This window comes from Sceloporus occidentalis, unplaced genomic scaffold (genome assembly GCF_023333645.1).
Source record: "Sceloporus occidentalis isolate IW3139 unplaced genomic scaffold, rSceOcc1.0.p SCAF_4, whole genome shotgun sequence".
Lineage (NCBI taxonomy): Eukaryota > Metazoa > Chordata > Lepidosauria > Squamata > Phrynosomatidae > Sceloporus > Sceloporus occidentalis.
The window spans coordinates 84,794,173-84,938,351 of NW_028316984.1; the positions used below are offsets into that span (position 1 = coordinate 84,794,173).

At 42.4% G+C, this 144,179-nt stretch overlaps 4 protein-coding genes and 1 long non-coding RNA gene across 12 annotated transcripts in view; 1 reads left to right on the plus strand and 4 right to left on the minus strand.

Moving 5' to 3' along the window:
- The window catches only part of LOC149314217 (membrane-spanning 4-domains subfamily A member 4A-like), a 9,461-nt gene extending 5,231 nt beyond the window's left edge, over positions 1-4,230 (plus strand). The window contains exons 4-7 of the mRNA XM_089520666.1: positions 151-207; positions 1,652-1,804; positions 2,914-3,039; positions 3,960-4,230. Of these exons, the coding sequence (XP_089376792.1) occupies positions 151-207; positions 1,652-1,804; positions 2,914-3,039; positions 3,960-4,025 (402 nt within the window). The 3' untranslated portion in view covers positions 4,026-4,230. The remainder of the gene's footprint in view (positions 1-150; positions 208-1,651; positions 1,805-2,913; positions 3,040-3,959) is intronic.
- LOC149314218 (uncharacterized) overlaps positions 1-8,900 on the minus strand; it is a 10,406-nt gene extending 1,506 nt beyond the window's left edge. Inside the window, exons 1-3 of the long non-coding RNA XR_016280901.1 lie at positions 8,813-8,900; positions 2,802-3,034; positions 1-225 (exon numbers count right to left, since the gene is read on the minus strand). The exon at positions 1-225 is cut by the window's left edge and continues 1,506 nt beyond it. This is a non-coding gene — a long non-coding RNA (uncharacterized LOC149314218). The remainder of the gene's footprint in view (positions 226-2,801; positions 3,035-8,812) is intronic.
- A 6,311-nt stretch (positions 8,901-15,211) lies between these two features.
- Positions 15,212-68,922, minus strand: PITPNM1 (phosphatidylinositol transfer protein membrane associated 1). 6 transcript variants are annotated; one of them, XM_089520668.1, is made up of 24 exons: positions 68,683-68,922; positions 62,538-62,630; positions 62,134-62,348; positions 61,889-62,010; positions 60,974-61,195; positions 56,901-57,212; positions 54,496-54,591; positions 53,170-53,277; positions 51,844-51,905; positions 50,651-50,892; positions 49,767-49,956; positions 47,912-48,019; positions 47,402-47,586; positions 43,822-44,021; positions 43,450-43,620; positions 41,266-41,418; positions 37,481-37,629; positions 36,079-36,189; positions 32,930-33,046; positions 31,919-32,067; positions 30,579-30,728; positions 26,948-27,131; positions 26,627-26,755; positions 23,472-26,428 (listed from the first exon to the last, which is right to left on the minus strand). In XM_089520668.1, exons 2-24 carry the CDS (start codon positions 62,613-62,615, stop codon positions 26,174-26,176), a joined length of 3,708 nt encoding a protein of 1,235 aa, XP_089376794.1. In that variant the 5' UTR covers positions 62,616-62,630; positions 68,683-68,922; the 3' UTR covers positions 23,472-26,173. The 6 variants fall into 6 exon arrangements, 3 of the variants coding, with proteins under 3 accessions (XP_089376795.1, XP_089376794.1, XP_089376793.1); XM_089520667.1 differs by having other exon boundaries at positions 41,266-41,415; positions 68,683-68,750; XR_016280902.1 differs by lacking the exon at positions 23,472-26,428 and having other exon boundaries at positions 26,669-26,755; positions 30,608-30,728; positions 68,683-68,750.
- Positions 68,923-77,312: 8,390 nt separating this feature from the next.
- On the minus strand, positions 77,313-85,748 carry CDK2AP2 (cyclin dependent kinase 2 associated protein 2). Its single transcript, XM_089520671.1, has 4 exons — positions 85,132-85,748; positions 81,322-81,422; positions 81,086-81,218; positions 77,313-80,120 (listed from the first exon to the last, which is right to left on the minus strand). Exons 1-4 carry the CDS (start codon positions 85,283-85,285, stop codon positions 80,053-80,055), a joined length of 456 nt encoding a protein of 151 aa, XP_089376797.1. The 5' UTR covers positions 85,286-85,748; the 3' UTR covers positions 77,313-80,052.
- A 13,053-nt stretch (positions 85,749-98,801) lies between these two features.
- CABP2 (calcium binding protein 2) lies at positions 98,802-130,393 on the minus strand. Of its 3 annotated transcripts, none has more exons than XM_089520672.1 (7): positions 129,426-130,388; positions 116,517-116,684; positions 114,504-114,534; positions 109,989-110,123; positions 103,920-104,029; positions 100,907-101,054; positions 98,802-99,474 (listed from the first exon to the last, which is right to left on the minus strand). In XM_089520672.1, the coding sequence occupies exons 1-7, from the start codon at positions 129,807-129,809 to the stop codon at positions 99,449-99,451; spliced, it is 1,002 nt and encodes a 333-aa protein (XP_089376798.1). In that variant the 5' UTR covers positions 129,810-130,388; the 3' UTR covers positions 98,802-99,448. The 3 variants fall into 3 exon arrangements, with proteins under 3 accessions (XP_089376798.1, XP_089376800.1, XP_089376799.1); XM_089520674.1 differs by lacking the exon at positions 129,426-130,388 and adding an exon at positions 120,216-120,276; XM_089520673.1 differs by lacking the exon at positions 116,517-116,684 and having other exon boundaries at positions 129,426-130,393.
- Positions 130,394-144,179: the final 13,786 nt, after the last annotated feature.

The following is a 144,179-nucleotide window of genomic DNA, read 5'->3' on the forward strand; positions in this document are numbered from 1 at the left end:
GTGTGTCCATGTGTACCCACCCATGCACAATTCTAACTTGCATATAGTGGTATCAGCTAAGAATAGGGATTCATTTGCTATTTGAGGTTCATTGCGTGATTTTGTATGCGTGTCTTGAGTCCATCACATTTTTTCATTTATTGTCTCCAGTTGATTTTTGCAGGTATCCTCACCCTTGCCGCAGACAAAACCAACAGCCTGGGACTGGTGAGTCTGTTGGAAATCCTATGAAGAAGCAAGAGAGGTCAACCCCAGTTCCACTGGTTTAATGTTTATCCTGATCACCCATAGATGATGATTCCCCTCTTCAAATAATCAAACTAGCTTTAAAAGAGAATGCATTTTCCCTGTCTCTCACAATGGGATTATCTCCTAGATATAAACTTCAGCAACCAGACTTGTACATGAAGCCTGTGTTTGCTACTTAATGACTCATTACAAAACAAAACATGTTAAATGCCAGAAGCATAGGTGAAGAAAAGCAAATTCTATGTCAAACATCTTTAGCCATTTGGAGCAACTCTTCTAAATACATGCTAAACATATAGTTTGACCAGAATGGCCAGGTCATGTTCAGTGCTGTTTTTGCTCATGTACAACTGTGAATCAATTTTATACTGTTTTATCTAGATGATTTAAATTATTTTAAAATATTTATTGTAAAGCCTTTAAAATGTTTTTATCTTGTGAACTGCTTTGGGTCCCTTTCTTGGAGAAAAGCAGCATATAAATGAAATAATTAAATAAACAAACTAAATTCACACTATGGTAACACTTACAAGGCCAGCTAGAGGCACAAAAATGTGTGCCAAGTTTTGAAACTTTATACACAATTTCATGCCTATTTTGGTTGTCCTAATAAATGTATTACATAAAGTCTGGATCCATCTTTATGGCCAATATAGTTACTTCTGCTTTTAATCTGTTAAAAGGCTTTCAGAGTAATGAGTGGATCTGTCAGCTTCATTTTCTTCTACATTAATTTTCTAAATTCTTTCTGTTGAATTTATTAAGAAATATATAAATTCTGAAAAGTTGTTACTTTAAACAATGAACCAAATGCATTCCTCACTCATCCTTAGGCTTTGAATTCATCTTTCCTAACAAATCACTACCACTATGTGGCAGTGTTGCATCACCCATGTTTTGTAACTACTGGGGGCAGCATAAAAGTGAGGAAGGAAGAATATAAATATATAACTGATTTTTTTAATTTTTGCATGAGCTTTTCTGAATATAAACCCCTTCTTTGAATGGACTGCCTGTTCAGGGAGCAGCTTTATCACAAGCAACCATCATGCACTAGAATGATAACTCGCTCCAGGGATCAGGCATGGTGTGTAAATATGTATGACCAAATGTTAGTGGCATAAACATTTTATGAGTGCCCAAAATGTTAGCAGATCAACAGAGACACAATTACAGGTCTGGACTACATTTATTAAGGAGAGACAGATATCCAGCAACAGACACAATTATTTTCTTTTGACAAATTTAACACACCAACATTGGTGAAATGTATAAATCAGCAGTTGTATCTTGAACCTAGCAGTACAGCATGTCACTATTTGCATGGTTTAACTATTTGTTGGACTATTAAAGTAAGTACCTAAAAATGTTCATGGTAACATCAGTCCTTCTCTTCCTGTAGGTGAAAGCCTGCCTTACCATCTATGTAATCAGTACAATAGTAGTGGCTGTGATCAACGTTTTCTACTGGATAGATCTAATATACTCTCCCCGGAACCGGGACATCAGATGTTCTTTGAGTGATCCTTTGTGTCAAATGCTACATCAAATTGCAGTGAGTACTCCTCTGTACCAAAGGGCAACACTTTAGATAGCTATTTTAAAGTTCATATGAAAAACCTTTGAAAATCTCATATTCAGCAAAAAGATCTCCATTTGGTGGCCAGTGCATACTATACAAATAACTTTTTCCACAAAGTTTTCATTATATAAAGCTTTGGTGTATTCCTTTCCATGGGAGACTAGACTGGGGGACTACCAAAAAAGCACTTAACCCAGGATATTCAATACCATTTTTCCCCCTGAGTTTTCCTAAATGATCCGCATCAATCCGCATCTTCAGCAGTGTGAATACACTTTGATTCGAATCACTCTGTAGAGTTCAAGGGAATGGAGGCGGCTCCATTTTATCCTGAAACAATGGCATGTGTGAATAACACAAGGGTTAAAATGACTCTGAGAGATTTGCCATCCCAAAATGTAAAGGGAACAGTGATGCCAATATGCATCAGCATCAGCGTGACAATCTGCATCTCTTCAGGGCAAAACAAAGAATCATGAGAACTGGAGTCTGGTGGTGCTACTAAGGATGATCTCTCAGAGGTTCCTAGCTCCCCTAACACAATTATGATTTCAGATTCCCTGGATCAAGGGAATAGCTGTCAAAGCAGTTTAAGTCTCTACGGTGCATTCACATCTACATATTTTATTTATTTTTATTTATTTATTTAAGGGATTTATATCCCACCTTTCTCCCAAAATGGGATTCAATACATATAAATATAAATATACATGTACATATGCTTTCAGAGAGAGAGGCTACATAAGCTGCAAGTAATGGCAGCTACTACATCTGATTGTTATTGTTTCCTGTGGCTTTTTTTTGGGGGGGGGGGACCACAGAGTGTTTCATTATGAATTCTTTCAGAACTTCTACATTTAGTGCTCTTGTTGGGCAGTATACAGTTGTACCAAGTGCAGCAGGTGATATTCTTAAAATCAAGTTTCATTTAAGCAAAAACATCTCAGAATTTGCTGTCAATAATACTGACCTGTTTTTGTAGGTATAGAAGAATGTGGTTCGTAGCTGCTGGAGGTTTTGCCTCTTGAGTGATGGCTAATTTAACGGATATCTTGCTCTTTGCCTCGTGTCCTGTTTTTCAGACTTGTTGTACAGGCATGCGTGGGATTGTCCTAGTTTTAACCTCCTTAGGATTCTTTATTGGTATCTCTATGGCGGCCTTCGGATGCAAAGCTGTGTGTCGTCAAAGCACAGACAACGATGCTGTGGTAATTTCCTCATGATTTTTTACAGGTGGGCAGGCATGGCAAAAGAGGAAGGAAAGAGCAAGAGGAGGAGATAATGAGATGGAGATGGACAAGAGTAGAGACAGGGATCTAGAAATAGGTTAGCTTGGCCATTACAACCCAGCCCCTACTTTCACCAAACTCTGTAGCTGATTCCAAGACCTGCCTCAGGGGGCACATGATAAACCAGGGACCCTTTCACTTTTCATATTATAGTGCTATGATTCCATTTTAACTGCTATGACAACATCTTATGGAATCCTGGTATAGGCAGAGATTTTAAAATTCAGAGAGCTCTAGTACTACAAACCCAGGCATAGCAGTCACAATGGAATCATAGTGCTATAATTGTGTGCTGTGAAAGGGCCTGTGATAGCAGTAATAGTGAATGAAAATTAACTAGACTTGAGACTTTACTGTGGAGTTATTAAAGTTTCCTAAGGCTTCAGCCTTTGTTTGGGGAACAAAATATTTAAATATTAAAATGTATATATACAGTGGCCCCTCTGTTTGAAATCCATGTCCCTTGCATATTTGTGGGGGGCAAACAGAGGGGAACTAAATGGCCTGTGTGTGCCTGCACGCACTCGCAGGCACACACTGCCATTCAAGCCAATGGGGCTTGAATATTGGCAAGTTTCCGTTTTCGTGAAAATGGAGGACCGACTGTATATCAAAGCTAAACCTACTAGAATTTAGCTTTCAAGCTGCAGAATAACAAAAACTTATCTCTTGTCACTGCTTCTCTAAGATTGTATGCCATGGGTAGGTTTACTTTATTTATTTCATTGTTTGTATGTACAACGCAGTGTAGATCTACAGTGGAAAAGGAAAGAGGCCAAGAGAGCAAAGTAGATTATTCTAGGTCATGAGAAGTGCCTGAGTCTGTGTTTCTTTTACAGCCCATTACAGCAGCATCAAGAGATTTTCCTAGTTCCACAGAAGTAAACCGAGAACCTGAACTGTAACTCTGGCTAGTGAGCCTGAATCAAGAGCCCCTGGAGAATTGTTATAACAGCTGTCCCAACAAGTGACTTTTTGTCCACCTATGGAAAATATACTGGATTTTTGCCCTTCTGCCCTCTTCTCTCTACCTTTCCCAAACACCTGGATATGAGAATAGTGGATTGTATTATTTTGTATGTTGATCACTTACCTAGGTCCTCCAGTGTAACTCTGCCAGAAGCTGACCATAGAGTTGTGCTGGAGAACCTAAAGGTTCCTAGAGAAAACACTTTTCTAGGCATTTATAAGTCTTCCAGCATGATTCTATGATCAATGTCTGTCAGATGTTGACCATAGAGTTGCACTGGAGGACGTAGAGATTGCTAGTGAGGTGTTCTTAGGTTAAAAGAATAGGTTTTTGTTTTTTTTAAATGAGGATTTCAGCATTCACAGGGGTCCTTCATCCCTAACCCCAGTGAATGTGGGGGGAACCACTGTATTTTTCTGCCCCATGGTTTTTTTCTTAGTATTGTCTATGCCACTGGTGACATGCAGTCTGAACTGATGCGGCTGCAGAATGCATCCTTCTAACCCATGTTCAAACCTGCAACTGCTGGTACTCTGAGCTAAAACCCTGTAATATAATACACTGCAGGGAGAAATCTGGCCTTGTGTCCTCAAGATTCCTGTTGTGGAAAATAGCTCTTCCCCAAAAGAGCTACTAGGATGGCTCTGCGACTACATTGCTGTTGCTCATGTGTTGGTGAAACATCTGAAACAAAGTGAAGATAATAACAGAACCCAGTATTCTGAAGGTAATTTACAGTTCTATGTATAAAGAGGCATTTTGACACCTTAAAGACTGAGAAATTTGTTGTAGCATAAACTTCCAGTGCCTTTAAAAAAAAACCCAACTTCTGAATTAAAATAAATTAACAGCTTCAACTCCATCACCCGTGGTTTGACAGGGGACCTTTTTATTTTTCATCAGCATATTAATCCCACTACATTTATGTTTGTCACACAACAACTGTTTTGTGAATGCACCCCACCCCCCACCCCCCTTAGTAAAATAATGATCACTGGCTGTACTTTCTTCTGACCTTACTATTCCCACCCCCAACCATGGGTATGGAAATCTGCCACACTGATAATAAAGCTTCATGCATCTGATGAAATAGACTTGCCATGATCAAGTGGTGTAACGGTGCATGCTTCCTGATTGTAATAAAGCAGGGTTCCCCTAAAACCCTTGCTTAATGCTATGTGTTATGTTGCAGGAAAAACAATCAAGAATTTTGCAACATTTTAATAGAAATGAATTGATTGCCAAAATGAAGTTGCTTATGTAATTTTTTTAACAGCCATGATCCTGAAGGATCCTTGGTAGCATTTAAACAGGTTGGTTGGGATTTGTAAACTTCTTGGGACCTGGACTTTAGAGGGCCAGGTCCTCTTTGAACCTCGAAGGTTGAAACACATTGCAAAATAAATGTTGGTATCTCAGCAAACCAGAGATGGCTATAATGTCTGTTGCCAAATTTAGGGAGGGAGCTGTCATCATGTCTCTTGCCTCAGATCCAGTACCATCTATCATCAGCCCTCCTTTGAAACACTTGCTGTTTAAAAAGAATACCCCAGTTTTGTTCCTTTTTTTTTTTTTTTTTTTTTTTTTTTTTTTTGAGGTTTGACACAGAGGAAACCACAGCATTGCATGGAAAGTATATATATACTTCTGATAGGAATTTTGCTAGCTCTCATACTGAAGCTATCTTCCATATTATGTCAAACTGGGCTAAAACCGACAGCCCACTAAAATCCTTATTACTGAAATGTAGTTCAAGACATGTTTGTTTAGAAACAACTCTCACCAAATTGAATGGGAATTATATGTGCATAGGGGTGGATCCATGTTGCTCTGTCCCTATGCTTGCTTACTTCCGGGCTGATATGACTTTTTTGATTTAATTTCTCCTCCAGTCCTCTAGATTACAAAGTGTAATGGTCTCTCTTTCTCTAATATTGAACTACCAGTGAATATAATGAGCAACAGATAGTCACTTTCTATTAGAAGTTCAAACTTCACAAAACAACAGCTAATTAAGAGCCTATTATCCTATGAAGGGAAAGCAACAATGAGTCTTGTGTCCCCAAAAGGCTGAGCAACAATGTTGAGTAGCAAAAGACACAAAGTGCAAAGGGATCTTGCAGCACCTTTGAGACTAACTGAAATATAGAAGATGATAGCATGAGCTTTTTTAGGCTTGAGCCTACTTCTTTCAGCTAATCTCAAACGTGCTCCAAGATCCCTTTGTATACTGATTTTCCAGACTAAAATGGGTATGCCTTTGAAAAGACAAAGACAAAGTCAAAGACAAAATAACACTTTAGAATGTAACATCCCTTGAAGGCAAAGCAACAACCAAAGTGTATAATCTTCTTCAACAGAAGATAGAAGTAGATATAATATTCAATACTTCACAAAACAACACCCAATTAAGAATCTGGTGTCCTCACTGAGCCATCAGTCAACTGGGGGAATGGCAGGAGAAAATGTATCAAATAAGTGTGTGTGTTTGTGTGAATCTGGTAGTGTAATTAAGGAATATACTTCTTGGCTGTCTATTATTTCTACTGTTTAAGGAAACCTTGCATCAGCAGTTGCAACAAGACTAAATGAAGACCTGGCAGATGTTTTAAAAATTATTTATTTGTTGTTATTTGCTGTCAAGTTGACTTTGACTTATGGCAACTCAATGAATGGTTGTTGTTGTTGCTATGTGCCTTCAAGACATTTCTGATTTATGGTGGCCCTAAGACAAACCTAATATAACATGGGTTTTTCTGGGGTTCAGAGTGTGTGACTCACTCACAATCATTATTTTATTAGCTCGATTACAGCAGCTGAGAGGGTTTGGGCAATTCAAAGTAAGGATCAAACCTGTGTATACCAGTTCCAAGAAACACAATTCCATTATGAAAGCCCAAAATGTAGTTTTATTTGTAAAAGGGAATTGCCACGCATACAAAAGCATGGTCTCTCTCTCTCTCTCACACACACACACACACACGAACTAACATTACAAAAGGTGGTAACAGATAGTGAGTTTAGGATTACAGAAGATAACACTATACCAATTCCAGAAGTAAAGGTTTCAGTTGGGGGATTCTGAGAAGTGAAATTTCTCAGCAACTGCCAGCAGTGCTGAGGAGTCAAGCAAGATACTGACAGAGTGTCTGTTTGAATCCAAGCAAGACCAAATTGGCGGTGCCTTGGTAAACATATTTATAGGACATAATGTATCCCGGGGCAGATTTTGGAATTAAACTGAAGTTTCCAGGAGGGAAGAATGAGAAGGGAACTTGTAAACGACCAGATAAGCAGTGCAAATGTCTCTGAACAATGGAATACTGGGGAAATATTCAGGGTAAATACTGTTGGGTTTCTGTTCATTTGAAAGCCCAAGATCTATCACCCACCATCACTCCTATCAGTAAAACTGATTTGGAGGCTGTTTTGGTTATGGAAATAATTCATCCCAGTGGCCCATCTATTAATGAGGGAGGTGAATATGGCCCTTGGTGTCATAACTCACCCTCAAGAGTCTAAGGATTCAGATGGAGAGGAGGAGCCAAGTTGCCAAGAATCTGCAGCTCCTGATGACTGTGGTCTCTCCAGGTCAGAGGGGGCTGAGGCAGAAGGTAGCCCTGTTCCCCAGCAGGAGGTTTCACATTCTGAAAACCCATTCCCATCATTCATTGAGTGGACCTTTCTCTTGCTTCTCCCTTTATCCTGTGGCTGACTTGGACTTAATTAACCTCTCTACAGCTGTTGTATTCAAACCACTCAATTCCTAGGACACTTGCAGGATGGAGCATAGGATGCCTGAGGCTGTTTTTGCTGCCCTCAAGTGTCCCCCTTCACTTGCCAAAAATATCATATGTAAAGCAGGATTAAACTCTGAGGAAGGAAATTTGAAAATGGAAGGAGCATCAACAATTTACTGCTAGCAGAAAATAGCAAGGATTTGGTAGAAAGTCAAGGAAGAAAGTGTAAAGGCAGTTTTACAGTTGAGCATTAAGAAAACAAAAATAATGCCCACAGATGCTTTACATAATATTAAAGTAGGCAATGAAGACATGGAAATAGTTCAAGGCTTTCTATACCTTGGTTCAGACATTAATCAGAATGGAGACTGCACTCATGAAACAGCAAGAAGTTAGAAGTTAATGATTGTCCATGGTAATGAGTTTCCAATTTTTATGTATAGCTGTGAAAGCTGGACAGTGAAGAAAACTGAAAAGAAGAAAATCAAATCACTTAAAATGTGGTGCTAAAGAAGAGTTCTACGGATATTTTGGACTGCTAAAAAGACAAACAGATTGTAGAGCAAATCAAACCTTAACTTTGCCTAGAAGCCAAGACGACTAAACTGAAAGTGTCATACTTTGGCCATATAATGAGAAGTCCTGACTCACTAGAAAAGACAATAATGCTTGGCAACATAGAAGGCAGTAGGCAAAGAGAAAGAGCAAATTACAGATGAATAGACTCAACCAAGGCAGCCCCAGACCTGGCAAGACCTGACAAGTGGTTTGGAGGTCTCTCATTCATGGGATCGCCATAGGTCAAAGGTGACTTAATGGCAGTTAACAAAAACAACATATACATTTCAGTAAGCAGATACTTTATAATAAATCAGCATAAGCTATTATGCATTCATATTGAAAACAGATGGCATATTTTATCATCTGCATTTTTAGCTGGCATTCTATAAGAGTGTTGGAAATGTTAAAGTGTTTAGCTCACCCTGTTCCCTGGATCTATTAACCAGATATGCAGCATTCTCTTAATAAAGCAATCTGAGTCAGTCTCTTCCATGCGGAGGATAGTGTACTCTTGCCAAGGAGTTACAGTACATAAGAGAGCTCAGAGGTTAGTTCCTTGGACTCCCTCTCTTTTTCTGAGGAGTTCCCACTCTGTTATCTGTGTTCCAGCTGAGATGTTTGCCTTCTATTTTTGAGCACCTTCATTCGGTCAGCAATTGTTTACACTGGCAGGGCCCTTTGGCACTCTCTCTAGGGTAGCCTTATCAGTAAAATAAAAAGTAAGCAAAAGGATTGGCTCCATGCCTAGAATGGGTAACCATAGAAACCACATGCATTTTGTTTCACTTCACATACAGATTATTTGAAACCTTACCATTTTTTAAAATAATAATTTGTTTAAACCTTAAATTGGGAACCCCCCTCTTATCTTGTGAAAGATGACGTTAGGAATATTTTTCTCTGTTACCAGCATTACCCCAATGGGCCCACGGTCAGGAATAGATTTTCAGTCAGGTTTGAGTCCCAGGACCTCTTTGAGGCTGTAAGTTAAACAAATTTTTCTGCCTTCCTTTTAGGCAGTAGTTTGTTGCGTATTTAACACTTTCAGTGGTCTTGTGGTTGGGCCTGAATAGTTCTTCTGATAATCGATTGGATAAAAATATTCACTTCAAAGCTTTAGCATACTTTAAGTCTGAGTGGACTATGTTAGCCAGCCTCTTAATTTCCTACTATGCCTCCGAATGATGCTCAATCAAGAGGAATATGAAAAAGTGGAAAGATGGCTGGACTCAGCAGCCTGTGGCAGAAAAAGCAGGCATCAGTAGCAACAGACTACGACAAAAGACTGCCTCAAGTAACAAATATTCCCATGGAGCCAATAATATAGGATATCATGAGTGGGCAGAAAATGGTTATTTACTGTTATGCATATTTTTATTGGCAGGCAGGGGAATACTTACCAGGTTTTATTTTTTATTTAATTTTTTGGCCTCATGTGCCACAGCAACTCAGTCTTATCTCAGGAGAAAAGAATGCCAAAATGGAGTGGGAGAGTACTGGCTTTCTCCTTGCCTCTCCCTATGCTGTCGTAGCACTTCTGTTCTCTTCCCAAGGGAGATGTTAGTAAAAGTATGCCCTCTGTCACACTGGAAAAATCCATTTAACAAAAGACATGGTTTTACACCTGTCTCCCTCAGGAAGGAGAACAGAAATGCTATGACAGCATGTAGAGAGGCATGGAGAAAGCCATTATTCTTCCACTCCATTTTGACGCTCTTTTCTCATGCAATAATGCTCTTAGTTTGTTTTGCATAGTATATACCTTGATATATGAGGTAGGTGGATGGTGAGTAATGGTACCTCAAACAGCAAGGTGTATTTGGCTGGCTCAGTAAGGTCAAATAACTAACTAATAGAAAGCATCTTGCTGAAGATTTGGGAAGGTGCACTGTATAAATCAACTCACTGGAGATCTAGCATTGTAGTGCCAGTTCTCTTCTCCTGGCTGCAGAACCACTCAGGATGTGTGGAAGCTGGATGGTTGTTTCACAGGCGGGTACTGAATACAGTCGGCCCATCTTATACATGGATTTTTTATACATGGATTCAAGCATACACAGTTTGAAAATGTGTCGCGGCAATGAGACGCAGAGACAGGAATGGGGGTGCAAAAGGTCTTGGCCAGCCCTTTTTATTCACATCAGGGTTACATCAGGTTTACATTATCTCATAGTACATCAGAAGGCAATTTGCGGAATCAGGGACCAATGTGTATTCAGGAGAATTCCAATTAGCAAAGGGAGCAGGATGTGTACACTGTCTCAGCCGAATCAACATGGGCTTATCCAATTATGGATAAAGCATTGTCAACCAGAAGGCGAGTCATAATCCTATGGTCTGCCAGTAGGGTTATCACACCTCAATCTTGGTAAACATTGCTATCCTGGGAGGGGGCGCATCCCCTGGGTCTCCCAGGGAATGCCACATCTCCCTCTTTTTTGTTTTTTATGAGCTGGTGTACATATCCTGCGAACAGCCGCTTCTCTGTGGCTGTCATTGTCCTTTGCGAAAACATAGAACACAAGGCAGGAATACATTGGATGAAACAGCAAAATAGGATCGTAATACAAAAATGATAATGCCATATACAAGAAGTCTTTTCAACCGATGAAGGTCTGGCAAATAGTAAATCAATCAGCTTCATAATCCAGAATATCCAATGTTCTGGTGGACCTGAGTCAGGTAAATCATGTAGTTCTTCAATCAAATTATTAATGGAACAAGAGTTATCTGACAATTTGAAACAACACATATCTTGATGTCTTCACACAGCAAAAGTAAATAGTCTATGGCTGTTCCATTGTCCAGAGTGGCATTTCTAAGTTCATGTTGTTCATCATTTAACATCATGTGAAATGGTTGATTGGATTGAAATATTAGGTTCTGAAGGCCTTGATGCCATGTGCAGGTTTAAGATACTTGGCTGATGTCCATACTGTGCCTATTGGGGTTGACACTGCTGCACAACCTCTTCCCCAAATGACGGGGGTTGCTGGTCCTTTCCGCTGTCTCTGGAAACTGTCAATATCACACCAAGGGCCACAGCAGCAGGGAAAATGAAGAAAAATGTTTCTGTGTTGGAAATAAATAATCAGACAGTGCAATTTAATTATTCCAGGCAAATCAAATACAACAGATATGACCCGGTTCACAACCTTTTTGGTGTTGATTGGGGGGTGCATAGAGGAATGGCAATAGCAGACTTTAGTAAAGAAGGTAGGATACCAATTTTAGCAAAAATGAGGCAATCTATTTTAGCAAATCCTTTTCTGCAAGCAGACCTATGGAGTACAGGATTAAACTCAACAACAAAAAGGACGAGGCAGAGGAGAAGGAGGGGTTCTCCCTCCCAGTAATCCCACCATAGCTAACCCAGATGAAGAGTAAGAGAGACAGATTGACTGTGCTGGTAAGAGAAGCTCTCTCTCTAGGAAACAATGTATAAAAGAAGGAAGCAAAACAACACAAATGGAGGAAGAGTATAAGATATTCAGACTTATGGGTTGCAAAAGTGTAGCACAAATCCAAACACATTAACAGACAGACAAATGAACAATTTCTAGGTGCAAGAGGACTAGAATCTGTTTCTAAACATGTACCACAATTTAGGTAGATGGGATATGTAGTCCTTTAGCCATGAGAATATAAAGCAACTTAGACAAAACTCTTTTCCTACTTTAGCCAAGACAGTTTTTACAGATAGACTATGCTGACCAAAGTGAGGCTTAACAGAAAGGAAAAGACACTCGAGAACAGGAATTAATCCCTATTGAAAAACCAATGCAGCAAAGAGCTTTGGACTAAAGGAAGGGAGCTGTCTTCAGATTTGTTAATCACAAACAGCCAAACAAACAAGCAAATTAACAGATACAAGCAACAATTGATAGGATCTATAACAACCATGCTGGCCTCTGGCTGTTGCAATTCTTCAGCCAAGCCTGGGCAAATCAAACACATAAAGGAGACAGAGCGCAAGCCAAGCTGACTACTAGAAGAATGAGACATAGTTTTCCAAGCACACTCTAAGTACTGATTTTATTCTATAAAATGGTATGTTCTCTTTGTCTGTAAGATTTATGCATCCAAAGAGAATTTCAATTATGCTTTATCACAACCAAAAACACAAAATTAACACAGATTTGAGTGGGGGGGGGGGACCCTAGAAACTCCTGTCCCTTTACAATTTCCACAATTAAATAGGAGAGAACAAACTAAAGGCATACAGAATCCTCTGAAAACAGAATGTAGAGACAAAAGGTTGAGACAGTGTCACTCTGCCTGAGCACATGTAGAGTGCCAACAACAGAAAATAGCGAGACATTTCTCAATCTCAATTCTGCAAAGCAGGAACAGAAGACGGGGGGTCCTTACTCAATTTGGAATCCCCTACTGAATGATCTTATCCACTTGCCTCATGGGCACAAAGGAAAATGCAGAAATACAAAAACCACAGACTACTGAATAAACTGGATTTACTGAGGGGAAGGAAAACTTCCTGTCTTTTAAGATCCCAACACTTACAAAAGTTCTCTGCAATGTTTAAAATGCCTGCAGGGTTTTGTGTTTCTCAAAGAGCAGTTTCTACGATTTCTTTCCGAGAACTACCTTCTGAGGTCTTTGTTCTGGGAGCTGAGGCTGAAACAGTGTGCCTCACTTCTTGGTCAAGGAGCTGGGTTGAAACTGAGACGGTGTCATCCATTTTCACTGTTTTTCCCAGGGAGCTGGGCTTTTGCCTCTTCCAGGAAACACATCTCCCAGTGCCACTCCAATCTGAACCACGGGAATGGGAAATATGACCTCTGAGGTTCCCTTTCTCTGCCATGTCTGGCTGGAAAGGTTTCCAAAGCTTGGGGTTTTGTGGTTGAGTCCATGCCCTGTTTTCTGGGGTTTTGACCCTCTTGGCCTCAAAGTGCTTATTTGGGGTATGGTTCTGATCTCTCTGTTTGTAGACTGTAGTCCGAACAGTAGCAGAGGTGTCTCCAAAAGAAAGTGAGACATTTTTCTTTCCGTTTGGGCAAGGGGGGCTTGCCTTCCTGAGATTTACAGAGCAACTAGTAATATAGGGGCTCTTGGAATGGAGTCCCTTGGGGGTCTCTGGCAATTTCTGCTTGCTATGGTGAGGCAGGCCTTCGGGTGTTTCCATCTCTCTTTGGGGAATGAGAGAAGGCTGAGTAGGGCTTTTAGATGGATCTAAAAAGCCTTTTTTAAGGGAATTTTCCCTAGCTTTCTTCTTTAGGGCTAGGGACTTTTCTTGTCTCTGTGCTATCATCAGATGAAATTTTGAAGAGAGCTGCCTTAGGTGCTGGGAAAAGGTTTCCCAACCTGCAAATAGCTCTGACTCTTTGATTTGGCGTCCCAGAGACTCCTTGCTCTTGGGATGAAGTCCTCTATATATTTCACCCATGAACTCTTTATTCATAGCTTTGGAGGGGAGAGCTATTCTTCCAAGCAACATTTTCCTAGCCATGTATGTTTCTGGACCCTCATTTGTTTTTTGCTCTTGTGCATAGTATAAATCCTCGGCCAGTTGTCCTGGCCACAATAGGCTCAAGATATGTCCCATCCAGGAGTACATATCTTGGGACAAAAGGTTTCGACACATCACTGCTGCTTCCAGGCTGTCTCTGTCCACAGAGGACATGCACAGCCTAGCCAACTGTGTCAGATGAAATCCTACAGCATATGGATAACTATTTGCAGCCCGAATCATCCATTTTATGCTCGTTTCCTGACTTAAGGGACCTAACAAATCTGCCATTATACATGCTTCTGCGATGGAGAAATGGGTTTGTTCTTGATTTGACGTTGCTTCCCATTTTTGAACCTTGGCTGCCAAAATGGAATTTTCCTCCCTGAGGAGGTTGACTTGGGCTACCAATTCTTTAATCTCTTTCTTCATTTTGTTGGGGAAAGCCCTAGCAATTTTGGGAGCTTATCTGAGTCTTATCCTCCAGTGGGAGGATGAAGGGCAGAAAAGCTGAGAAAACTTACTGTTCCTTTCCTTGGAAGAATGTCCTCCAAGTCTGTCGTGAAGCTGTAAAGCCTCTTAGACGTGATTGGCTTAGGGTTTAGACCCAATTTTTAGCCGAAGTTGGTGGATACCTTAAAAGGTTTGTCCAATGAAGAGTCTGGGTTAAAACCACTTGCTCCAAACCAAATTGGCCAAGACCTTTAGGGATTTATTGGCATTCCTTCCACCTTTCAACTCAGGTAGAGTTTAAAGCCAGGCCACTTCTAGTGTTCTGACTTTAGGATTTTTCTTTGCTTCAGCTATTCCTGCTTCTACCGCTCCCAGCCAGGGCCTTACAGGCGATAAGGGGGGAGCAACCACTGGAACGGGGTAACCAGGTGGATCTCCTGGAGGAGCTAATGTGGCTAGAGGAGCGGGGGGCTGTGGGCAGGATTTGGGGGCCGTGGATTGGCTTAGCCGTCCCACGGCCGAGTTTACCACCTGCCAGGCAATCAAGTGGGGTGCCGCAGCACGAGGTTCAGCCTTTAGATGATTGCCTATCTTCTCCCATTCCTCCGCAGAGAGTATTCCCCTCTCTGGGTACCAGGGACACTGGCATGAGATCTCTGCGACTAAATTTTTTATGTCTCTTTGGGTGATTTGTCTATCCCCTGACAACCGCTTAACTATAACTCCCTAGCGTGAGACCTTTGCTCGGCGGTCAACGTTCCTCCCATACTCATGGGATCCTTTGAAGATGTGCGCGCAGACTATTCCAGTCGGGTGAGCTGGGCCATAGCCACCTTTCCCGTATCACGTCGGGGTCACCAGCTGTCGCGGCAATGAGACGCAGAGACAGGAATGGGGGTGCAAAACTTAGCTGGCCAGGTCTTGGCCAGCCCTTTTTATTTACATCAGGGTTACATCAGGTTTACATTATCTCATAGTACATCAGAAGGCAATTTGCGGAATCAGGGACCAATGTGTATTCAGGAGAATTCCAATTAGCAAAGGGAGCAGGATGTGTACACTGTTTCAGCCGAATCAACATGGGCTTATCCAATTATGGATAAAGCATTGTCAACCAGAAGGCGAGTCATAATCCTATGGTCTGCCAGTAGGGTTATCACACCTCAATCTTGGTAAACATTGCTATCCTGGGAGGGGGCGCATCCCCTGGGTCCCCCAGGGAATGCCACAAAAATGTTAAAAAAAAAGTATACATTTCAAATATCAAACCCTGATTTTTCATTTTTTATAAGGGACACCATTTTGCTATGTCATTATATTTAATGGGACTTGAGCATACATAGATTTTTTTATATATGGGGTATCTTGGAACCAAACCTCAGAGTATAACAAGGATCCACTGTATGTCTTTCTGCAAATGAGGCAATACATGGATGTAACCCCAAGTGCTCTTTACATTTGCAATTGAGAGAGGGACATTTAGCATTATCAGCCAGAGAACTTCTCTGATGCTTTTGACCAAACTACATGCCTCAAGTCTCCATAGATGCAGACATGGCAGTTAATGTGGAATAATGGCACTATACTTACATGGTATTAATGGAGCCCAAGCAGTACCAGGCATGTCCAGGCAAGGCACCAGTTAGAGCTGCCAGGTAAGGCATTCCCAGTTAGAGCTGTCAGGAACAGGCTAGGTGGACCAATATAAGGCAGCTTTCCTTTCTTCTATTAGTCTTTAAGGTTCCACAAGTCTCTTTGTTGCCTGATCTATATAGAGCCACAGCAACATTAACATGTGGCAGAGTAATCCAGTCTAAACAGAGAGAGCCACACACAACGGAAAGGTAGGATAGAAAAGTCTGTGTGTTTGTGTGCACTCATGCTCAAAACTAATTAATGATGACCAGAATCCTGTCACTGTGAATGTTGTATAACTTTACATAAATGTAGCTACATAGCAGAGGTGCTAAGAAATCCTGTGAGTATCCAATAGGACGCTGGTAAGAGTGTCCCAATGCCCTTTGCATGTCCTACCTGGTGTCCCACTGCACAATGGAGCTGATGCACAATGTTCCTATTTGGTTTCAATGGCCACTTTGCTGGCTCCCCATAGGGTAGCGTAACAGCAATGCTTTACTGGATATGGACATTATGAAACTGCCCAGTTCTAATTCCTGTGGGCATATGCCCAATTGTAAAAATATAAGTGCCCAACAGGACTGTGTGTGATGCTGATCTTCACTGTTTTCCAGATGTCAGCTGCTTTTCCAGCTCTCTCCTTTGACTTGGGGAGAATTGAGCAGTTTATAAGTTAAAATGTGACATGTAAAATGTTGGTATATCAAGAAGGATATTGACAAGCTGGAAAATGTCTAGGGAAGAACGAGCAAGATGATAAAAAAATTGAAAACTAAGCCTTATGAAGAACTATTTAGAGAGCTGGGTATGTTTCAGTTGAAGAAGAGAAGACATGATAGCTATTTTTGGTGACATGATAGCCATCTTGAAATATCTGAAGGAATGTCATGTAGAAGCTTCCATGGATACCTTTCCAGGAGAAAGGTGGCATATAAATGAAATTAAGTAAGTAAGTAAATAAGATGGATCAAGCTTGTTATCTGCTGCTCCATATAACCAGAACATGAACCAGCACATTAAAATCACAAGAGATTCTGTCCAAACACTGGAAAAAATCCTATTGTAAAAGCTGTTCGACAGTAGAATAGACTCTCTTGGAGGTCTTCAAAGAGAGGTTGGATGGGCATATTTCAGGGATGCTTTAATTGTATATTGCTGCATGGCAGAGGATTGAACTAGATAACTCTTGTGGCCCCATCCAACTCTAAGATTTGATGCTTCTAAAAGACCTGCACAGCAAGATAGCTCATAAAGCTCAGGTGTTCAATCTTTTCATGACCTCAAGGGATTTCATGTGTGTCAGAATAAATGGCTATAGCAGATCAGAGGGAATAAGCATGGCTTCCATATTGCCTGATAGCAACTCAAGATGCAGTGCAGTTTGGGGGAGGGAGTGTTTCACATGTGGAGCTTAAAATATCAACTAGTTTTTCCCTTGATGTGACGGTGTTTTGATGGAAAAGAAACACATATAATCTGGAAAGTACAGGTTTTACATAAAGGGTTTCAGGGCTACACAGTGCAAAATATCAGATAAATATGAACCAGGAATCCCTTAATTCAAATCTCACCTTGACTACACACTCACCCATTAGCCTGTAGCCAGCTGCTATTTTCAGGAGTGGAATGATAACTTTGGCCTGACTTGCAATGGTTTTGGAACCATTAGTGCTTTGAAGACTCAAAAGCAGAGATGGTGATGGTGATAGCGATAGTACTGTAATAATAATTTTTCAGTAGAAGCAGTTTGCATGTCTGGCTGCTGTTTAAAGAACACTCAGTAAATGAGATTCTGGAGAAGAGACTGAGGAAAGAGAAGTGAAAGGAAATTATTGTTGTGTTGGTCTTTGCTCATAAAAAGTCTGCAAAGGTATGTTCCAGTTCATTTTTGCATTATAAAACTTTATGCCTCACATGAAGAAATGTCTTTGAGGTGCTCAGTAATGCAATCCTACAAAAGCAAGAATGATAAAAGTAGAGAAGCAGAGGCATCTTAAATGAATTGAAAAGGAAAAACATAGCAGAAGGGAAGGCTAGCAAGGAGGAAGTTTGTAGGCTAGGCAGGATGAGCTGATCTGCACAGAGACAACTGTTTTTAAGAAATGGGGAAAAGAGGGAAGACATTAGTGTTAACTTCATCTGAAGTCTTGGAAAGGGGGCAGCAGAAAAGACTGATAAAGATTCTGGAGAACACTTTGCTGTTCCCTTGAAGGTGACCAAGATCTACAGTAGAATCTGTGGTAAGGGGTCCAAAGTTAAGCTCAGAATCACAGAGTGGATGAAGCTATAGCCTTAACCATCAGACTAGTATATATTTTTTCCATTACACAATGGAGATTATCACATGTGGCTTTCAAACTGTGATTCCCATGGAAAGGAACCAGCACTGGTGATGCTAAACACATGATGCCACTTCCTTCCCATAGCTGCCCTGTCCTTGAGATGTCCCTTTTCATTCACAAGACAAACCTGTGAATGAACTGCCAGTCGTGCAATGCCCAGGGTGCAAAAACCCTTTCCCTGGTCATTTGCATGATTGGCAGTCATGTGTCACTGTCCTCTTCTCCTCCCTTTCCTGCCTCCCCCTCACTTTAAAAAAGTTCCTGTTTTTTGTGCAATTTTGGTGCTCTGAAGCCTCAATTTTTTAAAAAAAAATTGTTTCAAAAAGTGTAATTCAAATCAAATCTAAAGGCTGCAGAGCTCCATAAGTGCGCAAAAAATTGATTTAAAAAACACCCTAAAGACATGCTGAAAAAGGCATAAGAGAGCAAGGGTGGGGTTAAAGGACAGCAGCCTCCATTGTGCAAATGGAAGATGTGTGATGGTGGCTGCCCCAAAATCAGTATGTTGCCATTTTATTTTGGCTTGCAGGACTGCAGCATGAAAGGGGCTGGTGTGATAATGTCCAAAGACACAATTACCCCCTATCCAGGGATCACTAGATGAAGAAAGTGGATTTGCTAATTTGCAGTATAAGCTGGATGTATTCAGCTATGATGATTGCCTGCTGCTTGCAACATCACAAGGCTACCTCCTTTGTTGCTGCTGCTGCTGCTATGTGTGCTTCAGTGGGACTCATGATAGCCATATTTGCACTGTAACAATGTGATTTGCACTGTTTATTTTCATTTGCACTAATACAGTTATCACCACCACATTTGCCCCGCCATATTCTTCATGAATGGTTTGCTTCAATATATATATTTTTAAAAAATATAGCTGTAATAACACTATTATACCACAATGTCATTATGGCATACCCACCACTGCCCAAATCTCTCATTTCAAAAGGTGGCCCAAGAAATTGAGAAGAGAAATAGATCTCACCACCCCCACCATTTTCGATGTCTTTCTCCTATGAAAAACTAAAGTGCTTATCACACAAGTCAGTTGTTTCATGTTGCCCTGGTCAAAACGGTTTCACGTGTACTCATTAAGCCATAATAACATTACTGCAGCACAACATCACTACAGTGCATGCATCACTGTCCAGATGCTGCATTGTGTGAGAGGTGAGAGAGGAAGAGCAATGGACCACACCACACCACACCACCCCCTTCATTTTTGATATCTTTCGCCTGTAAAAAACAAAAGTGTTTATCATGTTAGTCAGTTGTGTCAGGTTGCCCTGTTCAAAAAACCACTTCATTTGTACTTATGGGTTAATAACACTATTATGGCTTGTAATCAGATACATTACAAAGTATAAAAAGAAGCACAACATGCTTGAAAGATGGCAATTAAACATCACCACCACCACTACAAAACCAAGAAAGGCTGAGACTTCGAATCAGTGTCAGACTGGCAGCATTGCAGGGCCTGCTGAGAAAGAGAAGACGGGAACATAAGATGTCATAAGTATGTGAAGGGAGAGATTTAGGACATCATCACATAACCCCTGGTTTTGCTGCAATCACACAAGTCAAAGAAAACAGAAATACCAGTTTGTGAGCAGCCATTATCACATGTCTTGTTAATCCTGTGACTGGGGCTGCTTCTGCCATCACTCTCTCTTCTACACACCCCATTAACCCTGCCTCCCAGCCCTTTGCTCTACCCAGTGTGCCTATTGGGTGTGAGTGTGGTTTTATTTTATTTTATATTTTCTAATGCAATTCCAGAATTCTTTAGGTCTTTAGAAGACAGTACCTTTGTCCAGCAATTGGAGTATTGGTGAACGTTGTGTCCATCAGGTTTGGATGGGGCGCATCAGGCCAGAAGTTACTTAGAGCCCAAACACACAGACCAAAATAAACCTGCTTTGGATCACTTTGGAGGTATAATGTTTAATAACACATGCATCTTAAGAGGTCAGAAGCTGCACCAAAGCTGCACTCCAGTCCTTGGGACTGGAGTGTGGTTTGGCATGGCTTCTGGCCTCTTAGGATGCATGCAGCATTTAAACATCATACCTCCAAAGTGACCTGAAGCAGCTTTATTTTGGCCTGTCTGTTTGGGCCCTTAGTTAAGTAGCCTTAGGTGGGATACAGACCGCCCCTTTCGGGCGGCCTGCATCTGCCCTTTTCCCCGACGGAACGGGGCCTGAGCTGCCACAGCGGCAGCCCCAGAGGCCCTGATCCGCCGCTTTTCCAGGCCGCGGGGAAGTAGCAAAACTACACTTTACTGCAGCCTGGAAAGGGGTGTCCTTGGGGCTTCATGCCCCAAGGACACCCTGACAGCGGCGGGGAAAGAAAGGGGCCGCTCAGCTCCTTTCTCTTTTGTGTCGTTGGTGCAGCTGTTGATGCAGCCTTTGGGGCAGCCTGCACCCGCCCTTTTCCCCAACGGATCGGGGCCTGAGCTGCCACATGCCCCAAGGACACCCCGACAGCGGCAGGGAAAGAGAGAAAGGAGCCACTTGGCCCCTTTCTCTTTTGTGTCGCTGGTGCAGCTGTGTAAAGGCTGCGCCAGCACCACAAGCAGCAGAAAGAGCTCTGTTTTGGAGCTCCTTCCAGCACCGCTGAAATGTCGCCACAAGTGCCCTGCAGCAGCCAAGACATAACTGCTGCGCTGCACTGTTTGGATGCGACACAGCTGTTACGTCAAAATGGCGGCGTCCATGTAGACAGGGTGCCGCCATTTTGATGTCCTGGCGATGTACTAGGGTTGTGGGGCATATATAAGCAACGCCCCAAGGCAAACCTAGTACATCGCCAGGACATACTTAAAGGCCCGTCTATACAGGGCCAAAGTTAAGTAACTTAGGACACTTACTAAGCAGCTGATACAGAATAGTGGTCAATGTCCTTTTTGAACAATCAAGGACATGTTGTGCATTTGCTAGTCAACTGCACAGGCTGAAGAATTTGTAGCCCTCCAAATGTTAATGAACTCCATTTCCCATCAGCCCCAACCAGCCTGGCCATTGGTGAAGTATCTTGGGAGTAGGAGGACTAAAGATTCCTTCTGCCTCCTTAATGTCCTGAGATCAACAGACCAAATGTAGTGTTTTATTTGGAGTGTGCCTTCAACTCTTCACTGACACCCAGCACCGATGAACGGCAATGCATGCTTTGGGACCATTATTATACATCAAGATCATTGATTTTATTTGATGCTTGGGTGTGACTTGTTTTAATAAGGTGCATTTATATGTAATGACTGGAACATCTTGCAAATGCTTGATACACCTCACAGTCATTCCTCAGCATTCCCCAGGGATGGTAGCACCCCCTGTTTGGAATTCCCTCCCCAAGGATGTTTGGCAGGAGTGTTCCACTTTTGATTTCTGTTCAAAATGTGCTTTGCTGCCTCATGAGGATGAATAAACTGTTTTTAATTGTGTTACAAGCTAGTTTTATCTTACTGCTGTATCATTTTACAGTTTAAAATGGGCTTTTAATTAATGACTGAATTATGGCAGTGTACTACATGCCGTGTTTTTATATGATAGTATTGTTAAATGTCCCAAGAGCCCTTCAAAGTGCTGTGAGGCAAGAAATGAGCAACTTTGTTCAACATGATTTCAACACACAGTGACTGGCTTGTCTGAACAGTACCTAATGCTACCATGGCTGATGTGAAGAGTGGGATTTCCCCTCCTATACTATCATTTGTGTCACTTCTAGGTCTTAGAAGTGTGCCTTGTAAATAAGTTTTCAGTTACAAGGGGGAATCACTGCTGCCATCATGACCTCACAATTTAAACATTGACTTTAACAGCTACTATCATGTGTGAAAGTTGAGTCCGTGTCTTCTACCCTTAATATTTTTTTTCTAATTGCAAACTCCACTCTGTTCTGTAGTGTGTTAGTGGAGTACCGTGGTTCCGTTGATTTATGTGGGAGATGAGAGGCTGATACTGGGGGTGTGGGAATCATTCTGTGATCAACCCAATGGATCAGCATACCATTCATCTCCATGGGATAAGAAATGGCTCATTGTTGTTGTTTTGACTTCAAGTTGTTTCTGATTTATGGTGATCCTAAGGTGAACCTATCATGGTGTTTTCTTGGCAAGATTTGTTCTGAGGAGGTTTGCCACTGCCATCCCCTGAGGCTGAGAGTATGTGACTTACTCAGGGACACGCAGTGGGTTTAAAGAGCGAGCTGGGAATTGAATCTTGATCTTCAGTGACAGTCCAACACTCAACCCACTATGCCATGCTGGCTCTCAAATGACTTATTAAAAGCATGATTTTATTTTTTTTTACCAATATCACATCAAGAATATTGGCTGGCATCCATGTAATTCATGTGCCCCATCTTTTTCTTTCTATTTTTGTCATTGCAGTGGGAGGAATTCACTATCTCCCTTCTGCATTGACCCTTTCCCAACCATTTGTCATTGCAGTGGGAGGAATTCACTATCTCCCTTCTGCATTGACCCTTTCCCAACCATCTCAAAACCCACCTTCCCCAAACAGAACCATTTACTGGCCCATAGAATCATAGAGTTGGAAGAGACAAGGGCCATCCAGTCCAACCCCCTGTCATGCAGAAACTCTCAATCAAAGCATCCCCGACAGGTGGCCATCCAGCCTCTGTTTAAAGACCTCCAAAGGAGGAGACTCCACTACCCTTTGAGGGAGTTTCTTCCACTGTTGAACAGCCCTTACTGTCAGCAAGTTCCTCCTAATGTTGAGTTGGAATCTCTTTTCCTGGAGCTTGCATCCATTTTTCTGGGTCCTGTTCTCTGGAGCAGCAAAAAACTAAGATGGCTCCCTTCTCAAGATGACATCCCTTCAAGAGCTGGAGGTGGTGGTAAAGCATCCACCTATGTTTGTAAAGCTGGACTCATTCTCTGGGACCTCCCAAGGGGTTGTAGGCTGATTGTTTTCAACCCCATCATCATAAAAATCAAAACTGGGACTTAAGGTGGCTTTCAGTTTACTAAAGAATGTTTGAGATAAAAACATATAAAAAGTGCACATTAAAATGCAATTAAACTATTCACAGTATTAAAACAATTTAACTCCACACTTTAAAAAGATAAAATGCAATTAGAAAGATAACAAACAACTACAACCAGCTGTTTAAAAATAATACACCATAAAACAATACAATGGTACTGCCACTGTGCACATATCTGGATGTTCCATCATCACTCCAACTCTCCATTGGCCAGAAAATGGCAATGTGTGTGTGTGTGGGGGGGGACTAGTATGAGAAAAAGTGGGTTTTGAGGGATGTAAGAAGGGAGTTGGGACATAGTGTGGGTCTTTACACCTTGTCTCCTGATGCATGATTTGAGATATAATAATAATAATAATAATAATAATAGCAGCAGCACCTATTTAGTAGTATTAGTAGTATTTCTCAAGCAATGTGGTGTAGTGGATTGAGCATTAGACAACAATTCTGGAGTTCAGGGTTTGACTCCTCGCTCAGCCAAGAAAACCCATTGGAATGACCTTAGGTGAGTCACATACTCTCAGCCCCAGAAAACCCCATGATCACTGTAAGTTGGAAGCAACTTGAAGGCACACAGCAACAATTCAAAATTGTGGTCCATTTACCAGTCCCTGGAAAGTTATACAGAAAGGAAGGATCAATTATAACCAATGGATACAAATATGGTACCAGTCCCTGGCATACGGGGGCAGAGGGAGGAATTGCTGGTCTTCTGTATCAGAAAGTACAAGAAGCACTGATTTACATCATTTATAGGTAAAGTGATATTAGTGACACTGTTGACATATTTGGTCCAGTTTCAACAAGCTAACATATTCTTGAGAGACAAATGGTTGCTACTAGTCAAATTTTCCTTCTAGCTGAAAGAACCACAGGCTGTGCGGTCACTGTAATAGTGCTCCCCTGCTTCATGAGAACAAAAAGCCACAAGAGCAGAGAAGGTGAAATATTAGTATGCTGCTGATACCATAAATACCACATTTGTTTCCCAACTATACATTGCCAAGGAGTGGGTTGGCAGTGATTGAGCATCTCCCTGGTAACAGCTAGTGTGTGTGGGGGCCTTTAACCTATCTGGAATTTGGTAGCATGCCAGCACTGGAGAGTTCTATTGTCTGTTTGACAATGTATGTGCATGGTAGTTGAATTGACTTCCATTATGCGGTTCTAGTGGCCCCAGGTAGCATAGCAAAGTCTTCAGAAAACAGTAATTAAATACTGGAATATTTTAAAGGGGAAAAGACTGACTCTTCTTTTAAGTCTTAAAATGGATAGTCAAATCCCACCTTAATGAATGCAAAAAGTGAACATTTCACAATGTACTATGTACTGCAATTATAGCCCTTTGACCTCACATTTAAGTGTTTGCTTTCCACCCAGTTACTGTGATAAAATAATTTTCATCAGACCTAGCCAGCATAGCCAGTGGGGAGGGATGATGGACATAACTATCCAACCACATACTGGAAGGCAAAAAGTTGTCCAGATGAATTAGAATGTAAGCCCACTCATTCATCTGAGAGTCAAAACAAGGAACGATTTTCATTGTCTTGTATGCCAACAGAAGCTGAATCAGGAGCTTGCTTAAGCTGTGTCTGTGCTAGACATACAATATGCTACACTATAAAACAATAATTTCAGTCTTGGTACCTTATAGGTGTTTCAGGCTTCTTGAAGCTACAGCTAACATGAATAAGGACTCTGGGAGCTAAACAGCTGAACTGTCAAAGGTCCAAATGTTTTAGATCTAAAATTACATTTATTACAAACAGTTTGAAAATTTGTACAGCTGAGCTGAATAGTCTGTCTCTATTTGCATTTCTGTATAATTATTCTAGTAATGATTCCTGAAGATTTGAATCTCAGCTCAAGACAGGATGGCTCCAACCTTCAGATGTCCTAGGAGTCTTTAATATTTAAATGAAAGGAGACACTGAACTAGAAGCACTAATGACCTCCTTTTGGCTGCTACTTCAAGACATGCAGTGTTCAGGCTTTTTTTAATTTTTCAATTTTATTTAATACATTTACAGATAAATTTAACCCCCCCTCCCAATATATTTCAAAACAAGCTTCAACTCCCCACTTTCCAGATATTTTGACACAATGAAATAAATAACCAAGTCCTCCTACGTCACCAAGGGAGTACAGACTCATCCTTATTCCCAGATATCCTGTGCTTTCTTGCACTGGACACAATAAATGCACAGGAAGGGCAGTATCATGCAAACACCCAGAAACCAGGGCACAGGCAGGATTGGGCTGGAGCAAGGCGCTCTAGGAAGGGGGCAGGTGGACTTTCTGCTGTCTAGATTTTCCTTAGCCAACCACCCTTCCTAAGCCACAGAGGAACATGGGAAGACCTGGGAAAGCTTCTGGAGCTAGAACCACTACCATCTCACTTGGTATCCGATTGGGAGAGTGGAATATATCCCAGTCTTAAGAGACCTGAATAATCTGAGCTGGGAAAAGAGGAGGAATGTGAACAGTCGATTCACAAATAATGCAATACAATTAATCAGGCTAATATGAATACACTCCCATTATCCCCTCCCTCCCCCTCTCCCCAATTTCCCCAGAGGTATGAGTTGAGGGATGTTGGCTGAACTGTGGGTCAAAAGAGACCACGATCGGGAGCTGGGAGCTGGAACTGAGGGGAATGGAAGCAACTTCTGGGATCATATAGAAGTTCTCTCCTCCTGTCTTAGCAGCACCATAGCTCACAGCCTCTGTAGGGCAGAGCCCTCTCCTCCCTTCTCTCTTCTTCTCTGCCTGGTGTTCTTGACTCCTCTCTCACACATGTGCAGCATCTCACAGGCCCAGTCCTGGCACCAGCCACTGCAAGTCAGAAACGCAAAGGCTTTCCTGCGAGGGCCTACTCCTCACTCTCCAACTTGAGGCTGACACTCCGTGTCTTGGCTCGGGGCTGACTGCTCCCTCCACCTTCTCGTTCAGCCTGGCTCTGTCCCCGTGAGCGCAACAGCTGGCTCTGCTTGCGCAGAAAGTCAACAGGGGCCGGACAGCCGTAACTGCCTTTGCCCAGTGTGGGCCTTGTTGTCCCCTTTGGTGAATGGGCAAGGGAAGCTGCTTCCAGCTGTGCTAGGTGCGCAACATAGCCATCTGACAGGAACTGCAGGAAAAGAAATTAAAGCAGCCATCACTTGTCTGTTCTTTAACCCTCTTACCTCCACCTCATGACAAACCACAGACTTTTCAGGTTTCCCTGTTATGCTGGAGGCCTCACACTCTGATACCATAGACTGTGGTGCTGAACTGCAGGACAACCAAATGCCCCCTACCCCACTCCTCGTCACACAGAGCCTCATACCTGGCACTGGCTTTGTAATTTTTTCACAGATCGGCCCACAATGTAGATTTGAGCAGGAGGAAGCCCTAAGGAGCTATAAACTGAAATGTCCTTGGTGGATCCATAGGCAGCCACAATGGTGACCTCTGCCTGCAATAAATGGAGGACAAGAGATTAATTTTCCTTCTCATGCTTCCATCTTCTTTCTTCTGAAGTGCTCTTTCAAAATGCTCCCACATGCATCAGTGCTGTGCCAGAGCTACAGTCCCAGACCTTCCCCCATTGTGCCTGAGTCCTTCTCAAACAGACAATATCTGATGCTTCTGGCAAGCACTCCCATACCTCCTGCTGAAGGCCCTGTAGAAAGGCAGCTTTCTGGCGGAGGGGGTCATGCGTGAGGCCATCACAGAAAGAGACAATGCCATGGGGAAAGTTGTGCTGGGTAAGCCAAGCTACCACACGGTGCTTCTGCATGTCTGGACGCCCAGTCACATAGATGATCATGAACCCAGAGTCTTGCCAATGCCTAAAGAGGTAAGGGAAATATTATCTACAGGTGATAGATTGCTTATTTATTCAAGTTCCCCTCTAGAACAGAGATGGGAAATGCACTGCACTACAAACATTGCTGAACTACAACACCCACTGCATCTCAATACTGGCTATATTGAGCAATGCAAATGAGAGCTGCAATCTCACAACTTCTGGAGGGCCACATATTTCCCTTCCCTGGTCTAGAGTGTAAGAGTCTCAAGTCTGCAGGTAGATGGCAAGATGCTGGTAAATTAAGTGTAGCTAAGTACCCCTAGTCTAAATACTCTAACAGCACCAGATCCTGTCTGATCTTGGAACCTAAGCAGGGGCAACCCTGCTTAGTACTTGGATAAGATACTGCCAATTAATATCAGGCACTGTAGGCTATATTTCAGAAAAAGAAATGAGAAAAAACACCACTGAGTATTCCTTGCCTAAGAAAACCCTATGAAATTCATGGGGACGCCATAAGTCAAGAAGCAACTTGAAGACCCAGACACACACATGTTCACCTAGAGCAGTGATTTCCAAACTCTGGTCCTCCAGATGTTTTGAACATCAGCTCCCAGAAGCGTCAGTAATTTTGGCCAATAGTCTGGAATTCTGGGAGATGAAGTCCAAATTATCTGGAAGGTCAAAGTTTGGGGATCACTGACCTAGAGCATAGAGACACGGCTCATGAAATTTTTATACCAGTTTTCCTTACAGCTCAAAAAACTTCAAGGATTTATCTATCAAGGATACAACAGCAGCCATGGTTTCTAAAATAAGGTTTAAAACTATTTTAAATATACACAGTATAAACTACCTCTCTAGGTGAAATATATTCAGAGACTTTTAGGAAACTCAGAAACAGAGCACGAAGGTAAAAACCATAGTCTGTACCTTTCTTAGTAGATATCTGTCTCAGAAGATGGAAGGGCCATATTGTTATTGTGGTGGAGTGCTATTGGTAGGCCCATCCCTCCACAAATCTGTGCAACCCTTTTAAAAAGCAGAGTTCGTGGCCATCATATATTACTGCACTGATCTTTCTAAACTAAATGGTGGATGCTGACTGAAGAAGTATTTTTTTTTCATCCCAAACTGTAGTGGGAAGAAGAATAGAATAATTACGGTAAAGCATTCTGTGATAAATGCATATATTGTTGGAATGGTCTCAGTTTGATTCACAGTAATCTCCTTTGACATTCAATCTTCAGAACCTGGATTTTAACCAAAGCCCAGAACACTACTTGGAAACTTACTTTTTTGACTACAGTGTGGACAATGCTAGCAAAAAAAATTCTGGACACTGTAGTCCGAAAAAAGGAACTTACTTCAGCTCTTGCCTAGAGAAATAGACAGAGGCTCCCCCCCCCCCCCCACACACACACACTTTTCATAAAAAGAAAAGCAGGGTTTACAGGACCAATTTAAGCAAGTGGGAGTCTCAGAAGATAATCCAGTTGTTTTAACAAAAGCACCTTTCAGTAAATCCTTCCTGACAGCATTTTGGCACTGGGAGACATGGAAATTGGCACAAAATTATAATATAGACTTATATAAATGTGAGGGATAATAGTAGAGCTGTTTCTACAGTTGGCTGTTTTAATTTGTCTTTCTGTTGTTGCCTTGAAAAGTAAAGGCTTTGAAAACAATGATTAGACATATTAAAGTAGAATAGTTTCAGCAAGATTATTTTTAAGCAATTGGGCATTCACATTATGCATATGGACATTTGTTAAATACTTGAAAAGTGGAAGGGAGGGAGAAGGAATTCTGAAGGAATTAAAAGCCCATCAAGAAAGCTGCTGTGGGATTATTGTAAATAATGTTCTCTCCACACACTTTCCAGCTAGTAGGAAAGTGGATCAAAAGGGTTTATATCAGGGGTGCACCGCAAGGCTATTCATGTAGTCCCCAAGGGCATCCCACTCCTCCCCACTCCAAACTATAGGGCAATTAAAACTATATTTTACTCAACACGTCTCTGCTTAAGGGAGACAATATAACTTCTAGTTCACTTCTAGCTTTGGAAAAAGGCATCTCCTGGATTTAAAACAACCAGGAGATACGGGACACATATGACACAAGATAACATTTTAGGTAGGTAAATAAAATGAGAAGGGAGGTGAAAACCTCCAAGTTTCTGCTGAGCCTAGATACCTCAGGTAGCTGGCCACCCCAGTCTATGGATTCCCCAAGGATGTCCCCGATGTTATTTAACATCTATATGAAGCCGCTGGGTGAGATAATACGGAGTCATGGTGCTGGGTGTTATCAGTACGCTGATGACACCCAAATCTATTTCTCCATGTCTCGTTCGTCGGCCTCGAATTCTGATGGCAACTCTTCTCTCAATGAATGTCTTCAGGCGGTAATGGGCTGGATGAGGAAAAACAGATTGAAACTGAATCCAGACAAGACGGAGGTGCTCATGGTAGCGGCCCCGAAACCAAGAATTGGGTTGCAACCTCCAGCCCTGGATGGGGTCACACTCTCCTCCAGTGACTGTGTTCGCAGTCTGGGGGTGCTCCTTGACTCGTCGCTCCTGATGACAAATCAGGTAAATGCGACGGTCAGGAGTGCCTGTTATCAGCTTCGGCTGATACGCCAGCTGCGCCCTTTTCTGGAAGTAAGGGATCTTGAGACGGTTGTGCACGCGCTGGTAACCTCACGCCTTGACTTCTGTAATGCGCTCTACATGGGGCTACCCCTGTGCTTGACTCGGAAATTACAGCTGGTTCAAAACATGGCAGCCAGGCTTGTCTCAGGAACATCTAGGAGGGACCACATTACTCTGGTTTTGAGGTCCCTCCACTGGCTGCCTATCAGCTTCCGGGCCCAGTACAAGGTGTTGGTTATCACCTTTAAAGCCCTAAATGACTTGGGTCCAAGCTATCTCAGGGACCGCCTCCTCCCGTACAATCCTCCCCGTGCTCTCCGGTCCTCTGGGAAGAACTTACTGCAGCCTCTAAAATCTAGGCTTGCGGCGACCTCCCAGAGGGCATTCTCTGCTGTCGCCCCCAAACTCTGGAATGACCTGCCAGATGAGATCCGTCAGTTGACATCATTAGACAGCTTTAAAAAAGCTGTCAAGACGGATCTCTTCCGGCAGGCCTTTCCAGATTAACCATCCTGGCCCAGGTTCCCTGATTCCCTCATTCCTCCCGTGGCCCCATCTTAGTAATGGTTGAGGATCAACAGAGGGATATCAGGGGTTTTAGTTTTCAATTGTTGTTTTTATGCTTTGATATTGTGTTTTTAATATGTTATACTGTTTAATACTGTCTTAACGGGGGGGGAGGGATAAAGTGTTTTTAATTGTTGTATTTTATATTTTACTGTTGTCAACCGCCCGGATTGGTTTCCCATAGGGTGGTATACAAATAATAATAATAATAATAATTATTATTATTATTATTATTATTATTATTATTATATGTCTATTACTTACCTTACTACATCTACAGCACCGGCACGCACCTTGGGATCACTGCCCATGATGGAGACACTGGCTGTGAAGGAACCATCAATACTGAAGACGACACAAGGAGTGGCTTTAGCTACTACAGTCAGAAAGCACTCAGCATAGGTGTGATCACCCCTGTGGAGAGAAGTCAAATGGAATCTGTCCTTTTTCAGGTACTGTTAACAACACCCTACACTACCTTGTCAGAATTAGAAATACAAGGACTTTCCTTTCAAAGAGCTCACAGGGAGAAAGGAAAGTGACAACCAGCTGTTCTTTTTCACAGCTTTAGAAAACAAAATAAGAGCTATGTCAAGCAGTTCAGTTACAGCACCTGGCAGGACCCATGCCATCTGTCAAGGACAAACATGTGGAGGGAGGGAGACAGATCCTGTAGGATAGGGTGGGCCCACTTTGGCTTTCCAGATATTTTTTGGGCAACACCAGCCCCAGCCGGCATGGTTAATGGTAAATGTTTATGGGAGCTGTAGTTCAAAGACATCTGGAGGGCCACAGTTGCCCACCCTATCCTAAAGGACAATAACTACAGATATAAAATTTATGGAAATATTGAGGTTTGTGTACATGGACTTTTTGGACAATTGGGGGTAAATGTGATGTTAGCGTCCTCTACAAATTGGAAGTCACTTTGTTAATTGAGGAGCATACAATGTATCCTTTGATGAGCATAAAACTGTCATGTTTGGTATATTAAAAATATAGTTTATTGAAACAATAATTCAAATTGAATTTCCTTATTTATTGAGTTTTATTGTTACAAATAGAGCTATAAGGTCCTAAACTGTAAGGAACCTCTTTGGTTTTGCTAGATTATTAGGATTAGGCAAAAAAGAAAAAGGGGAAAAAGAAAAAGCATCAGTAAAACAGAGAAATGTCTTTTGTCTCCTCTAGTTCTTCGTGCCATCAAGCAGACATAAAGCAACAATTCCCATAAAAAGAATGGAGAAAAGGAAACCAAGATAAGGAATTGCAGTGATCAGATACCTACTTCATAAGACACCATTTTAGATAGTTTTTAGGGTAGGGCTTATACTGGGGGTTTACATATATTAACACCTTGTCTTAAACATGTTATTCAGAATTCTAAATGAACATATTCCATAACCCATTATACCCCTCCCAAATCTTCCATGAAAAAAAGGCTTTGGAAAAAGATAAGGTTTCCCTCTCCATTTTTTGTTTTGTTTCATTTTAACCAGGTCTTCACATCTTTAATAGTAATGTAGACTGGACTGAGAATAAAATGTCCAGCTCTGAGAAGATTGCTGAGCAAGTTGGCCATAGAGAAAGATCCATTTACTCACCTCACCACCATACGGACAGGGTACATGCCAATGCCCAGCATCTTCTCCTCAGGGATGGTGTAGGAAAGCCTTCCACTGCCACTTGTCACCTCTGTACCATAGTGTACCCATTTCCCTGAGAGTGGCTGTGGCATGACATAGAAGTCCACCTGTGAGAAGGAATCAGAGGATAGCCACATTGTTCATTCTTAGACATGGACCTTCACATACTGTCCTCTCCTCCCTCCACCCACATTCAACTCTTTAGATTGCATCAAACCTAGTTAAGGACCCATAGGGCAAAGGCATGGTTATCTCCACATCTTTCCTCCATGTTCTGTTTGCATCCATCTTCCTTTCTGATCATCTGCTACTCTGTTTTGCTTATACATTATTTCTACTCCTCCTTTTTAACACCTCTTCAGCCCCTGTGAGACGTTTTCATTTCATGCCTCCTCAAGGGCTATTTTCAACATCCTTCTCCTCAGAGCTCACATCTGCTCTGCTTTCATTTTGTGAATTTGGATCATTCATTCTTTCTCTACTCTTGTCAAACAATGCCCCCTTCAATTCCACAATGTGTCCTCTGTTTCAGTTTCTACATCAGTTTCCCCCTCATTTGCCCCCATACTCCCATAACTGCCCACCTCTGGGTTAGGAGGTGCAGGACAGATTGTGTGGCACCTCAGTGTCTTTAAAAAATTGCTGGGTTATGCAGGAGCAACTATTAGGGGGCTGCTGTGGCTCTCTCCTGCATCCACTACCTGAGGCGATTGTCTCATTCAAATGGTAGAGCTGACCTTGGCCTCAAAGAACAGAATAAGTTTGAGCAGGAGATCCATGGCACAGCCAAGCTCAGCTTCTAGTTCTTTTCTGATAGAATTTGTGCATATGAAAGCCGTGGAAACCACATGGAAATAATGGCAAATAATGCTTCCTGCTCAGATTCCCACTGGTTAAAAACTCCTGCTGTTCTCTTTTTCCCAATGGACACACAGACATACACCTCAGCAGAGTGAGACCCTTTGTTACCTTCTCTCCAGTCAGAGTCACCACATCCAATGGTCCATACATGAAACGGCCATTGAGAACTTGGGGTCGCCCTTCACACACAATGACATCACTGGCACGGTGGTTCGCTGTGACATTCTGGAAAGCAAAGTGTCAGCAGCTTTAGCAAACTTGTTTTAGCAAGAAGAAAAAAATAAAACATCGAAACCGAACTGTCCACAGAATGATAGCAACTGAGCTGGTAAAGGATGATGATAATAATAATGGTAATGATAATGCAGGTTGAGTATCCCTTGTTTGAAATGCTTGGGACCAGAAGTGTTTCAGATTTTGGGGGATTTTAGAATATTTGCATATGCATAATGAGAGATCTTGGAGATTAGGCCCAAATCTAAACACAACATTCATTTATGTTTCATGTATACCTTATACACACATCCTGAAAATATTGTAATGTATTTTTACTGTTGTAACCCACCCAGATTCCTAGTGATTGGGTAGGCTATAAATATATTATTATTATTATTATTATTATTATTATTATTATTATTATTATTACCACAAAGTCAATTTTATACACTATTTTTAGTAATTCTGTTCATGAAACAAAGTTTGTGTACGTTAAACCATCAAAGGTGTCACAATCTCAGCTACCCATGAAAATATTTAGGATTCTGGAGCATTTTGAATGTTCAGACAAGGGATACTTAACCTGTAACAACAAAAACAACAGCCAAATAACAGTAGTAGTAGTACAGTAGTAGTAGGAATACACTCGTTCTTCCACATTTCTGGCTTTGACTTCTGTAGATTTGATTATTCACAGATTTTATTAATATGTTCTCTCTAGTAATATCTAGGTCCTCCAGCACAATTCTATGCTCAACTTTAACCAAAAGTCACACTGAAGGACCAAGACATTCCAAGACATAACACTCCACTAGGCATTTTCAGCTCTCCAGGGCAATGCTGTGGTCAGTGTCTGAAAGATGCTGACCACAGAGTTGCACTGGATGACCTAGAGATTCCTAGAGAGGTGATCTCTCAGGTAAAAATAAGTGTTTTTGTTATTTGCAGTTTTCCCCATCCACTGGGGTCCTGTGCCCCTAACCCCAGAGAATGTGGAGGGATGAGCGTAGTTTTTATTTCTTTCCTGCCTCTTCTCAAGGCGGGATACAACCTATTAAAATACAATACACAATTAAGAACATATAAAACCCACAGTTAAAATTAAACACTATAAAACCATTATAATAGCCTCATAGGAGTAAGTCATGATTTAAAAATGACTGAGTAGGCTTGCCAGAAGAGATATGTCTTTAATGCTGTTTTAAAAGCAGTCAGCATTTTCAGCTGTCGCATTGCCTCTGGCAGATCATTTCAACAATTAATAATAATTTTTGTTGTTGTGATGATGATGATGATGATGATGATGATGATGATGATGATGATGACTGGTTCTCTGCAAGTGGGTTAACTCATGGAGTGCTCACTAAAGATCTTTTTGTGAAACTTGGTAGATCTCACCACATGACGACTACCTGTTCCTACAAACCCTCTCCCTCTCCTAACACAGAGAACAAGAAATACATCTGTGAAACTTCTTATGTCAGACCAGAGATGGGCAGTCATCACCCTCCAGATTTGGACTACAACTCTAAATTGTGACAACTTGCCTATTTGTTGTTAAACTTTTTATTATCTGGTTTTTAGGTATACAGTATTTTGTTTTAATTCAGCCTGTGGGCTGCGTTGGGTCCCATGTGAGCAGAAAGGGGGGATATTAATTCATTAATTATTCGAAACTATTACTTTTTTTGGTGTTTTATCCTCTTTGCTACACAGAATTGCCCTTCATTTAACTGATGCCTATATTTACGTCATCTAAATTATGCATCAAAACCTGCCCATAAACCTTTTAATATTTAACACAAATGGCATAATTTCATTTCACTTACAAACTGGGGCATACACAGCATGTTTATTAAAGCCTCTTCTCAGATTATGAAAAAGGGATTAAATACTAATTGTTATTATGAAGAACTACATAGATAATCCCCAAACTGCTAATAGACTTAACTTACAATTTTACCAGCAAAGCAAAGAGGAAAATATTTTAAAGGTATTAGCTTCTTTCAATAATCAGTTGTAAAGGTCTTTTTTTCTTTTAATGGTCAGTGTCTTTTTGATTTTGTTGTTTCTTTTTGCCTTTACTTTTGGAAAAAATAAAATTTAAAAGTCATAGATCTCTCTAAGACCTTTTATATGGGATTTATGAGTTGCCAGGATTCCCTTGCAAGAAACAAGACCAGACTTGGGTTCTATGCCTAAGGCAGGAAGCAACTGCTGCATATTTCTCCCAGAGATCTGCAACTGAACCTCTTAAAGTTCTGAGTAGTGCAAATAAGGTCTCTTAGCATGACAAACCTTCATGTGTTTGTGAAAACACACGTGGGCCAAATGACCTCTCCATTCCAAAATTTTAAAAAGGAAATCCAAATCTTTGGCTTCAAATACTTCTTCCAAACAGAATTTGGAAGTGTTACTTTTCTTCAGCTACAATTTGGAGAATCAGGGTGAGAGATTCTGGGACTTATGGTCACAAAAAAAACCCCAGAAACGTTTTTTCAAGCTCAAGTAAATGAAGCATTATCTACATCATTGCTACTCAAAGTGGTGTTCCCTGGGCCAGTGTCATTCCTTGACCTATTAGCTGCCAGTCCCTGGCAAGTGTTCAGGAAAGAAAGAAAGAAAGAAAGAAAGAAAGAAAGGAAGGAAGGAAGGAAGGAAGGATTGTAGTTAATGGGCACCAATATGGTACCATTATCCATGGCACACTGGGAAAAAATAGTTGCTGGTTCCCAACATCATCTAGCCTGAGAAATGCTGATCTACAGAAAGTGATTTGATTTGGTTTGTGAAACTGAATGACAATATTGATTTTTTAAAATGTATACGTAAAATATATGGAATCTTTTCAAGAGGCACTGAGAGAAGAGATGAAAAACAGCAAGGACATCTGCAAAGTTCCCTTTAAGATTATTCGCAATGAAAGAAATTGGAGCAGCCCAATACCCCTTCCTGGAAGACAAGTTCTCTTGCCTTGGCCCACACTAAATTCCAGTTTCCCATGTAAGCCTGCATGACACAGAGAGGGCAGAACTGCATACCCGGATCTTCACTTGTGTGCGTTTGCGCTGCCATTTTTCACGGGGAAAAGCTGGGCTGTAGATGGAACTCTCCTCATTTTCCGTCACTTGGTGTTGCTCTGTCTCAATCACCTGCAATCACAGAACACCAGTGTCAGCCCAGTCCATGACCACTCACCCCCTGCAACTCCCAGACTTCAAAGGGGGCAATCTGTCACTCTCTGCATCTTTCCCAATCCCCTCCCAATTGCACAAGGCAAGTGCCTTTGGAAGGAATATTGCCTTTGTCATTGCAAGATCTTGGCGGGGGGGGGGGGGGAATCCTATCCTTTGGAGTACAGAATCCTTCAGGCAGACTCCCTGGAAGATTTGGGGAGTTGTACCCCAAAATAACTTTCTCAAACTTTTACGTTTGCTAATGTTTACGGGAAACAGAGGAAACTGCTTGATAACAAGATACAGCTATGTGTACTCTATTCTCCTGGAGATCTCAGCAGTACTGTTTTTCCTGTTATTTGGTCCTTTTTAACCAATGAATGCCAGCAAGTGAACCTGAGGTCTTCCGTCAATCTGGTGTGTGCTCTATCAATGACCTATAGCCTGAGTTCTTACAAGCTCTTCTTTGTTTTGTGAACCAATGGCTATTCCTTACTCCCAAACAAATGCTCTCTTTTGCTTTCTATAGTAAAATAAGCCTCTGCCCAGTACTGTTAGGATCTTCTCAAAAAACACTAAAGTAATCAGACCACTGGTCCTACCCTTTGTCTGATTACTTTAGTGTTTTCTGAGGACTGTGAGAAGATAATCCTCCTCAAAAATCCATGTTCCCTCCTAAATTTCTATTGCAATTGCACTTTCACGTGCAACTCTGCAATTGCCTATCATAAAAATTGGATAAGCAAAGTTCACCCATTAGAGCATGGTTCTGCTATGTATATGCCCACCCTGCTCACTTTTGAGCAGTTCTGCTTCTGCCTGGCTCCATACCCTCCCTGCTGAATGTGCAGCTGGGGTGGGAAACCTCCCTGTAATTCCTCTTCCAAATAAGATGAACAGGGAGCATGAATCTTGTTTTCAAGTTGAATCACATTTTCAAAAGCCTTCCAAAAGCATGACTTTGGCTTTTTAAAAAAAGACAATGGCTTCCCATGTACCTTTAAAGTGTGTGTGTGTCTGGGGGGGGGGGAGATTTTTGCTGCTGTCTCAGTAAAATCACCCCAATGATAGGGTAGGGTCCAGCAGCTGATGGGCTGGAAATTGCAACCCTGCGAACTGTTACCAAAGCTTTCCAGCCCTGCGCTAAAGCAAGTCCCCTGTCTGAATTAGTTGCCTATGATGTTTCCATCATTGCTCATCTCCCCATAAGAGTAACAGCAACAGTGACTCTGTCCTCTGACACTCAGATCTGCTATGGCTGTTGTACCTGTCGCAGGATGAAAGCAGCCACATCAGCACTCTCCCAGTAGCTGGCATGGAAAAGGTGAGGCAAGGTGATAGTGGGAAAAGCTGTTAGTGCTTCTGGGCAGTAGAGAGAGTAGTCGATGCGTTTAGTACCCCACCAGCGATCCAGAACTAGACATGGAGGGAAGAGAAACTGTATTAAGATGCCCCTCTGCATGCCCCTACCTTATTTCTTTTTCCTGTTTAGCCATGGATTACACTGAGGCATAAATGGCTGCTTTTATTATGCACACCCTTTCCCCATTCTCTTTATCCTTTGTTTTCATCAAATATACAGATCATGCTTACCTACATACTAGAGGTGTAAACATTTGGGAGGCACACACATTTGTTTTCTGCTCTTCCCCTTCCCCCTCCATTAAGCCTTCATCTCTCTAGTCTCAGGAAGGTCAATATAAAAGTATTACATGCATTAATAGGAATATGGCAACATCTGTCACAACAACCAATCCTTTACATATACAGACAAAGTATGCAACCACTTCATTAAGAGGCATCCAGCTTCATTAACCAAATGGCACCTGAATCATAAGCCTCCATGCTAGTTTTGAGATGTACAAAGAAACAAAGAAGCAAGCAAGTGATAGAATATGAAGGATCCACATTTTCTCTGTTCTCAGGCATGACACATTGACCAATAATAGCTTAGACTCTAAGCCTGAGATCAAGGGTGGGAAAGCTGTGGCTTGTGTACCATATATGACTCCCCCCCCCAACTCCACTTTTACAACCCTCAGATTCCCCCTGCAAACCCCCAAAGTGTTGGAACAATGTTCCTTTAAACTGTGGTAAAATATTTTGAGTGGTGGGAATTGCTGAGGCAGAGCACTTGTCATGATGTAAAAACTTTCTACAGGGATTGCATCATGCTGAGTAGCACTAGGTGATAACTCTTAGGACTTTATCGCACTGGCCCTAAAATGGGCCCAGTGCGTTCTAAATGTGCACGTGTGTGGGTGCGCACAGAACGGGATGGGGTAACCCATGGAGTAAGTTGATGGGAGTCTTGAGGAGTGTTTGTACATATCTGCATATACTGCAACTACTGATAAAGAACCTCCAAGGACCTGGAAGATATCAACAAGTGCCTGTGAGTTTATTCAACTGTGGTCAGTTCATTGCCAAACTGAACTGGTGCTTCTGTACTCTCCTACTGTTAGCTACTTCTGAGAGCGTTTACCTCAGACAGTGCTGTAAGCTGGCATCTCTGGTGGGCCTAAAGGTTTTGTTTTTTGTTACTGCACACCAAGCAGGACACAGAAGAGAACCAACATAAAGCCCCGTGAATCCCTCAACAATTCTGTTTTAATGGACTGTTTTCAGGTGATTTTTTTTGTCTGAGATTTGCCCAAAAGTGCATGAAGACAAAATCATTTTTTTCCTATTCCTTCAGAACTTGCTCCTGTCTTTTTTCAGTTGAAAATCCAGCAAAATAGTGACTGGAGGTGATGTGATACAACTTCTGGTGTGAATGCCATCAATATACACAGTATGTTTCACAGCAAACCACTGTTGCCTTAGAGACTGTGGGTGGAAAGATACTAAGATGAACAGGGGAACCCCTAAAAATAGTGTGCTATCTACCCGTGTGTTTCTTTGTCTAGAAATAACTGCTTCCAGTATAAAACCAAAAACAGGGCTGGTAAACTGTGGCTCTCTGGTGTTGCTGAGCTAAAACTTCAATCCTACTTCCATCATACATTGCTGTCTAGGAATGATTGGGGGCGGCGGGGCGGCATGAGAGCGTTGTTCTCCTTCCTGATGAAATTTTCCTTTAGTCCTCAAATTTATAGAATTCCAACCAAGCATTAAGAAAATATAGTACTGACATTTTAAAAAAAGGGATCTAGTAGAATCCTGCAAAATCCCAACATTTTAAAAATATAAATAGAATAGGGGGGGGGGGGGTTATGTAGCATAGCATAGTGGAGCCAGTGTGGTGTAGTGGTTTGAGTGTTGGACTATGATTCTGGAAACCAGGGTGTGATTCCCATTTCAGCCATAAAACCTACTGGGTGACCTTAAGTGACTCTCAGCCTCAGGAGAAGGCAATGGCAAACCTCCTCTGAACAAATCTTGCCAAGAAAACCCCTTGATACGTTCCTTTTAGGGTTTCCATAAGCTAGAAATGACTTGAAGGCATACAACAACAACTACAAGTTGCTAATAATTATTGGGTTAGCAGTAGGTGTGGAGGAGGAATTTAACCTCACCTCCCAGCTGCAGTCCCTGCATAATTTAAAACATTAAATACAAATAAGTGTTTAACATCAAAGGTAATCAGGATTTGGTCCTAGCCATCCAATAATTGGCTACAGTCCCTCCAGTACTATTCATTTTAATGGCTTCCATAAATCTGACTTTAATTAAAATTAAGTGTCATGGTTGTGCACAGGATTGCATCCTTTTTAATATAACACTTGAATTTATTGGCATGAGAGACAGGAGCCCAGTGACTTGGAAGAGCTGTGAAAGTACTCCAGTTTGGAACACAGAGTGCAAGTAGCACAATATGGCTAGGCTACGGTATTGCTGAGGAATTTTGTCAAAGAACAAGCCTTTTTCTTGGCAGCACAGCAAATATTCAGAGCCTGCAGAATGAACTCATTTGACTTGTGGACACAGGAATCATTGTTTAGGTTTCTGTCTGAATCAGCAGTTAATATATTCAGAAAGGAATGGCCAATACATCTTGAACAGCTGAGTGCAAAGGAAAAGTTTTCCACCCCACCATTTTAAGACACAAGGGGTGTAGTAAAGACATTTCTTCAAACTCTCAGCAACCATATGGGCAACATGTCATGAGTACTTCAAGCACCATGAATGTATGGAATACTTTTGTATACGCCAATGTTTACCATGGCTGGAACAGCAAGAACTGAAAACATGCTTTTGTGAACCACATTGAGCATTTACTTAAAAATGAGAAGAATGATCTTGAAATATGAAAGAGTAAAATCCTGATCTCCAAAAGACTTCATATTACCAAACCACTACTACCACACTGTTGGGCAAGGGTGGCAAAAGATGCAGCTCATAGGCTGAATATAGCCCTCTTGACTTTTCTGTAACTCCCACCAGGGGCTGCATTCAAAACTTGGGAGACTATCACATGGGGAAAAATTGGGGGATTAAAAATACATTTTCCCAGGAAAGTTGTGCAATTGTGGCAAAGATTTTCAGATGATGTCACGATCTAAGAGGACTTATTCAGAGAAGAACCAGGAATGCTCCAGCAACAAACCATTTACGGGATTTCCGAAACTGTGGCTATTGTACTTTGGGCATTATATGGGAAAACATGACTCAGTGAAAGTCAATTACGCTGGGAAAACCTGAAGGAAATAGGAAAAGAGGAAGATCACAATACAGGTGGAGTGACTGAATTAAGGAATCCATAGCCCTGAATTTGCAAAGGGCTGTTAATAATAGGATCTCATGAAGGTCTCTTATTCACAGGGTCACCATAAATTGAAGCTGATTTTATGGCAACATAACAACATGTCCCCCCTTCCCAATTTACTGTTAGAATATCAAAAAGAATGTTTTTTTCCCTCTTACATTTGCTGCTGTGCCCCCATTAAGCACAATTAGGTTTTACAAACAAGGTGTGTGTGGTGCCTCACCTCTCTGACCCATAGGTGTTGTCACCCTACCTACAGAGGAACTTAGATGAGTAGCAGACATGGGCCCAAAACTGAACTTTGCTTGTTGAAAATGAGGGGAGGGAGAGAAAAGGACACTCACTCTTGACCACTTCATTGGTGCTGGTTATAGTATTCTCGGCTGTCGTTCCTTCATTCCCTTTCCAAAAGCCCCCAAATGCACCTGTTGGAGTAGGTGGTGTCACAAGGTCTAACTCATCCATGAAGAGGGAAGAGTGACTCTGCAATGCCTCTGCTAGACCAAGGAGAAAGGAAAACATGGTTGAGTCCAAAGACTGCTCTGCATTCTAGACTGCTGGGAGATCCTAAGCACCATTGCTTTAACACAGTTCTAAGGGGAGTGCCTTTCACATGAGTGTATGCGCACATAAGAGATGGAGAATATGACCTTATGAGCTAACTCCAATGGATTTACTCATAAAATCAGCACCACATCCCAGTCAGCTTTGCCCAAGTGGTTATGATATTCAGCTGAGTGTGGAATCAATCACACCACAGAAAAGGAGCTCCCATGGTGGGGATGTGTGCAAAGGCACTTTACAGTTCCCAGACATAAAGTGAAACACAGCTCAGTCAAAGTATGCACTGTAAGTAAGAAAACCTATTTTTATTACCATTTATTTTATATTCTGCATTCTCTCCCTTACACCCACATATCCTCTATACAATAGAAACACAGATGGATAAGAAAAACATTCCATGCACAAAAGTGAGGGAGGCAGTTAAACTAAACCTATGGTTTAAATATAATTTTCTTCTCCCCAGAAAAAAAGAGCAGAAGTACCAAACTCAGGCTATGGACAGCCAAAGAAAGAACAAAGGAGGAAGTTCTCATGCCTGTCCTTATCGAAGAGGAAGTGAACACTCTGAGTAGGAAGAGTCCTCTCTTCTCAAGCCTAAAAGATACAGCCTTTGAGACACTAGTTGTTCCACTAAGAGATCACCCATATGTACAGAACATGTAAAGGAATGCATAGAACATGTAGTATTCAACTCAAGATAAGGACTAGGGATGGATTGATGTATGGAAGAGAATGGGCTATACTCAGGGTGATCAGATGTCATAACTGCAAAGGAGGATAAGGCAATGCAAAATGTAGGACATTACAAAATAAAAGCAAAAAACACTAATATAAATATAAATTCATGCTTCTTAGTCATGCTCAAAATGGAGGACATTTTGGAATTACTCCTGGACAGAAGGCTGAAATGTAGGACATGTCAGGTCACCCTGGCTATATCACTTCAGATTTCAGGTGGGGGGGGGGCACATTTTTGTTATGGCTCCCACACATAAAAGCTTGTTTGCAACTGGAATCTAGCATATAAAGGTTTTAGCCCACCTGTTCACCATTTATGTTGGTTTTCTATTTGTAGGCAGTATTTAATGTCACCTTTCCATCTGGGTGCAGTGAATATAGAGGTGGGAAGCCAAGGTGATTCCATCTGCTCTACTGGGACCACTGTGCTCCTCTACTCAAACTCTTCCATTCAAGTTAGACATAAAAAATTTGCCATGCTAAAAACCAGTGACTCTGTTTTCTTTTCCTTTTGTGTTGTGCCTTTCAGGCTTTAAGACTGAGGGCAGCAAGGAACTGCTTTGACTGAGAGTGAGTTTATGCAAGCTACTCTGGGAGCCTTTTTCACCTGACAAGTGGGTAAAAAACTCCAAATGTTTCAATAAATATAGATGTGGCATGCACACACATACCTAGAACTTGAAGGAGCACAATCTGTTCCATCGCTCCATTTTGCTGCCTATGGAGACTAGCTAAAGGCTTCTGCTGGAGGTGCAGCTTTCTCCACCAGAGCAGCACAATGAGGACACAGCTGATTCTGCTGAATACATGACTATACTTATTACTTAATGGGCCACTAGAGCTCCAAAATTTATTCTCTTCTCCATATTGCCCATATCTTTTTTAAAAAAAATCACCACCTCTGCTACCATCCACTCCACATGGACCCTGTCTTTGACAGAACATGGAAGACTTGCTTTTTGAAAATACATTTCACAGAATCCTACAGTCAGCATGGCCAGTAGCCAAGCAGGCTGGGAATTATGGTAGTTGCAGTCCAAAAAAGCATCTTTCCATAGCACTTGAAAACCCATTCTATTCTGTAACCCTGACAGAATGCAAAACTATCCAGTGCCACACCACACAGACTTCTGGGCACCCATGTCTCACTCCTTGTCCGTAGGTGACATATTCACCCCATCCATATTCCCTAGCAAGACCAAGGCTCTGACTATGGTTCTTCTCACCCAATGAAGTAGAAGAGCCATCTCCCAGTGGGTATTTCTGATAGCGGGGAACACCAAAGGGAGGCATTGCATGGAACTGCTGGGCCAGTAGAGGCTCCAAGCGGGAGGCGCAGGGGTCCGCTGCATGGAACAAGTTGTAGATCTGCTCACAGGCTGGGCGCATCTGGGCCACTGAAGGGGCAAAAAAAAGGGGGGACGGGTGTGAAATTCAGAGCATGGAAAAGTTCTTTTTTTCAGACTACAATTTTCAGAATCTCTTGGGGAATTTTATTTCCAAAAGAATTCACTTTTTAAACTAGGGAAATACTGCACTAATAACAGAATAGGAACACAAAAGAATGTAAGTGGTAGGCAGTGAGAAAAACTTCTTACCATCCATGGCAGGCATCACTGTCTTCCGAAGTGCAAGTACCAGCCCAAGAGGTGAACCAAACAGGAAGAAGCCAGACACCTTGAACTCCAGCTTTCCAATCATACCTGGCCCCTCAAAAGTCTCCACCATTGAGGATGAAGAGTTACTGCTACGTCGAGGGTCTCCTTCTGTATCTGAGGCTGGCACACTAGCCTGTAGGCTGAGAATAACATCAAAACACGTAGTCACTGCCAGCTGGCACTCAAACATCCTCCCCCCCCCCCCAGTACCATTGTACTAGAAAAAGGAAATTTAGGATGCTTCTAGGCTGACTTCCCCTCCCTTCAATACCGTCTACAAAGAGGAAACACCACAGCTCATGATTCTCTTGGTTCTCTCTCCCTATGTATGAAATGTATGTAGGAGAAACTTTCTGACAGTAAGGGCTGTTTGACAGTGGAACACACTCCCTCAGAGTGTAGTGGAGTCTCCTTCTTTGGAGGTCTTTAAACAGAGGCTGGATGGCCATCTGTCCAGGATGCTTTGATTGAGAGTTACTGCATGGCAGGGGGTTGGACTGGATGGCCCTTGTGGTCCCTTCTAATTCTACGATTCTAAGAAATAGGGAGTTCACTGAAGAAGGTCAAAATGGACAAAAATCCTGCAATGTCTTCTCTCACACACAACGGTGCACATACTTTCTCTCTCTCTCTCCAAATATCAGAGTCACATCCTCAAAAAATAGTACAGAATTTACAGCACTGCATCTCTGGAACACACACTGTAGATAGGTATCTTGCTCATTTATTTTAGTAAACACTAAGCCACAGCTGCTTCAGTATCTTAGACCTCAGCTATGTTATTAGTTTTTAACCACAATTTCCCCTTTCCCCTTTCTCTGTGTATGAGAGGACACGGCATTTCATTTATTGAGGCCTTCAGCATTATTTCACAGAGGTTGGAAATAGAAGACTTCCATCTTCTATTACAAGTCTGCAAAAATGAGAGGAATACTCCTGAATATTGACACCAAAGTTGTTGGTTCCAGATGAAGGGCTCCTAATGCCATCAGTTCTTTTTCTTAAAAAATAATAAATAATAATTAAAAACTACATTCAATACAATACAATTTACAATTTAAAAACAATACAATTAAAACAATAAAAGAACTTGTGCCAAATCGTAAGTTGCTAACAGAGGGAGGAGGGCTCTCAGGGGAAGTATCAGGGGTAAGCCTGTTTAAAAAAGAACGTTTTCAGCCCCTTCTTAAATTGGGCCAGGGAGGTTGCTGAACGGAGCTCGATGGGCAGCGAGTTCCAGAGAGTAGGGGCCGAGGTGGAAAAGGCCCTTCTGGTGGTGTTGACTAATCTGGTCTCTGGAACTCTTAGCAGATGCTGCCCAGTAGATCTGAGTGTGCGGGGCGGATTGTACGGAGAGAGGCGGTCCTTTAAGTACTCTGGACCCAAGCCATTTAGGGCTTTATAGGTTATGACCAACACCTTGTATTGCGCCCGGAAGCGAATAGGCAGCCAATGTAGGTCTTTTAAGACCGGTGTTATATGACTGGTCCTAGGTGTATTAGTGACCAGTCTTGCTGCCATATTCTGCACCAATTGCAGCTTCCGGGTATGGTACAAGGGTTGCCCCATGTAGAGCGCATTGCAGAAATCCAACCAAGAGGTGACCAGAGCGTGTACCACTGTTTCTAGGTCCCCCCGGCTGTATTGCAATGTATTGCAAATCCTCATTTCCCTCTTTCATGGGTTTGTTATGGTAAGAGGGGGTGGAAAGTAGTGGAGGAAGACATGAGAGAGCTACCAGGAGAAGACTATACCATCTGAAACTCCACCCTGCCTTGGACAAAATCTAGAAATGAAGTGGCGGTGGGGGAGGCATTGTTTCATTCTAAAAGTCTCTTATGGAAGCATGCTAAGCTAGCAAACTACAAATATTTCTGGATAGCAATACAAACAGCTAGAGCTGTGCACATTGTAATATTATATGATGTGATGCTAAAGTATGTGGCATTCCCTGGGAGACCCAGGGGGTGCGACCCCTCCCAGGATAGCAATGTTTACCAAGATTGAGGTGTGATAACCCTACTGGCAGACCATAGGATTATGACTCGCCTTCTGGTTGACAATGCTTTATCCATAATTGGATAAGCCCATGTTGATTCGGCTGAGACAGTGTACACATCCTGCTCCCTTTGCTAATTAGGATTTTCCTGAGTACACATTGGTCCCTGATTCCGCAAATTGCCTTCTGATATACTATGAGATAATGTAAACCTAATGTAACCCTGATGTGAATAAAAGGGGCTGGCCAAGACCTGGCCAGCTAAGTTTTGCACCCCCATTCCTGTCTCTGCGTCTCTTTGCCGCGACAGAAGTAGCCTCTTTTTTGTTCTGTGTGTGGCACTTTATTCCATTTTTATATTAATGTTTTGTAACTGTTCATAATCATTTAATGATTTGCTCTAACTGTTGTTTTGTCTTAAGCAATGATGGGGATTACACCTGATTGCAGTGTAAGTCTGCCTCATGGATGAAGCATTTCATACTCCCTGGGGCTGAAGCAGCTTTCTTTGTGTTGACTCTTTAGCATTTGAAGTAACTGACAAGCTCATGTAAATATGTTTTTCCTTCAGTTGGTCTCAAAGGTCCTACAAGATCCCCTTTCCTGCTGACTAATAAGAGCACTTCCAGATGAGGTGTGGGGAGTCTCTGGATGTCCCAGCGTTTATTCCTGTGCAAACTGATTTTATTTTGGAGAATCACAGAACATTTTCTTCATCCCAGAGTATTTCCTGGGAACTCCTAGCATTACCAAGGCTTTCCCCCACTCCCCAGGTCAGCTTAAAGTAAACCAGTTCCTAAATGAAATGTATCTATATTTGACTGTGTGTTTGTACTATTTTAGAAGCACTAATGATGGCCATCTCTAGTAAATATAGCATTTTTTTCCAGGATACAGATGCAACAGAAATCAAGCAAAAGAAAAAAGAATAGCATTAAAACAAAATGATCCTAATGCTTAACTGGTGTAATATTGCTAAAACAGTTTAATACTTTGACTATTTCTCCTAAAGGCAAAGGCAAACCCTCTCTAAACAAATCTTGCCAAGAAAATTCCATGATAGGTTAACTTTAGAGTCACTGTAAGTCAGAAATGGCTTGAAGGCACACAACAACAACAATAATAAAAGGCTAAGTGGAAATTGGTGAAAATTGATTTCTGAAATATCACATGAGACTGGATGTAGCACATTGGCAGTGGGAGGGGAAAAGAGAAGGGAAGGAGGGAGAGATGGAAAGCTGGCATATTTCTAGAAAGAGACTGGACACAAACTCATAAATATGTAATACAATCAAAACAAAAAGAACTGCAAACTCTCAAGATTTCCAGAGACCTTCTTCCCAACTGAAGGAGCCTAAGTTAGGGCTCCAGCCTGTGTGTTAGGCAGCTCTGCTTCCCTGGAATGCACACCATGACTAAAAATTCAATTCCTGAGAGAATCCAATCCAATTGTAGTAGCAATTCTTTCACCTAGTAAGCTGTTCCACTCCACAGCCAAGACCCTCTCCCACATTGGCTCACCTGGACAAGAAATGATGCTGCTGTGGTAAAGAGTCACCCTCCTGTGCCATGTTGTCATTGCGTTTCAAGGAGGGTGGGAGTGCCGCTGGCTCAGGACTGGCACGTCCCATCCCACCCAAACCTTCTGCCTTCTCAAGCAGTGGGTCTCGCACCACAGAAATCTCTGGAGAAAGCAGCTCAGTGTTCTGAAAAAGGAGAATGGAACATAGCAAGTGTATATCTCTGTTATAAATTTGAAAACTCATACTTCTGCTATTACTACAGAATCTTCTAGGCCTCAAAAAGTACAGAAGCATGGCAGGTGACTGCCCCATTAGAGTAGACTACATATCTAAGTACCACTGTCCACTGTCAGAACCAAATCAGAAGAGAATCCTGTTCCTCCCATGTCCATTCAGTGTTCTCTTTCATTTACTCTGCCAGCCATTCTGATTTCTCTGCTTAGAACTGAAGAGAGGAAAGAGACTAACCCTGGGTACAAAAAGTTTGTCTCATGGCTCAGTCACTCACCATGCTGCCACGGCGGCTACTTCCATGACTGCCAGACCCACCAGCGCGACTGTGGCACAGGGCATCAAAGGCCAGAATACCTCCGACGCAGTCCCCAATCAGCAGCACCTATAGAGGAAAATGTGAACACCTAGGTGACTAGTGGCTTTGTGGTTATGTCAAAAACTGTAATCAAAGACATAGCAGTGTTAGTCTGGAAAATCAATATGCAAAGAGATCTTGCAGAACCTTTGAGACTAACAGAAAGATTTTTTTTTATTTATATACCGCTATTCCAAAGATCATAGCGGTGAACAGCAAGTAAGCTAATTAGCAAGTAAGCTAATTTGCCCCCAACAGTCTGGGTACTCATTTTAGCGACCTCGGAAGGATGCAAGCCTGAGTCAAGCTTGGGCCCTTTTGCTGGTCTTGAACTCGCAACCTTGTGGTTTTGAGCGAATGGCTGCAGTACAGGCATTTAACCACTGCGCCACCAGGGCTTTCCTCCTGAAAGATAAAAGTTGATCACATGAGGTTTTGTAAGCTTCAGCCTATTTCCAAATGCATCTGAGGAAACAGGCTCAAGCTTACAAAAGCTCATGGTACCAACATCTATCTTTCAGTTAGTCTCAAAGGTGCTGCATGATCTCTTTGCATACTATTTGTAATCAATTGAGATCTTGCCAGAGAAAACCGAAGCTCTGCCAACTTCTCAAGCAAGGGCAAAGAAGTAGGATCCACAAACTCTATTTCCACCCCTTCCCTACAGCTGAGAAGGGTTGGGACTGAAGCAGCAAACAGCATTTGTGCCCCAGACCTACTCACTCTATACTTTGTTGACAAAAGGTACATAAAACATGGGCCTGTTACAGACTGCCAAAATAAAGCTGCTTCGGGTCTCTTTGGAGGTATGCTGTTTAAATGATGCATGCATCCTAAGAATCCGGAAGCTGCACCAAAGCTGTACTCTAGTCCTTAGGACTGGAGCGTGGCTTTGGTGCGACCTCCGGACTCTTAGGACCCATGCATCATTTAAACAGCATACCTCCAAAGAGACCCGAAGCAGCTTTATTTTGGCAGTCTGTAACAGGCCATAGTTAACTTTATATTACAGAGGCTTCTGCTTGGAAGAGACTAATACTAGTTTCAAATGCTACAATTGCCCAGCAGAACATAGTTCATAACCTCCTACACACTCTGATGTGGAATCCTGAGCATCTGAAATTTCACTGACAGAACAAGGCAAGTTTATAGTCCTTAACATCATAGGGAAACATACAATCCTGAAATTACATGGACACTGTTCTGTGACAACCCCAAACCATGATATCTTAGGGGATTTAGTCTTATAAAAAGGAAGGGGATATAAAATGCAAATACTTCAGCAACCAACCATTCTTTGGAGAAAGCTGTGAGGATCAAATTGGTTTAAACATGCACTGGAGACAAGACCTCATTAAGCAGGAAGTGGCCTACATGGATTGATGGGAAGCTTATGACATTCTATCCTTAAATGGTCCCCTTCCAACCCCCTTCTGACCCAGTATCTTGTGAATTTTACTCTTCCTTTCCTCAAACAAGACAAACATAATCCTATTTTGAAAGAAGAAAAAACAAATCAAGACCACAGCATGCAAGTTAAAATGCCTGAAACATTTGGGCCTCAGAAATTTATTGACTCTCTTTAAAGAAAGACTAGGGAATATGGGGCCCTCTGGATAATGGACCACAACTCCCATCAGCTGTAGCCAGGAAAGCCAATGCTGTGCATGTGGGGGTGGTATTTCATCTCAGGATCATACACTACCCGACCTAGTAGGCAGTACTCCAGAATCCTCCCTTCCATATTATCCTTCTTGTTTCCCTGTCCTCTGACCTGACCACAGAAGCCGGTGCCATCAGGGGAATGGATGAAATTGCTGTAGGCTTGGTTGGTCCGGGAAATGACAGTCGCAACAGCATTCTGGTAACTGCCTGAGGAGGTGGCCAGCAGAGGCAAAGCAGCAAGTGGGATGTGATCTTGGCTACTGGACAGACTGTCACCATCATGACTGTAAGGGCTGAGCCTGGGAAAGGAGAAGGGAGAAACTGTCAGGACTCACGTTCAGACTGAAATGACCTGCAAACTCCTGGACAGCCCAAACGTTTGCCCAGAGCTCAGAAAGTGCCTCTTTACTGTGATCATTTGATCATTTTTCAAACAAAGTCTGGAACCTAAGCCAGGGCACTGACAGACACAAATCACGTAGAAAGCTAGGTACTCTCTGAGTCCGGTCTCAGAATTGGCTTTGGATTAACAGCCATTCCAAGATGAAAACAGCAGCATGAGGTAGAAGTTCCACCCCAACCGATGAAGCATCTGAGCATATGGAGGAAGAAGAGAGCCAGAGAGCTGAAAAAAGAGGGAAGAGAATTTATGCCTGGAAGCTTCTGTCTCAAGACCTTCAACTAAAAAACAGCTTCCCCTTTCCAGATACCCAGAGCAATACATCATCTACATCAAGCGCCTATTTCCATGCATAACAACAGCAAAAAAGGACAAACTTCCTGCTTTTCTCTATAGCACAGCACCCAACAAATTAAAAGGGTCAGCTCTTCTGCAGCCTTAAGTGGTGAAAGCACTGCCATTTCTATGGTGCCCCTTCACCCTTGGCTGGCTGAAGCTTTGCATTGTCAGACAGATGGACAGACAGACAGAGAGATGGACAAGCCCAGCCCCTGCCAAGTGTTCACAGGAGCCTGAGAGAACATGCTTCCTACTTGGAGACAAGGGCGTAGGCAGCAGCACAGATCGGAGGGCAAGGCACCAGGCGCAGTGCAATGTGCCCCAACGCCTCTGGGAAGTGCAGACGGGTGACTGAGTCCAAGGTGGCAGTGAGGGTGTGCACATCAGCCTGTTTGGAGCCTGGCTCTCCCACACCTTGGTCTAGGATGTTGCCACTGTGGAGGATCAGGAAAAGCGCATGGATGCGGCAAGTCCCTGAGAGGCCTTCTGGGCCACCCTATGGAAAACAGACATGGGGAAAAGTGAAAATTGTAACTGCAGTTGACTGAGGGTGTTGAAATTATCCAAGTTGGATGAGGAGATGGTAACCTCAGACCCTGAGGCCAAATTTGGCCTTCTGGAATCACCCAGATGGCCATACCTCCTTCTCCATGATACCATCATTTGGTGGTTTCCCAGCTTTTGTACAGTCCTCCCAACCCTCCATTCTAAAAGTTTGCAATGCCTCTCTTAAGGTGAAGTTGAAGGCTTTCATGGCCAACATCCATAGTTTTTTGTGGGTTTTCAGGGCTATGTGGCCATGTTCTAGAAGAGTTTCTTCCTGACGTTTTGCCAGCATCTTCTCTGAAGATACCAGCCACAGATGCTGGCAAGACATCAGGAATAAACTTTTCTAGAACATGGCCACATAGCCTGAAAAACCTCTCTTAAGGCTTTTGTACTAGCTTTCTGTTAAAATATGCTGGTATTTTTGATCCCACCTGTTTGGCTTTGGTCTGGCCCACCACTGAAAAGCATCCCCTGAATACTCCTGTGAAACTGAATTTGGCTCTTAAAGAGGTTCCCCATCTTTGACCTAAGCCATGATGGAGGATTGAATCTGGTATTATGTGATGCAGACAGGTTCCTGGGGCTCATTCACGTGGCAGAATTATGGCACCATGATTCTACTTTAACTGCCATGGTTCTATCCTATGGAATCCTGGGATTTGCAGCTTAGAAAGGGGCACTTAGGATCCTCTACCAAGGAGATCCTTACTCCTCCCAACCAAACTATCAACAGGATGTCACAGGAAAGAACCATGGTGGTTAAAGTGGAATAAAAGAACTGTAAGTGTGAATGAGCCTCTGGACACATACCTGTTAACAACAGTTAAGGAACAGCAAGTCCACAGCTGTGGCTTGGTTTGAAAGGTCCTAAAGTGGGATGGCAACATGGTTTGCTCACCTCTGATGGGCCAGGTGCAGTGACCTCATCACCATCTGGCTTGACTGCCTCAGCAGTATCAACTGGAAAGACAAGAATGTTTAAATGGGTAGAAGGGAAAGCAATGGCAGGATCTAAGGATACCAATCACAGATAGGGATGCAAAGATTAAAAAATGGCCATTGTACTTCAAAGGCAAAGACAAACTGAGATCTTTCACCAGAACTCCAGCAAAGAAACTCTCAACGTTGGACCCTCAGATGTTGGTGAATTTCAAATCCTAGAAACTAACATCACCAATGGTGAGGGATTCTGGGAGTTGTAGTCCAGCAACCTTTGATGACTCAAGGTTGGGAACCAGTAGTATAGGCAGTTGTGTGGCTATGTTTATGCTGTAAAAATGATATATAACATCTAATATATTGCCCAGAATCATGTGTTTTTAGTTTTTATTTTAAAAGAAAGTTTCTGAGCCACATAGCAGGAGATAAAACCCTAAAAAAGTAAGCTGTTTTTGAAAAAAAAAAACTTTTAAGGAAGAAAACAAACAAGATCTTAATATGGGTGCCAGTGGTTAGTAGAAAGGAAGAAGGTGGTGAGAGACTTTAGGCACACTCAGTTCACATCTTCCTATCCTTTAATATTAGTGTGTCTTCCAGATGTTGCTAGAATCCAGCTCCCAGCTGGCTCCCAACCAGCTCCAACACATTCTTCACCATTGGCTATGCTGGCTGGGACTTTGAATCCAACCACATCTTCCAACAATTTTATGCCCTCGGAAAAAAAGAAATATTTTCAGTTTCTAAAAAAATGACTGCATCCCCTTTTAAAAATCTACCATGAGCCCCAAATATTTCAAATATACTGTATAAATAAGCAGTGTGAAGTGAGCACACACATATAAACTAAACATAATCATAACTATCCACACAAAGTGTCTACATAAAATTTAGCCCATTTTACAACATATCCCATTTATAGAATTAGCAGACATGTGGCAACTGAATTTGGTATCTCTCATGGCTTATTTTCAGAAGCATTAGCCAACACAATGGGGTGTAGCACTAGCAATAGCAATAGCATTTACATTTCTATACCACTTATCAGTGGACTCAGCACTCTCTAGACGGTACAATTTGTAAGCCAATTGCCCCCAACAAGCTGGCTACTCATTTTATGGACCTATGAAAGGATGGAAGGTTGATTCAACCATGGAGCCCTGGGATTGAACCTTGTGGCTGAAGTACCAGCATTTAATCACTGCGCCACCAGGAATGGAGCATGGATGTATACACAACCATTTTCATTCTATTCTGCATGAAAGATGTGAACTGCTTGCTCTCTTACCAAGAACATCATCTGGCTCACTCGGTCTCTCTAGAGTGTCAAGAAAATCATTGGAGTTCCACTTAGTGATTTCTTTGGCAAAAACGTCATCACTGTCAGAGAAATCCTCTAGGGAAGAAAAAGTCATTGAAAAGCTCACACAAGTGTATAAGAACTATGAGGATACTGCCACATTATACCCACTGCAATTTCAACCATAATAGTAAATAAACAGGAGACGAACTTAGGCTGCATCAGCATTGAAGAAATAATGCAGGTTAATATCATTTTAACTGCCATGGCTCAATGCTATGGAATTCTGGAATTTGTAGTTTTGTGAGAGATTTTAACTTCTCTGTCAGAGAACATTGATCCCACAACAAGCTACAAATCCCATGTTTCTACAGGACTGCACCATAACAGTTAAAGCAGTGTCAAACTGCATTATTTCTGCAGTGCAGATTCAGACTTAAAGGATATGAAAGAGAAGTTTTACAAGTCAGGTCAATTATTTATTGTATCTAGCCCAGTACAATCTTCCCTTAAAATAGTTCTTTAGAATAATTCCCTAGTCTTGCTATGCGTGATCTAAGCAAAAAAGGAAAGGGCTCTAAGGTCTTTTGCACCTGTAGATAAGGCTAAAAACTGTCTGGAATTGTGAGCGGGCTCCATCCTAAAGTGCAGATCACAAATGTCCATGCTGGCTGGGTATGATGGGAGAAGTAGTCCCAACACTTCTGAAGAATGTCAGGGTGGGGATGGTTGGAATACAAAATGCTGAGCTAGATGGACTAATGGTCTGATTTACTATAAGGCAGCTTACTGTATTTCTCATGATCCTGGTGCATTAGGCTCACAAAGCCATGTGCTTTACCACTAAGATCTATTTTTGCCACTAAGATCTACTGCTGTACAAAGCTTTAAGACCAGATCCTTATCCACACAAATACATCTCATGAGTCTGGAGAGCTTTTATCTCCAAATAGATACATCTTCCAAACCAGCACATATAATGATTTTTTAAAATCGTTTTAAGTCAGTTCAAGTCCCAATCAGGGAAAAAAGTGGGATAGAAATAACAACAACAATATACTGAGAGCTGGTTCATACAGACTCCTGCAGACTCACTACTGCATGGCTAAAGTTGAAGAAACAGAGCTAAGAAAAGTTTATTTTTAGACCATAACTCTCACAGCCCTCTGTCAACCTAGCTAGGGATTCTGTGGTTTGTGGTCCAAAAAGTAACTTTTCCAAGCTCGGATCACATCCAACAGCTACAAGCCCCTCTTTCAGCTCTGCACCATCTTTAGAAACAGATTATCACACAACATGCTCCTTGCTACATACCATGAGCATCAAAGAATTCCTCCTCAGAGCTGTTCTCTGAATCCCGTGCAATATTTTGCATTCGCCACTCTGATAAACTGTGGGGAGACACTGCAACTGCAGAGACACATCAAGCGCAGAAACAGGATGATGAAAAGTTGATGGTAGGTCAACAAAAAGCAAAAATTATCCCCATATCTAAAAGTAGCCTATCTCACCTCCAGTACCCTCAGTTTGGGAAACAACAACGACAACAACAACAATATAGTTAATAGTAGTACATCCTTATTTACAGAGAATGATCTCAGGGTGACACACATACAATCCATTTAAGCAATTTAAAATTATTTTAAATAGTAGGAATAATTTAAACAGGCTGAAAGCAAACCATTGGCCAACATTTTAAAATGGTTGAAGACAATTTCAAAACCATGCATATGTACAGAATTTTTTAGATGAAAACCCATGTTTTTATTTGGCAGCCTGGTCTCTAAAGCGAAGATATTCCTTAATAAGGGTGCCACAGCAGACAAAGCCCTCCACAGTGTATTTGTCCCAGTGGTGGAACACAAAGTAGGACCCCTCCAACTAACCTCAATTTTCAGGCAGATGTATACAAGAGGAGACATGCCTTTAAATACTGAAGTCCTAAACTATATAGGCCTTTAAATGTCATCACCAGCACCTTGAATTTGGACTGGAAGTGTACTGACACCCAATGTAATTCCTTTAAAACTAGTATTGCGTGGTTCCTATATGGTGCTTTGGTCAGTAGTCTGGCTGCTGCATGGTGCACTAGCTGCAGCTTCTGTGTTGTCTTCAAAGGCAGCCCCATGTAAAGTGTATTGTAGCAGTCAAATCAGGAGATTACCTGTACATAGTCTACTGCAGCTAGGTTATTTGGTGGGGACAACCCAGAATGGCTCCTAGTGCTACTGAACAAAAGGAAATGTGCTGATACTCCATCTATCCCAATTTAAATGGATTTTTATAGAAAAAAAGACAGAAGAAAGGATGGGAGAATATTGGGAGATTACAAATAGACATTGTTGTCTCAACTGCCTATAAAATGGTGTGTTTGAGGTTGGTCGACTGAATAATGAAAGCATTGTCTGGAAGCCCCCACATAAGCTCCCTCTGTAGAGGTAGCAGACAATTTCTTCTCATAGGGTGCACAAAGATAATTATTTTCCATGAAGTGAGAGGAACAACTTCATCATTACTGCAGCTGCAACCTCTGATGTCAGTAGTTTATTGTATGAATATGAAAGGATGCGTCTTGCTGTGAGGAACCTGCTTCGTCTGTTTTCCTAATTTCTAATTGCAACCACTTCCTCTTATGTCTGTCATACAAGAAAAGTTAGTGGTGAAACTGACCAAGACAGATCACAGACAACTGCTACAGCAGTCAGTTTCACAACAGCGTTTCCATGCAGTTTCTTTCTCCTTTTAAAACTCTACATGAATTCAGATGTAGACATGAATCCCTATTGTTTCATGTGGTAATTAAAAGCACAGAAACCTAATTCCTTAATGGTTTCAGGAATTGGGGTGGGAAAGAGGAAACAGAAAAAGTATGCTGGACATTTCTTTCAACCATGGACATTTCTCTCAACCACGTCTCTCTAAAATGTAAATGTGTGTACACCTCAACATATATGCCCGAGTGATTAACATATTTTAGCAAAGCATTCCAAATTGAGAAGTGGCTGGTTTAGAGGTCACTTTTATCCCTTGGCCCCTCTGGGAGCTGCATAGACTTTAAAAAAATAAATAAACAAACTCCCCAAGTTCCAGTTAATCCATTTCTGGTTCTAAGAGATGGGTATTTTTTAAATGTTAAACAGTGCAGGGAGGCCTTCCATCCTATTTAAAAGATAAGTTGTTGCAGATGGATACTTTTAGAGGCAGCAGTTAACCCTCTTGTTTTGGCCAGAAAAAGGTTGGTCTGGGGATTCTGGAAGAGTCAGGAGCCATAAAAACATCCATGTTGGGGAGGGGGTTATACATAGCCCCAATGCTACACTTTGTGCATACCTGGTCAAAGCCAAGTGAGACCAGTCAAATACTTACAAAGGAAGGCAAAATTAATCCACTCGTCCTACTTAATCCAGTTTGAGAAAGGGGACAATCTATCTTGATCTCAACTACAGGTGTCAGTTAGCCCACCTGAGCTCAGAGAAGTTACTTTTTGGATTTCTAATCTCAGAATCCCTCAACCAATACAGTCAGTAATTTTTCTGAGCTTTGAAAACCAATTGTTGTCACTATGACAATTCTGGTGACATATAATAACCCACTGCCCCAGAAGCCTACCTCAAACAGCAACCTTCAGTTATTCTCTTTTTTTATGATGATGTTCTACTCTCCCCAACACCACAACCAGTGCTGCTTGCCTGTTTCCACTGAGTACAATGATTACCTACCACCATGTTGAGAAGAGTAGGATGAGCGAGAGGACGTGGACCACTGCTTGGCAAATGGATCATCTGGAGAAGAATCGGGAGCCCTCAGGCTATCGACTCTATCCTGCTTATCATGGACGCCTAGTTCATCTGGGCGCTCGGGGCTGGGATCAGCAGGGCCTGTATCAGGCTCTATACAGGTAGCCATCTTCTGAGCTAGCATACGGGCTGTCTCTTCTTCCAGCCTCCGGATGTCATCCATGGTGAGATCTATCCACTCGTCCTGCCAACACCAGGCCTGGCGGTGTGCTCGCAGCATCACTTTGCGTAGACCTGCAGGAGGCATTGGGAATCATCATGGCACAGTTATCCCCAGGAACGCCCTACAAGACCTCAGGTCATCCCTCTCATGAAGAGGTATAGCTTCAGGTCTCAATGCATAAAGGAAGACAACGTTAGCTCCAATTCCCTCAAAATGTTTCCTCCAGGGGCTTTCCTACAACTAAGGGAAGCATTAAGGTCCAGTTCAGATTTATAAAGAGAAAACTTGGAACCGGCCATGCCCCCCTCCACCCTTTTTGTTTGAATTTCCCCATGCCTTCTTCTACCTGACTTAAGAGCTTCGAAAAACTACTTTTTGGATCATAACTTTCCATACTGGTCAGATTCCAAGCTGGCCATACTGGCTGGAGGATTCTGGGAGATAGTCCAAAAATACAATTTTTCAAAGTCCAACATTTTTGTTAAACCATCTTCATCCAAGGTTAAGGCATAATTTGGACATACTCCTAAAATCACCCTGAAAGATTAATGCCTTTGTCATCATCAGGCAGATGGGTTTTTGGAATTCTTCTTAGTATCATAGTCCAGTGAAATGCCCAGTAGACTGAAAGGGCCAATTTATATCTGTGACCTGGTGTGATTCTTTTTGCTTTCACTTTGCATTTTGAGGCTGGGGAAAAATATGAAGACTGGGAACAGATGAGTATCTTTCTCTGTGGCTAAACTGCTCATATACTTCTTACAGCTATTGGAGAGGGTGATGGATCACGCTTGCACACTTTGATTTTCTTTGTTTGCTTCTACACTATTTAACCCCTTGGGAATCCAATTTCCACTACCTTTGCCTTGGGGAGTGCCCCCCATCCCAAGGGCTCCCTATGTGTCCAGCAGTGAGGATTTGATTGCCAGATAAGTCTCAGCAAAATTTATCTGGGGGCCCATTTCTACCACTGACTGTGAGAGGATGCTGGGCCCTAACACAGCATGCTTCTCTGCTGTGTACTAGCTGCTGCATTTACCATCAATAAAGTTTAAGTTATAGCAATAACATGTGTCAGTGTCCAGTACTGAGAGAACCCTTGGAGAGGCCTGGAATTACACCCAGTTCTGCTGCAAGAGAATACCAAACCCAAGCAACACAAAAATAAGGTAGAAGGAAGCAAAAGAATCTATGCGTGAGAGGGAAGGCTGAGCAGACACAGCAGTTTAGTTCAGATGTAAGTCTGAACTAAGCCTAATACAAAACACAGTGATATTTTAAGATATGTCTAGGACTAGAAAGGAGGAAGGAATCTAATCTTCTACTGACATACTGAAATTGATTCTTATATGAGGATGGCAAGTCATCCTTTCCACCACTATATCATGCCATCTAATTTCACTGGGAGCAATTGATGCATAGTACAACAGCAAACAAATTAAGCTCCAGATTCTGGTAAACTGATTTCTAGCCTACTAAATACTATTTACTGTCATGAAATGTCAGCCCCACATTAGAAAGTTTCTAGCATGACAGCCTCATATTTAACAAAATATATCAGTTATGATTTCATTCTGAAATTTCTTTTAGATACCAAGGACTTAGTACTCAAATCCAAAAAGCAAAAACAAGAATTAAAAAAAAATCTAGACACAGTTTACCAAAGGATCTTGCCTCCCTCATCATCCTTAAAGTGAGTAGAACAAGCTTGTGCACAGAAATAAACAGATTAAGTCAATAAGCTGTGAGAACTTGGCCCAGTTTTGGGGATGGGAACGGATGTGCAAGTTTAGTTACCAACTTGGGAGATGGCAGCAACAAATTTGCAGAGACTGTGTTTATCCACACTTTTTTAATGGATAGATTCTTCTATTACTGTACTATTTAAATTTGTTACCAATGACTTTCTTTGATAACCTTCAGATGTTGTATAATTTCAATCAGTCCCTACCACCAGCTATGCTGACCGAGGCTCATGAGAGATGGACCACACATTCCACACTCTAGCCCTATAGAATCCACTCACAGAGTTCTGATGAGATTTCAACATTTCTCCTATTTCCACTACTATCCCCTAATGCACAAAACCATGGCTGGGTTTAAGAGGCAAAATGTTCTGCTGCTTGTCCTGCCACTTCTCTGGAGAATGTTTGCCATGCAATTTTAAATGATGAATTTTAAACGTAGATCATTTTAATATGTGTATATGCTATTTGTCCTTTTAAATTGATGTATATTTTAAGTGACGTGTTTTAACTAATGTTGTTTATCTGTTCATTGTTGTTGTTCCCTGCCTTGATCCATGGGGAGAGGTGGGTAAAATAATGATGATAATAATAATAATAATAATAATAATAATAATTGGCCCAGCTTTAATGGTACTGTTGGTGGCATCACTCCTTTCCCAACACTAGTCCCCCTTATGCCTCCCACGGTGCCTCTTTCACTATGTCCAATGGCTTGCCAGTTATGCTCCTCCCAGAGTTCACTATCAAGCAGTATAGAAATGTAAATACTATTGCTATTACTCCCTATCAACACATCTGGGGCTGATATAGCGTTGCCAGATTTTCAAAAGAGCAATAAAGAACTATCAAAATTCATGATATGCAGGGCTGACAACCAGGAAACAGTTTTGAATGTTTCTGCCCTACCTAAATACTTACCTAAAGTACTGATCTACATTAACTTATCCATGTGTTTCTTTGTAAAATTAACACATTGTCCACATTCATAAATTGCATGCTGCACACATTTCTTCCTTTATAAAGGGCTCACACACCAAAACACAGGATTATTTGGCGTCTTGTTTAGTCTCTCTAAAAGGAAAGGCTCTCCAAACCTCAAATAAGAGACATCACTTATAATAAAGGACGGTTGGCAAAACCTGGCTCACAGTTCCTAGAAAACAACAGCATCAAACTCACCCCAAATGTCAAACTGGGAACCAATCAGAACTACTTTTGGCACTCATTTTAGCTTTGCAACTACGGACTGAGACTTACGGTTCAAAACACACTACATAAATAATCCAGTTTGAAGCCACTTCAACTGCCTTGATTCAATGCTAGGGAATTCTGAGAACTGTAATTTCATGACACATTTAGCCTTCTTTGTCAGAGAGCTCTGACACCACAATAAACTACAGTTCCCAGGATTCCCCAGCACTGAGCCAGGGCCATTGGAGCCAGGGCCATCAAACTGGACTATTTCTGCAGTGTGTTTTGGACCTAACTGTGGATGTTTAGCAGAACTGAACTGGAGCAGCAGATGTGCCAGAGATTGTGGAGAAAAGGAGCCCACCATCACATTGTTTCAGAGATCAGTGGAACTGCATCCAAATGTTTGCTACTTTCTTATGGTCTGTGGGCCAAACATACATACTGATGTGTCAGAGGCACCCCTTATCACTAACAGTGGAGTAATAAGGATAGCACGGCTAAAACAACAGGCAAACCAATTATCCCTTTTCAGGTCAGGAAAAATGTCATCCTGAATACTGGAACAGCCCTAGATTGTCCCTTTAACACAAGTTCCCCCAGGATGCTTGAAAACATCAGTGGATCTCTGGGCAGTCATTAAAGCTCATTTCACAGTGAAGTTGCCTTGAGAAAGTATGAACAGAAAGGGCAGTTCAGCAGGGAAGCCACAGAGAGAGAAAACAAATGCTGTGCTTCTGTCACTGCTATTGGAAGGCATACCACGCCTTTTCCTTCCCTGGAATGAGAAGGCAGCCAGAACAAGCCGGTCTCCTTGAGCAAATCCATTTGGCTTGGTGGAGAAGGACTGCATAAGATGAAAACGTGGAAGCAAGCAATCCTCACAGGCTCACCAACATCATGGATGAACTGTTCAATCTTGGACTGCATGCCCCAGTAGCGAAACTCCACCTTACAAAGCTTGTAGGCACACATGAGAGACCCAGCAGCTGCATTCTCCAGCCAGTCATCTCCCAGGGGCCCACGGCCAGTCTTGACTGAACGATAAAGCCGTGGGTCTTCCTCTACCTTATATTCACCCGGTGAGATGGGGTCCCGCACAATGTCAATGGTATCTGCAGGAAATGGAGCAGAGGAGTAAACTACTGGTGCCAACTAGAAACAAAAGGTATATCTACTCAAAAGGATTATATTGCCTTAAAAATCCTTTAACTGTCATGGTTTCCATCCTAAGAAATTGTGAGATTGGTTGTCTGGTGAGATACTTAGAACTTCTGGTTAGCATGTGCTTGGTAGTAAAAGCAATCTTAAGGATTTAGTGTAGTTCATTCACTAAACTGCAAATATCAAGACTCCATGATGGAACCATGACAGTTAATGTGGGATAATACTGCTACAACTCTGTAGTGCAGATACACTTTTGGACATATTATAGAATTCCTTTAGAACCTTAGACTGCCCCTCCCTGCTGAGTCACAGAATTTCATCAGACTCAAAAAAAACCCCACATTTTTTCACCCCTTCTCAATTCATATGTATTCCTCCCTAGTTCTCTTTGCCCAGAAGCCCATATTGCCTCCCTCCACACCAGAATCCTAATACTTGCCTCCAAGAAAAGCAGAACAAAGTCATGGACTAAACAGGTGAGTACAAACTTACATCCAACTTTCCCCTCAAAATCAACAAATATCCCGCATTAGCCTTTCTTACTTTTCCTGCTTAGCTGGTCTGCATGGCAATGCTAACATGTTCTACAACATTCAGTATAATACAGAGTGGGAGAGAAAGCTCCATCTCTGCACACTTACCTAGAATCCTCTGCCTGCGCTCTGCAGCATTCAGGTTGAAGATATTGTTTTGTTTCCCAGCATCTGGTCGGTAATAGGTCTCAATCTCAATAGAGAATTTCTCCACAAAGGGGCAGGTGTATCTGCAGAGGGAAGGGGTGAAAATGACAGCCCTGCCCCACCCAATGTGTGAACCTCAAACCCCACACACTCACCTTGGTACCCGCCTCTTTTCGGCCCTCAGCCTTCCCCTTCCCCTTCTTTACCTGGTGCGTGTGTATGGATAGGCATTCCAGGACTCTTCTTCCACCTGCAGAGCTGCCTTGGGTAGGAGGGCCCGGAACCAGCTGGGGATGTGAGAGCCCACGTGGTAGATCTTGTGTGTATACTGGCCGTTCCCGCCTGGGCCATCGCTGTAGGGCCGGTTGGACAGGATCTCAACCCCACTGCCCTCGCCACTCGACTCCTCACGGCTTTTCTTCTGGGGGAGCAGGAGAGCCAGCTCTGCTCAGCCTGGGCCCCAATCTACATACCCCGCTCACCCTCTTGCACCCCTCAGCCCTGCTCAATTTCTGACCCCGCAACCTGGTCAAAGAGAGGGCTCTATCTTGCCACAGGGACACTCATCAGGCAGCTCTCTGTTTTCCACCTCATTAAATACTGATGTTACCTGGATCATGTAGAGCTGGGCCACCTGGTACTCGGTCAGGCTCATAGGCAGCAGTATGTGATACTCCTTGATCAGCATTTTGGCAACCAGGCCCTGGGGGTTGAGACAGAACAGGGGGTAAGTGCACCTTTAAGCATTCTGGAAGGGAAAGCAGTGGAGCAGCAGAGTCAAGGCATCTGGGGAAGTAGATAAGTCTATGAAAGCTCATGTTGCCGACTTCTTTCTTTCAGTTAGTCTCAAAGGAATTACAAGATCTATGATTCTACAGATTAACATGGCTATATTTTTGAATTCAAGGACTTATAGGGTACAAGTGTTGGAACATTTTATTTAGCAGGGGCAATAGTGTCAACTGCTTTCCACCAGCACCATTGCTCCACCTTCCCTGTTTCCTCTGAGGCACAATCCTCATACTAGCTGGTGTTGGACTAGATTTTCCCAAGAGTAATATATTGTTGTGCATTATCCTGTTGCAATGTAAGGCAGCTTAATTATAAATGGGAAGTTAAGGCATTGATAGCCTTGGCTGAAGAGCGGGGTATAAATAAATATTATTATTAGATTCGTAGGGAATATATCTCCCTGGAGATAGGACACTCTTGGAAAATCTTGAGTTGGTGGTCTTGTGCTGTGCAGGAATAAACTGTGCCCCTCGCCTTTCCCTTTTTCGTTTAGTTTTGGATCTCTTCAGTCAAAGCCTTGTGCTACTGCCTTGTGCCAACTCGTTATTCTGATGACCATCACCAGATCCTAATAAATTGGGTATTGTGCTACGTACTAGTAACTGTTGTGTATGTGTATGTGTATGCACTACAGAATATACAGAGATACACAAACAGACATGTATATACACAGACAGATCCAATCCGTGCTGCCTTCATTTCTGGATTCTCCTGGGGGGAGTGCTGCTAGGGGGGGCTGCCATAATAATCACCTGCATTTCCAAAGGTACCACTATACCACTTGGAAAGAGGTCTATGTGAATGGGTATCATGCACCTAGAAATATATACAAAGACTGGTATGGAATTAAGGCACTCAAAGACAGCTGCCATTTGGACAGTAGCCCCTACCATAACTTCCAACAGGAGGATCTCGCTTCCTCTGCAGGGAACATTTTGGACCATGTGTTTGTGGCAATCATTGGTTTTTAACACCTCCAGCAGAGTGCCACCATCACCCAGGCTGTTTTTTTTTTTTTTTTTTGGAGGGGTGTGTGCTTTTTCCACACAGGTCATCCTAGAGAAGACACACAAGTTGAAAAGAATTGCTAAATACATCTGGGGGATAGAGGGCTCTCTGGAGAAAGGTGGCACCTGAAACCATGCCTGTACTTTTTCAAGCAAAAGAAGAGAAGCTGGGAGGAAATCCACATTTGACCTTCTTTCAAAACACAACCCACTGGGTATGTTTCCATAGCAACTGTGGGCTAATATGAGGCTAGGGAGTTTCAACATATTGCAAGGGAAATGCGCTGGGGAGCAAGAGAACAGCAGCACTATTTTGGCACCCTTGCTCTGCTCCTTGGCCCTCTTGCCTGCCTAGGCAACAGGCAGATCCCTCAGCACTGGTGCCTGCGTCCCTTGCACTTGTAATTACCCCCTCGTGGTCAAGCTGCTATTGCTGAAAGCTTGTTCCTCTCTGAGGACAATTTCACCTTCTCCCATGCAGAAAAGAGAGGGAACCTGTGGCCCTCAGGCAGAAATGGGAGGGGGCAACTTTGCCCAGCATAGTGGCACAGTAATGAAGACAGCAACTCAATGTCTATCTATCGTGCAGTTGTACATAGCACAGGAATCTTGACAAAAAAAGCCAAACTAACCCAAACATTTGCAACCTCAGTCATGAGCTATTCTCATGTATGCATCTCTCTTCCTTGTGCACACAACAGCAATAGCATTTAGCAAGAGCATTTTACATTTCTATACCACTTAATAGTGAACTCAGCACTGTCTAAGCAGTTTACAATCTGTAAGCCAATTGTTCTGCTCTGAGACATGATGCTTGCACTCTGCATCAGCACTCAGATTAATAGAAGCAGGGGGTGGGAAATGTGTGGTCCTCCAGATGATGCTGGACAGTAACATCAGGAGATCCAGCCAATATAGCCAATGGTTAGGTATGGTAAGACTGCCAAAACCTGCTGGAGAGCTATACCTCCCCTGTTCCCAGAATCTAGAAAGTTACATGTTCTCCATCCTTGGAACTAAAGCATTTGTTAGTACATCTCAAATATTCAAAGAACTTCACATATGTTGCCTCAGTAAACCATTCAAAAGCTTTGCAAGGTCAGCCACATTATTATCCTCATACATAGAAAACTGGGGTTGCATATGACTCAACACTTAAACTTTCAGAAAACAACCTCCACATTCTATCAATCCTCAAAAAACCCTTGCACTCTACAGTCCCCCTGGAAAAAGCATCACTAGAAGAAACCAACAATTTCGAACATCCAAAATAATACAACGAAGGCAACAAAGCAAGCCAGCAAGATGTACCATAATCAGAAAGAAAGAAAAATGTACAAAAAGGGACAAATTTAGGGGGGGGGGATGCCCAGGTAGCTCTTTTAGGTAAGTTGTGGATGGTGCTTTCTACCTAGGGAAGTGACATTCTGATTCCTTGAGATCACAACCCAATCAATATTTGGAGAAACCTCTTCTCAAGCTCAAATATATCAACCAGTTGAAGATTCCAAGTTTGAAAACAAAATCTTTCTTCTGAAGCATCACAGGGAAAAAAACACATGTGCATGCAATATTTTCATCTCCAGCTGTGGAGAGATAGAAAATAAATGGGGGGAGGGAATTGTGCCTGAGCCACAAGATAAACGATCGTATGCATTAGTCTTAATAAACCAACTCATGTTTAAATATGAATGAAACCCACTTGCTCCCATGAATGCACAAGGGAGACTATTTCAGAATTTCACTCCCTTATAAAGCCATGTCCAGCAGCAATAGCTTCATGTCCAAACATTCCCATGTCTCAGGCAGCAATGTATTTAACATGCACCATGTTGTCTGCAGCAAACCTTCTTCCTCTAGCCTTCACTACCCAAATTCCTATTTAAAAACATACACACACATGCCCTTGTTGGAAACACACGCTCATTTATCTAGATCAAAAAACTGCCAACATTTAATCAGGCAGCAGCAAGATGGGAGAAAGAACAGAATGGTATACATTTAAGATTCAGTCCTAACTACATTTATTTAGTAAAGACATGGACAGAATTGGGCTGGACAATTGCAAACCTTCCTACGAGAAATGGAAATATTCATGAGTTACACACAGTGAGGAATGATGTTTGTACAGCCCAATCGTCAACAGTTTACCCATCACTCAAGATGCAGTGTACGCTTGTTTCTTGGCTGTGTTTATCCCCAAATTCCATATTTGACGTTGAAAAGAAGAGGCAGAGTTAAGGCCCACAAAGCATGCTGGTTTCAATAAACAACACTGAGCTTAGACCTGCTAATGCATGCACCGCAAGCCTGGCTTGAAGAGGTTGGCCCTGACAGGAAGCATTGCTCTATTTCCCCCCTTCCTCTTGTACTTTTCCGCAGTAAAAGAGCAGAAGGAGCCAGTAGGTGTAGTTTATTCTACCACTACTACATCTCCACATCTGGAAAAGCTTCAGCTGTTGAATGTATTGGGTGTTGTTATACTGCCATTAAAGACGCAGGAGTTCAGTCAAGGGATGGGGGGGAAGAAAGATGGCAACCCCAAATGACACAAATATACACCCAGTGTGGGAGGTTCACTTCAGGCCAGGCTTCAAGGTGACAAACTCTGACTGACACAAACCTGCCACAAAGCATGAAGAAGAGACACACACAGAAGAGAGAACCAGTCTCTCTCTGAGGGTTCGGAGTGCTGCCACATGCCTTCCTTCCTTCAAGTGAGGAGGCTCTTTGATCCCACCTGGCAGCACAGAAACCCTACTGAAGGAAGAGTGATGGCACCTGGGGACGAAGGCGTTGGTGGGTGGCACCAAGAAGGACCAACATGGGCTCCAGAAGAGACAACTAGCTGAAAGGTGTGAAGGCGGGAGAGGCGTGCTGGCCCATATGGTTTCATTTTTAAGGACCCCTCCCCAAGAGCCAGGGTGGTTTGTGTGTTGGACTGTCACTCTTGAAACCAGGGTTTAATTCCCAGCTCGGCCATGAAACCCACTGGGCAAGTCACACTCTCTCAGCTTCAGGGGAAGGCCATGGCAAAGCCCATCTGAACAAACCTTGCCAAGAAAACACCAGGATAGGGTCATTATAAGTTGGAAACAACTTGACAGCACACAACACAACCCCATCCTCTCTTTGCTTATGTCCCCATTGCCCCCCTTTTGCAGAGACCCCTCCCCACTACCAGAGGTCCTCACCATTGCAAAGGAGGACAAGACACCAGGACCTCCCAGAAAAAGGGAGGACATGGCCAAATAAAAGCCAAAAACTGTTCAGTATAAATGTGAATGCATGCTCCTACATCCTGCTCAGAATGGAGGGCTATTTTGTAGTCCTCCTGGATAGAAGCTGGGAATGTAGGACAAGTCCTGGAAAAGGAGGGCCTCTGGTCACCCTGACTATATAGCTTCCTATATAATGTAAGACATGACTAAAGCACTCATAATATAAATGTGCTTCTTAGTTCTGCTCCAAATGAAGGACCATCTGGGAATTCCTCCTGGACAGAAGGTAGGACATGCAAGAAGAATGTAAGATATTCCAAAATATAAAGCTAAAAACACCCATAACATGAATGTGAATGCATGCTTCTTAGTTTTGCTCAGGAAGGTGGAAATGGAGGACATTTCCTGGAAAAGGAGGACGTCCAGTCACCTATATAATGTATGAGATTCCAAAATGAAAGCTCAAAACAATATAAATGCGAATGCATGCTTCTTCTTAGTCCTGCTCTGAATGGAGGACCATTCGGTGGGAATGTAGGCCATTCAAGAAAAATAGAGGATATGACAGAACAAAACCTGAAAACACTCATCTAAACCTAAATGCATGCTTCTTAGTCCTACGCCAAATAGAGGACATTATGGAGTCCCTCATGGGCAGAAGGAGGGAATGGAGGACAGGTCCTGGAAAGGGAGGGCTTCTGGTCACCCTGACTGTATAGCCACCTATATAATGTAGGACATTCCAAGATAAAAGCTCAGAACATGCATAACATATATCTAAATGCCTGCTTCTTAGACTTGTTCCAAATGGAGGACCATCTGGGAATCCTCCTGGACAGAAGGTGGGAATGGAGGGCAGGCCCTGGAAAAGGAGAATGTAGGACATTCAAGAAAGATGTGGGGCATTCGAGAAAAACATAGGATATGACCAAACAAAACCTAGAAACACTTGTCTAAATTCAAATGCATGGTTCTTTGTCCTGTTCCAAATGGAGGGCCTTAAGGAATTCCTCCTGGGCAGAAGGATGAAATGGAGGACATTGCAGATTAAAAGCTAGAAACACTGCTAACATAAATGTCAATGCATTCTTAACATCTAAATCTAAATGCATGCTTTTTTGTCCAGCTCCGAATGGAGGGCCATTGTGGGATGCCTCCTGGACAGAAGGAAGAAATGGAGGGCATTGAAAATTAAAAGCTAGAAACACTGCTAACATAAATGTCAATGCTCCAAATGGAGGACATTAAGGAATTCCTCCTGGGCAGAAAGATGACACGGAAGACACTGAAGACTAAAATCTGGAAACACTCCTAAGCTCTAAAGCTGAATGCCCGCGTCTTCCTTCTGCTGCCAGAGCGAGGTCCTCCTGGGCAGAAGAAGGTGGGGATGGAGGACCCTGGAGAAGAGGGAAATCTAGAAAGGTTCATAACATCTACATCTCAAGGCATGCTTCTTCGTCCTGCTCCCAATGGAGGAGGTTATGGGCTTCCTCCTGGGCAGAAGAAGGCTGGCATCTCAATGGGAATACTGTATGCGTGCTTCTTCCTTCTGCTCCTCAGGGAGGGCCCTTGTGGGCAGAAGGAGGGGGCACTGGGATGGGGTGCGAGGGCATGCCCTGCTGGGCAAGAAGCAGCAGCAGCAGGAGGAGGAGGCGGCGGTGGGGGGGTGGCTGTCCCCTTCTTGCCCCCCGCCCTCCTCCCCATGCCCCCTCCCTCCCTCCTGGGGCCCAGAGACCTGGATGGCTGGCTGGCAGGGATGCCGTCGGTGGGAGCGGCGGTATGCTGATCGCGGAGGAAGGCAGGCTCGGCGGGGGCCAGAGGAGGGCTGCCCGGCCTGGCTAGGCGCTCCTCCTCCTCCCCCAGCGCCCTCCTCCTCCTCCTCCTCCTCCTCCTGCTCCTGCTCCTGCTCCTGGGCTGCTGCCTGGGGCTGCTGCTGTCCGGGGCTGCGGGGGCCGGAGGGGCTCCCCCGGATGGTCCAGCGCTGGAGGAGGAGCAGGAGGAAGCGGCGGCAGGGGCATGGTCTGGGGGTCAGGCTGGCCCTGGAGGGGCCTCCTCCGGTCAAGGGAGGGAGGGAGGGAGGGAGGGAGGGAGGGATCGCGTCACGGAGAAGAAGAAGGAGAGCCCAAGCCCCGCCACAAGAGAGAGAGGGAAGGAAGGAAGGAAGGAAGGAAGGAAGGAAGGAAGGAAGGAAGGAGCGCCCCGGGCCCCACCGCCTGCCCTTTGCCCAGGGCCTACAGCTCAGGCTCCCCAAATCAACCCATCACTCAAAGGACGTACAAAGACAAAGGACAGCACTTGCCCATAGGGAAACCATACTTGCCCATAGGGCATCATTGGAGAATACTGGTCCATAGGGGTATACTTGCCCATAGAGAAACTATACTTGTCCATAGAGACCCATTGGGTTTTCATTGGGGAATCATTGGGCAAGTGTTCCCCAATGATTCCCTATGGGCCACTATTCCTCAATGATTCCCTATGGGCAAGTATTCCACAATGGTTCTCTATGAACAAGTATTCCCCGAAGATTCCATATGGGCAAGTGTGGTTTCTCTATGGGCAAGTACTGTCATTTGTTTTAGAATTCAAAGATATAGCTGTGTTAGTCTGTAGAACCAGTACTGTATGTAGAGAAATCTTGTAGCACCTTTGAGATTCACTGAAAGAAAGAAATGGGCAGCATGGGCTTTTGTAGACTTCAGTCTACTTCCTCAAGCATCTGAGGATGCATTCCGAATGCATCTGAGGAAGTAGACTGGAGTCTACAAAAGCTCCTGTTGCCCATTTCTCCCCCCCCCCCCAATTTAGTCTCAAAGGTGCTACAAGGTCTCTCTGCGCACTGTCATTTGTTTTAGTACGTCCCAATAAATAAATAGAATAGAATAGAATAGAATAATGTCCTCCATTTGGAGCAGGGCTAACAACTCCCAAATGGAGGAGGCATTCATTCCCAAATGGTCTTCCATTTGCAGCAGGGCATCCAAGCAGCATGGATTTACATTGATCCGAACTGTTTCAAAGCTTTTTATTTAGGTGCATCCTACATTTTCTTTTTCCTGGAAGGTCCTCCATTTGCAGCCTGAGTAAGAAGCCCAGTTGTACATTTCGAGAGGTGTTTGGAGCTTTCATTTTACACTGGCCTACATATTTCTTGGATGGATGCCCTACATTTTGCAGTGCCTTTGGCCACCCTGTATATGTAATACAGCTGTGAATAAATCGTATGAAATGAATGTACTGTATATAGTCACGGATTCTTTACCCACGGATTCTAGTATCCACAGGTTGGAAACATCCTATATATATACTAGCAAACCTTGATTTTACCATTTAATAAAGGGTCCTCCATTTGGAGCAGAAGTAAGAAGCACAGGTTGACATTTATGTTAGGAGTGTTTCTAGCTTTTAATCTCCAGTGCCCCCCATTTTCGTCCCTCTGTCCAGGAGGAATTTCCCAATGGCCCTCCATTTGGAGCAAGACGAAGAAGCATGCGTTTAGATTTATGTTGTTGATGTTTCTAACTTTTAATCTTGAGTGCCCTTCATTTAATAGGAGGGTCACCATTTTACTCTGCCATCCACAGATTTTGGTGTCCTGGATCCAAAGCCCAGCAGACACTAAAGATCCACTGTATTTACATTAGCGTTTTGAGCGTTTGTGTGTGGTCCTGTCCTCCCTGTCCCTGGAAGGTCCTCCATTTTGTGGTGCCTTGTCTTCCTTTGCAGTGGCGAGGGCACAACTGGTGGCCCTGACTATTCGCCTTCCTCCCATCTCCCCCCCAAAAGGCAGAGGAGGATTCGCTTTGGGCAGGAGAGAATTCAAGGGGATCCTGGGATTTCACTGTGCATCCGTCTGTAGCTGGGAAGGAGGAGGGCAAGGGGCGCCTTTTCCTCCCGGTGCGGATTCGCCATTGCTCCCATATTTGCTCCCAGCACCTTGCTCTGCTTTTTGAGATCAGGATTAGGTTTCCATAGGAACTACGAGAGCCGCAGCTTGCAAGGCTGAGCTCCTTTGGCTCGCCCCCCTCCTCCTCCTCCTCCTCCTCCTTTTGTGACATCACAATCCATTGCCCGGGAAACGTCAGTGACGTCAGGTGCCCGTGACGTCAGCAGACTCCAAAGGGAGCCTCAAGCGAAGGAACCCTCGAGAACAAATGTCTGCGTCAGCTCTTTCCCTACGACGTTGTTTTTTAAAATGCATTTAAACAAAATACAAACATGAGGGGAATCCTTGGGCACTAGATGGCAGATGGAGCAAAAGCATGGCTTTTGCAGATGAGGATGATCATTCCTGGCTGCTTCAGCACCTCTTTCATTGCTCCTCTTTCATGGCCTGCTTAGCAGCACAGCATCCTGGTCCCACTGGCTGCACCAAATGGCCCTTCTGGAAAGAAACAAAGCTATCCCACTTGTGTATATAAAGCTTTGGGATTTTTAAACCCCCCTCAAATGGTAGGTTAAAGCAAACTTCCACCACCATTTTCCCAACCTCCGCCTTCTAGATGGGCTCAACTTGAAGTCCTGCCATCCTTCATCTTGGAGGGAAGGCTCCTCTTCATCCTGGAGAGAAGTGACTAGTGGGGTGCCACAGGGCTCTGTCCTTGGCCCAGTGCTATTCTACATCTTTATCAACAACTTGGATGAAAGAATATTATTATTATTATTATTAACCTTTATTTATGAAGCGCTGTAAATTTACACAGCGCTGTACATGCAATCTTTTTAGTTAGACGGTTCCCTGCCCTCGGGCTTACAATCTAAAAAGACATGACACAGAAGGAGAAGGGAGTGGTGGAGGGAAAGGGTAAGAGGTCCAGCAGTTCCTCTCTACCTCCGAGGCCTGGACCAAGGCAGATGGACTGGAGGGAGGGCTTGGCTTCAAAATGGAAGGTTAATCTTCATCCAGGGAAAATACATACTCTCAAGTAGGATAATACATATACAATACATAGCAATACAGGAAATGGTTCGATAAACAGGCAACAAAAGAACATCAGATAGTAAGCGACAATTATGCAATGCCTGGGAAGGCTTCTCTGAACAGGATGGTTTTCAACTCCGTTTTGAAGCTAGTTAAAGAAGTGATGGCTCTTGCTTGTGGGGGAAGAAGGTTCCAGGAGTGAGGGGCAGCAAGTGAAAGGGGGCGAATCTGGGATGGGGCAGAGGAAATCCTGTGCTGGGACAGGAACCCTTGACTACCAGAACGGAGGGCCCTGGTGGGAAGGTGAGGAGAAAGAAGGTCTGATAAGTAAGGAGGGGCCAGTCCATGGAGGGCTTTAAATGTCGACAGAAGGAGCTTATACTGAATGCAGAAAGAGAGGGGGAGCCAGTGAAGGGATGCCAACACAGGAGAGATGTGGTCAGAGCGGTGGGCGGATGTGATAATGCGTGCAGCTGAATACTGGACAGAGATTAAAGGACGGAGGTGAGAAAGAGGAAGCCCAGCCAGGAGGACGTTACAGTAATCAAGTCGTGAGATCACTAGGGCATGGACCAGGATCTTGGCAGTAGAGGCGGAGAGATATGGTCGGATTTTGGCAGTATTGTACAAAAAGAATCTACAAGCCTTGGCTGTGGTCTGGATCTGAGGGATACACGACAGAGAAGAGTCAAAGATAAAACCAAGACTGCGGGCTTGCTGGACTGGTTGAATAGAAATGTTGTCCACAGAGACAGAAAAGGAGTGTTGAAGGGTGGGCTTAGGAGGAAAGACAAGAAGCTCCGTCTTGGACATGTTGAGCTTCAAACGCCGATGGCGCATGCACTGCGAGACAGCTGTAAGGCAAGACGAGACTTGCTGTTCAAGCCTTGGAGAAAGGTCAGGGGCAGAAAGATACAGCTGGGTGTCATCGGCATACAGATGGTAGGAAAAACCAAAAGAGCTGATGAGTTTTCCTAAGGACAATGTGTAGAGAGAAAACAGAAGGGGACCCAGAACAGAGCCCTGGGGAACTCCAACAGATAAGGGAACAGGAGAAGAAGTCTGACCACCTGCAACTACTGCAAAAGATCTGCCAGACAAGTAAGATCTAAACCAGTCAAGAACAGAGTCTGAGAACCCAAGGTCAGAGAGTATATCAACTAGAAGACAGTGATCAATGGTGTCAAAGGCTGCAGACAAATCGAGAAGGATGAGAACAGAGTAAAGGCCATTAGCCTTGGCCTGTAAAAGGTCATTCGAGATCTTAGTGAGAGCTGTCTCTGTGGAATGCCTTGGGCGGAAACCAGACTGAAAGGGATCAAGGATGGAGTTGGTTTCAAGAAACTCAAGACAGCGCGAATAAACAACCCGTTCCAAAACCTTAGAAAGAAAGGGGAGAAGAGAAATCGGGCAATAGCCAGACAAAGAGGAGGGGTCAAGAGAAGGTTTTTTCAGAATTGGGGAAATGAGAGCATGTTTGAAGTCCGACGGGAAGGAGCCTGTAGAGAGAGAGAGATTGAAGATATGGAGAAGCGAGGGCAGAAAGGAGGGAGCTATAGAGATTAGAAGACGAGTAGGAATAGGATCAAGAGGACAGGTTGCAGGTTTGGAAGAGTTCAGAAGGCAAGCTTATCGAATTTGCAGATGACACCAAATTAGGAGGAGTAGCTAATACCCCAGAGGACAGGATCAAAATTCAAAATGACTTTAATAGATTAGAAAGCTGGGCCAAAGCTAAAAATATTATTATTATTATTATTATTATTATTATTATGCTTTATTTATATAGCACTTTGAACTTCAGCAGGAAGAAATGTAAGGTACTGCACTTAGGTAGAAAAAATTAAATGCATAGGTATAGGATGGGGGACACTTGGCTTAACAAGACTACATGTAAAAGGGATCTAGGAGTCCTTTGAGCATGAGTCAACAGTGTGATGCTGCAGCTAAAAAGGCCAATGTGATTCTTGGCTGTATCAATGTAAGTGTAGTAGATCAAGGGAAGTAATAGTGCCTAATGTTGGACTGTAACCTCCAGTCACCACAATATAGAGGACATTGCAGCCAAAATGGAGGACATGACCAAATAAAAAGCTAAAAACACCCATAGAAATATGAACCCTTGCTTCTTAGTCATGCTCCAAATGGAAGACATTTTGGAATTCCTCCTGGACAGAAAGATGAAATGGAGGACATGGCCCAGAAAAGGAGGACGAAATCCAGACATCTTGCCCTGATGGTGGAAAATGTGGTCCAAGTATCTAGAGCAAGGAAAGAGAAAGTGGTCTTCCTAATGGTGTTGGACAGTAACTTCCAGCCACCCTAAGCAGCACGGCAAGTGGTCAATAATTCTTTATATTGCAGACCAGCAATATGCCCATCCCTGGCCCTGAGGAAGCTAATTTGGGGAAAGTTCCAACACCGCCTATGCCTATGTGACTCCAGCATTCATTATTGGATAAGAGACAAGAGCATAGTGGAAAACATGTACAGTCATGTTTTTCATTCCGAACTCCACTATTTTTTAAAAAATTTTAAAACACACACACAGCACTCTTTTGCATATTCCTCTTGCTGGGGACTAAAGAAAAAGAATGATTTAATTTCTCCCAATGCCCTTACTGTGGTAACAGTACTCATGTGACACTGGTAATGAGCAGTTCATGTGATAATATTGAATTTACTCCCAGATGACTAGTCAGAGCAGCCTTTCTGGATTCTGTGGTCCCTGGATTTGAGGTTTTATTCCAAAGTAAATGTGAACCTGACTTCTGTTCTAAGGTCACAGAGCAAGGCACTCTCCAGGTATCAAAAGTTGTGAGCAAGGGCAACTATAACAGGGATGTGGAACATTTTTTTCTATCCTATCCAGGGCTGTGTTGTCTCAGGGGCACATGCCAGCACTGTGCTGGAATGAAGCCAGCAGCAGGCAGGGCCACCCTCTTTGCTCTCTCCTTGCCAGGTTAGCTGCCAGGAAACACTTCAGTGTTGACACATATTTTGCAGAGCACTTTTTGAGAGGCTACAGGTTGCCCACTCTTGAACTATAACATTTGAAAAGAAGGTTGTTGTTTTTAAAGTATGGTTTATTTACCATACTTCTGATTCTTCTGAATTTACCTTGTTGCAGCCTGGGATGTTTTGCACTTCCACCATGGTCTTGTTGGTACACGTTAATTTTGCAAAGTAGAATTAACATCCAAAAATCCACAAAACAGCTATATGTTTTTAGGCCAACCAAAATGCACAAAATACATGTTGCAAGTTTTTGAAGCTCAAGCTTCCTCATCAAGCAAAGATGTTAAAAATCATAAAGCAGAAAGAAAGAAAAATCTAACAATGCTAGAGTCACAGCATTTTGTTAAGATATTGTTGTTCTCAGTTAAGATGATATGGAGGAATATTCATATAGGAAGTCCACTTGTCCTGGCAATGTGCTTTCTGTGAGACAGCTGAGTTGTAAAGCCCAGGAAACAAAATTTAAACTCCATTAGCAACACAAAAAGAGGGCCAGTGTAGCATAGTGGTTTGAGTGCTAGACTATGGAGTTTATCAGACAAGGGGAATTGAAAATATAATCCGATGACAATCTGAACGCAATCATGGGGTTTAACGTTATTGTATGATAACCCACTACACACAAATTTGGGCAATGGGAAGTCAGTCCGAACGCAATCATGTGGTTTCACACTATTGCGTGATAGACTGCCACACACAAATTCGGGCAATGGCATGCTATTTTCAGGCAATGGGGAGCCAGTTTAAATGTAATGCATATTCACGTAATTGCGTGAAACTAGTGATTTCAAGTGAATGTGTTTTGGCCCCACTTTCTTTTCATTCAAATTTAAGAGAAATTCCTCCCATTTGATAACTCCTATGACTCACCCATGATAGGGCTGCTTTAGAGTAGCCACAAGTCGGAAATGACTTGTAGGCACACAACAACACAAAGAGAGACTTCTTTTGAGATTCATGTACTTTCTGAACTGAGAACAACATCCTGCGAATTTGGCTGTTTTATGTAGTCCTGTGACTCCAATAATATCTTATTTTTTCTTTCTCCTGTATGATTTTTATTACCTTTTCCTGATGAAGAAGCCAGTGGAGTTTCAAAAGCTTGCAACATATATCTTGTCTATTCTGATTGGCCTAATAAAGACATCTCTGGTTTATGTATTTTTGGATGTTATTATACTTTGCTGTATGGTCAACATGTTTTCTGGCTATTAAGTTTTGCAGTTCATTTCATTCTTTACCACTGTGTGTACTAGTTACTAATTTCACCTTAATGTTTCTATATATTTGTTCAAGCATACTTAACAAAGCATTCATTTTTCAAATGGTTTACAACCCAGATGTAAAGGTATTCACACAAGTGCCTATATGACAAAATGCTAGCTGGGTGTCACTTTGTATACTTAACACAGAAAGCAGCACAAGGCTGCCCTTTTGCACCTTTACCTAGGAGAAAACCCAACTGAGTTCAGCAAGGCTTAATCTCAGATAAATGTTCATTGAAGACATAGCTTCCTATGTTAAGATACACCAAAATGTAAAATCCATGTGCATTTCCCCCTCTCACATTCTGAAATCTCTAGATCATATTTGTATAAAAATAGTTAAATTTAGGATTGCTTGTCTTGAATATCCATCTCTGACCGTATCCCCAACTAAACATAAACAAAATGAACATTTGTTGCATTTAGACCCTAAAAAAGATTTAATATGATTCTTTACTACAAGAGATGTATACATTCAACAAATTAAATCACATCATATTTCAGACTCAGAAGCTACATGTAGGTTTGAGGGTGGACATGATGACTTTAGATGACTCTACAACTTTTGACCTTAAAATCATTGCCCTATTAATAGAAAGTAGTCGACTCTCCATATCCACGAATTCTGCATCCACAGATTCAACCATCCATGGCTTGAAAATATATATAAAAAAAAACCTCCCAAAATAACCTCCCGAAGCAAACCTTGATTTTGCCGTTTTTACTATGATGTTTTATATAATGGCATTTGAGCATCCATAGATTTTTGGTAACTATAGGGGGCGTTCCTGAAATCAAACCCCACAGCAGGTAACAAGGGCCTTGCTGTAGTTTATTTTAGACACATCTTCTTTGTTATTTGTCTTCAGCTTCAAACTTATGGCGACTATAAATAAGAGACCTCCAGTACACCTTTTTATTAACAACCTTGTTCAGGTGTTGAAAACTCAGAGCCTTGTAAAGTCAAAGGCTTTCATGGCTGGCATCCATAGTTTTTTATGGGTTTTTCGGGCGATGTGGCCGTGTTCTAGTAGAGTTTCTTTCTGACGTTTCGCCAGCATCTGTGGCTGGCATCTTCAGAGAATGCTTTGCCTGGGTTTTTTCCAGGCAAAACATTCTCTGAAGATGCCAGCCACAGATGCTGGCGAAATGTCAGAAAGAAACTCTTCTAGAACATGGCCACATAGCCCGAAAAACCCACAAAAAACTCAGAGCCTTGGTTTCCTAGATTGAGTATATCCACCTGTTATCCACTTTTCTTCCTTTCCTACTGTCTTTCACTTTGCTGAGCATTAGCATCTTTTTTAATGAGTCAGGGATGTGGTTACAGAGCTTTTTAATATTATATAATTAGTAAAAAAATACAAATTTACAGCCAAATATCTCCCATATGGTGCTTTTCTACTAAATCAGAATGCTTAGCAAATTAGGTGTGTACATGCTTCAACCATACAATAGCACAGATACCCCCAATCCCAAATCTATTATGTATAGATGTATTATGCTGCATTGTTTTATAGGGGGAAGATGGGATATAAACCAAAGAAATAACACAATTTAACTCTCAGTGTAAGAGAATATGAAGGAGAGGGCTTTCTCGGTGGCTAATCGTAGACTATGGAATACCTTTCCTGAGAAGTTTAGGTTTGGTCCCTCCTTGTTGTCCTGGTGGCAGGCAAACACTTTTTTATTCAGGCATACTCTTAATAACTAACTTGGACTGAATGAACATGCTAGACTTTTAATGTATTTTATCAAGATGAACAATATCTGAACAGTCTTATGATATTGCAATTAGTGTATAATTTTACCTTTTAGAATTTATTGTGTTGTATAAATATTAGCATGATGTAAGCTGCCTTGTGTTCAAGACTAGAAAGGTGGGATACAAATTAAATAAGACTAGACTAGACTAGAAAGGTGGGATACAATTAAATAAGTAAAAAGCATGTCTGTGACGCTATTAAGCATGCTAAAGTTCTTTCCAAATAGCTTTTAAGGTCATGAAATAATTACACCTTGCCCAGACCCCCAAATATGTATCATTCAGGAAATGCAGCAAGAAGTAATCATTTACACTGCCAGGTAGCTAGCCACTCAAAAGCTGGACTTTAATATCGTTTATTGCTGCACCTGCAGAAGGATGTGCCAAACACAAAAGTCAGAACCCTTCTACTCAACTGAATTCTCAGGCCTTAGTTCTGTACATTTTAACTTCCAAGTTATGAATATAGATTGCCTACAAAGTAGTTGACAGGCCTATTCTCATATTTTGGAGTGGCAGTTATTGGTAAAATTAGCAGTTTTAGTAAACACTTTAAGAATCTGAGCAAGCATTTTGAAACTTGTTTTCCAGGTAGTCAGAGAGAAATAAAACAAACAAAAGAGAAATGTTTTTAGAGCAAATGGATTTGAAGTAATTTCTCCAACCCTTCTCTTCTCCAAGATGGCACAGACTAGGCATTCCCAAGGATACCTAACAGTTTCATCTCACCTTCTGGTACAGAGCAAATGCACTGTCAATTAGTAGCTTAAGGGCTGAACTATATCACACCAGAAAACACACATTTCTTAATTCCATGTTCTCTCCCCCCACCCCTAAGTACTAAGGCATGTGTGGAATAGAACCAGCAGGCAGGATGGAAACTCTTAATGTCTCCCTGTTCATATATTCTCTACTACAACCCTTCATCCCAGGTCTTGCCTTCTCTTTTATTTTTTTGCAGACAGCACTGTAATTTTACACTGGTTGAGGTTTATTTTTCAATAGGAAGCAGTCAACAAGGGAAGGTTAATCATCTACCCCCCCCTTTCCTTTTAGAAGGCAAACAAAGGATTAGGAGCCCTGTCCTTGACTTACCATGTTTAGATGCCCAAACAATCACACCCTTTCCCATAACAGTTTCCATGAGCATGAAATAGTAACACACAACAATGCTGATTAAGAAATGAATGTAAAAGGTATCTTTCCAGTGAGACACTATCAGCATACATTTATTCAGAAGTCAAATCCAGTGGGACTTCTTTCCAGGTAAGAAGGTACAAAATTGCAACCTAAAACAAATTTTATGTTTTCAAGATCATCTCTTCTACACCGAGTACAAAGCTAATTCAACTTTATATGTTCAGGCCTCTAATAAAGTTTCAAGAAACAGCAAGCAGAATAACCCCTTAACAATGAAGTCTACAAATGGAAACAAAAATGGGAGGGGAAGGAGACAGTTTGGGGCAGCCATTACTCAAGCTCTTTGCAGAACAGCATTAAGGAGTAAGTCTTTAAGGCCAGTGCCAACTCCTGACACAGTAGTAACGCCACAGGCAAATTATTTGGGAGTAGAAATATTTTATTACATAAGTTTTCCAGTGCGGATTCAATATCTGCTGACTAAGGCTTCCATTACAAGTGGTAGGGAAGGCCACATACTGCTTTACTAAGAAAACATATCTTGTAATGCAGACCCTCAACAATGTCTTAGAGAGGAAGAGAGTATATCCATCAGCACACATGAGAAAAAAAAATAGAAAACCACAGTGAATAATCCAAATTCCAAAGCCTTCCTTTTGTTTATTTTAGAAAAAACCCAAATATTTTATAAAGACATAGTACTTGCTACCAGCCATTATTCTCACATGTTGATTGAAAGGTGTATGCAATAAACTCTTTCTGCATCAATTCCCAGAGTGCCAATTGGTGGGAAATCCTGTGATACAACAGGAGAAGCTTCAGATTCTTAGGTGCCAATTGTTATAAAGGTCTTTGAAGGTGATCACCATTCTAGAACTGGAGACACTGATTGGTTGGAAAGATTTGAAGGGGCAGGGGAGAGCCTTCAGATTCCAAATGCGGATTGGCAGGAAAGTGCCAGGGTCCTCCAAGGGCAGTGCCAAGAGGAAGCAACTGTTACGTACGGGCATTACGCTCTGTCTCTGCTAGACACTCTCTTACCAGAGCCCGAGCATGTATAATCCCTGTGAAGAAAAAAACATAAGACTAAAACATACTCAGGTGCTATCAGGTGCAAAAGTACTAACCCAGCAATTCCCCATTTGTCTGAATGTAAACTGCATCCTCTCTCATACCATGGTCAGTTTTGTTTGCCAACACAAACAAAGTGCTAGTCACATAGGGAAAATATGTTGTGTGCAGTGGCCTTTTATGGGGTAAATTAAGGATGCAAGAAAGTCATTGAGTTGGAAGAGACCACAAGGGCCATCCAGTCCCACTCCTTCCCATGAAGTAACACAGTATCAAAGCACCCAGCCTCTGTTTAAAAACCTCCAAAGAAGAAGACTCCACCACTCTCTGAGGGAGTGTGTTCCACTGTCAAACAGCTCTTACTGTTGATGTAAGTCAGTAGTACAAGCTGAAAACAAGCTTGCTGGCAGCATTCCAGAAAGTTGAATAAAACTAAAGAACAAGGAGATAACCTGCTTGCAGGTTGATACTTCATTGCTAAACAAGAGTTATAGCCATTGGATAGAGAGATTCTAACCCAGCAGGTGCTACCTGTTTCAATGTGTTGCAGCTATCTGCCCAAGAAACTGCTGAGTTGGCCAGGTCTTAGCATTAAGACCAGAGATGCACTTCTGACTGTTTCCTCCCCAACAAGAAAAGAACTTTAAACCAACTTTTTATTAAAAGCACAACAGAAGCAATAAATAAAGGAATTGATGGGAAGAATTAATGGTGTCATATTTCTAAACCAGTTGAATAAACTGATTAGCTACAAAGCAGCAATGAACTGTTCCACAAAAATTAAGCATGCAGTGTCAGATTTTGTAAATTCTAGAATCTTTCAGAGGAATAAGTCACATTTTTGTGCAGTTCCATGTAGATCTTCTCATATTCTATTAGTTCCAGTCAAGGATAGCTTATTGCTTCTGCGTCCATATCCCATGACTAGAAAGTATTCATCTGTCAGGAAAGTTCCTACCTCTTTTCAGCCGCTCCATAGCACTCTTGCTGCCTGCATAGGTAGGTCGGATTTCCTTGCCCATCTCCTCGATGACAGAAAGCAGGTCTGTGTACGTGCTCTGGGAGCCTTGGGCACCTGGTGGCTTCATAGCCTGTAAAATGAAAGTTGAAACAAAAATGAAGGGCTCCTCTTTGACATTATTCACATAAGATAGGAAGAATACCCTCCCCCCTAGTCTCCGAGCAGAAACTCACCTGCACGTAGCCCATTGATGGGGGGCCAAAATCGTTGAAGAGAGGTCGAAAGGGGGCCGATGTTCCAGGCAGAGATCCAGATGGAGATGGGACACTTGTGGCTGAAAGTAACATGAAAAAACATTGGATTTTAGCCAAGAATATTAATGATTCTCCAATAGTGTTGAATCTCAATACTCACAGCACACTTTTGAGGGTTAATACTTTCCCTGCATTCCCAGTGAAGTAATAGCTGAGAACAGACTAAGAAACATTAAGTGTTTCATTTAGTGCTAGATTTATGTCTTCTGGATTCTCCATGGCAAAAAAACCTTGGCAGTAATCTTCCAATGACCACCCTGTTTTCCATCAGAACACTTGTGTAATACAGTTGGCATTAAGTCAGAAAACTGGAAAGAGATGAGTTCTTTTGTTTCAACTTGTTCTATAAGTTTAAAGTAGGAGAAAGGGGACTGGGTGTGGTAGTTTTACAATAAAGACAGCTCACTGCTTGGAAGCCTGTCACAGGATCTCAATCATTAATGATGGGGTGGTTTCTGATGATACAGCTCATTTATTTCTACTACAAGGCAAGATGGAGTAACTCACAACTGATCCTTATATAAGGGATGCCATTAAATACAATGGCATAGTGAAATGGCATCCCTTATATAAGGATTTTGCCACTGCCTTTCCCTGAGGCGGAGAGCATGTGACTTGCCCAAGGTCACCCAGTGGGTTGCATGGCCAATGAAATGTAGATACTATAAGGAGTAAAAGGCCAGAATCCAATGCTACACATCCAGTAAATTGTACAGCTTCTGCCAGACTTGGAAGCTCTTTCACTTCCCACAACCACTTATGCACCCTAAAAACCTGCTCTGCGGGGCTGGGAAAGCCTCTGGAACAGGTGCTCTGGCATCTGAGAAGAATGGGCAGGGGGAGGAATCCAGAATCTGCTGGCACTGGATAGTGAAGTACACTGTTGGATCTTGGCCATGGTTATAAAGAGCTACACACAAAATGTTTTGGTGATAGATTTGAATGCAGTTCAAGAATTTGAAGTGTATTCTGACTCACTTTTGCCAGTCTTGGAATGAAACAGTTGCTCATGCACATCTGTGTTTTAACAGCTCAATTTCCTTTGTCAGCCCTGAGCACCTCAATCTGCCTCTCACTCCTATCTAGCATTTTATTTTGTCTCTCACTTTTCTAATATTATATTCATACAGTATGACCTGAATTGGTTTCCCTTAAAAACATCAACAAGGTTTTTATGACAGAAAAACTAACATGACACATAAGCATCATATGAACACAGCACTTCCCTCTTTTAGGCTTAACCACAGAAGCTTATGGTTTTGCCGTAACATCCTGAAAGCCTGAAAGCCAACACAAAAGATAAATGTTATTCGATTCAAGACAAAGAGGGAGGGCTGGAAAGAGCAGCCACATCTATAACGCAATAAGAATTTGGTACTGTCACTCATCCGTCTGAATCTCGCCACCATTCCCAGTTGCCAATTTCACCTTACATTTCACATCACCTTTAACCTACAACATTTTAATATTTTGTGTTATATGTCATTCTAACAACTCTGATGTTATCAAAGCCAGGTCCAACTCCATCAGGCCTAGCCTGAAGAAGAAGAACCCTCCCTCCATGCCATCTGCCATGGTCCAGGCCTAAGAGGGAGAGAAGAACCACTGGACCTGATCCCCTTCCCCACCGCCATTCCTTTCTCTTTTTGTGTCATGTCATTTTAGATTGTAAGCCTGAGGGTAGGGAACTGTCTGAAAAACTATTTGTAAGCCGCTCTGAGAGCCTTGAGGGCTGAAGAGTGGGGTGTAAATACCATAAATAAAAAAATAAAGATGCAATGGACACACATGATGCACATACAGTTAATTAATGTACATGTACAAGGAGTCAACATAGTGGTTTGAGTGTTGGACTACAACTCTAGAGACTAGGGTCCTATTCCTCACTGGGTGAGCTTGGGCATGTCACATGCTCTCAGCATCAGGAAAAGGCAATGGGAAACCTCTGAAAAAATCTTGCCAGGAAAATCCCATGATTGGGTCGCCATAGGGTCGTTATATGTCATATGTGACTTGAAGACACATAACATCAACAATGAGCACATGCTACTTATCACTGAATAAATCAGGGTAAGAACTAGGGAAGCTATTCAAATTGAAGGTAATTTTCTAATAATAGAAAGCTACACACACTGAGTCTTTAATTGAGAAAATAAATGGTTGTTATTAGGCCAATAACAGCAATCTAACTAGGTAGTTTGTGAAGCATCTGGAGATAATTTGGGACACAGGAAGCAAGTCAATTACTTTATTTGAGAAGTCCAGAAAAAGGAAACAGCAGCTGCTTTATTAAAAGGATTACTTTGATGAACCAGAGATTGAGCCATTAAAGATTATTAGCTAACTCTTTTTCTTACAGTAAAGCCCAACCTATGTTTGCTGCTCCGTTTAGCTGCATGTTTTTATTTGTACAACACAGTCATTTATGGCTATCACAACCACAACCACATAAAGGTGTTACTTTAGTGCAGTTTCGTGAGAAATAGCTTTCCAAAGCTACTTTGCAAATAATGTAGTGTTTACTTTTAAACTGGCTAATAAATACGGGGTCCATTGAGTTCTGAATTCAGAGACTGGTTTCAAGCCAAGAACGAGTGCTTGGCATTTTCCTGCCCTCTCAGGCTTTGAAAGAACCAGAGTAGTAGCAGCAGCAGCTTGGTTTCCCAAATGCAAAGAGCCTCTCTGCTCTGCTGGGACAAATATAACTGACTTTAAGACAACCAGCCATGGAAGCCCTGGTAGACCGGGAGCATGCTGCTCCTTTGGTTAAGCCATCAGTGTTGTTCAGTGACTGAGATGGGAATGTGGGGGGCAGGCAGGCTCTCAAACTTTCACAGCAGATGGTTTTTAAAGCCAATGTGGTCCTTGGTCTGTTTAGATTAGCTGACTGGTATTTCTTAAAAGACACACTCATGTTTCTGACACAAGCAAGATCCAGGAGCTTCCTTTAAGCAGACTAACAAACCTGAAGAGCTACCAGTAGATCGTGGTGCTTGGATTCACAGACACACCAGGACAGAGTTGGACGTCAATGTATTCTGGGTAAAAGTCCTTCTTTTCCTTCCTTGTCGTATGCAAAACCAAAGCACACGTTTCTAAAAGAAGCAGTGAAAGAAATTTCTGGGACACTGGATCCAAGCACCACGATCTACTGGTGACTCTTCAGGTTTGCGGTTGCGTGCCTTCAAACCGTTCCTGACTTATGATCTGGCGGGGCTTTCTCTGCAAGTTTCTCCAGAGGGGTTTGCCATTTCCATCCTCCGAGGCTCCAGTGTGTTTCTATGGCTGAACCGTTCAGCTTTAATTGTGCTGGCAGGGCCCCTGGGCCTGTTGTTCTTCTACGTTTTCTGGACGTAAGACACCTTTTGTGACAGGGAACCCACTTCTGCACTTTTATCTTTAAACCCAAAGGGATCTCGGGGCACCTCTGGGACTAAATGAAAGAGAGAGAGAGAGAGGGGGGGGAGGCAGCAGCTTCCCTAGACTCGGGCCCCACTTCCTCAGATGCATTTATAAAGAAGAATATCGAAACGCTCCCTTAATAATAACAACAACAACAACTGAGGGAGAGAAGTGTTAGCCTGAGCTCCCCGGACTGGAGCCCCTTCTCCTCCCGGAGCACTGACTGTTCCTCTCCCAGAGGACTGAGGTGCCTCGGGGCAGAGGCCTCCTCCCTGTCCCCCACCTTGAGCCCGGGAGAGAGAGAAGGGGGGCGGGGGCGGGGCTTACCGAGCGGGGGGCCTCCGGGGGCGGGGCTGGCGCTGCTGCTGCTGCCGCTGCTGGCGGTGGTGGTCGTGGTGCCGGCGGGGGCAGAGGCAGAGGCGGCTGCGGAAGGGGCTGCGGAGCTGGCGGCGGGGGCGGGCGCGATGGGCTTGTAGGACATCCCCGACTCCGCGCTCTTTGGTTCTGCCCGGCTGCTCGCGATTGGCAAGCGGATCCGGCTCCGGCGCCACGCCCGCTACTCCGATTGGACGAGGCGATTCTACAGGCACCGCCTTTTTACTGGCCTCGGCGCCTCCGATTGGACGAGAGGATACCCTTTTTGAGAACTCGGCTCCTCCTCCTCCAGCTCCTGATTGGCTGCCGCGGCGGTCGCTCACTCTCCCTCTTCTCCTTTCCCTCCCCTCGCGTTTCCTCGCTTTGCCCCGGCTTCGTCTCTCGCTAAGAGGCGAGCGAGCGAGCGCTGTTCCGTGCGCGTGCGTGGGTGCGTCACACCTCTCACAGTTCCTGCCTTTCTTTCTCTGCAGGCGCCCAGCGGAGCCTGGAGGAGCGGGCGCGCACTCGTCTCCGCCTCGCGTTCAAGAGCAGACAGCCGCCGCCGCCGCTTACGCCTTCGACCCGCGCCGACGTGCCTCGCGCCCTCCCCCTGTGACGTCACCGCGTAGCGTTACACCCGGCTTGCCTTGTTTCCATGGCGACGGGAGGGGGCGACTGAGGCCTAGTCGTAATCGTCGCCCCAGCCAAGCCTTTCCTTGCGTTGCTGTTGTTAACTACCTTCTACTGTATAAGGCAGCTCCAAGGCCCACCCAGCCTGGCCTTGGAGGATCAGGCCTGGGACCTCCCTAGCCAGGGGGACCAGACTTGTCCTCTTTTCCAGGACATGGCCTAGCTACATGCCGGCCTCCTGCCCAGGAGGAATTCGCAAACGTTGTCCATTTTGAGAACGACTAAGAAGCACGGATTGACATTTACTATATGAGTGTTCTTAGCTTCCCTTTTCCTTGGAGGTCCTCCATTTCAACCATCTGTCCAAGAGGAATTCCCAAATGCCCTCTGTTTTGAGCATGACTAAATCAGGAATTTACATTTCGATGAGTGTTTTGAGCTTTTATTTTCGCATAGAATCAGAGTTGAGAAAGACCCCCCAAGGGCCATCCAAACCAGCCCCTGCCATGCACGAACTCAATAAAAGCATCCCTGACAGATGGCCATCCAGCCTCTTTTTTTCCTTTCATACAAGTTAAACCAACAACACATAGACATACAACAGAGTACATTACAATACAATTAACTAAAAACAGACTTCCAAGTATCAAACTCTCGAATTGTATTTCTCTTACTATTGACTTTTGATTATACAGCCTCTGTTTAAAGACCTCCAAAGAAGGAGACTCCACTACACTCTGAAGAAGTGTGTTCCACTGTTGTACAGCTCTCACTGTCAGGAGCTTCCACCTAATGTTAAGGTGGAATCTCTTTTCCTGTAGCTTGCATCCTTTTTTCTGGGTCCTGCTGCTTTATCACACGAGGGGCCAAACAGGATTTAAACAAGAGTTAAACAGGAAAGGCCTGATGTTTATCACATGACACTTCCTGTTTAACTCTCGTTTAACTGAAGTCAAAGGCTTTCATGGCCAGTAGCCATAGTTTTTTGTGGCTTTGGGGGGCTATGTGGTCATGTTCTGTAAGAGTGACGTTTTGCCAGCATCTGTGGCTGGCATATTCAGAGAAATGTTTAACTCTTGTTTAAATCCTGTATGGCCCCTAGTGTGATAAAGCAACTAGTCTCTGGAGCAGCAGAAAACAAGCTTGCTCCCTCCTCAATGTGATACCCCTTCAAATACTTAAAGAGGTCTATCAAGTCACCTTGTAACGGTCTCTTTTCCAGGCTAAGCATATCAAGCTCCCTAAGTCTTTCCTTGGTTTTCAGGCCCTTCAGCATTTTTCTGGCCCTCCTCTGGGTATGCTCCAGTTTGTCAACATCCTTTTTGAATTGTGGTGCTCAGAACTTTTAAAGTCCTACATTTTTCTCAAATGCCCTACATTTTGTGGTGCCTTGTCCTCCTTGCAGTGAGGACATCTGGTCACCCTGCCCTGATTGAGCCCATCCATCCAGTGTGCAGCCTTCCTCTCTTTCAACATCCCTCTACCTTCCCTAGTATTAGTGTCTTTTCCAGTGATGTGTCCAAAGCACAGCAGGTTTGTCATCTTGGCTGCTACACTGGCTCTCCAGCATATACAATGAATGTTTTCAATCTACATACTTGTAATACCAATTAAAATATCTATCATAGTAAAATAAATATGAATTTATTTTACATCAGGAGCAAAAGTATCTCAGTGATTAATTTTATGTCGGACACAAATGTACTTTATTGATATTCTAGTCAGATGACCAAAAGTGTTCTCAGGATCAATCATGAAAATACTGTTAAGTGACCGTTGCAGTGCCACAGACTGGTAGTACCTAACAGATGAATTCAGAGAGCTGTGAGTAGTGCTAGGAGAGCCAGAGTGGTGTAGTGGTTTGAGCTAGGACTGGCATTTGGGGTTCAGCTCCCTGCTCAACCATGAAACCGGCTAGGTGAACTTGGGTGAGTCATACTCTCTCATCCCCCCAAAAACCCATGCCTTAGGGATGCTATAAGTTGAGAACAGCTTGAAGGCACACAACAACAACAACAACAGGATTTATTTATTTATTTATTCCAACAAGGAATGCTGGATGGGCCTAAATATCCTAAATGTACCAATAAATGCATCCTGCCTGATCTTAGAAGCTAAGGAGGGCCAGCTCTGGTTAATACCTAGAAGGGAGACTGCCAATGAATACCAGATGCTGTAGACTACATTTCAGGGAAGGAGATGGCAAAACCACTTATAAATATTCCTTGCTTATGAAAATCGTATGAAATTAATGTGGTTGCCATAAGTTGTCAAGGAACTTGAAAGGACATACAAAACTATTGCTGGACGTTGCATACCTTTTCTCTCAAAACAGGGCCAAATGTGCTATATCAAACAATTTCCACTACACAGTTATAGCATGTTGATGCCACTTTAATTGCTATGGCTTCAGCCTATAGAATCATAGGCTTTGTAGTTTTGTGAGGTACTTATTTATTTATTTATTTATTTTGTGAGGTACTTAGAATTTTCTGCCAGAGAGTTGCAATACTTTATTTCAGGGGAGGGTACTAGTGAGATTTTGAGTATGTCACTAGCCTACAAATGAATGGAGCCATGGCAGTTAAAGTAGTATCAAAATCTTTTAATTAAACAGTCTTGATAGTCCCTTATAAGTTGAATGTAACTGGATTCAGTTTACAGAAAATATCACAAATGTTGTGTTTGTCAAGTGTATCTGCTGGATTTTGGTTCCAGGGCCCCATGAGGCTTGAATATTGGCAATTTTCCGTGCGAAAATGGAGGGGTGACTATCTCTCTCTCTCTCTCTGTGTGTGTGTGTGTGTGTGTGTGTGTGTGTATTCCCCCTAGAATCCATAGATAAGGAGAGTTGACTGTAGTTCCAGTGTTTAGAAGCCTCGGGCTGCTTGTTAACTATTGAGATAATACTCTACGAATAATAAACAACAAAGTTCTTTTGTTGAGCTCAATTTTGCTATTTCAGTAACATGAGTTATGAAGGAAAAAACCTTTCAGATCATTTTTCATTTTTATTTTAAACATATTCTCACTAGAACATGACATCAAAATCCAGTCTATTAGGCTAGTTCCTTAGCAATATTAAATATTTTTAACTTTCCAAGATCTCAGTTTTGTTCATCAAAGACTTTAATAGTCAAAAAATATTTCTTAAGTTCATTATAGCTCAAAAAAGGCTGTTCAGGTGACAAGTTCACAGCTGTACTGACCTGATAGTGAAGATATGCTGACAACATCAGAGCAGCTTTAAACACTTTCTCTGTATGGATATTGTTAAGAATTATGTTTTTCCATAAATTTGAACTCCCACAAGAGTTACCAGTAAATGAAATGAAAACTTACAAAAGAAGCATATTTCTAGCCATATAAAATTATTTTTAAATGCAGCTACTCCTTACTCATTGCTTAAACCAAGTACGTATGTAAACTTTTTTAGACATCTGTATATCAGATTGTTATCATTTATACTTTATACAGTATTTATGGCTTGTTATTTAGCCATCATTAACTGATAACAAACCACTAAGTACATAATATATTTTTAAAACTTTACAACCCAATGCTCTTCTGATAAACTTTAACTCCAGACAGTAGTTTTTACAACTCTTAATTCATCAAATACCCTTTGCCCTTCCTTGAGTGATAGGCATTAACTCAACATTTCCCATACCATCCTGCCAAGTACTTCTTGCTATTAAATAGAGCTGTGTGAGGCTTTGCTTGTCTTTGACTTAATACAATTACCATTTTTACAATTTCCTGATGGTAAAGTGGTTAAATGACTGTACTGGAGCCATTTACAGCCACAAAGTTAGAAGTTCAATCCCAGGGCTCCAGGGTCAGCTCAGCCTGGCATCCTTCTGTAGGTTGATAAAATGAGTTCCTGCCTTGTTGGGGGCAATTAGCTTACTCATTGTAAACTGCTTAAGAAGTGCTTAAGTGTGGTATAGAAATGTACTTGCTATTGCTATTTTGTTTATTAGACCTCTAGATTCTTAATTGAGTATCGTTCAGCATTTGCAGTTGGTCCTCATTTGAAGTTTTCTGTTTTTGTTTTTTTAAAAACTTAACACTATTTTGAGAGGGGTGAACTAGTACAGTGGACCCTTGTTATACGCTGGGGTTTGGTTCCAAGATCCCCCGTGGATAACAAAATTCGTGTATGCTCAAGTCCCATTAAATATTTCTCTGGCTTTACTTCGCGAATGAAGATTCAGGAAGGACTCATCCCGCGCTTTCTACAAGGATGTTGATGACTAAAAAGGCCACTCCAAGATAAACAAGTCCGGTTGCAGAAAGCACAGCAGAGAGTCTCCTTGGGTGATGTTTCTGGGTTGTGGTTCTTTCTGTGTTGTCGTTTCTCTTCGAAACTCGTTCGGCATGAGCTTTCGAAAAAGGCTGCAGCATCGTGGATCATGCGTCTCCATGCCTCCCGGTGCGAGGCCAGGGCGGACCATTGTCGGTGATCAATTTGGCCGAGCCTGAGATGTTGTTTCAGGGAGTCCTTGTATCTCTTCTTTGGAGCGCCCCTCTTACGACATAGCAAAATGGTGTCTCTTATAAAAATGGAAAATCAAGGTTTGATATTTGAAATTTATACCTTTTTTTTAACATTTTCAAACTGTGGATGCTTGAATCCATGTATAAAAAATCTGTGTATAAGAAGGGCCGACTGTAGTATCTTAAGTTGCCTTCCCAACAACTTTCCAAGAAAATGTTTTCAAAAAGAGCAGTAGTTTAGGGGCTTCTTAGCACCTGATATAAAGGTGTTGGAGTGTAGTGGACATAATGATAATGCAGTTTATGACAGTTTTAGCTGGCTTGATCATTAAACAGTCAAGATTTGAACAATGAATGTTAATGGCCTAAACTGAATTATTAATCCCAACCAAAGATGAACCACTGAATCAATGGAATTTACATAAGTGTTGCATTATTGTGTTTCCATTGATTCAGTACGTCTGCTCCAGTTGGGATTAACCAGTAGATTTAAGTGAGTGATTGCTCAGGACAATAATACATTTCTGAGTGGGTAAATCACCTGTAGTAGTAACTAAAGTGTGTGTGAAAAGCAGCACTTTTAAATTTGAATATATGAAAGAGAGAGGGAGAGATAAGAGCTTCTAACTGGATCTGGTAATGCATAGGTGGGGGAGATTGCTTAAGCTCCTCTCTATAGGTCTAATTTTGGAGTATTGGTTAAATTGTTTCAATCTGTAAATAAAGCAGGTACTGCAAAGACCCTGTTAAGTCTCCATTGGTTTTGTACTGCGCCGTGTACATTTACGGCGCTTTATAAATAAAGCTAATAATAATAATAATAATAATAATAATAATAATAATAATAGACAGGTGGAGGACTGAGCAGGATCATATCAGCTAGCCTGCTTCCTGGATGTAGTGATATGAATGAAAAACCTAATGAACAAATTGCTTTTAAGTAGATTTATTCCTGTTGAAATAATTGTTGCTGTGTTTTTCCTCTTTAGTATTTTGGATGCGCATATATCATGGACATCTAACAGACTGTGACATCCTTCTGGTACAGGAGCTGTGAGTACTCCTCTGTTCATGCATCAGTTCAAGAGGGTAGCATTATTTGATATGTTGCCTATTAATTGGGTTTTGTCCTTTTGTGTACTGGAAGGTTCTACCATCTCCTGTGTGCTTTGTAGCACTTATATTCAACAGCTGGACAAGATCAACAGTTTGTGGTATGGTGTCATCAATATGTTCATCTTACTAGGCAGCAGCTGTCCTTAGAGGATACAGTGTGAAGGTTGGTGATTCATCTGGACCACATACATATATAAGCCACCTACAGATTTCTCAGTAGACTTCCATGCAGGTCCTCTCTCAGATGTCCAGATGATTTGCCTTCACCTCCTCCAACATACTTGTGCAGGAGGACTTTACAGTACCAGGTAGCTGGGAAACAGGGAGAGATGTAGCATAGTGGGGTTATTCTGAAACCCATCTCTACACCAAGAGATTAATCATGCCACTTCTGGCATGATTACCTCGTCTGCTACCCACTGCTGCATGCAGGCCTGAAGAGGAAAATGGTTCCTTATCTCTATTGTAGCTGCTGGATTATTTCCAAATTGGCAGAGGTTAGGGGGCATTCGTTCATCAGGCCTGGCTAGTGCTAGGGCTAGGACTGAAAGACCCCCGTGAATGTTGAAAAACTGCAAATAAAAAAAAAACACTATTATTTTTAGCTGAGAGAGCACCACTCTGGGAATCTCCAGGTCCTCCAGAATCATGCTTGAAGGGCCTACAGATGCCTAGAGAAGTGTTTCCTCTAGGAACTTCTAGATTCTCCAGTACAACTCTATGTTCAGCATCTGGCAGAGTTGCATTGAAGGACTTAGAGATTCTTAGAGAGAACATATTAATCAGAGGACCTCCTCCTCTGCACACTTCCTTGATCCCTCAGATCTCCTGTCACTGCCCCATGTCCTGTCTTTTATAGAAGTGAGAAATGAGGGAAGAAGCCATTCCGTCTCCATAGCAATAACCCAGAATACTCTGGATTATAATCCAGTATACTTCAGCATACCCTTCTAAAGAAGACACAGCTGTTCCTTGCTCTATTAGCTTCTGGAATTTTGTTAGAAATGTCTTATTCTGGAAGGCTTGTTTGCCTGGCTGTTGATAACTGACATTAATTTTTCTCTGTATATACTTTTTTGGTACTATCATCATGGCAAGGAACAGTGTGTGTGCCCTGGATGGTGAGATACAGCCCCTGGCTAGGAGTAATACATTCATACGATACATATGTGCATGTAATAGCTGTAATAAAAGACGACTATCTGTGTGTCATAAAACCCAACTCCAAATCCATCAAGCTGAGGCACCTGGAATTGGGCATGCTGGTGTGTGTGTGTTGGTTATTTTGATTTTTTTAAAAAAAGATTTTTCAGTTAGTTAACATCTACCTGTAAGCTGCAGTGCCACTTTATTCTTTAGGTAGAAGGCATCACTAGCCTTCCCTAGAGACAAAGCTGGCAACAGGCCTAGAATATCCATTTCACTATATGGTCTGTTGGAAGCTTCTATTTTTTTTCCAGTTGCAAGGATATTTAACAGTTCAGGTAGAGAGAATCCTGCTACCTGGTGGGGATGAGCAGAGGTGCCACTAGGGTTGGTGTCACCTGGTGTGGTAACTTATGGTGTCACTCCCACTGACCTCCGCCCACCTCCTCCCACCATACAGAATCCATAGTAATGCTTTTTTTAGCACTAATGTTACTTGTAAATCATAATTCCCATATGCCACTGAATGTAATGCTAATAGTTGTGATAGAAACAATAAGCAAAATAAAATTATATCTTTAAATTACAATATCATATGCATGGTCTAAATATATTTACATGCACATAGTTTGATGTAGTTAAAGTGAAAATTTGGTAAGATGCGTTTTTTTAAGAAAATGTTTAAAAGAATAATTTTTATTTTTTATTATATATATTTTAAATTGAATTAAATGTATTTTTTTTTAAAAAAAAACCTAGGGTCTCTCCTTTCTCCTCCCACTGAGCCTTATCCCACTCACCTCATCTCTTCAGTGTTTTAAAGGGATGCAGGCAAATACCACAGCCTGTTCCTGCCCAAAGGCAGATGTTTGGGACATAGTGGTGTCACCTGGTGCAAATTGCATCCCAGTAGTGGCATCACTGGGAATAAGTAGAAGGAAGGACAGATTGGGCATTGAGGAAGAGAAAGATCAGTGAAAAGGGAAAACGGGAAAAGTAGAAGAGAAAGAGCAGATGGAAAGTGAAAGAGCAATGACCCTCCCTACAGATGAAGCTGCAGGCAGGTCTGGGATATTAATTGATTTACAGAGCCTTTAGGCAGCTGCATTGATATTTCTCTTTGCATTGTTGTATATTCCTCAGACAGAAAAGAGAGAAAAGGATGGTGCTGCTTGGTTAGTGATAGCATGCTATCTTATTTTCTTTGTTCAGAAAAGACTGAAGTAAAGAGAGGCCTAAAATTCATCATCCTTAGCCCCATTCTTTTCAAATGAAGGCTAATGGCAGATCCTTTCAACCTGAAAGTCAGCTCTAAGAGGTGTAACAATCATTTGTTGAAAAGGAACTTAAAAATAAGACCCACTCCATTGTAGATCATGGAAAAAATAACAATGATGTCTATTTTTATAGTCCTTTCCTCATTTTAAACTATTTTTGTGTAGACTCAAGGTGTTTAATGTTGTAAAATGACAGTGTTGTATTTATTTTAGGTCACAAAGAGATTGTCTTATGCATTGTGCTCCTGTCTAGTTATAATTAAACCTTTCAGCAAATGTCTACAAGCTTGGACTTGCTAAACATAATGGAGAAGAAATTCTGTGCTTAGATACGGATGCCTAAACTGGTTGGTTGTGATGCAACAAACAAAAAGGCCACTATTCCAGGAATGTTTTTGATCTGTATTTAGAAGGGATTAGGATGATGCATTAATGTACTGCAGTGATGATGAAAAATTACTTATTTCAGCATAGAGAAAGGCAAAGGTTAAGCAGCATGTCCCGAAACACATTTTTAAATTGATGTGGCTTTCTAGCTTGTACCAAGGCAGGATTTTGTTTTTTTTAAAAGAGACAACTGATCTGAGAAGCACTGTGAACAAATGATGTTGCTTTCTGAGGCAGTTATGAGATGCTGGCAGTATTAAGAAAGGGTTCATGTCAAAACTAACAACATGCCAGGATTAGGTCCAGTAATGAAATGTTTTGCCTAGTTGAAGATCTTGCTTGTAACTGAATTTGTTATATGCTGCATTCCCCTCAAGAAAAAATGTGTGTGATGAAGCACATTGGAGGAGCTTAAAAATGTTGTTAGCTAAGTACATATTTTATGTAGAAGTTACAGTCTTGCCTGCATTCATACTGTCCTGAAAACACCTCATTTGATCTGATTTCAGAAGCAAATAAAGACAGGGCTTGGTTACCATATATACTCATATATACCATATATACTTAATCAAGCAGTAGATTTTTAAAGGGCCTTTTTTCATTGTAAAGGCAAATATTTCTAGAAACTGCAAGTAGAAGTCACTCTTTCCTTTCATGCATTCCACCTCTCTCACACACAGGAGAATCTGAAAATCATTTTTGAAGTCCTAGTTTCATGTACTTTAACCAAGGGGCCATTCAGACTACGTTGTAACCTGGATCAGGAATCGATTCTTGCACGTGAAGTTCATATTGGCCCCGAATCTGTCACAATCCGTTTTGAGGCATGCACAAGCGTTTCATGCCAGGTTTCCGTGAATATGAACTTGCCCCCGGTCATGATCGGGTCAAGTTCAGGGGAGGGATTTAGGTCAGAGGTAGGGCAGTGGGCAGAGCATTCCCTCCCCTTCATCGGAGAAGGAGGAGGAGGATGAAGGATCCGGGGGAGAGAAGGAGGCCATGGAGGGCAGCATCGGGAGGAGGAGGATGATGATGAAGGATCCGGAGGAGAGAAGGGGGCCATGGAGGGCAGCATCAGGAGGAGGAGGAGGATGAAGGATCCGGAGGAGAGAAGAGGGCCATGGAGGGCAGCATCGGGAGGAGGAGGAGGATGAAGGATCCGGGGGAGAGAAGGGGGCCATGGAGGGCAGCATCGGGAGGAGGATGATGATGATGAAGGATCTGGAGGAGAGAAGGGGGCCATGGAGGGCAGCATCGGGAGGAGGAGGAGGATGAAGGATCCGGGGGAGAGAAGGAGGCTATGGAGGGCAGCATCGGGAGGATGATGATGATGAAGTATCCGGAGGAGAGAAGGGGGCCATGGAGGGCAGCATTGGGAGGAGGAGGAGGAGGATGAAGGATCCGGGGGAGAGAAGGAGGCCATGGAGGGCAGCATCGGGAGGATGATGATGATGATGAAGGATCCGGAGGAGAGAAGGGGGCCATGGAGGGCAGCATCGGGAGGAGGAGGAAGGATCCAGGGGAGAGAAGGAGGCCATGGAGGACAGCATCGGGAGGAGGAGGAGGAGGAAGGATCCGGGGGAGAGAAGGGGGCCATGGAGGGCAGCATCGGGAGGAGGAGGAGGAGGAAGGATACGGGGGTGAGAAGGGGGCCATGGAGGGCAGCATCAGGAGGAGGAGAAGCCAGGAGCCGGGGGAGAGAAGGGGGCCATGGAGGGCAGGATCGGGAGGAGGAGAATTGCCAAGGGAAATCGGGCTGCGGGGCCAAACCGGAGAAAGGATGTAGGGAAATCGGGCTGCGGAGCCAAGAGGAAGGAGCCTCTCTCTCTTTTTATTTTTTATTTTTGACAGTCTATGCGCATGATTTTTTGGGTGACATAGTATGTGTGTGTGCTTGTGCTACTTACTTTTCCTCTTGCTCCTGGAACAGCACTTTATAAGAACCTTTATTATTATTATTATTATTATTATTGTGTTATATGCAGATGCTACAATTAGAATGCCTGTGCTACATTTCCCTTTCATTTCCTCTTGCTCCTGGAATTATTTGTTTAAAATGTGAATGTTACAATGCCAATGTTACAAATGTTTCAATTTGCATTCTAGACTTTAGGAAAGCTGATTTTAGTAAACTTAGAGAAATACAGGAGGTGATCCCATGGTCAGGAATACTAAAAGAGAAGGGAGGTCAGGACGGATGAGAGTTTCTTCAAAGGGAGATACAGAAGTCACAATTTCAGACAGTTCCATTGAGGATGAAAAATGGGAGATGTCTGAAGAAACCATAATGGATGACTATGGAATTTTCAACTGAGCTAAGTTTTAAACGGAACATGTATAAGAAATGGAAAAATGGGGAAATCACCAAAAAGGAATTCAAACAAATAGCGAGCACATGTAGGGATAAAGTAAGCAAAGCTAAAGCTCAGAATGAACTCAGGCTTGCTAGAGAGGTTAAGAGCAACAAAAAGGGCTTTTTTGGCTATGTCCGCAGCAAAAGGAAGAAGGAAATGGTAGGGCCACTGCATGGAGAAGATGGCAAAATGCTAACAGGGGACAGAGAAAAGGCAGAATTACTCAACACCTTCTTTGCCTCAGTCTTCTTAGAAAAGGCAAAGGGTGCTCAACATGAGGATAATGGAGCAGAGGACAGAATAGGGGAATTTCAGCACAGAATAAGTAAAGAGATAGTACAGGAATATCTGGTTAATCTAAACGAATATAAATCTCCAGGACCAGACGAACTACATCCAAGGGTATTAAAAGAACTGGCAAAAGTAATATCGGAGCCACTGGCAATAATCTTTGAGAACTTCTGGAGAATAGGAGAAGTGCCAGCAGACTGATACTAACTGAATGCTTTTGCTTTTGCTATACACAAGACACACACCGGAGGTTTTTAAATTTGACAGCATCTGTGCACCCTGCCTGCCAGATTTTTTTAAAAAGGAGGGGGGAAGCCCCCATCCGCTTATCCAATGGCTGCAAGAAATGTCACGTTTTACGAAAGCAGAACTAATTTGATTGACAGCAGAGGACTCTTCTTTTTAAATTGGGTAAAGAGCTGCAATGGCGTTTCGGGGTTAAATACCCTGATTAAGGTATTTCATAGTTGGCACTTGCTTCCGGAGGCATTCGAGAGGAGGGCCTCCGATTGTACCCAGTTCCCTCCAGTGCAAATGTGCCAGTCTGAATGGGGCCCAAGTGATGGGTGGTTACTAAGGAGAGGGCCTTCTCAGTAATGGCAATTCAACTATGAAATAGCCTGCTAAGCTCACCTGGCATTCTTTATATGTTTTTGGTAAAGACCTTTTCATTTACAGAGCCTTTTCATTTACTCCTTGGGCCACCATTTTTTTCGTTGGCTTTTAATTTATTGTTTTGAATTATATTGCATTTTGTATTTTTTACATTTTGTACTGTTTTCCTTGATCTGCAAGCTACACAGAGAATATTTGTTGACATCTGGCTACATTTAATAAATTAGATTCAGAGGAAACATCTGTTCTAAGACTATGTATTCTACAAAATACTTTTGCATTAGCTGAAAAAAAATAGTGATTTTTCTTCCCAAGGAATTGCTGCACATACCTGCAGATGTTTCCAAATTTAGTTCATTTATAAGTTAGAACTTGTACTGGTTTTTTTAAAACTAGTTGTCTTCCATAACAGAAATACACAGACAAACAGCAAGGGAGATGTGTTTTTATATCATCCATTTGTTGCAAAGGTTAGCCAAAATATCACTGACGAAACTCATAAAATTCACATCAGAATGGGTGTACTGGTCAATAATGATATGATACACTATGAAATAAATACATAGTGAAACCTAGTTTTAATTAGTTTGTCTGAAAAACCTTATTGATACAGTCAGATGTAGGATATTAGTTCTGCGAGAAGAACAATGTGGGCCATATGCACAAGTGAGAGAGCAATATGCTTGAGGGGTATTATCTGTCCTGAAGTACAGTATATTTGACTTCTCCACAGAAAGTGCAACTGGGAAACTGTCTTTTCTGACAAGGAGGCTTGTCCACATTGATTTATCTGTTTGTTGCAAACAATTCTGGGAAGCTTTTGGAATTATATACCTATTTTCTGCAGGAAGGTACAACAGAGCTGTTGGACCTCCCTATTGCTATACATGAACTCAAGAGTGCCCCTAGTTTTGCCCAGTACTCCTGTAAGGCTGGTTGTTTTAAGAAGATAATGGGAAACGTTAGTCCACCATTACTGGTTTTCTCATTGGAGAACCTCTATTAAGCTTCCAGAGGATTCCAGAATTCGCCAGAGCACAGTTTGAAAACCAAAAGGATACGGGAACCTGAGCCCAACTATAGATCAGAAATGTGCTATACACATATAGTTGAAGGGCAGTCTGTAAAGCAGTCCAACATTTGCAGAGCCCAAGAGGAAAAGATAGTCCTGGTAGTAGAGGAATGCAACATTCAATTCCCAGCATTATCAATGAAGAAGCACTTCAGGATCACTGCTGTTACTTCCTGTAGTCCTAATAAACATTTATGTTATCATAGATCCCACTTATCGCTAAAGCTGGCTAAGAATTTGCATTAGCCACCAACTCTAGGAACATGCCGTGTTCTTTTTGTCCTAACCACCACTGGTCATTGGTCTTGCATTTCCACTCTGCCTAGGAAGGACAGCTAGTAATGACATCATTTACAAATTATAACCCAGAAATGGTGTGGTGGTGGTGCAACTCAGGCCACAGTAGGAAACAAAATACATGTTTAAAACACAGACACTATTTAGAGAGAATGGTAATGAGAAATAGCCTCTCTTGGAGAGAGCAGAAAGGAATTTGGAATATTTAGAACAGAATTGCATGCAGACCCAGTCTGGGAGATGCATTGGTTAATACTATTCCTTCTTTAAGGTATGCATGGGGTGACGGTCAGCAGCAGAGCAAACAATTCAAAGGCAAGGTATGATGGCATCCAAAGATAGAGTGAGCACGGGGTAGATGGTTATGTCTGTATGTAACACAGTAGATCAGTTGTTGATCTAGGGCCTGGTTCAGATGCTGTTGCAAGCTGTGAAGCTGTTGTAGGCCTCTGGACTTCAGGGCTCATTGTTTTGCTCCTGGCAGGGTATATGGGAAGTTCTTGCATACTGCCCTTGAAGGTCATAGTCATGGCCCTGGAATATATGGCAGTTTAAAGTCTCTCCACTCAATAAGGCACATCCGCCTTGGCTGCTACTAGCTGCTCTCAGCGAGACATCATCCGCACAAATTCTGCAAAAAGGAAACCCAAAGATGTTGCATCACAAGTGAGGAGAGAAAGCCTATTCCATCTGCAACTAACCAAAAGAGGGAACAAGAGCGTGATCATGGCATGAGTCTGCTGTTCAGAAACCATGGGGTAGATGACCAAAGAACAATAAACCAGGCCGACTGAGGGATCATTAAACTAGCAATGCACAAAATATTAATTACTCTTTGTGCAGGGAACAGGGAAACTGTTTTTCCTAAGTCCCTAGCTGTGGTGTTGGCAAACCATGAGAAATCCAGTGGTAGAGTGTATTGAAGACTGTTAATCTATTGATCAGCAAGGATTATACTTCTTTCTGTTTGATATTTTCCTGGTTAACTCTTAAAGATTATTGTGTTTGTGAAGTCGAAGGCTTTCATGGCTGGCATCCATAGTTTTTTGTGGGTTTTTCGGGCTATGTGAAGATGCCAGCCACAGATGCTGGCGAAACATCAGGAAGAAAATCTGCTAGAACATGGCCACATAGCCCGAAAAACCCACAAAAAACTATTATTGTGTTTAATTCTGTCTCACCTTGGGCATGTTACATGCTCTCAATTTCAGGGGAAGGCAATGGCAAACCTCTTCTGGACAAATTTCTAAGAAAACCCCATGCCTTAGGATCACCATAAGTTGGAAACAATTTGAAGGCACACAACAAGAACAACAAATTAAATTAAGTCCAGAAGGGGGAGCTCATGTGATGCTTACAAAATACTCCCTAGCACATGAATGTAGTTTTTCATAAAATCTTAACTTCTTTTTTAAAGACCAAAGACTGTATGCTTTGCAGTTGTTTTGTGCATTAATTTCTAACCAGTTGAGGAAGGAAAACTTTCTAACAGCCTGGAGTTTATTGTAGTTTATTGTGGCACCAGAACTCTCTGACGGAGAAAGCTAAATATCTCACAAAACTACAGTTCCTAGAATTCCCTAGCATTGAGCCAGGGCAGTTAAAGTGGTCTCAAACTGGATGATTTCTGCAGTGTGTTTTGGACAACTGTGATAAGTGTTGGCTGATTGTGAGGAATCCTTCCAAGCTGTACCCTTATGACCTGATTCCCCATGACCATCTACAATTGGGAATAGTAGGTGTCAGCAGTCCTGCATTACTATGTTGACCTCTCTTTTCTCTTCCTCAGCAACTCTTTATTAGTGTAACTAGGACAGAAAATAGGACTAGCTGGAGTTGCCCACCCATTCTAGCTCATCATGCCACCTTTTCCCATATTGCCACAACCCCAGTGAACGGAAGGGAAAATATCAGTGGCGACTCTGGAAATTTCACCAGACCTCTCACACTTTTCCAGAGCTTATAACAGATATGAAATATTCACTTAGTCTTGGCCTTCACATTCTACCTTCAGTGGGAAAGACACAACCATGAAATGGAAAGCCTTCTATTTTCTCTGGTACCTTCAAAGTCCACAAGGCCATCCCCATTGAGATCAACATCTTTGAGGATCTCATCCACTTCACGGTAGTTCAGCTGCTGCCCCAGAAGCTTACGCATAGCTTCACGTAGCTCAGCCATGCTGATCTGCCCATCACCATTTGTATCAAACTAGAAGAACAGAAGGAAGAGGAAGAAGAAGAAAAAAGACTCATTCTAATACCTTTGTTGAACAGCCTGCTATTCATTCACTTCTCTAGTCCGCAGTCCTACCTCACCTCTCTGAATCCATGGGGTACTTTTACTGTTCTCTCCACTTTTGATGGGCCTATAAGACCGGTGAATGGAGTGTCTGGTATTTACATGAAGTACTGACCATGCTCATCATGTACAACTTGTGTCCACTACACATTTCATCAATTACACACAGCCAGTTTGCAATGGATCCACATGCAAAGTTCACAAGCTGAAAGCTACAATCGGATGCATATTTCACTAAAGGAGTTTTCATTATCACTCTGCAATCTACATCTGCTGCAGTTAATGGACTTTGCTGCTCCTGCTTTAAATATCAATAGACAACAGCCACAATACTGTCCATATGTATCTATATGTCCCCCTGCAGAAGCAGCTGGACTTCTTTGTCCAATGCGTAATATCTGTATTTAGTTCTAGTCCCTTCTCAGCCAATACGCAACAGTCTGCAGAGATGGTAATAATGCTCCTTCAGTTGTGCATTTGGCCATGCAATGTTGTTACAGAATACAAGAGTCACAACACAATCTGCACATAATTCCACATGTAGAGATTTACACTATATCACCCAGTTGTAGGATTTTGACCACTGTTTCCCACCTTGCCTACACTGGATGATCCTCTGGCTAGTCTCAAAATGACATTGCACATGTACCCTTCTAGGTAAACTATGGCCCTAAGGCTGCATATAGCCCTCCAAGACTGTTATTGTAGCCCTTGACCCCCTTTGGACTCTCCAGGTTGAGTGGCTCCCACAAAGGAGCAAATTGCCTCTCCTGGAAGCTTCCAAGAGCAACAATTTATTGTTTAAATGGGCAGCAGGTGAAAATTGTGAAGCTTCTTGACATTAGTATACAAGGATATAATATGGCGGCTGGGGTAAAAGGAGGGCATTCTCACCCGATTCTGCTTCCAAATGGAATTTTCTTTCAGTGCCCAAATTTCTAGTGTTTCAATAACTTAAAATCTCTGATAAGCATTTGGAAATAGAGTTTTGGTATTCAAAGCCAGTGTGGTATAGTAGTTTGAGCATTGGACTACAATATGAGGGTTCAATTCCCTGCCTGGCCATCGAAATCCACTGGGTGACTTTGAGCAAGTCACACACTCTCAGCTCCAGAAAACCCCATAATAGGGTCATTTTACGGTTGCCATAAGTCAGAAACATCTTGAAGACAATGTGAAGTCGAAGGCTTTCACGGCCAGCATCCATGGTTTTTTGTGGGTTTTTCGGGCTATCTGGCCATGTTGTTACTTAGTTTGATTTTAATAAAATGTTGGGTACATGCGGTCTGTGCTATGACCCCTGACTGACCCCAGAAAAGACCCGCCATTAACCTAAAGGCGAAGAGACCACATAGGCAGCTAACCTTGCAGAGGCAGAGCCCTAGAAAAAGATAGAACTGGAAATTTTCCATAGGAAGTTTGGGAGTCGCCAAACCAGAATCGCCACTGCTTGCCAAGTAAGACAATAGTCTTGGCTTCTCACCTGATGAGCCAGTGATCAGCTTAACAACTTAGTAATCAAGTCGGATGCCCCTCCGAATTGTGTCCAGACCTAAATGCATTGTGCAACACATTACTTGCTCTTGGCTTTACAAAGCCCAAGCAATCAACACCTTTGTCTAGCAAGTTCCCATAGCCTCCGGATACATTCCGCCCTATAAGAACCCTGGGTTTTCAGACCCTCCTTGTGCTAGTGCTAGTGTTGCAAGCTGGTCCACACCAGTTTGAACTCTGATCCTAGCTCCCGCAGCCCTCTTCCCCCGCTCCTGCGGTTGTGATCTACTGTCCACCCAAGCTTCATCAGACTTCCTGGAGACTTCTAAGGTAGTATTCCCTAGTGGTGCCTCTCTTTCTCAAACCTATCTCCCAAACTTGCCCATCCCCTTCTGTAGCACTGAATGTGTGTGTGTGTATGTTCCCTTTTTGCTGTGTGGTTTTCCCTGTTCTTTAATAAACGTTACCCTTTTAATTGGACCTAGTTGGTATCAGCCTCTAGTTCTCTTGGGGCTTGCTGGTGACCTCTGGTATACTCTATTGGGACCTGTTTCCTGCACATGGTGTTGCTAGGATCACCTCTCGGCTATATTTCAGCTAATTAAAATTCCCCTAATTAGATCCTTCCTAACAGTGTTCTAGAAGAGTTTATTCCTGATGTTTCGCCAGCATCTGTGGCTGGCATCTTCAGAGAATGTTGTCCTGAAAAAGAGAGAGAGAGAGAGAGAGAGAGAGAGAGAGAGAGAGTATGTGTGACCGTGGGTGAGGAGGAGTGACTCCCTTGTTAATCTGTGTATTGTTCTGTTGTTGATGGCTGGGCCTCAGGGTGGTAGGATATGCAAAAGAGGATCAGTGTCTGCTAATTGCTGATCATTATCTGCTGGGAAAGTCCCCCCCCCCCAAACCCTGGGTGGTTTCTCATTTGCATTTGCTGAGTGCTGGTTTTGCTATTTTGCAGGACTGGTAGCCAAACTTTGTTTCCTTTAAGGGATTCTTCTTTCCTGTTGAAGATGTCCAAGTGTTTGCGGATTTCAATGGCTTCCCTGTGCATTCTGACCTGATAGTTGTTGGCATGGTCCAGAATTCTGGGCCACAGTGGTATTAGGTTAAACAAGCTGTAGTAGTGGAGAGCTGTTTGCTTAGTGAGAATATAGAATATAGTATAGAAAAAACAGGGCTAAGAGGAAAGTGATAGCAGTCCCCCCCCTCCACTCTCTGGACATGCACATGCACATGCACACAGTCTTCCATTCACTAAGTGTTGGGTTGTATGATTCTCACCTCACGGAAGGCATCCCGTAGTTCTTTCACCCCAATCATGTCTGCTGTTTCTGCCAGCATCTTGGGACCCATCAGTTCCACAAAGTCATCAAAATCCACTTTCCCTCCAGCTGTAGACACACAGAGAGAGGAAGTTTCAGCCAAAAACAAGCTGGGTAGTGCCAGGCTGAGAATTTGTGAGCCATCTCCCAGCCAACAAACTGAACATCCTTCTATCTATCCTGCTTTTTCCTTCCCTTCCACCACCCTACCATCTCCTTCTATATGGTGAAATGTGCTTGTAGGAAAGCAGGAGAGCAAATTAGTTTGCACAAATACAGATCATCAAGAGTGTGTTGTGTTTAGACAATCATGTCACAATTGGTCTGTCCTCTTAACAGGGACGTAGCCAGGATTTTGGGAAGGGGGGTCAAGACTATGTGCCACCATTTTGAGAGGCTAAGAGCCCCCCCCTCCCCAAGACACAAAAAGAGGGTTGAGCGTTTACCCTTGACACCTCGATGGCACCACTTTAACTTCCGTTATGGCTTCATGCTATGGAATCTTGGGATCTGTAGTTTTGAGGACCTGTTGAGTCATCTGTCAGGTGCCACAACAAACTACAAATCCCAGCATTTCACAACATGGAGCCAAGGGCAGTTAAAGTGGCATCAAACTGGATTATTTTTTCAGTGCAGATGCAAACTGAGTCCTTCCTCTGAAGGTGTTTACATCAGATAAATTGAGCTCGATAAAGCAAAGTGCAGCTGCTCACGCAGTGAGCAGCAGCCACTCTGTTCATGCTCAGAGACACTCTGCTCATGCTTTGAGACACTGCATTCTAACTTCTAAGCTGAGCTAAGAACCCAGGCTGCATCCACACAACATTTCATTCCCACTTCCAAGAGGGATTTTTAATTCCAAGACATACACACACACACACACACACACACACACACGATTTTTAATTCCACGACTCATCTATCTATCTATCTATCTATCTATCTATCTATCATAATTTTTAATTCCAAGCCATTATACGTTCCTTTCTTTTTATGAAAAACAAACCCCTTTAAGAGAATCCTATTTTGGGAGAAAGGCAGGGTATAAAATCAATCAATAAAAAATTATAGTGCAATAGTCCATCAGTGTATGGGTTGCATGATAAGACTTTATACCTTTATACATTTAAAAACAATTAAAATCACAGTAGGCTCAGAGTGCTATAGAATCATGGAATCATAGAGTTGGAAGAGACCCCAAAAATGGCCATCCAGTCCAACCCCATTCTGCCATGCAGGAACTCCCAGTCAAAGCATCCCCAACAAATTATGTAATGGAGGTGTCCATCTACATTGTAGAAAGATATACTATAGATTAATGCTATGGAAAATCACCACCTTGAGTCCGTATATTGGGAGAAAGGCGGGATATAAGAAAATAACAACAACAACAACAACAATATCTGGGTATTGTAGTTTTGTGAGACATTTAGCATTCTTTGTCAGAGAGCTCTAGTGGCACAACATACTACAAATCCCAGGATTTTCCATAGCATTAAAGTGGTGTCGAACTGGATTATTTCTGCAGTGTGCAGCCTTATTAGACTGCAGTTCCCATCACTCTGTGGTGCTGCTGGATGATGGGGCCTGCAGTCTAGCATTGCCTGGAGCAGGGCCATAGGACTCCACAGCCCCGATTCATCATCTTAGATTGATTCCATATATTAATTAATTAATCATAAAATCATAGAGTTGGAAGAGACCCTAAGAAGGGCCATACAGTCCAACCCCATTCTGCCATGCAGGAACTCTCAGTCAAAGCATCCCCATTGACATGCTGAAAAAGGGCCAGCTAACTGTATTTTATTCTATTTGTCTTTTAAAAAAGAGAAAAAACAAGGCTGGAAGGCAGCCTCTTGCTTTTTTGCATCACAGACCCTCCTCTTTTTTGTTGTTGCAAAAATCCAGAATGACTGTTTTTGAAAACCTGAGTTCATTATCAGAAGAAATGTCCAGAGTAGAGTCTGAGTCTCCTTTCTCTGGACTCCTGAAACCTGAATTATTCCAAAACCCAAAACTGACCCTGAGAGCATCTAGTCTGACCCCAACTCAAGGACACCTGGGAATCCTGAAGGTTTAGATCAATTACTGAACTATTGAATTATACAAGGAATAGTGGTCTCAGGGTTTTGCTGAAGCTCAGTGTGCAGAAGCACAACATTATTTTAAAAATATTGTGTATTAAATTACCTTCAGTCTATGTCTGTGAGATGCATATGAGACATACATGGATCCCATCTCCCATTATATCCCATTAGACATACTGTATATAAATATACCAAAATCTGAAAAACTCCAAAATCCAAAATACATCTAGTCCTCAGAATTTTGGGTAAGGGATATTATTATTATTATTATTATTATTATTATTATTTTACTATATTGTATATGGATATAACTGCTGAAAGGAAAGTTAAAAGTCACCTTTTCTTTCTTTTATATTTTATATTTCCCTTTAGAAGCTTCCTTCCTTCCTTTTTCTTTCTTCCTTTTTCCTCTTCCTCCCTTTCTTTTCCTTCTTTTTTTCCGTTCTCCCTCCCTCCCTCCCTATCATTCTTCCTTCCTTCCCCCCCTTTCTTCCCTTCTTCTGAAGAGACTTTTATTCTGGCAAAAGCACAAGGGAGGAGGGGGGAGGAGGAGGAGGAGGAGTGGAAGCCGGACTCCGATGGAAAGGAAAGAGAAAGAAATCACAAGGACCCCTCCCTCCCTCCCTCCCCCTCCTCTCTCTCTCTCTCTCTCTCCCTCCTCTCTCTCTCTCTGAGCTTGCAACTTTTTCCCTCTCTGAGTTCTCCGTGGTTTTGATGGAGGGGAGGAGGGGGGAGGAAGGAGCTTGAAGGCCCCCTTCCCTAATGTCCCTGCTCTTAATGTCTGATTGACGTGATCATTTTGCAGACTCAGTCTGTCCAGGAAAACTGCCACCTGCTTAACATGAAAAAGTATGTGTGAACTTTCCTTGAACAGCCTATTAGTGAAGGAGCACAACAAGAAAATCATGAAATTCCCTGGAGCATTTTTATTTTTAAAACAATGGATAATAGAGTCATATAGGTCTTTCTGCATTGCATTTGCTGCTCTGTACACTGTATACTTTGTGCTGCATGATTCTGTGGGTGGGTGGTCCTGCTTTTGGGAAGTTTTTACTCCCATCAGATGTTTCTGTGCTTTTGTTCTGATTATGCTGCCAGTTGCAAGCTTCCTCTTCTTCTTTGCTAAAGGTCCCTGCACTATACAAAATTTCCAGTGGCAATTGGTGGTTCCTAAATCAATGAAGTGAGGGATCAGCTCTGAACTTCATTTCACTAAGGTGGAAGCCACCAACTGCCACTTGCATGACAGAGTGAAACAGCACAGCCAATTCTTCTACTATTATAGTGAGGCTTTTCCCTCTAAGTAGAGAAGAAGGATTCCATCACTGTGCATAAATGTTGATAAGGAAGTGTATGAAACATATATATTCCGCAGCACCTCCTTAATTTTACTTTAGCACCGGGACTAATCAGTGGGGTTTGGATGGGTAAGAGCTGTATATACCAGGGAGAAACCAGAAGTGTGAGTGGTATACTGTGTCATAGAAACTATTATTGGTGAATGTCAGACTATCAGAGAACTTTGAGGATGGCCATGTGCAAAGGTTGCACATTTAAAAGTAATTATGCTGTTTAATGATACTGTTTATCTCTTTAAAAAATAATGATTTAGGGAGGTTAAAAAAACTGAATTTACAATTCTGTAGGAGGTTCTAATCTATCATTTGAGTTTCAAATTAGGACAGTGGATTTTAATCACATTGCATGAGTTCATTGGCTTATCTACTCTAAAGGTGTTTGTTACCAGCAAAAGTTTTGCAAATTGTCAGTGTTAGTAATGTTAGTTGTTACTAACAATACTTTCTACATTTAATTTTCCTCTGAGTGCACTGTCTATAATCTCATCACTTATATGCTGTATATGTACTGCATATATGCTATAACTGAATTTCTGGAAATCACTTCTTGAGGCTGATCAAGTGAACAGTAGTTCATAAATGTTCGTGTGATAATAAATTGGTTAATCTTCAGTATGGCAGCAGGCTCTTTCTTATCATTGTGTAGATCAGGGGTAGGCAACCTGCGGCCCGCGGGCCGGATGCGGCCCTTCGAGGCCTTGGGACCGGCCCCAGCCTGGTCCTGCCGCCGATTGCCACCGGGGCCTTTGGCCTCTCGCGCGCAGGAGCAATTGTCTATAGAAGCCTCAGAAGCCTCATGCATTTATATTAACATTTTTTAAAAAATTAGCAAATTTTTTAGGGTGTCCTCCACTTTTTTAAAAAATGTGTCCACCATTTGAAAATTTTGTCCTACATTTGTCCCAGTTTATTTATTTAGTTAAATTTTTTAAAAATTATTTATTTATTTATTTATTTATTTGGCTTCGGCCCCCCCAGTTGTCTGAGGGACAGCAACCTGGCCCCCGGCTCAAAAAGGTTGCCTACCCCTAGTGTAGATAAACCTGATTATTTGGCCTGTAATGCAAAGCTCTTTCAGTAGCTGGAGAAGGGTTACATATATGCTCTGTGCATCTCAAAGTATACCACTGGAACAGTGGAAGTGCACAGAAGCTACAGAAGAAATGTGGGTGATATTTCATGGTACAAATATTGATTCTACCTAACCTCATCAAAGTAAATGCTTCTAGATTCAGTTTCTGTTCAACTCAAAATAATTGCCTTCTGGCAGACAGGAGAGTCAGGAAATCTTAATAACGCTTTTCAAGACTTGCATTCTTCTAAACCACCTTTTAGGACTATAAGAAGAACTCTACTGGAACTGACCAATGCCCTATGTAGCCCAGCAGTGTGTTCTCACAGGGACCAATCAAAAGCTGCTCCATTGAGCAGCTAGACATTTCTTTTCTGTAATAATAGATATTACTTGTAACATGTTAGGTTTTTGTTAACGAAGGTCTGATATTATGACAGAACAGTGGATGCCCTGTAACAGCTTTCAGTTTTGTCAGGGTAATGAGTAACCTTTGCTTATTACTTCTACAAATAACTTCTGCATGACCAACATTTTTGTGAATAAATATAACTTTGAAAATGAAAAGCAACATCTTAATAACATGTTGGTGCCATGCTAATAATGCATTAATTGCAAAGCAACAAGAAACACATTAGTATATTTTAAGAAAACCATTCCAGTTCTTTATCCAGGAAATAATTTCTATATGCCTGATCATTTTGCTTGTATAGCACTTGACGCAATGTTTGTGAAAACCTATTTTCTCCTTTTGGAAAATAGGCAAAACTCAGTTCTAGCTTCGTGGTGGAAGAGTACATGCTTTGCATTCAACAGGTAGCTTCAATCTCTGCCATCTCTAGATAGCTCTGAAAAAATCCTTGTCTGAAACCAGGAGAGAATAAACCAACCACATCAAATCAGCTCTGTTGATTTTCTCAGAGTCAGAGACTGTTAGACTTGAGTTGAGCTATGCCAGAAAAGGCATACCAAGGAAAATAAACTGAGCTTGAGATATTCCTTCTCAGGGTCAGACTACTTCCAGTAGTGGTTGGTAGCATCCATGCCAGTAGAGCAGTGAATCCACCCCAGGTTTTGATCTGAACTTTCAAGCAGCTGAACCCTGTCCTCAAAATAGATTCAGTACTCTGGATAGCTACTTTAAATTTCAGATAACACCCCCACATGAATTTACTGCCACACTGTCATGGAAGCAAGCCAATAGCCACCTTTAATAACATCATAAATGCATTATGCTATTGTCTGTGAGATGAATTTGGAGAGGTCAAAAAATGAGCATTGTTTTAGACTGTTACAACACCAGCACAAGAGTGAGGAGTAGCCACAATCAGTTCTTGATTTCACCTATTTCCAGGATTGGAAGGCAGAGGGACAGAAGAAAAGATCAGTGAGTCTGTGTTGAATGCGATTGCAGCTTGCTAATCTGGGACAATTCACTGGGGTAATTCACAATTGTGGCATGCATCATTCCTTAGTGTTTCTGTGTTGATTTAGCAATCCTAGAAACTTACTGATCTGCTGAGATAGTTCAATGAGCTCCATTTCAGTGGGCATGTAACCCATGGTACGCATACATTCTCCCAGGTCCTTGTAGCTGATGTAGCCATCACGATCTTTATCAAATTCCCGGAAAGCCTCCTTTAGCTCTGGAAAGAGAAAAATTTCCACTTGAATCCAGCTAGACTTCTTTTCTTTTAAGGCATAACAGGAGTTGCAGCTTCAGAAGATGCTTATCAGCTTATCACTGTTTGTTTCAAGTTGTTGATTAACTAGCTGTCCTTGAAAATCCATGTGTGTCTTGCAAGCACCAATACAAATGAGAAGGAGAAGACTGGGCCCCAGAATGAGGTAAATCAGTTTTGCTGCTCCTCAGCAAAAAACACTATTGCATTTCCATGCTCTCCAACATGTGGCCCAATAAAATAAAATAAAACTCAGAATATGGTCAAGATGGCAAAAATTATTAACGAAGAGGAATACAGGTTAGAAGAGGATGCAGCAGTTTACTTTTGTCTTGGTCTACAAAAAAGGGTAAAATTCTGTCCCCTCTCCTCAATGAGTTAATTGAGTACAAACTACTTTTGCACTTTGAACTCAGTCTGCAGCAACTGAAGTAAGCAGAGAACAAAGGGGAGAAATAGATGGAAGAGAGAAACAAGGACATTTTAAAATTAGCTGAAACAGTAGAATGACAGAGGATTAATGGGAACAAATCTAGACAGTTCGAGGGTATGCATTTCACCACTACCAACACCCAACACCCAAACTCACACTGGAGGCCTTCTCTGATGGAATACAGTGCACCCACATCATATGCAGGATTGCTGTATGTGGATTTGAGCTTACATATACGGCAAGCCCAAGAGGACAAAATGGCGTGTTTGCCAAGGGGATGCGCCATCATAGAAACAAATGGGATTTGAATGTACGTGTTTTTCCCCGTACACAGGGTGGTGATGTCCAGAGGATCTTTTCAGCTGTAGCTCCCAGACTGTGGAATGGCCTGCCAGATGAGATCCGTCATATTACCACTCTAAACAGCTTTAAAAAAGCTGTAAAGACGGATCTCTCCCGGCAGGCCTTTCCTGAATATTTCTCCAGCTATTAAAAAGAAAATCTAATTGCTGACCTCTGACTTCACCACAGTTATTGCATTGTTTTTAAGTATGCTTTATGTTTTAAATTCTACATTGTTTAATTATATTTTAAGGGGTGGGTGGGTTGAGGGTTCGGACTATATATTTTTAATCTTGTAAGCTGCCTCGATTGCATTTTGTAGAGAGGCCGGGATATAAATAAATTTTATTTTATTTATATTTATTTATTTATCAGTGACATAAGCGGCAGCTGGGCAGCCCAGCTTGAGAGCTATATTTTTAAAAAGTAAAATTGATAGAAGATTTGATTGATTGATTTTGCAACTACTTGCAATCATTGAGGCAAATAGTTTCAAAACCAATAAATCTATCAATTTTACTTTTTAAAAATTGCTAGAAGATTCGATTAATTGCTTCACTGATTGCAAGTAGTTGCAAAATCAATGAATTAAATCTTTTATCTTTTTTAAAAAAGAACATGCACCCATAGGTCACACCACAAGCACAAAGGCAGCGCTGAGGGGGGGAATTGGTGGATCTACCAAAAACTGAGGAGGGATGGTAAACACCCCTCTGTCATTAGTCCCTCCCCTCCAAAATGGTATGATTCCAATCTGTCATTCAACAACACCCTTGGGAACCGATTCTTTTCAAAAGAACTGCTAGAAAACTAGTGCCTGGAAAAACCAGTTTTTTGCGTATGCCTCGCTTTACCATGACAGAAATCGATCAAAGTAGGATCGGAACTGGTTTCAAATGGGAATGTCAGTCATATAAACCAATAAGCAATTCGCTTTAAATCATCATGGGAACGAGCCCATGGTGACATGATGGCAAACAAAACAAAACAAGAATGGACTAATCGTGAAATGAAAGGCGGGAGGGGAAGAGGCTATGATGCCGGTACTGCAGTAGAGAAATCCATTTGTAGAGTGTGCTAGTGGTGCAGAAAGGTGACAAGGTGAAGAATAGTTTATCTATAATCAGCAACCCTACAGTGAATAGCTGGAACAGATTAACACTGTAAAAAGGACCAGTGCAGTAAGGCCCTGAGTTTAAAGTGCAAAAGTAGTTTGTAACTGAATTAACTCAGCAGGGATAGGAGGAGAGGAGAGGAGAGGAGAGGAGAGGAGAGGAGGAATCTTGTTCTTTACAGGTAAGGAAGAGCAAATGGCTGGAGCCTCTCCTAGCTTGTGTGTTCTTCCTCATTAATAAAGTTTGCCATCTTGACCACACTTTGATTATGTTTGGCTACATGTTTCCCAGAGCCTTATCCCATGAGAAAACAAAGCAAAAATGAGATGGAGAATAACGGCTTTCTCCATGCTTTACCACATAACGTTGTAGTACTTTAGTTTTCTTTCTGTGGGAAATGGTTGTAAAAGCATGTCTTTTGTCAAACAGATTTTTCCATCTAGAAAAATGATGTGCTTTTACAACCATCATCTGCTGCAAGAGAACTGAAGCCCTATGATGTCATACGGTAGGAAAGCCACTACCCTCCGGCTCCATTTCCACTTTGTTTTCTCGTACAATAAGGTTGCCAGTTTTCAATTGTGAAATGTTAGAGGGCATGGAATTCTCATCCAAGGAGCTCCTCTAATGCCTCACTAAACTACAAATCCTAGGGCTCTCTGTATAATGAAGGCATGATTGGTTTTGTACAGCGCCGTGTACATTTACGGTGCTTTATAAATAAAGCTAATAATAATAATAATAGTAGTAGTAGTAGTAGTAGTAATAGTGGAATCATAAAGCTATAGCTGTATCATTTGAAAGAGCTATAAATGTTTCTGGCTCAGGAGATGTTTCATGGAGGAATCCCAGTTTGCCACTAGTGCTGCAAATGTTTGGAGGGAAATGTACTCAAGAAGAGAGCACTCAGGAACTTTACCCGGAAACTGTATGTCTTTTGTGTACAGTTATGTAATTTCCTTCCATATGGATCGAACCACAGACTTATTCAGTCTCCAAATCTCTGGAGGACCCCATGATTCCTGCCCCAGCACAGGCCTAAATCCAATTGCTACTTCCAGCTACAGTGAACTCACTGATGGTGCAGCCACCCTTCAGAATTATAGCAGTTTGATTCCACTTTAACTGCCAGGACTCTATCCTACAGAATTTTGGGATTTGTAGTTTGGTAAAGCAACAAGGCTCTCTGACAGATCTGGCTGAATACCTCAACAAACTAAAAATCCCAGGATTCTGTAGGATAGTCATGGCACTTAAAGTGATATCAAACTGCTTTAATTCTACAGTGTGGCTTTAAGTGAATATTAATTCTTTCCACCGCTATCATACTTTTTCCTTTGGCTTCTTCATTCTTGAGAATGTACACCCAGGGTGCGGATCATGTGGCCTAACATCCAAGTTGGACTGCAAACCCCAGCATTCTTTATTATTGGCTGTGCAGGCTAGGGCTGATGGGACTTGCAATCCAAAAACACCTAGAAGCCTCATCATTTCCATTTGTGTGGTAGGACAACCAACCCTCCCCAGAAAAAAACTTTATGCCAATCCATTTAAAAAATATCTTTGAGCATGTGCAATTCTGCATGTTAAGCTCATTAACATTACAGCACCATCACGACTGCACAAATTAAATGGATACCCTGATGCTAAATACAGTGGGCCCTTGTCTTATGCAGGGAATCCATTCCGGACCCACCTCCAACCGCCCACCCCCACCCCCACCCCCGCCTAAGGCAAAAAGCTTGTATACTCAAGTCCCATTGGATATAATGGGGCTCGTGCTTGCACATGTCCATTCTCCCATTTGCTGTGCCCGTGCGGCTTCAGCATAAGCTGAAAGCTGCCTATAGCAAGCCCACATATGGCACGGGTTCACTGTATATATAGTTAGGAATTGCTGTAAAAAAAAAAGGAAGATGTACTGTAAAAGTAAAAGCAATGAAATATGCATCTAAGTATGAACATGCCTAGCCTGACTGCCTCTTGGCTTTAAAAACTCTTGGCTTTTTAACATGTGCATGTTAACTCAGTGAGAGTTTCAGGCCTGAACTGCCCACCACACACCTCTGCTGACCTCTGGGGAGGGTTGTGCTGTGGAGTCCTGGACTTAGGCTTTGAAATCTAAACACACTGTAATAGAAACATTTTGCTCCTTGGTTAGGTTTAGCAAATGGTCATCCTCCACATGTCAAGGTGCACTGTACTAAAGGGCGGCCAAGTTACTTGGAACCTGATGCAGAAAATCCAAGCAGCATCTCTGTCCCTGGCAATGGAAACACAATAGTCACCAGTTAACCAACCATTTGCTGCCCTTTCATATAGCAGCAAAAACCAGCTGCCTGAGATGGCGGCCTCTCTCCACCTAATGTTAGGGTCACCCCTGTTACTGCAGAAGAGGTTGGATTACAGCCCTGACAGTTAAAGAAGTAGATATGATGGTATTTTTCAGTTTACCTTCAATTTCCTCTGGTCGCAGCTCTCTGTCCTGGAGAAGGGAGGAAAGAAGGAGTCCAGTAAATTAATATATAAATGTATACTGGCTGCTCTGCCCACCCACAGTCATTCTATATACAACCTTCTACTACTGACCTTCTAGTCACATGTATCTCAAATACAGTCTCAAGGAGTCTTTTCCACTCAGTTTATTGCTTTTGTAAAATGAAGCCCTATTCCTTTGGGCAGCCCAGTTCTATCCATGTTTACTTGGAAGCAGAACCTAAAATATTCATTAGGGCTTCCAGAATATTCAATAGGGCTTCCTTCCAAGGATTTTGATATTGTTGTTGTGTGCCTCCAAGTCATTTTTTTTACTTATGGCAACCCTGTCATGGGGTTTTCTGCCAGTGGGTTTTTATGCTTGAGCGAGGAATCGACCTCTGATCTTCAGAGTCATAGTCCAATGCTCAAACCACCACACCTCACTGGGCAGAAGATTATGGCCTCATGTTGCATCACTGTTGGGTTTAATGTAACCTTCTTTTAGGCTACATTTTAACTGGAGGAAACTCTCAGACTCTTTCCAAAGACATTAAAGACTCCTAATAGATTCTTAGTGTGAATCTGAGTAGCCCAAACGCTGATGTTACAAAGCTGCTAAGAGACTGAGCAACTAATCAGGAAGTCCCCAGTAGAAAGGCTGCCTCTATCATGTGCTAACTAGGTGGCTTTAAGCATGTCATTCGCTCTTTCAGCCTTAGTTTCTCCACATATTTTATAAAACAGTAGGTCCATGGTATCTGTTGGGGTTTGGTTCGAGGACCCCCTGTGGATACCAAAATCTGTGGATGCTCAAGTCCAATTAAATACAGTGGCAAAATAAAATGGTGCCCTTTATATAAAATGGCAAAATTAAGTTTGCTTTTTGGAGTGTATATATTTTAAAAATATTTTCAAGCCACAGATGCTTGAATCTGTAGATAAAGGATCCGTGGATAGGGAGGGCTGACTGTATAGGAATAACACCACACTGACAGAAGATAAAGTTTATTGTGAGCTTTGGACCAACCAAAACCAATCCAAAGTACTATATAAATGTCATAACCATCGGCCAACCAACCAGTGACTCTTATTGTTGGACTTGCAACCTATGGCAAATGGACTCAATGAACAAAACTTCTCACAAAGCAATTTCCATATGGGAAAAAATTCCACATGAAAATCCACAAGCTGCAGCATGAATGGTTCTATGAGTACACAGAACAACAGCCGCTGTCCACATTTGCTGCCAAATTTGTACACATGCAGCAGAAAGTAACACAAGGCTGTGCTTTGACAGGTAACACATATATGTTTGTTCCCAAATGTAAGATTATTAATCTTCATAGAGGCAACAATAATGCATGGCTCAGCTTGGCTCAGAACTGAAACAGATCTGAACCATGTATCAGCATCCATTTATAAGGGCCCATTCACACTACACAGTTATAGCACTGTAATTCTATTTTAAATGCCATGGTCTAGCCAATGGAATCCTGGGATCCCACTGAAGCCCTAGTGGTGCAGTGGTTAAATGCTTGTACTGCAGCCACAACGTTTTGAGTTTGATTTCAGGGCTCCAAGGTTGACTCAACCTTCCATCCTTCCGTAGGTCGGTAAAATGAGCACCCAGCTTGCTGGCGGCAATTGGATAACAGATTGTAAACTGCTTAGAGAATGCTGAATTCACTGATAAATGGTATAGAAGTGTAAATTCTATTGCTATTACTGGGATCTGCAGTTCAGAGAGAGGCCTCAAAATTCTCAGCCAGAGAGCTCTAGAGCTCTACCAAACTGTATATCCTTGAATTTCATAGGATGTTGCCATGGCAGTTAAAGTGAAATCACAGTTCTATAACATGTGGTATGGAAGGGCACATACTAAAGGGATAGGGGGGATATAATTGGTGATAAAGTGGGGAGAGGGAGCAGCGGTAGCTATGTTCTGATGTGCCATCTAAAGGGAGCATTGGGGGAAGTGCAAGTACGTACAATCTGTGTGATGGCGATGCTCTGGCGCAAAAAGATGCAGGCTGGCCCCACCAGGCCATGCAGCACTGAGTAGTTCTGCAATGGGGGATACGACATGCCATCGATCATTTCGTCCACATCATTGCTGGTAGAGGGGGAGCCGGGGGCCTCTGAGGGCTTCTTATTCTCCTGTAGCATAGTTTGAAATTAGCTGAGCATGGTTAGACAAAGCCTCATTTCTCCACCTGTCAGGGCCAGGGTGCTTCAGTCCCTGACTCCTAGGAAATTCTGGTAAAGCAGAGATTTTGGTAATGGAGAACATGGAAAGAAGGAAGGACAAAGGAAGAAAACCGGAGGTGTGCAAAGGAAATAATGGCAGGTCATTCTCCCTCAGCCCCAGTAAAAAAAAAATCTCACATTTTTTTTCAGTCCCAAATTTATCGCAGTTTCCTTACTGGTAAGTGGAAATCTGCTGCTAGGCTTGCATAGCCTGCAGTCTTCAGTGAATCCTGCCAAACCAGAGGAATTAGTTGATACATCCTGCTTTGTGCTAGAATGCAGGTAGACAGACATGCTAAGGTCAAGTAATATCACACAACTCTGTTCCTAGTGTACATCCATGGGAGGAGAGGAGGAAGAGAACTGGGCAGTTACAAAGAGATACTATATTGTGTTCACACACAAAGTGATGCCATTGGGTAAGGGGTAGGCAAAGTGAAGCCCTGGGGCTGCATGTGCCCCCCCCCCCCAAAGTTGGTTTTCTGTTCCTTTTTCCTCCCATAAAATGCTGAATTGCCTCCCCTGCAAGGCTCCAAGTGTAGCAATTAACCTTTTAAACAGGTAGCAGGGTCCATCTGTGCTGTATAAAATCCTAAAAAAACACCAATTTTCAAACCCAGAAGGGATTGTTCAACCACCCATATTTTTTTGTTTGCTCTTTAATTTGTGTTTGTTTGGCATGTTCGGCAATCTGTGTAGGCTCTGGAGGGGCATCTTCTCCCCAGGGCAAAAAATGTGGTCCCAGAGTATCTGACTCTGCACTCTAGTTTGCTTTCAGTAACACTCTCCATTTTGCACCTCAAAGCTTGTTTCAATTCAGGTGTGTATCAGAGCACAAGCCTTATGTGAAAACTGATATTTATTTCCACATACATTTTTTTCAAAATCTACACATTTTTGTGTGACTTTTTAAAGTTTATGTGCTTTCATATATTTTGCTATAGTCTAGAGAGCAAATTTGTCTGTCGTTTTACAATATGCACATTTTTTCAGATATGCATTTTAAAGTACACATGTTTGTTCTTGTGTATATGACATTGCAATCTCTGCTGTATGGATTTCTCTTGCAAATGCATGTTCAGCTGCATGTTAAATTCTGAGAGGTCTATCCAGGTTGGATAAGACTATATTCAAATATGAACACAGTGAATTTCTCACCCTTCCTGAGATACTTTCATAACACTGACAAACACACACACACAATGAAGTAATACATACAATCATTAAAAATAGGCAGTTACTGCAACACATATGGATCATGACAGACCTTATGTTCACAGATCTTGACAAATTCCCTTCTCTCTTTTACAGCACATCTGCACACCACACACCTAAATTGATTTAACAAATATTCTCCCTTCCTAAGGAATCCTTGGGACTGTGAATACTCTAAAAGAATTCTCAATCTTGTCACCAGACTAACTCTTTCTGCCTACCTCAAACTGGTTCTTTCCATGTTGGTCACCCTGTTTGAAAAGAGTGTACCACATGGGGGGAAGGCTGCTTTTGGAGAAGATTATTAATCTGAAATAAAGCTATCATAAGAGCATGTAGCACCCCAACATCAAGATTTGTAACATAGCATACCCTGTGAAAATGTACCCTAGAGCTAACTAAATACTGATTAGCCTTTACCAAGTGCTAACTCACCCAATTATATAGGGAGCTAGTCAGTTGCATCATCTGATTATATGTAGATGATCAATTTTTTAAAAAATTCCAATCAGGTACAGACATGTAAGAAAACTCTCTAAAGAGAGAGACAGTGACACAAAAGAACCAGCACAAAAAAAGAGCAATTTACAGATACAAACAACTCCGCAACACATACACAGGTTGGTATTTTCTTTCTTGCATAATCATGCCACAGCCTTTTACTAAGTAAGACTCTGACTTGACAGGGTGACAGAAGCAGAGACTTAAGACTAACACCCATAACTGAGAATATCCAGCATTCAAATAGTCACATGTTTCAAGGGTACACTCCATCTCCTACGTGACTCCTGACACTTGTAAAAGACCACAGATCCTAACCCACAAACCTGCTCACCTCACAAAAGAGGTCCTGACTTAATCACACAAAGGGCATGCTATTACCGACTATACACCCCTTGAGAGATGTATACATCCATTTGTATTATATATACAGACATGTCTTCGGTTCCACAGTGCTCTAAACACCCTATATGCACTCTATCTTTTAATTCTAGGACAGTGACAGGAAAGAAGATTTTGTAATAGTCTGAAAAATCACACTGATGCTTGTTGTGGGGAGCTTCGCACTGCAGTTGGGCTGGTAGTAAATTGCCAACTGGAGACCTCACTGAGACTCCCTCTCCTTCCCTCCCTCCCCTAGCTATGATAGCCCATCCATCTTCATGAGTTCCTTCCACCTTGGTTTTATTTAAATATTCAGTCATTTAAAGTGTATATGGGTATACTAAACACAACTGAATGTATAGGAATGCTTAATTTTCTTCTTCAGGATGCTACATTGATAACAATGATTTGCCTTTTATCTCTAGTATGTACTACCCCCTCAACTAATTTAATATTCCTAAACTCTGTGCACAGATTTCCCCTAAACACACAGAAACAGGCACAGCACTAATAAACACAATGATGTTCTTTCTCTTATGCTGCATTGGCACCTCGATATACAGGAATACAGACATCTCCTTTAAGATGTAGCCTGCTCTCTGATACGGAGAGATTGATCCTTCAGAATATACAGTACTACATGGAAGATTTCATGCCTAGTGCTATCAAGTTCCCATAGGACCAACCTTCTCTAGAACATGTGATGCCCACCTGGTTGAATCTCTCTTTACCCAATCAAAATACAGGGTTTGTACACCAGGAGGAGAGGGGCATTATGTGATTTATGTTTTGCTTTAGATGCAAGAAGACAGAAGAGGATCTATATGAATAGTGTGTCTGGGGAGTGGAAAGGGGGACCCTTTCAGTGCTGCAAAACTCAACCTTGGCATCATCCTAAGAACCTGCAATCAGGGATGTTGTTTCAGTGCCCCCTCAGCCTGGAGCTGATGGATAAGGTTGCCAGGTGAAATAAAGAGCAGCGTTCTTGCTTGTCAAGCAGAGGGAATTACAACATGAATTTCACCAATGAAATTCTCTTGTCTATATATCTATTAAAGTTTCAGGAGCCCTGTCCCTTATTTCAACTGGTGGGTGAAAGAGTGGTATGAGAGGGGCCTAGCTATAAGCGCCCACCAAAGTGGGTATTCTTATTGCTACATCTCCTAGGAGAACACCTCAAGACCAGGGGTGAAGGATCAAGGGACAAGCATAGGGAAATGAGAAGGATAGGCAGACAAAGATGTAGAGAACCAGCCACACACCAGGGAAGGGGGTCTTACATCAAGGCATGGAGATATCAGGATGAAATGGGCCACCCTCCCCTCAAGCCTCTTTCCCTACCTTGGTTAGCCGCTTGCCTGGGGTTTTGGTGCAGTTGCCCATGTCTGTTAAGGCCCCCCCATCCCGCAGAGCACAGTATGGGGCTAGAGGCAGCTGGTGCTGCTGAAAGCAAGAGGGGTTTTTTGTTCTTGTTTTTTTTTATATATAGTAATAAGTGATTCTCTTCCTGGGAGGTTTAGACGCTTTGGGGATTTTCAGGGTTTTTATTGTTGAATATCTCCAGAATATTAAGGGAAAGTGAACAGGGGGAGGGCGTGGGCCAGAGCCATAATCCTAAGGATTATACGCAACTCAATCATAGATGGTGCTAAAGCAGAGAATGGGGGACAAGCAGGGCAGCTCTTCCTCCTCCAAGCATTTCAGCCCTGCAGTGTGTGTCCCAGGAAAGAAAGTGTCTGTCCTGCCTCCACCTTGAAGCCCTTCTCAGAGGCTGGTGTCTCTCATGGACCACCACTACCCACTCATCCATCCATCTATTCATTCATTCTCCCCTCCCTCTGTGAGAGCACTGAGGCCATAATCTCCTGTGACAATCAAAGAGCTTTTCAAATCTTTGTTCCTGGGAGTGGCTGCTTCCATTGAGCTCTGAAGCTGGGTCCTACCAGCATTACTGGGCATGCAAGATGGCAGAGTGGCATGGGAGGGGGACAGGGATGATGCATGAGCAAGAGCCTCACAGTCAGATTTACTGGCTCACTGCAAGACATTTGAACCAGCAGGCAGAATTCACTGTATTTATAGACTCATGGGGCATTTTCATAATAGAGGTGGGTAAGAAATGCCTGTTCATCTCTGATACTTGTGCATATTATTAATGTAGGGCAATATTTGGGGGAGGTGTCATTTTAAAATCCAAGGCACGTTCTGATCTTTATTTATTTTACAGATGTGGGTAATAAAACCATTTTTGTCATTTGTGGAAATGCCTATGGATTTGAAAAGGCTGTCTTGAAAATTATTATCCAGGTCAGGCAATCTGATTAAGCTCTTGTTTACCTGCATGCCTTTTTTTTTGGCAACTGAGGGGGGAAAGTATCTGCAAGTTTTTTTAGGGTGACAACAGAATAGAGAAGGAGCCCAGATCTTTTTGCAGTATTTGAGAGGCTTTTAATACAAAGGCTAGAGAGAAACAGCACAGTTTTCAGAGTATGCAGGATTGTGCAGAACGTATAGGCACACTTCTTGGTGATTGGCAGTAGTTTCACCAAGGTTTACTCACATCTAAAATATATTGTTCTCTTCAGTTGGGCCACTAGAAAGAATGCTTATGGGACTGCCAGGAGTGGATTTTTGTGTGAAAGCATTTGTAAATTTGGTCTTGATATTGATCTCAAATTCCTGGGTGTGAGAAGTGTTCAGAGGCTCCTTTGAATACTTAAAATATGTCTGCCTGTGCATTTTTTAAAAAACCTTGGAGTTTGCTCACCCCTGTACCTCTGACTGTTGTAGCTGGTCTTTTGTTGTTGTTGTTGTTGCAAATTTATGGTTCAAAAGAGTTGATAGCAAGAATAAAAGAAATTAGTGTGTACATCACAATTAATCACAGTTCCCTCACAGCACCTTTAACCCTCTTAAAAACCGTCATCATCAGGAACAAAAGCCAGGAGATTCATCTTCCTCCTAATCCCCACTTCTGATTATCAATTAGGCATTTGCTCTTATATTACAACACTCCAGTGTAGATATGGCAGACAGTGTCTTCTGCTTCAGACGTCCCTTCCCTTAACAACCATTCCCCTGCAGACTAAAACATGCAAAGTGAAGAGAAATACTGTATACCATTTTAAATACGGCAGAGAAACACACATTCAATGCCTTCAAAGCTCACCACGCCTAAAATCTTACACCTGCTTTCCCTTTCAGGAACAGACATTTTTGTGCTCTAAAATACAGTATTAGCTCATACATTCAGTGGGGAGACAGAAGAGGGTTAATGACATGCATTTGTTAAAAGTCTAAATGTCAGTGTTCAAGTCTTTGAAATGTGATGTTATATACTTTTAAATTTGACCTCAGACATTGACATGTGAGTGTTTTGGAATAGTTAGCAATCACCCGTTTGACTATCAAATTGTTTGATTGTCAAATACCACATTCCAATAAATGTCTGGCATCAGACATTGTCACCTTGGGACTACAAATCAGAAATTTTCCTGGTTACAGTGTGTTTGCTTTCTCCTAATCACATAGGATGAGCTTGTGTGGGTGGGGAAACATGGGTGGGGACCCTTATGCACAACATGTGGATACTAGTATGCATTATTGAAATCTGAATTTTGTCACACTAAAATAACATTTATAATCTTGAGGTGTAAACAAATAAACAGCTCCCCTCAACAGTCCATTGAGCAATCCCAGTAGCATACAATATTATATGTCATTGGGATTAAAAACTCCAGAAATATAATTGGGCTAGAGGATAGCGGAATGCCCTCTTTAAGAAATTGTTCCATCTTTAAAGGCTGCCTGAAATGATCATGAAACAATGAAACCCTCTGTTAGGTTGTGACCTGGTTTCAGGTTGCCATGGGCACTACAAAACATGCTGTTATATTTGCAAAAAAAGTTGGCTCTCATAGCTGTTTGCCTATGACCTGATTGTCTCTGAAGCCAAATTTGTAAAGCCCACACTGTAACCCAACCAAGGTATGGAAGGCTTTGTGTGTGGATTCCCATTTCTATAATAAATATCTTTTGGACAAGCAATGCTTGTTTAATACAGGAATCCAGAAGGTTCTTGAGGAGTCTTGTCTAACCACTAAAGTTGTACATCACACTGAGGAGAGATTAATAGAATGATAGAGTTGGAAGAAACCACAAGAGTCATCCAGTCTAAGGCTATGATATAATACAGATGAGGTTGTAAAGGAATCCTTTCTGTATATAGCCTTTAATGACAAAAATATAATTCATCTCATACACTTGCTCTAATCTTCTCCCTTCAATAAATAGTGAGGTGAGGGTTCTTCCTAGAAAGAAGAGAATCTCTCTCTTTGTGAGAGGTCTCTCCATCATAATTCATATTTGTCAAATTCTTAAGAATGCTTTTAATCCTGATTAGAGCAGACATGACTTTTAGATCCAAAGGAAAATATCAAATAGAAATTTAATCCAAACCCCTTTTGATTAAATTTCTTATGATTTGAGGATCAGAACAACCTGTCTCATGTTTCTGAGACTAAATCTCACATGCTGAGCCACAAGTGTGGATTCAGATAGTACTTTCAGATCATCTTTGTTGTTGTTGTTGTGTGCCTTCACCTGGAGATAATACCTATTTCATTAAGCTCAGAAGGAGAGGAACACAATGCAACAGCTGCAACCCCCTAGCTCTCCCACCAGTCTCCTTAGGAGGAAATGCACTGATGGATTACTGAGGTGGGTTACAGACCGCCATAAGGGACGTCCTTAGGACGTCCCATTTTGAAAAAAGGGCGTCTCTTCCAGACGCCCCTTACCCTGTTACGGACAGAGTCTGTAACAAATGGCGGCAGCCGTTCCACACGGCCACTGCCATTTTGACGTAATGGACGCTCTGCATCCGCATGTCACGGCCCAGAAGTGACGCCACGAGTGCACACTTTGGCACTTGCGGCGTCTCTTCCGGGTTGCCGGAAGCTCCTTCTTTGCAGCGCAGAGGAGTCACGCGGTTTGGCTGCTGCGACTCCTCTGCGCTGCAACTGGCAGCAGCCCGAGACCACCCCTTTTGGGCAGTCTGTAACGGGCAGGTGTGATTTTTAAAAGTCCAAAAAGGCTTTCAAAGTTCCCAGCTGCTTAACAATAGCAACAACGATGACTAACACTGCCTGCATATCCAAACTTAAGCTGTTAGAATCCTTGATGGATAATGCCTTAGGTATGGATTTCCACTTGATTATGCAAGCCAGCCAAGTGTATGTATGGTCAATGTGGTGTAGCAAGTGGCACCACTGTCACTGCTATTATATAGCTGGCTTTATCACTGCCCCCATGGTCTACTGGATTGGTATTTGGAAAAACAACAACAATAAGAAACCACAGGCCTGAATCCTGCCTTTTTTTGCCTTAGAGGCCTGCTTGCTGAAGCAACCAAAAGCAGAGACTTATCAAAGCTGAGGAGAGAGGCCACTGGAAAAGTGAGACATGAAGCATTGCAGGTACATCCTGTTTTACTGTCTTGGGACTTCTAAAGATAGTAGTGGTACTTTTTGGTAATGACCCACTGGTCTTAAATTTGAACCAGAACTCAAATTCAGAATTTATTAAGGCCTGGAACAGCCAGGCCTTTGCGGCGCCCTCATCACATGCAAGGGTTGCCTGGTGGGCGGAGCACCCACATGCCTGGCAACCCTAGCAAGTCATGGGCATGCCGCAGTTGTGGCGCACCCACCAGATGGGGCACGTAATGATGACGTTGCAGCTGCACCGCTTCCAAACGGGGCGGCGCAGCTGCGATGTCATCGTGCCATCTCTGGAGCTTTGCTGCATCACAGCAGTGCCAGAAAAAGGAGCTGCTTCTGGGCACTCCTTTTTTGCTGTGCAGCAGCGCCGCGCAATTTGTTTGCTGCAGCGCTTCTGCGGAGCAAAGAGGCACCGGGGAGGCGCTTCTTTTTGGCACTCTGTACCGTGCCTTCAGTAATAATAAAGAACCCTTCTGAGTAGGTATTGGGGTTGCCAGTTCTCCAGGCACTAGCTGAAGTCTCAATGAATGGCAAATAGTAGAGTGAACAGCACTGAAGGAAATAGTATGATTTTTGTATATGAGGTGGTACCTATCTTCCCCATTCCCAGCTGGCTCAGCACAAACACTGTTTGTGTGTGGAATTAAGGAAAAAGCTGATGAGAGTCTGCACTTGGGTCCAGAGTTCCCTTTAGAACAAGGCAAGGGGGACAGGGACAGCACTGTGACTCATGAGCCTTCTTGTTACACACCTCCTGGAAGCGGAAGTACAAGGAATAGCAAAAAACAAACAAAGAAGAAAACCTCCCAGTGTTACCTGCAACATAACCTGTGGGATATGAGCCATAGCGGAAATTGTGACAAACACTGTGGCTGCTCGGCACATTTTGCCACCTGTCTAGCCACTGAACTTTGAACTATGACTCTGGAGACCAGGGTTCAATTCCTATTCAGCCATGAAACCCACTGGTGACCTTGGGCAAATCACATGCTCTCAGCTTCAAGGCAATGGCAAATCTCCTTTGAACAAATCTTGCCAAGAAAATCCCATTATAGGTTTGCCTTAGGGTCGCCATAGGTCAGAAAGGACTTGAAGGCACATGGCACACACACTCACATGCACCAACCATTAAAAGAGTTCTTCCTCTTCCTGATTCTGGGTTGTCATATTTCTCATTAGCTAGATTTTTCTAGATTTTGGATCCATTTGTCTTGTTTCCCCCATGCCTGTTTCCACAGTCATTCGATGCAGAAGCAATTCCAGCTCCCTCCCAACATTTGATTGTTACAGCTTTGTGACTTATAAGCACTTCCCTCTGTGACATCACAAGGGCCCAACCTGATCTCAGGTTTTGGTCCTAAAATCTCAGAGAATGGAATGCAGTTGACCTGGCAACCCTAGTAGGTGCAGAATGTATTGATTTAACTACTGAACTGTTTGAGACATATTTAGGCTGCTGTTTTTTCTACCTGGGGGTGTGGTTTTTTTCAAACAGCTGTGTTCAAGTATTTATTTATTTTAAAGGAAAATAACCACTACTGACCAGTCACATTCCAAACAAACTGGATTTACTTAAACATTGAGATGTGTTTTCTCAAGATTGGACATACTACTTTACTTCTTAAATTTGTGTTCAAAAAGGACTGGACCTACAGGCTGAGGATCCAGTTATTGCTGCTTCAGAACCACCTCAGAAGGGAAGGATCCTGTATCCTACTAGTGAGCATCAACAAGAAGAGGAGGTTTGGGTACGCAGCTGGTGTGCAACACTAATTGGTCAATAACACCCTGTGCAAATAGTGATTGTAGTGGAATTCACACAGTTGCCGGCATATACACCGGATGCATTTACATTCAGCCAGAGCTTTCTGAGATCAATTTGTTTCCCTTACCCACTACAATATCAAGAAGGCAGTTTTTCCTATCAGTCATTAAAATCTAATAAAAATTACTGGTACTTATTTTATTTTTTTTAAATCTTTAAGATTATTTTTAAAATAGCATAAAACCTGAAATTTCTACTCAGATTGTCCCTAAAATTCCTTAAAATGTCATTTGACGGTAATTTTGAAAACAACTAGGAAATTATTCTGATTACACCAGAGAGAAAGAGAGGGAAGGAGGGGAGGATTGACATTTTCACATGTTACAATATATACAAATGCAATATATTTGAGCATCCTGCTGGAAATAAAATTTCCATTCTTAGCACTAAAAACAGTAATATTAAAGGTACGTACACTGCTTATGTTGTGGGAGCCAGCATGACATAGTGGTTTCAGTGTTGGACTCCAACTCTGGAGACCAGGGGTTAAATCCTTGCTTGGCCATGGCTCTTGCCCATTGGCTATGCTAACTAAGACTGATGAGAGTGGAAATTAAGAACACATGGAGGGCAACAGGTAGGATTAGGATATTATTTTGGTGTCTTCTATACATACGGCGTTCCTGATTTACTGACAGCATATTGCTCTTTATTGGCAGATGATTGATACTCAGTGTGATGGATTTTTTTAAGCTTGCTGGTTTGCCACCAGTTAACTAATTTCCAGCATGGTGTAATGCTTTGAGTATTGGACTATGACTGTGGAGACCAGGGTTTGAATCCCTGCTCACCAGTGGAAACCTTGGGCAAGTTACACTCTCTCAGAGTGTCAGAGAAAGGCAAAAGGAAACTCCTTCTGATCAAATCTTGCCAATAAAACTCCACACTGAGATGGCCATTGTTGCCTTAGTCAATGATCTCCATCTGGGCATCAACAAGGAAAGTGTGACCCTGCTGGTGCTCTTGGACATCTCAGCGGCCTTCAATACCATTGACCATGGTATCCTTCTGGAACACCTGAGGGAGCTAGGTATTGGGGGCACTGTGCTCCACTGGCTCCATTCCTATCTCTCGGGCAGATTCCAGATGGTGATGCTGGGGGACAACTAATCTTCTAAGCGAGAGCTGACATCTGGCGTCCCCAGGGTGCCATTCTGTCTCCCATGCTGTTCAACATTTACATGAAGCTGCTGGGAGAGATCATCCGGAGACATGAGGTGCGGTGTTATCAGTACACCCAAATATGTTTCTCTATGCCTCCGACTGCTGCAGTGACTAAGGATGGCATCTCTCCTCTGAATGCCTGCCTTGAGTCGGTAATGGGCTGAATGAGGGAAAACAAACTCAGGTTGAATCCAGAAAAAATGGAGGTACTTGCAATAGGAACCTCAGATCTGGGGAAGGAAATTTGTCAACCTGTCCTGGATGGGGACACACTTCCCCTGAAGGATGAAGTTCACAGTTTGGGAGTACTCCTGGATCTGTCTCTACAGTTGCCATCTCACATAGATGCAACGGCCAGAAGCGCTTGGTACCAACACCAACTGTGTCCCTACCTGGACCGAAAGGACTTTGAAGTAGTGGTACATGCTCTGGTAATCTCTTGTCTTAATTTCTGTAATGCGCTCTACATGGGGCTACCCTTGTACCAAGTTTGGAAGCTTCAATTAGTACAAAATATGGCAGCCAGATTGGTCACCGGCTCCTCAAGGTTTGATCATAAAGCACCAATCTTAAAAGATCTTCACTGGCTGCCCATTTGCTTCCGGGCACAATACAAGGTGTTGGTTGTTACCTTTAAAGTCCTACATGGCTTGGGCCCGAGTTACTTATGGGAATGCATCTCCCTACATAATCCGCCCTGCACTCTCAGAACAATGGGAAAGAATTTGTTGGAATTAAAAACAGCTAGACTAGTCTCAACTTCCCAAAGAGCTTTTATCATAGCCACTCCAAGATTGTGGAATAGTCTCCTGGAAGAGACCTGTCTTACTACCTCCTTGGAGACCTTTAAGAGGGCAGTTAAGACGGATCTCTTCCGGCAAGCATACCCACCTCCTTGAACAGGATTGGAATATCTTTATTCCACAGTTGCTTTTTGATACCTTGTTTTAATTGCTGAATTCTTTATGTATTTTATTGTTGTGCTTGTATTTGTATTTTATACTAAGTTGTAATCCCGCCTCAACCCACCCCGTAGGGACGGGAAAATATAAATATTTTTATTTATTTATTTATTTATTTATTTATTTATTTATTTATTTATTATAGGTTTGCTTTAGGATCGCTATAAGTCAGAAAAGTCCTGAAGGCACACAAGAGACTGTTAATAAATTGTTATTTCTAAGTTCTATACTCAGTCTCCTTTTGCTTTCATCACTCTCTTGATCTTTGCTTTCCACCCCTGTTCAGCAAAGGAGGGCAAGTATTAGTTCACATGCCACTGTGTTGGCTATTTCAATGGCAAAATCTGGTAACCCAATCTACTACGTTTTACAAGACTTCAGTCCAGTGACAAGCATTTTCTGTATACTTCCTCTTGTAAATGAGCTCCTCTGAGAATATTTACTCATGTTATCTCTGTAACCTTCATAACAAATAACATAAAGAAAAAACTACATCCTGGATGTCCACATTAGAAGCATTGTTCTCAAGGTTTTCAAGGAACACCAGACTCCCATACTAGAAAAACCCTGGACATGAGTTACTCCTGCACTTCCCTCAGCTGAGTAGTAGAACTGATTGAAGGAGCTTATACATAAAGGCACCTTTCTGGGACTTCTGTTAAGCTCAGTCTCAGAACACCAGAGTTATTCAAAGATATAGCCATGTTAGTCTGAAGACTCATCTGAGGAAAAAGTCTATGAAAGCTCATGCTGCCAACTTCTTTCTTTCAATTAGTCTCAAAGGTGCTACAAAATCTTTCTACAAACTAACAGCAGAGTTAAGTTTGTGGTGTTTCCTTCCCCCAGAGAGCATGAAAAAAGATAGTAGTCTATATCTAAACTCGTATTCCTCATATGAGAGAAAGGAAGGCACAGTTTATCAGGATTCTGCAGAATGTTCTTAGCTACTCACTGGGGAATCTCTTTCTTCACTCCTTGTCTCCACAAAACCTCTGGTGCAGACACCACAATTTTCAGCCATGGCTTCTTCCTTGCCAGCCCCCTGCCCTCCTGTACCAGTGGCCCTCCACCACTTTCCCCTTTCCCTCAGCCCAGTTACCTGCCCAAAGACAGAGGTGAGGATGGGCTCCATGTCCCAGATGCTTGGGAATTCCCCTTCTGTAGGAGCTGAACCAGGTCTTCCTGATGCTGAAGCTGCCTCTTGTAATGGCTCCCCCTTGGCACTGCTGGCTCCAGCCAAGCTTCCTCCTTCCTCCATCCTGGCATGGGTGCCACATGGGGTGCCAGAGGCTGTCTCCCAAGTGGTCTTGCACCTGGGCTGCTCCATGAACCGTCTGTCTCCTTCCCGGGATTGACCTCCAGTCTTCTGGGAGCGCCTGCTCTCAGACCTCCGGTGAGCACTGCTTCTGGAGAGGTCCCGGGGTGCCCGCAGCTGTGCTGTCTCACTGCCCAGTCGTTGGGTCTCCCGGAGAAAAAAGAACATGTTGAGAGCTTTGGAGCGGAGCTATCTGTCCCTCCAAGAAGACAAGCCCAGATTTCTGTTGGGCAAGACCTAATCCCTCTCCATACTGCTTCTGTCTTTCCCCCTGAGTCCCATCCTCCTGTCACTGTGGTACTTTTAGTGCATTCCTAGTCTTCTTCTATTCTTCCCTGCTGGTGCTTTGTGCTCCTTCCTCGTGTAGGTGATGTGCCACCACACTGACTTAAACAATCTCTTAGATAGATAGATAGATAGATAGATAGATAGATAGATAGATAGATAATCTGCACCTCTTGCTAGGCAACCAGATAATTAATTCTGAGGAAATGCAAACACCCTTCTTTACACCTTTGTTCCCTGTCTGGGTGCCCCATGCATTGCCTTTTGTACTCTATTCCTTTTTCCTTCTCAAACTCTTTCCCTGAATTTAAACTGCTTCAGTTCCCTTCCCTCCTGCATCTCTCACTGGCTCTCTTCTCATCTCCTTGCTCTCTTCCTTATCTCTTCTTCACTCCTTGAGGCACCTTTCCTCTTTGCTCTTTCTGTCTCTGAAACTTTCCCATCGTAAATCAGCTTAGAAGGGATCAACCCTGGTGCTCCCCAGGTCCAGGGACTGGCCTGGGAGTGGGGAAGAGGGGGGGCATCTGTTTCTCCTACAGCCCTTACCCACTCTCCATCCAAACCTAATCAAGTTGTCTTATTATTGCAGGGAGTGAGATTGAAGTAGGAGGACAGAGAGGGAATCTGAGCTTATCAGGTCAGACACATGACCCGGCCTGGATCTGCTTTTCACTAATGATATGAACAAAGTAAAACGACCCCCTGGAGCAGGAAACCCAAGAGGTCTCCAGAGGCAGCAGGACACAGATTGAGCAGTGGTGTGGGGTTCCATGGTTTCCCCTTTATTAGTCACACATCCTAGGAAGGGACTTTGTAAGAAAATAAGGCAGAGCAAGATGCCCTTGGTAAAAGATGCTCCTGCCCCACACCTTCTTGCTCCCCCTCTCCCAGCAGCCTGATTTTAAGTGACCTTTCCCTATGAAAATGACCTTTCCTCCTCTTTTCCCCCACTAGTCTTTTGGCAGTAATTTTCTGGCCTTTTCAAGATCCTTCCTTTTGTTCTGTCCTTTCCCTTTCTTTCATTCACCTGTCCACCCTTTCATGGACAGATATCTCCTACCACATCCTGCATAGCCCTCCCATTTGAAAGCAAGAGTCTCATCAGTTCTGTTAAACAAACTTTTGGGCCCACCTGTGGTACCTTGCACTTCCTTGGCCCTCTGGATGGGTGAGACGAAGTTCCTCGCAGTGCTGCAACTGGGTGCTGTCACGCAGACAACTCATGGTTTATTCAGTGCAAAGCTGGCTACTTTCCAGTGGCGATGGTAACTGGACCCCACCTAACTAGTCAATGTGAAGACTCCTGGGCTGAGTCTTAATGTTCCCTGGTCACATGAGAGGAAGCAAGCAGGAGGACTTATCTGGGAAAGAAGCCCTTGCCTGCTAGGATGGGGTGGGCAAAGCATGTCCCCACAAGGCCTTTAATTCCTCCAGACTCTCCAGATCACCAAGGGAAAAATGACTGGGAGCCTTCAAGAGCAAATGTTTACCCCCCCCCCCAACCCTACCCCCAAATCTTTTATAAAGAAGAACGGTTTACCCCCAGGTCAAAAGGCCAGTTATTGATTTTATTGCTGTAGTTTTAGAGATTGTATTTTAGACATGTATTTTAGACACTGTAATTAGTATTTCTTGTTGTAATCCCACTTCGATCCCTTGGGAGAAGCGGGAAATATAAATAAGTTATTATTATTAATATTATTATTATCATTATTACCTTGTAAATAGGTTGCAGAGGTCCTCTGCACAGTTTAATTACTTTTTCAAAAGCAGAAGTGGTTTTGAAAAATCAACTACTTTTGCTTTTCTGCTGTGTGTGTGTATGTATAGAGTCATTTTTGCAGTCCACACAGCTGTCAGATGCTGCCAGAACAGAAAATTGGACTCTCTAGAACACCATACCTGATCATTTGGGTATTAGGGAACTAAACGTTTCTTTTTCTTTACAAGATAGAGTTTCTTTATGCACTGTTTCTTACAACCACATTTGAGTCCTTTGCACAACAACGTCCAATTCAGTGATAGGCATAAAATACTGTGGCCTGTTACAGACTGCCAAAATAAAGCTGCTTCGGGTCTCTTTGGAGGTATGCTATTTAAATGATGCATGGGTCCTAAGAGTCCAGAGGTTGCGCCAAAGCCACACTCCATTCCTAAGCACTGGAGTGCAGCTTTGGTGCAGCTTCCGGATTCTTAGGGTGCATGCATCATTTAAACAGCATACCTCCAAAGAGACCCAAAGCAGCTTTATTTTGGCAATCTGTAACAGGCCTGAGTCTGTATTAATGGAGGGATTACCATGATGACAGGGACGGGAATACTCCTATTCCCCTCTTATTTCAATGATAGCTGGGCATTCCATCTCTGGAAAGAGGCTAGACACAACATGCAGATTTTTAAATGACATGGGGATAAATAAATAAAAGAAAAATTAATGACCTATGAGGTGGTTGGTTTTACCTCCCTAGAGTGGAAGTCATCTTGCAGGGGGTTAACTTTTTAAAACATTTTAAAAAAAATGCTCCTTGGCTGGAAATCTCTATAATAGATGATATTTAACTTGTACAGGTATGTGTGTTGTTTGCCATCAAATCATTTTCCACTTATGGTAAACCTAAAGCAACCTTATCACAGGGTTTTCTAGGAAAGTTTCTTCAGAAGGGGCTTCCCATTGCCATTGTCTGAGGCTTGCATAAGATCACGCAGTGGGTTTTCATGGCAGAGTGGGAATTTGAACCCTGCTCTCCAGCTCAAACACCACACTAGCTCTACATAGTTTAAAAAGAAAGACTAAAAAGTCACAAAATTACTTAGATGTGTGGAGAGGATGGGATTCTGTTTCTCATAATTCATGTCATAAGCAGTCCAATTAATTCTTCCAGTATTGCTGCAACCACATTCAGTACAACTGCAATGATGATGGCTGTGCTATCTCACTAGAATATTTTATCAAGTACAAAATATTTGTGCTTAAAATGGATGTGAATTATTATTTCCTTGCAACCAATGCATGTACCTGAGCAAAATTGGTTGACTGGCCGAACCCAAAGGGTGCTCAACAATGGCTCTTTTTCAGCCTGGAGAGAAGTGACCAGTGGGGTCCCACAGGGCTCTGTCCTGGGCCCAGTGCTATTCAACATCTTTATCAATGACCTGGATGACAGAATTGGGATTCAAATTTGCAGATGACACCAAATTAGGAGGAATAGCTAATACTCCAGAGGACAGGATCAACATTCAAAATGATCTGAATAGACTAGAAAGCTGGGCCAAAGCTAACAAAATGAAATTCAACACAGAGAAATGTAAGGTACTGCACTTAGGGCAGAAAAATGAAATGCACAGATATAGGATGGGAAACAGATGGCTGAATGAAAGTACATGTGAAAGGGATCTAGCAGTCCAAGTAGACCACAAGTTGAACATGAGTCAACAGTGCGATGCGGCAGCTAAAAAGGCCAATGCAATATATATAATACTTTGACCTCCAAATGTTTTGGACTAGCTGCTGTGATCCTTCACAACAGGCTGTGTTAGCTGGAGGAACCAATGGGAGCTTTAATTCAGAATATTTAGGATATGCCAGATTGTGGAAGGCTGCTATATTTGCTTCTGGTTCTGTGCGAATAGTACATTCAGTGACATGAACCATCATGGTAGAGCATTGTAGGTAGATGTCCATGATCCCCATTTACCAGGGTGAGGAGAAGCGCCCTGAAATGCAACAGGACTGTCTTGCCACATTTTGAAGAAATAATACATGTTACCCATCTAAATACCGCTTCTCATTTGCCCAGAGTCTATAATTAACTGACAATACAACCACATACACTTTTTAAAAAATATGTAGGCCAAATGTGCCATTACTACTGCTTCAGCTGTGATGTAGTCCTGTAAGTTGTGCCCTGCCCCCTGAGTAAGAGATTCTGTTTTGCTCTGGTACAGATTTCATATGTCCAGAATAGAACTTCCTTTACAGAAATCACAGAATCAACAGATTCAATGGTATGCAAAAAGTAATCCTAAATACCCTAAAGCAGTGGTTCTCAACTTTCCTAAGGCTGCGACCCTTTAATACAGTTCCTCATGTTGTGGTGACCCCTAACCATAAAATTATTTTCGTCTTGGTGGTGACCCCCAACCATAAAATTATTTTCGTCTTGGTTCCTAAGACCACTGGAAATATGTGTTTTCTGATGGTCTTAGGCGACTCCTGTGAAAGGGGACCCCCAAAGGGGTCGCAACCCACAGGTTGAGAACCGCTGCCCTAAAGGCATCAGATCCCATCTGATCTTCTAAGCAGGGTCATAGAATCATAAAGCTGGAAGGGGTTTTATGGGCATTGTGTCTAACTCCCTGTTCAGTACTGCTTACTGTTGTAAACCGCTTAGACACTGCTTAGGCGGTATGAAGCAGTATATAAATGAAGCTTGTTTGTTTTGTTTTACAAGATCTCCAGCTAAAGCATCCTCAACAGGGAGCTGTCCAGCCTCTTTTTAAAGACATCCACCCCCCCCCTTTCTAGACAACTAGTTCCATTGCCAAATCCCTCTTAGGGGTTGTTCTCACTAGGGGAAACCCCGCGTTCTGAATCGAATCCTAGGAGTGGCGTTCCTACTAGGATCTGATTTAAACCTAGAACGGTTCTAGAGCAACCCGCAATCGTCCCCACTACAATTCGAATCGTAGAGCGGTTTAAAATTTTGAATCGTGTTTTCGTCATTTAACACGCGTTAAAAAAGTACTAGGGTCGAACCTACATTTTTCCCTTGAATCGGGATAGGAACTGGAGCATTTAAATAGGAACAACAGCCTTTGGGGTTGTTCCCACTTAAGATTTGAAACGATTTAAAATACAACGTTTTTAATAAAATCGATTCAAAATAACACTGTTCTTATCCCGCTCTCCGAATCGCTTTGTTCATCGTTCCCATCTGGTTATTTAAATCGAAGTTTTTACCTGCAAGCGTTCCTACTTGGCATGAAATCGGTGTTTAAATAAAGTGATTCTTCTCCTCCATACCTTATTTGGAGCTGTCAATCAATAGTACGTCAGAATGACGTAACGTTAATCCAGAATATTTGGAAGCGATTTATCTTTTGGCATCGTTTCCATTTCATTGACTGTTTGTGAATTTAGCGAATTTAGGAAAGCGAATTTAGGAAACCCAAGCTCTTTCCAGAGGAACTATGGGATAGGTTTTGCATGACAGCATCCCCTCTTCATGTCTCCCAAAAGACAGCCAGGGAGAATCCCTTCAGAGAGCCCAGAGATCAATGGGGGAGGCTTCTGGCAAAGCGAATTTAAGAAACCCAAGCTCTTTCCAGAGGAACTATGGGATAGGTTTTCCATGACAGCATCCCCTCTTCATGTCTCCCAAAAGACAGCCAGGGAGAATCCCTTCAGAGAGCACAGAGATCAATGGGGGAGGCTTCTGGCAAAGCGAATTTAAGAAACCCAAGCTCTTTCCAGAGGAACTATGGGATAGGTTTTCCATGACAGCATCCCCTCTTCATGTCTCCCAAGACAGCCAGGGAGAATCCCTTCAGAGAGCCCAGAGATCAATGAAGGAGGCTGCTGGAAAAGCAGGGAGGGAGCACTCTTCCCAAAGATTCTCTTTCCAGGGTTGGAGGAGAAGGCAGATTCCGTTTGAGAAAGGGAGGGAGAAAGGCTCTATCCCCCCCCCCCCCATTGATCAGAGCCCTTCCTTGCCTGGGCGAGATCAGATGCCTCCTCGCGAGGAGCCTTCCCTTCCCTGTCTGGGCGAGATCAGAGGCAGGGAATGCCTCTTGGAGAGGAGCCTTCCCTTCCTGCCTCTCCTCCGTTAGAAATGGGCTCTCCCCACACAGAGGGGTGAGGGAAGCAAAAATGGCGACAGCCATGACAGATGGGGACAGAAAGGGCAACTCCCCCAAGGCCAGCCCCATCGCAGTCCGCTCCTCCCATCCATCTAACACGATTCAAAGGCTGTCGTTCCTATTTAAATACTCCGGTTCCTAACTCGAATCAATGGAAAAACGTAGGTCAGACCCTAGTGTTTTTTTAACACGCGTTAAATGAGGAAAGCTCGATTTAAATTTCTATCCCGCTCTACGATTCGATTTGTAGTGGGGACGATTGCGGGTTGCTCTAGAACCGTTCTAGGTTTAAATCGGATCCTAATAGGAACGCCACTCCTTGGATTCGATTCAGAACGCGGGGTTTCACCTAGTGGGAACAACCCCTTTGAAATTGGGTTAGCTGGATGGGAGGAGTGGAGTGCGATGGGGCTGGCCTTGGGGGAGTTGCCCTTTCTGTCCTCATCTGTCGTGGCTGTCACCATTTTTGCTTCCCTCACCCCTTTGTGCGCTGTGGTCTTTCAATAATAGATAAGGATTTTTTTTTTATTTTAATGGTTTACAGGCACTTAATCTCTTCAGCGCTTTAAGCGCCTGAAGTCCCGGCTGCTCAAGCGCCTGCATCTGCCAAAGGACTACAAGGCTTCCCCCGGTGGATTGCAACCTCCCCTCTGTGTGGGGAGAGCCCATTTCTAACGGAGGAGAGGCAGGAAGGGAAGCCTCCTCTCGAAGAGGCATTCCCTGCCTGCTTGGGCTCTGATCTTGCCCAGGCAGGGAAGGGAAGGCTCCTCACGAGGAGGCATCTGATCTCGCCCAGGCAAGGAAGGGCTCTGATCAATGGGGGGGGGGGGGGATAGAGCCTTTCTCCCTCCCTTTCTCAAACGGAATCTGCCTTCTCCTCCAACCCTGGAAAGAGAATCTTTGGGAAGAGTGCTCCCTCCCTGCTTTTCCAGCAGCCTCCTTCATTGATCTCTGGGCTCTCTGAAGGGATTCTCCCTGGCTGTCTTGGGACGTCTCTTGCTCTTGCTTTATTTGGCTTTCACTGTCTCCTCTCTCTTAGGTCTTTACCCCATGCTCTGTTTTCTCTCCTGCTTTCTCACCCTTGCTCTTGTCCCTTTATCTATTTTTTGACTGTAGCCTCTTGCTGCTGGGATTGTTCTCTTTTCCCCTTTTCTGTCTTGTGTCTCTATCCCATTTAAACTGACTGCCTTCTCCTCCTTGATCTCATTTTCCAACCCTGGGCTTTGGATGCAGAACAGTCTCTACCCACTGAAACCCACTGCCTTCTCCTCCTTGATCTGATTTGGCAACACACACACACACACACACACACGCACACTACAGACAGACAGACAGACAGACACACACACACACACACGATTATATATGAATACTCACACACACACATGCATATATATATATAAATGCATACACACACAAACATATAGGTATATATACACATATATATTTGTGTGTGTGTTTGCACACATGTATATATATATATATGCATATGAGTGTGTGTGTGTGTGTGTGTATAAGGTAATTATAAAGTAACAACTTTTTTAATTTATGAAAAAAAAATCTCATCTGTAGTTCAAAACCCACTGTAGAAATAATACAGTTTGAGACCCCTTAACCTGCCCTGGCTCAGTACTAAGGAATTATGGGAACTGTTGTGTTTGTGAGACATTTATCCTCCTCTGCCAGAAAGTGCTGGTGCCATAATAAACTACCATTCCCAGGATTCCCTAGCACTGAGTTATGGCAGGTAATATGGGGAGACGCAGAAGAGGATGTTTGAGCGATTAAGCGCCTTCATTGGTCCATTTGAAAAAAAAACCCGCCAAAAATACATCAATTCACAAACGGTCAATGAAATGGAAACGATGCCAAAAGATAAATCGCTTCCAAATATTCCGGATTAACGTTACGTCATTCTGACGTACTATTGATTGACAGCTCCAAATAAGGTATGGAGGAGAAAAATCGATTTATTTAAACACCGATTTCATGCCAAGTAGGAACGCTTGCAGGTAAAAACTTCGATTTAAAAAACCAGATAGGAACGAAGAATAAAGGCGATTCGGAACGCGGGATAAGACCAGGGTTATTTTGAATCGGTTTTATTAAAAACGTTGTATTTTAAATCGTTTCAAATCTTAAGTGAGAACACCCCCTCACTGTCAAGAAGTTCCTTATAGTGTTCCATCCAAACCTACTGTCCTCTAACTTCAAACCATTACACCATAGTCCTACCCTCTGGGGCAGCAGAGAACAAGCCTGCATTCTCCCCCTTGTACTAGTCTTTGAGGTATTTAAACACCTCATGTCACCCCTCAGTCTTCTCTTCACCAATCTGAACACAGCCAGCTCCTTAAACTTTTCCTCATGTGTTTTGTTCTCCATACCTCTTATCATCCTTGTTACCCTTCTCTGAACCTTCTCCAACTTTTCTATATCCTTCTTAAAATCAGGTGCCCAAAACTGTACTTCAGATGAATCCTGACCAGAACAAAACATAGTGAGACTATTACTTCCCTTAACTTGGAAATTATGTTTCTATTGATACAGGCTAAAATAGCATTCAACTTCATTGCTGCTGCCTTACAGTGCTTATGTTCAGCCAGGTCAGCCCTAGTTAGTACTTGGATGGGAGACCACCAATGAATACCAGGTGCAATGTGAAATATTTTAGAAAAAGGAACTGGCAAAACCACCTCTTGAGTTTTTGTTGCCTTATAAAACCCTATTCATGAAGTCACCATGAAATGACAGGCAACTTGAAGGCACACAATGGTATGCAAAATCCCCATATGCATGTATATAATAATAATAATAATAATAATAATAATAATAATAATAATAATCTTTATTTTTATACCACTTTTCCAGCAGATCAAAGTGGTTTACAGTTTCTCAAAAAATATGCAAAAGTATACAATGCAATATAACACAATAATCATAAATAGACGTTCAATTCAATAAAAAATTTAAAATCTACATACAAACAGCAAGATAAGGCTGGGGTTCAACCTGTTCTAGATGGTGTAGCATTCCCCTTGAAGGATGAAGTTTTCATCTTGGTGGTGCTTTGGGTTCAATGCTGCACTAAGTGGCAGTGGTAGCCATGAGTGCCTTTGCTCAGTTTTCTGATCTACCAGTTATACATGCGCTCAGACGTTTCACAGATGAAAATTGGAACATGTATAGCCTAGCAACATCAAAGCATGGTCAAGATGGCAAAAGCTATTAATAAGGAAGATTACACAAGCTAGAAGAGGCTACAGCAGTTTGCTTTTGCATGAGTCTATTGGGAAGGGCAAGATTCTGCCACCCTTCTTTTCCTCTACCTCTTGCTGAGTTAATTGAATACAAATTACTTTTGCATTTTAGACTAATTTTTCAGCAGTGACGGTAAACTGAGGACAAAAGGAGAAAGTGCAAGGCAGAGAAAGAAACTGGTGAACTTTAAAAGTGGTAGAAAAAGTGGAACAGAGGATTAATTGGAGACTATGCCTATTCTACTGAGATAGTCAGAGGATATGGGTATGTCTCAGTTCAGCTAATGAAACAGGATAACTATAGCATAGTAATTATGAAAGCAAGTCTACATGACATGTTACTTTGTAATAATATTTTTGTGAGAGTATATATGATTGAGTATAAAAATAATCTCCAAATAAATCTACATAACCAAGTGAACCACTGGTTGGTTATTTGCCCAGAAATCTCCCCAGCCAGATGTTTCCTCCTCAAAATGTTATGGACTAAAATCAAAAGAAGGAACCACAAACAAAATACAAAGATTTAAGTAAAACAAATACAATTCATTTCATAAAAATGCTGGTGTAGATAGAGTAATTTAAATGTCCAGCACAATCTTATCTGCTTGCAGGTGAATGGTTTTCAGTTGCAGGTTTCCAGGACATGACTTCCTACATTTCTCTATGCTAGTCCTTCCAATATCTCCACTGCTTTTTTGGAGGGTCACTTCCACCTGATAACATATTTCTATAGTAAAAATAAAAAAGAGGGACTAATTTCTCCAAAATTGACTTTAAATTATTTTCTCCTTTGAGCATATGACTCCTAACCAGAAAATTTTTCATTAGTGCTGCATATTTGAGCACTGCTGGAAATACTTTCATTTCCAGGCCAGTGTTTTTTGTTGTCTTCCTTTGTTACAGGACAGAGAGGAAAGAGGTCATTAGATGAAGGAATTATCTTTGCTTCCCCCTGGAGACACCATCTGCAAAGCAAGGGTGAAAACAATGCCAAGGTATAAAATGCAAAAACTAAGCCCAGGAGGAAAAAACAGGAGCCAAAGATGGCTCATAAAAATAATGACTCATGTCTTTTGCAAGAAGTACACTTCCATGGCCTTTGCTCCGACTATGCTGTTTGTCTTCTGCTGATACTAGATACAGCAGCTGCCGTTCAGTTCTTGTTCCCTTGTGCAGCTGCTGTACCCACACCATTTTTACATTTCTTTTGCTGCAAGAGACTGCTAGGAGCTGTTCATTTCATAGAAAGGACCTGATCATCACCCAGGCTGACTTTGAAGAGTAGGGCAGGGGAAACAAAGGAGCAGGGAGAAGCTTGATTTGTAAATAAATTATACAGGTAGGATAGGATGTAGAAGAAAGTGAACCCGTTAGAGACTTAGGAGGCCAGTGAAGTTTTACTGATATGGGAAAGACTTGTGGGAGGAGTGGGTTTTGAGAGGCAATTTAGAATAGGAACACTGGTAAAATGACTGCAGGCTTAGTAAATAGGGTGCTAGAAGGTACAAATAAACTGGGGGAAAGGATTGGTTGTTTTTAACTGCCCTCGAGTTGATCTCGACTCATGTCAACCTTATGGATGAGACATCTTCAAGACCCTCTGTTCTCCACTGCTGTGCTTAATTCCTGCAGCCCCATACCCATGACCTCCTTAAGAGAGTCCATCCATCTGGTATGTGGCCTTCCTTTCTTCCTACTTCCCCCCACCTTTCCCAGCATTACTGTCTTTTCCAACGAGTCCTTCCTTCTTATGATGTGTCAGAAGTAGGACAGCTTCAGTTTGATCATCTTGGCTTCTAGGGAGGTTTCTGGCTTGATCTGCTCTAGGACTCATTTGTCCTTTTGGCTGTCCATGATAAGGGGGTCAATGTTAATTCACAAGGTTTGGCAACTATGGAAGCACTGAACTTAGAGACTTGCACCCACACTCACACCTACTCTAGCAAATAAATAAATAAATAAAATCCACCAATCAATCTTTTTTGCCCCTGAATGGTCTCTAGGGATCAAGGGGAGCATCTCCCAAAAGACCATCTGCTCACTTTCAGAAATGCAAAAGCTTCCTCAGGTGAATTTGGGCTTCTCCCAGTTCATTGCTGCTCTTTTCAGTCAACCTGCAATTCATGGTGAGTATCTCTAAGGGAGGTTCCTCATTTCAGAGACCTTTGCTGCATGCCCCAAAGGATTCCAGAAACCATTCTGGATAACAGTCTCCTTTGTGGTCCTGGCTAAGATGGGTTGAGCCCCACCAATTTCTCTATGAAGACTGTGATCAGAATGGCACCCACACTCCCAAGGGCTGCTGGATCTATTTCATGGAAAATGATGTGCTCTTTTGCAAAACCTGAAAACAACAAGAACAAAAATTTTTATAGCCTGCTTAACACTCCTTGACCTGCTGACTGGAAAACTCTGGGCAGCTGTAGATAGCTTTTTCAAGCTTTCTTCTTTAGCAGGACATTGCCTGTCTCTTAAAGCAGCAATATATAAGCGAAATATTATGTATGCATATGATGGATTAGTTGATAGTTGAGTACAGTTTTGAGACAGAATGTCAATAATTGCTTGGGATGTAAGGTAGTATTAATAGACTCATATATATATATATATATATATATATATATATATATATAAGTTCTTCCCATGTTAAAAAAATTTCCCATGTATTCCTACATATTTGGGGTTTCCCACATCCCAAGTGCTGAAAGAGGCTTGAGGATCATAGAATTGTGCAGGTGGAAGAGACCATGAGGGCCATCCAGTCCAAACTCCTGCTGTACAGGAATACATTGCATAAAAAGTACAATTTCTTCCCCTTTGCTAGATTTGCTTGGGGAAAAGAGTAATGGATTTTAGTCACTCAGGTAAAAATGATTGTGCAGGCTTGCAGTTCGTATTATATGAGGAGTGATACATTTTTTGAGTTATGATACTTGGCACCTGCGTGTTAAATGCACAATGAGCCTTTTTTTTTTTGGGGGGGGGGGGTTTAAGTTATATTTTTATTAATTCTTTCTAGGTAACGTAACATATCCATACCACATACCACCTCCTGATTGCCAAGAGATACTCTATTTTTTGTAAACTTTTCTTAAGAAAACATAAAAAGAGAAATTATTATTCATTTTCCCCACTTTTTAAAAAAAACATTTCAGTCTTTCTATGAATTTTTCTGGTACATATTCTTCCCTCCTCCCGTGAATAATGCTTTTTGGAGCACAGCAGCAGTATGCCATGTGGAGAGCAGAGGCCCTGGGTAAGAGAAGGCAATGGGGGGGGGGGGGGGCTTGAAAAAGAATCAGTGGGCATACCTTTAGAAAAGGAGGGGTAGAAACACAGTAAAGTACACCAATCGAAACAATATGTCCTAGACCTAATACATCCAAAAAGGTTTTGACTCTTCTTTTAAGATGCGACAAGGTTTTTGGTATATATTTGCTGTAACTCCCTCCCCTTCAAAAAAAACCTTTCACCCCACATAGTTACATCTATGGAGCAAAAGAATGGAATCACATGATGCAAATAATGGTAAAATTATTGCCCATGCTAAACTTGAAAAACAGGAAACACATCCGGGGGGTGGCTGAGTTGGCCAAATATGTGTTGTGTGTTGTGTTGTGTGCGCTTGCCATTGCCTTCCCCTGAGGCTGAGAGCATGTGACTTGCCCAAGTGTGTTTCCATGGCCGAGCAGGGAATCAAACTTTGGTCTCCAGAGTCATCATCCAAAACTCAAACCACTATGCCACGCTGGCTCTCGTTGGGCATATAGCAAAGTGCAATAACATCCAATGTCTTTATGAGGCCAACAAAATGCACGTTATACAACCAAAATGCACATTATATATGTTGCAAGCTTTCAAAATTCCATTGGCTTCTTCATCGGGCAAAGGTGTTTAAAAAATCATACAGGAGAAAACAATTAAATATGATGGGCCTGCATTATTGTCAAGATAATAATAATAATAATAATAAATGTTATTTATATACCGCTTTTCCAACAGATCAAAGCGGTTTACAAAGATGCATAAACAACGACATAAATAATTACATTAGCAAATATACAACTAAAATTCAACCCCTACCTTAACTACAGTTAAATTAATCAAAATACAATTAAATTAAGAATATTAAAGTCTATTAATATATACTCTCAACTCAATATCAAATATACAAATACAATAACAGAAGCAAAAACTCAAAAAAAGATGTTGGTGTGTCGTTGTTGGGAGGAATATCTATGCAAGGGGGTACTTTCTCCTTCTGGCCATGTGGCACGGGAAACAAAGCATTTCAAAGTCCAGGAGATCAATTTTAAATTCCAATTGCAACACAAAAAGACACTTAAAAAAACAACACAGGAGGTATATTTTTTTCTGAAGTGGAAGGAAATAGAAGCCTTCTTCATCTTTGCCAAGGCAGAAAAAACCTCCAAGGTGGTGAAATTCCCAGTCTCTCTTGTTGGTGCCAGCAGCATGGTGCCCTGAGAGCCAGCATGGCATAGTGGTTTGACTGCTGGACCAGGGTAGAAAGAGATGCATCACTTCTCCTTTAATAATTAATAATAATTAATTCATTCAAGTTTATACTGGGGTGGGGGGAGGTCAAAACCCCAGGGTGTCTTACTTAGTAGTAGTTAATATTGTATTTAGTCCAGTTGAGTGTTATAGTATGGTAGAATTCAAAGATATAGCTGTATTAGTCTGTAGAATCAGTACACAGAGAGATCTTGTAGCACCTTTGAGACTCACTGAAAGAAAGAAATTGGCAACATGAGCTTTCACAGACTTCATCCACTTACTCAGATGCATTTGTTATAGTATGGTGTAAGCCTTCTGCTACACTGCAGAATTATTGCAGTTTGCTGCCACTTTAACTACCATGGCTCAATGCTATGGGATTTTTGGATTTGTAGTTTGTTGTGGCACCAGAGAGCCAGCATGCACTGTAGTGGTTTGAGCATTGGACTACAACCCTGAAGACCAAGGTTTGATTCCCTGCTTGGCCCTGAAACTCACTGGGTGAGCTCGGCCAAGTTACACTCTCTCAGCCTAAGAGGATTGCAATGGCAACCCCCCTCCAAACAAATCTTGCTAAGAAAAACCACAGAGTAGATTCACCATGAATTGGAAA

What these genes read in the sequence shown, in the direction of transcription:
- PITPNM1 (XM_089520668.1), bottom strand. Translation starts at nt 62,615, where the DNA reads ATGCTGATCAAGGAGTATCACATACTGCTGCCTATGAGCCTGACCGAG. An exon ending in TATCCATACACACGCACCAG is followed by an intron (nt 62,011 to 62,133) that starts GTAAAGAAGGGG and finishes TTCCCTCTGCAG; the next exon opens with ATACACCTGCCCCTTTGTGG. An exon ending in GTAGCCGCCGTGGCAGCATG is followed by an intron (nt 47,587 to 47,911) that starts GTGAGTGACTGA and finishes CTCCTTTTTCAG; the next exon opens with AACACTGAGCTGCTTTCTCC.
- CABP2 (XM_089520672.1), bottom strand. Translation starts at nt 129,809, where the DNA reads ATGTTCTTTTTTCTCCGGGAGACCCAACGACTGGGCAGTGAGACAGCA. An exon ending in TGAACTATCTCAGCAGATCA is followed by an intron (nt 104,030 to 109,988) that starts GTAAGTTTCTAG and finishes GTGTGTCTACAG; the next exon opens with CTGGAGGGAAAGTGGATTTT. An exon ending in TACGGGATGCCTTCCGTGAG is followed by an intron (nt 101,055 to 103,919) that starts GTGAGAATCATA and finishes CTGTTCTTCTAG; the next exon opens with TTTGATACAAATGGTGATGG.
- CDK2AP2 (XM_089520671.1), bottom strand. Translation starts at nt 85,285, where the DNA reads ATGTCCTACAAGCCCATCGCGCCCGCCCCCGCCGCCAGCTCCGCAGCC. An exon ending in CCCCGGAGGCCCCCCGCTCG is followed by an intron (nt 81,423 to 85,131) that starts GTAAGCCCCGCC and finishes TGTTACTTTCAG; the next exon opens with CCACAAGTGTCCCATCTCCA. An exon ending in TATGGAGCGGCTGAAAAGAG is followed by an intron (nt 80,121 to 81,085) that starts GTAGGAACTTTC and finishes TTTTCTTCACAG; the next exon opens with GGATTATACATGCTCGGGCT.